We start from the raw sequence: 144,179 nt of genomic DNA on the forward strand, positions 1-144,179 counted from the left end.
TGACGTAGTGTAGGAACCACAGACACATGGCGTAGTGTAGGCACCACAGACACATGACGTAGTGTAGGAACCACAGACACATGGCGTAGTGTAGGAACCACAGACACATGGCGTAGTGTAGGCACTACAGACACATGACGTAGTGTAGGAACCACAGACACATGGTGTAGTGTAGGCACCACAGAGACTGACAAGGCTCACAGAGTCAGCCAGCAGCCGGGAGGTGAGCAGAGGGATGAACAGGCGGTGTCCCCTCCAGACTGAGCACAGAAGCATACGTGTGTGTGTGTGTGTGTGTGTGTGTGTGTGTGTGTGTGTGTGTGTGTGAGTGAGGCATTCTATTCTCAAATGACAAAGGAGAGTGGATGAGCAATAGAGGAGGGAGAGAGGGAGGAACAGGGAAAGTTGTACGGAGGGAGGGAAGACTCACCTTGGGAGCGGCTAGCTGGACTACTGGGACAGGAAGAGGTGTGGGGGAGATTGGAGAGGACACCAAGGTGTGGAGGACTGGGTACAGGGGGCCAAGCCAAACCATGGTGGTAGTAGTCTAGAGTGGAGAACTGTGTGGGGGCTGGGGGGAGTAAGGGGGTTCCGATGTGCAGTCTCCCCAGCGTGATGCATCTACCTTCAGGGTGGCAGCAGGCGTGGAGTGGGGTGCGGTGGAGCGAGCACAGGCTCACTGGCGCGGTCACCTAGGGACGCTGGAGCTGCTGTTGCATGACTGATAGTTATTCCTTGGGAGAATTGGGAGATGAGCCCCATTGTATTACCATCTCCCTCCCACTACCACAACCCAAATTGTATCAATGCTGTTGAGCCTTGAAGTGTGATTTTTTTAGGGGTCCAAAGAAATTGTGGTATCCACTAAGCAAATGGTGTATTCCAGTTTTAAAAAAAATGATGCATACTTTTTTAACCATGTTATATAATCAATCATTTAATTTACAGTATGAATGTCAATGAAAACCATAGTAGTATGAAAGGGGATGTATCGCATAATTTGGTATCTCAAAGCCGACTGAGTTTGGCTGAGATACAGCATAGAACTGGTGTATTCATATAAAATATAACTCCCATAGTAAATTCCCTTGGCAACAAGGACCTACCAAGCCTTTGAATTTTTGCCACTACTTTTGTTTCTGACTCTCGCAGTCGTATCTTCTAGAAAATTCTCTGTGTCTAATATGGTCAGCACTCTCAATTATTCACTCCACTGACAAGTGAAACAAACAGGGGCCAACCAGTGCATTCTGTATTATCGACTCCCCTTGGATTCCTCCGACAATAATTAATACAATGGCAAGCCGCTGTTACCGACCCCGGCGACATAAGCTCAAGAATATAAGCTCTCCCATTTAGAACAATTGTCGAGAGGAAGGAAACTACTACCTCCAGCTACACGTGAGGTTATAGCTGATGATGTAGTCCCCACACAGTCCGTGAGTTCATCATAGTTAATGATGTAGTCCCCACACAGTCCGTGAGGTCATCATAGTTAGTGATGTAGTCCCCACACAGTCCGTGAGGTCATCATAGCTAATGATGTAGTCCCCACACAGTCCGTGAGGTCATCATAGTTAATGATGTAGTCCCCACACAGTCCGTGAGGTCATCATAGCTAATGATGTAGTCTCCACACAGTCTGTGAGGTCATCATAGTTAATGATGTAGTCCCCAAACAGTCTGTGAGGTCATCATAGTTAATGATGTAGTCACCAAACAGTCTGTGAGGTCATTATAGTTAATGATGTAGTCCCCACACAGTCCGTGAGGTCATCATAGCTAATGATGTAGTCTCCACACAGTCTGTGAGGTCATCATAGCTAATGATGTAGTCCCCACACAGTCCGTGAGGTCATCATAGTTAATGATGTAGTCCCCACACAGTCCGTGAGGTCATCATAGCTAATGATGTAGTCTCCACACAGTCTGTGAGGTCATCATAGTTAATGATGTAGTCCCCAAACAGTCTGTGAGGTCATCATAGTTAATGATCTAGTCCCCACACAGTCCGTGAGGTCATCATAGTTAATGATGTAGTCCCCACACAGTCCGTGAGGTCATCATAGCTAATGATGTAGTCTCCACACAGTCTGTGAGGTCATCATAGTTAATGATGTAGTCCCCAAACAGTCTGTGAGGTCATCATAGTTAATGATCTAGTCCCCACACAGTCCGTGAGGTCATCATAGTTAATGATGTAGTCCCCACACAGTCCGTGAGGTCATCATAGCTAATGATGTAGTCTCCACACAGTCTGTGAGGTCATCATAGTTAATGATGTAGTCCCCAAACAGTCTGTGAGGTCATCATAGTTAATGATGTAGTCCCCACACAGTCCGTGAGCTCATCATAGTTAATGATGTAGTCCCCACACAGTCCGTGAGGTCATCATAGTTAATTATGTAGTCCCCACACAGTCTGTGAGGTCATCATAGCTAATGATGTAGTCACCAAACAGTCCGTGAGGTCATCATAGTCAATGATGTAGTCCCCACACAGTCCGTGAGGTCATCATAGTTCATGATGTAGTCCCCACACAGTCCGTGAGGTCATCATAGCTAATGATGTAGTCACCACACAGTCCGTGAGGTCATTATAGCTGATGATGTAGTCACCAAACAGTCCGTGAGGTCATCATAGCTAATGATGTAGTCCCCAAACAGTCTGTGAAGTCATCATAGCTAATGACGTAGTCCCCACACAGTCCGTGAGGTCATTATAGCTGATGATGTAGTCACCAAACAGTCCGTGAGGTTATCATAGTTAATGATGTAGTCCCCACACAGTCCGTGAGGTCATCATAGCTAATGATGTAGTCCCCACACAGTCCGTGAGGTCATCACAGCTAATGATGTAGTCACCAAACAGTCCGTGAGGTCATCATAGTTAATGATGTAGTCCCCACACAGTCCGTGAGGTCATCATAGCTAATGATGTAGTCTCCACACAGTCTGTGAGGTCATCATAGTTAATGATGTAGTCCCCAAACAGTCTGTGAAGTCATCATAGCTGATGATGTAGTCACCACACAGTCCGTGAGGTCCTCATAGCTGATGATGTAGTCAGCACACAGTTTGTGAGATCATCATAGCTGTTGATGTAGTCAGCACACGGTCCGTGAGATCATCATAGCTGTTGATGTTGTTGTCTTAGTTCTCTCTTATGTAGTGTTGTGTTGTCTCTCTTGTCGTGATGTGTGTTTTGTCCTATATTTTTATAATTTTTATAATTTTAACCCCAGCCCACGTCCCCGCAGGAGGCTTTTTGCCTTCTGGTAGTCCGTCATTGTAAAATTATATATTTTTCTTAACTGATTTGCCTAGTTAAATATATATATATTAAATGTAGTCACCACAGTCTGTGAGGACATCATAGTTGATGATGTAATCACCACAGTCCACACCATGGACAGACATACCTGTGCAGTCTGGTTTCCAGTCCATAGAATGGATATAAATCCCATTACAAGAGCTCATTAATAACATGAGGTTATTACCAGGTTATTATTCACACCATTACATAGCTAATGCTGTGGCTCTGGTGGATGCCAAGAAACATATGAATACAGCCTGACCATAAATATACAGTACAGTACAGACAACTTCCAGCAACTCAAGCAGGGTCACCACTGACCACCACAGAGGCATGGTGCAGTACATACAGGCGCATAGGTAGCACAATCACACATAAGAGCCAATATCGGCATGCAGTTTTACCATGGGAGATGTTGAAAGGTTTATTTAAAAAATGATTGTGGATCACTTTTTTCCCTTCCAACATCCATTAAAAGAATGTCACACCATGTTTAAATCCTCACAGCAGGACTTGGCATCAACAGAAAGAGTGGATGGGTTTCTCTTTAACAGCTGTAATTTGTGTTTTCCAATCACCATGCTGATTTCTGCTCATTATAGTCTGGGTTCACATCGGTAAGTGAGCAAAGTTTGGATTGATTGACTCTAATTAACTAAAAAATGTTCCGAGCCATGGATTTATTATCATGCTAGCTAGCCACAATGTCACAGACATTCACAAATTACTATCCTGTTAAGATAAATGTATTGGAAATCAAAGGAGTGTGTAAACACAGGGAACATGTAGTATTATTTCCGAGATAATTTTTGTTTGGCATGTTTTCCATGTGGTTACCACACGTTAAAAAAGTAGCCTACAAAGCTTATATGCAGATTTCACATTTATTCTCAAAATATGAATATATTGGTAGTCATACGGGATTGGTATGAGTATCAATGAATGGAAACTTGTGTACTATCCAACCTTCAGTTGTCTAAGTCGTACAGTGTTTCCCAACTCCGGTCCTCAAGTACCCCCAACAGTACGTCATTTTGTTGTGGCTCAAGGCAAGCACACCAGATTCTACTTGTCAACTAATCATCAATCCCTTGACAAGTTGATTCAGGTATTTTTGTCTGGGGATACAACAAAAAGGTGTGCTATTGGGGGTACTCGAGGACCGGAGTTGGGAAACACTGGTCTAAGAAACGACAAATGACAATTTGTAAATGGTTTACCACTGAGACAATGGGAAGACAGAAACTGACAACTCTGCTTAGCTCCATTGTCTGCACAACTAAAAGTTTGAAACAGTTAATCTAGGAACCTTCACAGTACTATTTGGTCGTCTCTTTGTCAAGTCCAGGCCCTATCCTTGTTGTGTCCACTAAAACAAGCAGTGTCTCCCTCATTGATATGTTAGACACAGTAGTGCCTCTCTCCACTCTATTATTCCTTTGCCCCCATGGCTCAATTCTCTACTCTTAGAAAAAAGGGTTCCAAAAGTGTTCTTCGGCTGTCCCCATAGGATAACCCATTTTGGTTCCACATAGAACCCTTTTGGCTCCCAACTCTGGCCATTTTGAAAAGTACATAAATCCATATTGTGTTCTTTCTGTAAATACCCTGCTGAAGGCTTGCACTGAAACACGTTGGCTTTAACAATAAATACATACTTTTTAAGCAACATTCAAATGTACATTGTATATGTTTACTGTACTTTGTATGGAAGTGGTGTTGGAGGGCAAGTAGGAGGCACTCTTTCCTCTTGTCTAAAAATTATAATACCCCAAAGCCCCAGGGCAGTGATTGGGGACATTGCCCTGTGTAGGGTACTGTCTTTCGAATGGGACGTTAAACGGGTGTCCTGACTCTATGTGGTCACTAAAGAGACCATGGCACTTATCATCATGGCCACCTAATCATCCCCAGCTTCCAATTGGCTCATTTATCTCCACTCCCCTGTAACTATTCCCAAGGTCGTTGCTGTAAATGAGAATGTGTTCTATGTCAACTTACCTGGTTCATTTTATTTTTAAGCATACTGTCAAATATGCTGAATAATTTTTCATCTTCAACTTCTTCTCTTTCACAAACAACTAGAGATGATGGCTCGAGGGTACGGGTAGCAAACTGACCCCCATTATCCATGATTCCAAACAAACACACAGTAATAGATAACCTGTAAATCAGGTTCTACCACAATATCTGTACAACCTGTCTGTGTGCTATAGTAAAAGCCCCTTCACTGACTGGCATGTCACAAATGATTACAATGAAATACCAGAGGTACTGTAGAGTGTACGCCCACTGTGTTGTGTTTGTGACGCATGTTCTGAATTTTGTTTACTCATCATAGACTTTACATAACACCAGTGTGTATAACATGTAATAAACATAAAATACTGTAGAGTAGGCCTAGCAATTTTTACATCAATATCTCCACACACTACAGAAGTGTACACACACACACACACACACACACACACACACACACACACACACACACACACACACACACACACACACACACACACACACACACACACACACACACACACACACACACGTACGTACACATCAGTACACCCACTAAAAAGGAGCAACATTCAGGTGTGTGTACCTAGTCTTGTCTCCAGACAAATGTGATGACAGCCAGCTCTGGTTCAGTGTCATTTATTTGGGGGATTGATTAGATGCAAGGAAAGGAGATGAATGTTTTGGGAAGTAGCCTTCATTTGAGATATTGCTATAATGTTTAAGAGATACAGATGTAGGATCTTGATTTGATCACCCTGTTGCAGGAGAACTTTAAAACTTGTAGCGTATTTGACGTTTAAAAAGGCTTTTGAAGCAGGCTCAAATTAGGATCATACATCTGTAGCAGAGTCAGTGCATTTTTCTAAATACTCCTATTTCCTCGGGAAAGAGCTGGATCCCAGCTTAGTAAGGCGCTGATCTGAAAGACTGTGTTAGATCCATTAACCTGCATGGCCATCTTAGACAACAGGCCTGTTGAGGAATCACACAATACAACAAGCTATAGCAAAGTGAACTGCTACCCTTGACATGCGATGAAAATAACACAACTCATTAGTACTGCACCTAGAGTGCCTTATTCCCCAAACAGGAACATCTTTAAATACTGGTCTTTACAGTCAAAAAGTCAAACTGATCATAGTAAACACACACTTTCATAAGGCCCAACTTGACTACCAGGTGATTCAATAATATGCTATTCTATGGCATGGCAGGAGCATGTGTTGCTAAAGTCAATGGTGATTTCAATAAGCACATTTCCCTCCATAGTTTTTATGTGAGTAAAGTCATACTGTATTAAAAAAAACACCACAGCTGTGATAGAAACAGGAAGTTTCGGTACAATTTTATAAATGGCAACAGATAATTCCTTTGACATCTTTTTATCTGTAAAATTAATTATGCGAGAAATGGATGTGGAAATGCCTTTACGCACAAATATTGATATAATAATCATCATATCGAAGTAAACTTGGGAGTCATGCAATGATATGTTGTGTGTTTCAAACACTAGGATTCGGGAAACCATGCAGTTTATTAGGCTACAGATTCAATAATTTATGAACTTCACAGGGTGGTGAAAGTGCACGGTAACCTTGATGCTCCTTTCCAATAAATATCGATGGTCTGATTCTGGTGACATGATGATCGATACTTGACTGCCGTTTGACAAATAAAAATATTCTGGCTCTTATCCATAATAAGCTCATCATGTAGGCCTAGACCACCTGTTTCTGCGAGTTGTTGACTAGAGAGCAAGTGCTTAGACCAGAGCAGGGAAATGTTCTATTTTAACGCAACAGAGTTGAAAATGTGATGGAAACTGATTGAACTTTTGAACATATTTTCTTTCTTCTTTTTATGCAGATTTTTGAATATTCGCATGAAAATCTTTTGCCAATTGGATGGAAACCGAGCTAATGTCTCCCTCTCACAGCTTGTTGTTTCATACTGCCCCCCTCTGCCCTGGCTGGCTGGCAGGGAGGGGATAGGCCTCGGTGTCATCAACATACAAACATCTCTATCAACCAGAAGACTGCAGACCCGGACCAACAATATCCATCACCTGGCTGAGTGACCTGATAGGAAATCACTGTCACTACTTGAGGTGAGTTCAAGAACATCTTGGCGAGAACAGATCTTACATGAATCCAATGGCCATCTCCATAGCTTAATAGCCCATTTCAGCCATAGTCTGAAATTGTCCCATCACAATAATCAAAATATAAACAATGCTGTGGTAAAAATACTTGTATCACTAATGTTTATGAAAGAGGAAAATAAAAACTTTTGAAGTGTGTTTAATAAATATTAATGTGCCACATCATTATTAGGCCTATGAAGCAATGGGAACATGCTTGATGAAATAATAAACATCTTTTTTCTCTTCCAAATTAATACTATGTGTGATTCAGGTGAGATGTGGCAAATTGAAAGCAGCGTTACCTGGGGGTTCTTCCGTTAGAAAGCCAGTAGGCTACTGCACCCCGCTACACAACATCCTTTTGTAATGTGCACACTATTTACCCCTGGATTGCTCCAGGCTAATGTCTCAATAACGTTCACTCCTTTCTCAGGTCCTTCCCACAAAGGACTTAACTAATGATCCATGGACAAAATGAAGCATTTAAATTTATTCATTAATCATTCATCTCCAGCTCATTGAAAATGCTAAACTTCCACAAAATTAAGATTGAATATTGAAAAGTGATTGAGGGAGACAGCTTTCTAGAAGAGGGAGAGAAAATGAGAGAGGGAGAAAAAAATGGAACAACAAAAACAAGTGTGCTTGTCTCCTGAGAGGAAGTGTTTTGCTCGGGCATTGGTCCGGGTGGTCGAGGTAGTGTACTAAGTGGTAGTTAAGGTCACGGTGGGTTTTAGTAGTCCTGATTAGATCTCCAAATCTGGAGAAGCTTAGAATTTCTGTCAACACTGCCTGTAATTATTCTCTTTTCCAATTAATGGTGACATAGATTAATTATCTGATGAGGCAAAGCCAATTGCAATCATTCACCCTGCTAAAATTAGATCAGTCCTGGCAGCAGCATGAAAGTCACCTGTTTCATTGTTATGGATCTCCTGCTGGTAAGAGAGAGAGAGAGAGAGAGGGGGATAGTGAGTGAGTGAAGCGTGCTGGGGTAAGTAAGTTGTCTGGCACCAGGTGAATGTCCAATTACACTGTTATCTGAACTGTAGGCATCTTCTTCTTGTTCAACCCAATGGCATCCAGACCCGCTTGTTTGTTCACTGCTGCTGTCTCCATCGTCGCAGCATCATCACTGGTTGTTGAGTCATCTGCCAGAGAGTGCAGAAAGGCAGAAATGCGCCGGATTGCTTCTGACAACTCCTCCTGTGTGAATAAGGGAGCAAATAGAATCAATGAATACATTCTAATTAAGAAAACAGAGTGACGACAGTCGTCAGACGACGTTGAGTCGGGGAGATTAGAGGGAGAGCAGCAGCTTCGACGACAGACATACAGTAGACAAAAACAACTCTAGTGTTGATGTGATGCTTTCTCCGTTCTCTGTCTGTTTCACTACTTGCTGCTTGCTCGATGTGCTGTCTAGAGATAGTGAGAGTAAGTTACGCCCAGCGCCTTGTTCTTTATTTTGTAGAAGGAGAGAGCGAGAACAAGAGAGAGAGGCTCCTGGTTGAACCATGGCGCAGGTTCAGTGCGCCTGTGTTTTAAAAATCTCAGCATCCAGTTTTTCTATTAAACTGCCTGGCACTGTCAACCAACTTGGGAATCTGAACCGGCCTAGCCATGCAGAAATTCTCTGACTAACAATTATATCAGAAACAGGATCTTGGATTACTGTCCCTGGAGACTGGGGCTAGTGGGCGTCTGCTACTATCATTACTGGCCATTCAACAAGCACTCTGCACTGTGAGCCTCGCCGCTGTTAGCCATTGTCAATTATGCCATCCCTGGTGTAAACTGGCAGAACACAAAAACTCAACTGCCAGTTCTGGCAGCGGTGTTACAGGATGACAGCGCCCCCACCACCACACACACCCACCATCCCACACCGCCCATTGCCTCCTCCTCTGAAGCTACTGCAAAGCAAGAAAATAAGTTACATTTGGCTTCATAATGCTAGTGTGCCTTGGTGGTGGAAGTGCAGACCTGACCTTTCTGATCTTCTGCCAAATAGGTTAAGTGGACATGATGGATTAGTATAGTACCCAGCAGGATTCAGTCCATGAAGACTCCATTTTGGTACATTTGTTTCATTATGGTTTGTTCTGTTGGTGCGAAGTGGGAACTGCTATGAGGCGATCACCATCAGTATATAAAACATGCAGTGCATCACTGAGGGGCTTTGGTTTTAACATGAACGTTACTCGGAGGGTCTTTCTGTTAAAAGTATGCACTGCTTTATTTGTAAGTGTGCACTACTTAGAGGGTCTTTGATTTTTAAGTGTGTACTACTCTGAGTGTCGTTTTGCTTAATGTGTGCACTACTCTAAGGGGTCTTTCTAAGGGGTGTGCACTACTCTTAGTAAGGACCCTGAGTAAGGAAGCTTAGTAAGGAAGCTGTGCGTAGTGCGTAGTAAAGCCTGCTTTAGTCTGCAGGAGCCGGGTTGGGGGTTTAATGTGAGTAGCTGCTCTGCTCTGAGGGACCCTGTGCTGGGCTGTGACGGGTGACGGTGCGCTGCGCTTCAATACACCAGCTCTTTTGTCCTTCACACTCTGCAGCTCCCTGATAGCTCCTCCCCCTCCTCCTCCTCCTTTTCCTCCTCCTCCATGCTCCACTCCTCCCTGCTCTGCTCTACCCTCTGCTCTGTGTTCAGCTGCCTAGGGCCTCCCCTCCTCTCTTCGGGGCTAGACCTGGGAGACATGACTGCTCCCTCCCTCCCTGACTGACTGGCTGTAATGTCTGGCTGGATAAGACCAATCAAAAAGCATGTCGGCAATACAAAGGGGGAAGGAATGGATGGATAGGGAAATAATGACTGAATGTGTTATTGCTCACTGTGTAGAGAAGACTAGACACAGAGGGTCTGAAATGATGTCAAATCAATTCTATCTGGGAAGAAGTCTGATCGAATCAAATCAGTTGAATTATAATTTGAATCGCAATGAAGACCTAAACAGTCTGTGGGACTGTGACATAGGTAATGGTAATGCTAGCTTGGAAAAAGCTGATAGACATGGCTGGCTGTCACACCTGGATAGAGAGCAGGGGCAAGGAAACAATGCTGAATGTAAACACCTCTGTATAAAAAATATAATGGGTGAGAGAATGTGAACGGTTCCATGGTTGACTGGCACCTATCTGCTACACTATGATGGTCAGTGAGGGTGCTACAGGACAGAACATTTGATAAAGATTCATCACTCTCCTTCTGTCCGCTTTGACCTCCTCTCACATCTCACCACATATTAGCCACCCATTATCCAGTAATTGAAGATCTCCACTTCTCCATGCACCCCTGCAGATTCAGAATACGTGCCCACTACTTTTTCAGCAAAACATGAGAAAGGTAGCTAGGGGTTATTCAACCTAGGAACACAGGAGGGGTTGTAGTTGTACCATAGATAGTTATCCAGTAGTAACACCCAACACAATAAACATCAGGCAGACACACAGACAAACGTAATGTAGTGAATAAACACGCGCCCTAACAGAGTGAATGTATAGTTCTCTGGAGAGGAGAAAGCTTCAGATGCCGGGTCGCAGCATGCCATAGGCACTCGCACCGAAACATCGTCAATCACATCACTGCGCCGGCGCTGTGACGACTGGATATATGGAGGAAGGGTGATGGTGGCGTCTTTAACTCTAGTGTGATGACGCTACAGACGGGTGTGGTGACTGGTGAATGTTTTACTGTGGGTTAGTGGACTGGTTAGTTCCCTGCCAATGGAGGCATGACGCTCAGCTCAACATGTTTTAACTTTGGGATGCCACACATGCTCAGCATTACATGAAGTCATTACATGAAGTCATTATACTGTCATAAATTATTATACTCCCATTAAATTAATAAAATCTACTCATCCCATGAAACCTCCCAACGCTTAAAAATATTATTGTGATATACTGCAGGACTAGGCAGGCGGATTGAAGAATTGAAGAAACCCCATTGAACTGGAATGGTTATAATGTTGTATGTGTGTGGATTCACAAGGAAAAATCCTGTGAAACATGCATACCTGGACAGTTTTTATTTTCTGGTTGTTCTCGTTAAAGAGGGTCTGGAAGCGGGCCAGTTCAGCCTGGCTATAGAGGTTGCGTTGTCTGAAGTATTTCACCACAGCTTTGTGCATCCTCTTCTGCAACAAAGAAATCTAGGAGGGGGCAGACAGGGAGAAAGAAGGAAGGGAAGAGAGAAGAGAGAAAAAGGAATTGGTAAGGCAGGAGAGGAAATAAATGGCAGTGTTCAAGAAGAATGATGGAGGGGAATAGAGAAAGCAGTCAATAGCCCATTCTGCAGTACACAGGCCTGACAGGAATTTCACAGTCTCTTGGTTTCTCTGCCCACTCGTGTGCAGTCATCAGAATCGAGTCACATCTGGCTGCCAGGATGGGGGGTTAATTTTCTCTAAATGCTTCAGCAGTTTTGTTCTAGCTGAGGCAAACTCTGTGACTGCAAAGCTGATGAGTAAAATATTTCTACTTCACCCAGTTTAACTTTATATCAATCCCCTCAAGACATATTTTACACATACACACAGAGTCATGAACCCCCCACCGAAACTAGAAATTATTCCTAGTCTATTGGAAAGACATGATGCTCGCTTGCTTTATTATTTGAACACAGTTTCAAGCAAAGGGGTTTCTTTCAATTCTGATAGATGCCATTGCTTTTTCTCCCTCCAACTCGGTTTTCTTCCTGCAAAGCTTATCATTGCTTGGCAATGTGTTCCCCAGTGCATAGAGAAACTAAAGCGAATTAGCTCAGCCATCTCCTGCTGAAGGAAAGACAATAACAGGAATGCTCTTCATAGCGTGCCCTGTTAAAAACCTGTGCTGAGAGCTCCATCCACATAAACAAAACAATGCTTACATGCAGTGATGAGGCCACTTAAATGAACCATAAGGTAACTGATGCTACTGGAGGAGAAATAACACATCACCATTGAAAACCACTTTTAGGTTAGTGCTATCCTAGTAGATGGGGGTAGGTATAGTAGGTAACCATTATACCAAAAGGGTATTTTGATATTGCCTAACATTTGAGGAAAGTGTTGGGTTGGATCATTGAAGCATTCAGCTATGTGCAGGTGATAAAAAAAATGTACCAATTGTAACAGGAACTTACTGTATAATGTCAACTAATAACAAATGCCATAAATTCAGAATGTATCTTTGTGTAGAATGTCTTATTACTATGGTGCTAACTACGTTTGTATTATAACAGGCCAAAGCCTGTAAACCTTGGCTTGATGAGTCAGGCCAGTAGAGCGCCTTAGCAGGAGCTTCCATTGGCTCCCTCTGCTGAATATCAAACATTTTACAGGCTCTTTAAACAACTGAGAGCTTCTTCCATGTTTGGAGTGAACCAAGTCATTCCAGTACACAGTATTGCTATGGGCTGTCAAAAAATGTGTGCTATGATATGATCCCACCAGTGTGCTGGGTCCTTTGAAGCTAGTCTTTCTTCTCTGGGACAGAAGCAGGTTAGTTAGCCACTATGAATAAAACCCTGTAACATTGGGTATTGAGAAAAAAACAACTGATGGAAATTAGATTGTCAGAGGGATATGAAAATCAGCAACAAAAAAACTAAAAGGAATGAATTACATGAAATCTGTTTCTATTTAGAATGAGAAAATGAGAGATGTTGGTAGGTGGTTCTGTACTAAATGTCTATGTCTAGAGCTGAAACAAACACAAATGGTTAAGGAAGGCTAAATACAGAGTAAAAGAAAAACAGGCTTTGATCATGAGCGTGGAGAATCCTGCCCACAGGATTTTATTTCTGCATTTTTCACTTGATAACATTCATTCAGTCAGATGAGGAATTGCTCAAGTAAAGGTATTAGTCATTTTGGAGAAACAAATCATGTCTATTGCTTATTGCCTGAAGCAGTGCATGTTTTATTTCCTGTTTAGGCTATTGAATATCGTCTTCATCTGCAATTCCTTTTAAGATCAAAGTTAAATTGCGTCCTGGACCATAAAAACTGAAACGGTTTAAATGTTGTTTTCTGTAGCCTCTCTCACAACTATTCAACACCTTTAGGAGTATACGTTGTTCTGTAGTTTTCATTTAAGACCTTTGGGAGTATTAGCATTGAGAGTGTATTCTCTTTTTCTATTATTGACCTGTGCCTGCTAGCCCATTGGACACCTAGCCCATTGGACACCTAGCCAATTGGCCAACCTAGCCCATTGGCCAACCTAGCCCATTGGACACCTAGTGAACAGAAGCAAACATAATGAAACATGTCACCTTGGAACACCTGTATAGTGAGCTTAGTCTTTATGCGTTTGCATGAATTACATCCACCTATCCTCTCTCTAATCTCCCCCTGGGAAGAAATACTACTATATCACATCCATCATCCTCCTACACTAAGGTTATCTCATCAAGATCAGATTACTGCAGTCATCTCCTCATTGGTTACCCAACTAAAACAATCTGAAAATTACTGACCATGCTAAGAAACATTCCAATCAAATATAATTTAACATAATATCATATAATGATTTAAATGTATGATTCAATGATAGGGATTATGATTCAATATGTAAAGCTCTATAATTGTATAACATTAGGAAGTAGACATGTTCAGTAGAGAGCCTACCTGTTTGTGATCATAAAAAGATGCCTCTGCTCGATTCCTCTCGTCAAACACCCCTACAGCCCCCTGCTTGGTGATCATCAGGACTTTCTGAAGGGCTCTGTACTCGTGGGCCAACTCAACGTTCTCTCTTAGGGCTACCTTTAGGTCGGACTACAACACATACACATACAAACACACGTTCAGTTACACGATTTCATATATATTGATAACAAGGTGTCCTGACAATTTTAAGCACTTGACAGGACTTATGAGTGTGGTCCACTGTCAGAAAATATTGAGGAGACATGGCAGGTTGCAGCACAGTATGACTGAGGAGGTCCATCATGGTGGTTGGGTCCATCAACCCCTAGTGGAGAAGAGCTGCTACAGTCCTACCAAGGAACAATACATGCTGAAGCAGCAGTTATACTGCACTGTATACAGTACATGTTGAATGTCAGCTACTGTGGATCACTGTCCCAGGCTACGGCTATAGAAAGGAGAGATAAACATTCTCATGAACCAATAGGCCTGGGAGTGAATCCATAGATGTACAGTATGTATTTAGGGCATACTGTATACTCAGAATTATGACAGGCTTAAAATGAATTTCCAAGAACATATTTTGTCATAGGTTATTTAGTAGGGGGAACAAGTACACGTGTGTGAGACTATATGTGTGTGCTTGTGTGTGCATACTACTGGATGTGTGAGTCTTACAATCTAGGGCACACAGGGACAAATACAGACAAACACTGACTGGACACTATTCTGGAAATCAAATAAATAACAATGACTGGGTAACTCTCTCTCTCTGCCTGCCCTCTTCTCAAGTCACAACCCCATTCATTCCCAGAGTATTTGATCACTGTGCTGCTGTATCCATTGTGCTGCTGTATCCTGGTGGTCTCGACTGTACTGTGCTGTACCTGCAGAACGAAGGAACATAATGAAGTGTGTCTGCAGTAAAACACAACAGCAGCAGCACTAAGGTGATGAGTTTAACCCAGCAGAAAGAGGGGGGGGGGCTGTAAACATGACAAATGCTTTCTATTGATTCCAGTTTTAATTACAGCAGGCAAGGCATGCAGCACTACTGACTAAGCCCATCTGATGGCTGCTGTTATCTGAAGTGTAAATGGAATGAATTACACTTCATTGCCCATAAGAAACTTATGGAGTCTGTAGTTTGGTTGCGTTGTTTACTTTATCCACGGTGACAACTACACAGAACGCCAGCTAGCTGCTTGATTACATTAATGAAGGAAGACACTATGTTGATGGTGGAAACGCTTTGGAAACGTTTGGGTTTGGAGATCATGACAGACATTTACAGTGCCTTCCGAAAATATTCATACCCATTGACTCATTCCACATTTTGTCGTGTTACAGCCTGAATTCAAAATTGATTAAATAAATAAAGAATTCTCATCCATCTGCACACAATACCACATAATGACAAAGTGAAAACATGTTTTTAGAATTTTAGCTAATTTATTGAATAATAAATACAGAAATATCTCATTTAGAGTATTCACACCAGAGTCAATATATGTTAGAATCACTTTTGGCACTGATTATAGCTGTGAGTATTTCTGGATAAGTCTCTAACAGCTTTGCACATTATTATTATTTCAAAATTCTTAAAGTTCTGTCAAATTGGTTGTTGATCATTGCTAGAGTCATGGCATAAATATAACGACACAAGGCGAGACCCAGATGCAGACACAAGAGGCAGATGGTTTGAGTTCTGATATTTATTATAGTCCAAGAGGTAGGCAAAAGGCAGGTCGGGGACAGGCAAGAGTTCATAACCAGGTCAGAGTCCAAAACGGTACAGAGTGGCAGGCATGCTCTAGGTCAGGGGCAAGCAGAATGGTCAGGCAGGTGGGCTCAGAGTCAGGACAGGCAAAGGTCAGAACCAGGAGGATGAGAAAAACAAAGACTGGGAAAAAAAACAGGAGCTAGTAGAAAAACGCTGGTTGACTTGGCAAACAAGACGAACTGGCACAGACAGACAGAAAACACAGGTATAAATACACAGGGGATAATGGGGTAGATGGGCGACACCTGGAGGGGGGTGGAGACAAGCACAAGGACAGGTGAAACAGATCAGAGTGTGACAATAGATGTCAAAGCAGATTTATGTCAAAACTGTAACACGGCTATAAAATTTCAAAATTGCAGATAGATTGTGGATTCTATCAATGTAATTGTCTGCATAATTTCCAATCCCCCATATACACTGTATATATTTTTTGGTAAGCAACTCCAGTGTAGATTTGGCCTTGTGTTGTAGGTTAATGTCCTGCTGTGTCTGGTGGAAAGCAGACTGAACCAGGGTTTCCTCTTAGATTTTGCCTGTGCTTAGCTCCATTCTGTATTTTTTTTAATCCTGAAAAACTCCTCAGTCCTTGATTACAAGCATATCGATGACATGATGCAGCCACCACTATGCTTGAAAACATGGAGAGTGGTCCTCAGTAATGTGTTGTATTGAATTTGCCCCAAACATAACACGTTTTAGTTAGGACAAAACGTGAATTGCTTTGCCACATTTTTGCAGTATTACTTTAGTTTCTTGTTGTAAACAGAGTGCATGTTCTGGAATATTTGTATTCTGCACAGGCTTCCTTCTTTTCACTCTGTTAATTAGGTTAGTATTGTGGAGTAAATAAAATGTTGTTGATCCATCCTCAGTTTTCTCCTATCACAGCCGTTAAACTCTGTAACTGTTTTATAGTCACCATTGGCCTCATGGTGAAATCCCTAAGCGGTTTCCTTCCTCTCCGGCAACTAAGTTAGGAAGGACGCCTGTATCTTTGTACTGACTGGGTGTATTGATACACCATCTAAAGTGAAATGAATAACTTCATCATGCTCAAAGCAATATTCAATGTCTGCTTTTTTTTATTTTTACACATCTACCAATAGGTGCCTTTCTTTGCGAGGCATTGGAAAACCTCCCTGGTCTTTATGGTTGAATCTGTGTTCGAAATTCACTGCTCGACTGAGGGACCTTACTGTCACGCCTGCTCCCGCTCCCCCTCTCTGGCGCTCGAAGGCACCAGGCTGCCCATCATTACGCACACCTGTCATCATCATTACGCACATCAGCACTTCATTGGGCTCACCTGGACTCCTTCACTTTGTTGATTGCCCCCTCTATATCTGTCTGTTCCTCAGTATGATCCCTGTGTCAGCATTAATGTCGTTTTGTTTCCCCTGTCCAGACGCTGTCCGTGTTCTGTTTCATGTCGGTTATTTATTAAATGTTCACTCCTTGTACTTGCTTCTAGTCTCCCAGCGTCTGTCCTTACACTTAATTGTATGTGTGGGGTACAGAGATGAGGTAGTAATTCAAAAATAATGTTAAACACTATTATTGTAAACAGAGTGAGTCCATGCAACTTATTATGTGACTTGTTAAGCACATTTTTACTCCTGAACTTATTTAGGCTTGCCATAAGAAAGGTGTTGAATATTATTGACTCAAGACATTTCAGCTTTTCATTTTAATTAATTTGTAACAATATTGAAAACCATAATTCCACATTGACATTATGCGGTATTGGGTGTAGGCCACAAAATCTAAATTAAATCTATTTTAAATTCAGGCTGTCACACAACAAAATGTGGGAAAAGTGAATACTTTCTGAAGGCACTGTACGTGCTGAATAACTGGACTCCAGCTGATTTTGATTCATTTAATTTCAATTGACTCAGTGTATGGGGCGACTTCATGAGTTGAATGGAACTGTTTGTGGACAATCAACAGTGTTTTGGTGAGAATTAGGTTAAGATTAGGGTTAAGGGTTTTGTTAAGGTTAGTGTTATGGTAAGGGTTAGTTATAGATTTTGGCTAGTTGGGCTGTCAATGGGATGCAGGTCAGAAAAGTCCCCTTAGTGACTCCCCACACACAAACACAAGCCTCCTCTGAGCTGTTAGCAATACTAATGTGCTCTACCTGACAATTAACATCCCAACAGTCAACATCCATGGTGACCTCTGGGGCCTTCCAATGATAATATGAGGTCAGCATCTTTCTCCTGTGTAATTTTATATCTCAATGTGTCCAGTCATTACTGTGTTTATTCGTTCTCTGAGTCACGCACGGCGGGTTCCAAATGCTTAGTGTGCTTATTATGTTATGCTAATGTGGACATTATGTGTGTGCTTTATATTCAAATCAAATCGAAGTGTATTGGTCTCGTACACAAATTTGCAGATGTTATTGCAGGTGCGATTTGCAGCTTGTGTTTCTAGCTCCAACAGTGCAGTAATAATACCTAGCAATACGCACATAATCCAAAAAGTAAAAAGAAAGAAGTTAATACATTTCAGAACGCGTATAGAAAGTATGGATAGTATATGAATAGAAACTGTGTACATCAGTAGTTATATAGGACCTAATGAACATAATGATCAAATTAACCAATTTCCTTATAACTTAACACTCGCTCTAAGTCTTGATCTTTTTATTTGGTGAGAGGGGCGATAGGCCTATTGTTGTTTCCATTACATTTTTTTCAAGTGAAAAAGGCTAAAGCTATTTTTGCATGATTGCCTTTTATCAGGCTAATGGGACTTGTGTCTATGAGGAAGACTTCCTAATTCTTAAATTGTCTCACGCCAACAACTTCTTTAAAGTTGCTGCACTCGTGGATGCATGGCGGCCTAGCTCCATTGCCTTTTCTTGTTTTGAACTAATGCATTCTTGATCACCGTTTAATGAAACTCTATACCACATGGCGATTTCACATTAGATAAGCCATGTGAGACTCCCATCAGCCACGAGGCGGTGGCTGGGCTGATAATCCTGCATGCTGCAGATGAAAACCTTACAATAAATTGGGCTCTCCCATTAAAGGGGCAATCTGCAGTTGCTATATCCATTTTTGGACTCGTAAATTAATGATATATACCTATAAGTTTCTTGAAGAATATAACTTAGAAATGCCTCATGAGCTTAATTCAACTGTCTTACTCCATCAGAACCCAAAATATAAGCTTGTTTTACTGCAATGTTTGTAAACAAAGTAAATGTAAACAAACTCTATAGCCTCTAAACATGGTTAAAACTATAATGATAATATCATTGATGGTCACTCCTTGCATCCATAGCTCTGTCTATGAATTTCAGAGTGGTCACATTTCTCCAGTCCCATCTCTCACCTTTTTACCGAAACAGGAGCGGGGACACCCCTGGTTATTCTTTCAATTGCTGATTGCCACTTTAAAACAAAGCTTAAATATAAAATAATGTACACCACAGACACTTTTTACACTCCTTTTTGAGGTGAATACAAAAAATATTACATTGGTAAAAATGTGTTTTATCACTGTGTTGTCAATGGTGTGAGGTTGGGAAGAATAGGCTTGTGTTTAAATTAATATGATTATTAAACATATAGGTAACTGAATACAGCAAATGTCCAACCAAGGAAGATTCACCAATACAGGAGAGGCCTTCCCACTGGGCACAAACTGGGTGAATCAACGTTGTTTTCACATCATTTCAATGAAATTACATTGAACCAACGTGGGATACATGTTGCATTGACGTCTGTGCTCAGTCGGTTATCAGTTTGGAAAAATACTTTCTAACAGTTAGTTGTCACTACTTTAAAAAACACAACACGATTGACCTTGGCTTGTAATTCTAATTGCTTAGGACGCTGTTGTGGTCTTCTCACAACGGATTGTAGCGAGTAATTCCAGTGACACTAATCCACAAATAACTACACAATAAGCTGAGGACCCTTTCAGACTTTCTCTCGTGTTTGTTACCAATATACCACTTTGAAGACAATTGCCAATGGGCATGTTTGAAAACTAACAAATATTTTTAGCCTACCTGTTTTTAGCCTACCTAAATGGTCTCAATTCCAGTAAGATTAGCTGTATGAGGAATACCAGTAACACTAACATCAAATACAGTGAGTACAACATAAACCAAACCACCTTGTATTAACCAAATTACCCAGTGTTTACCTTGGTTTCCTCCATTTTTTGCTGTCTGGTTGTGAATAGAGAAGTGTGAGTTTGCACTGCTTGCTCCATCCGTTGTTGACAGTTGGTGATATCACGTTCTAAGGTGTTCATGATCAACGTAGCTGTTTGCTTTTTGAACTCTACGGCGTCAAAGACGGACCTGATAAATACAGGTGAACGACAATCAATTGATTTGGAATAATACCAAGCTGATTCCTGTGCTAATATCAATGATGGAAAAGCCAAGGCTTCAAAGTTAATGGTGACGCTTCATGCTCTGAGCACAGCATGAATCAAACTAATACATTCAAGCTTTCCAGGGTCTCTGGTGCAGCAGGCTTACAATGATAATACATTCTAAATAATCTAGATAGGGTAGAAGGCCTATTATATTATATTGGCAGAGCAGAGGGTGGTTCTGAGGAGAGGACAGATTCTTACTGTAGTTCCTCAATGACATCTGGCATCGTGGCTGCTGTTTCCTCCATCCTGTCAGACTCTGTTCTGTACTCTTTGGACTTAGCAGTGAGGACTGTGATTCTGCTCAAGGCGTGGTCAAACCTCTTGGTAACATCTTGGTGTAATTCCTGTCAACGATAAACAAGATTGAAATGAATGAACCATGCGCCACAATGAAACTTGGCAGCTTGATTTCAACATCAAGAACTTTTATTAAGTCCCACCACCCACCTTGTGATTTCAAATACATTACACTATCACTTGTAAATCATGCGTGTGTATTAGGTGTAATACATTATATTATGAAATGTGTTGTTCTAATATCTATTACATTTCTCACCATTTTTTAAATATGGTGACTTTGTGTAAATCCTTGCTTTATCTTACCTTGACTGTATTTAGATGGTCAAGTTTCAGCTTCCTTTCCTTTTTCAGACAATTTGTAGTGTTTTTGTGTTCGTTTAGAATATCACAGAGTTTCTCCCTTAAACGTTCAATTTTCTGAAACAGAGAAATTAATAATCAATTGAATTTAAAACACTCAACATATCTCACTAAAACGTTTGTAATACAGTAAACTGAACATAAAATGTTAGATTACCTCAGATTTATCATTGTAAATCTTTCTCAGTTTTTCCATTTCAATTTCCAGTTGTTTTGTTGCTGATGACACCTCTTCAAATTCCTTATGAAGTTCCCATCTGGCGTTTTCTGTGTTGGTTTGCTCCTGGTGTAATTCTGCTTTAAATGTTGTTAATGTATCCTGAAATACAGTTTAAAAACGTAACAAAACTGTTGTACACAAGGAATCATATCACCTTCCAAGATCAGTCTTACGAGATGGCTGGTTTTAGAACACAGCTGACTGTATAAAGATGCTTGACAGAACCAACCGTGAAAGTCGAAACTCTACAGAAGACAGACAGAAGAGATTTACCTTCAGAATGGCTTTGGCTTTCATCTCGCTCATCATGTCTTTCTTCAGATTCTCAATCACTTTCTGAGGAGATATATGTATGTGTTGCATCAGTAACACTAGTAAAGAAGCCCACTTCATCATGGTACATGAATCTACTAGTGCATATCTGAATGTCTATCTGCAAGGGCTCTTTTCACAAACCCACCTTGATAGAGACTCCAAGCATGGATGAATCTCTAAAAGCATGTGCTTCTCTCACTGACAACTAATGCAGATTATGTGATTGACAATATCTAACGGAATTTAAATCTAAACATCAGACACTTGTGTCAATGAGGAGATGCAACCTTCTCTTTATGTAGGATTCATTTATAAATGAGTGTCTCTCTAACTTACCGTCATAAATTCTGATAAAATGGATCTCTAGTTATGTGCATGGTACTACAGGTAAGAGTGCATGGATCTCTACAGATGTAAGATCTTAATTTGAGCCAGTTTGCTACAGCAGGAAATTAATCCTACAGCAACAAGAAATGTAAATTATTATGTGGATTATAATTCATGGACATTTTTTAGTGCTTGAAAAAATGTTCATAAGGAAAATCAAGTCTGAAATCTCAAAGTGGAAATTACAAACCTCACAAGCCTTTTTAAACCTCAAATACACCACAAGTTTTAAATGTCCTGCATTGCAAATTAAGATCTTACATCTGTAGCCTTGATCATACTACAGGTAAGAGTGTATGGATGACGAGTTAAGTGCATGTCCCTTTCCACACGGACCCTCATCCTCTGCTCCTCCATGAAGGTCTGCTGCTCCAGCTCCTCCAGGTTGACCTTGGTATTAGCGTGCATTGCTGCCACCTGGGACAACTCCTCCTTGGCCTCTTCTCTCTGTTCCTCGTTCACACTGATCTTCTGTAGCATGCGCTTCCTCTCCTTCTGAAGCTGCTTCACTGCCTGCTCACTGATGGACACACACAGACGTACGTAAGTATGCACACACACACACACAGCTACGTAAGTATGCACACACACACACACAAATGACATACAGTACCTCTCATAGATCATGTTACTGTAGTCCTCAGTCTCTAGATCATACTCTTTGTTTTCCTCGTGGAGAGCCAAGATGTCCTGATGTTTCTTACAGAACACCTCCTCGGAGTGAGAGACCGCTGCTTCACCTGCAAGTCTCTGGAATAAGCCCCGGATGCAACGTTAGGAAGCAATAAATATGCAATAAGTCGTATGCAATAAATAAAGTATTGTGAGAAATATTCAACATCAACAATACCTATCATGAGATCACTTACAGTTGCATGGACTTCTTTCTGCAGCTCTGAAATCTCTTCCTTTAATTGTGCAATTTTTCTACCTTCAACTTCAATAAATATGTTCAACTCCACAACCTGTGGCCAAAGAATAACTAGACATTGTATTCTCAATTTGGAAGGAACATTGGTGCATGTTTCAGCATAATCCTTAAGTAAAATTCCTCATTCATTCGTTCATTCATTAAATTATGATAAATGCAGTTGTTCACAGTGATGAAAATCATTTAAGTTACAGACTGGCTCACATGTGCTGACGTAACATACAGTACACAGTTAGCACAGTACAGTACTCACCAGATCATTGACTGCAGCCTCCTGCACCTCTAGCACAGGGATAAGTTGTGACATGTCTCCCCACTCCTCCTCCTTCAAAGCCACCCTCTCCTCTGTCTCCTTCAATGTAATGCAGTAGCCATCCCAATAATCTATCAGCTGCTGGAACTCAGTTCTGGACAAAATAATACAATCATCTTTTGAAGTGAAATTATGAATAAACTTTGCATGTATGTCTAATTGCGCAAACTGCAAGCATGGCGCAACAGTTGTTAGTACTTTATAACAACACTGTCAGGTTAAGTTACCACGTGATTACAGAGATATTTGAGATTTAACAGGACAGATTACTTGGACAATTATTCCTTTGGTTCCTTCTAACCTTTACCAAAAAAAACTTTGGAAACTATCAGATACTTTATGTGAGGACAGACGCTGGGAGATGAGAAGAAGGTACAGGGAGTGAACATTTAATAAATAACGGACATGAAACAAAACACGAACAGCGTCTGGACAGGTGAAACATAACGACATTAATGCTAACACAGGGATCAAACTGAGGAAGAGACACAGTTGAAGTCGGAAGTTTACTTACACTTATGTTGGAGTCATTAAAACTTGTTTTTCAACCACTCCACAAATGTCTTGTTAACAAACTATAGTTTTGCCAAGTCGGTTAGGACATATACTTTGTGCATGACACAAGTAATTTTTCCAACAATTGTTTACAGACAGATTTTTTCACTTATAATTCACTTTATCACAATTCCAGTGGGTCAGAAGTTTACATACACTAAGTTGACTGTGTCTTTAATTAGGGCTAGGCCCCTTTTTTCTCAATTTATACCTGAATGACGTGCCCATAGTAAACTGCCTGATGCTCAGGCCCTGAAGCCAGGATATGCATATAATTGGTACCATTGGAAAGAAAACACTTTGAAGTTTGTAGAAATGTTAAAATAATGTAGGAGAATATAACACAATAGATATGGTAGGAGAAAATCCAAAGAAAAAGCAATGAGAATTTTTGTTTTTTGAGAGACCATCCTCTTACAAAGGCAAGTATAAGGTCATACTGACAATTAGCTCCTTGGATACAATTCCTATGGCTTCCACAGGGTGTCAGCAGTCTATGTTCAAGGTTTCAGGCTTGTAACTTCAAAAACGAATAAGAAATATCAGTTTTAGGACAGGGACACAGTCTTGGAAATTTGTGTTTGGGCGTGCCATGAAGACAGGACGCACCTGCTAAAATCGGTTTCCTATTGAACATACTTCTTTCCGTAGAAATATTATAGTTTTATTACATTTTAGTGTACCTGAGGAGTAAATAGAAACGTACTTTGACTTGTTGAAACAAAGTTTAAACTGCCTTTTTGTGATATAAAGAAGAATTTTATCTAACAAAACGATACTACATGTTATAGCCGGGACCCTTTGGATGACAAATCAGAGGAAGATTTTCAAAAAGTAAGTGAATATTTAATCGCTATTTGTGAATTTATGAAACCTGTGCCAGTGGAAAAATATTTTGATGTGGGGCGCCATCCACAAACAATCGCATGGCATGTTTTCTCTGTAATAGCTACTGTAAATTGGATAGTGCAGTTAGATTAACAAGAATTTAAGCTTTCAACCGATATAAGACACTTAAATGTACCTAAATGTTTAATATCCATAATTTTTATGATTATTTATTTGAAGTGTGTGCCCTCCAGTTTCACCGGAAGTTACAGCTTGGAAAATTCCAGAAAATGATGTTATGGCTTTAGAAGCTTCTGATAGGCTAATTGACATAATTTGAGTGAATTGGAGGTGTACCTGTGGATGTATTTGAAGGCCTACCTTCAAACTCAGTGCTTCTTTGTTTGACATCATGGGAACATCAATAGTAATCAGCCCAAACTTCAGAAAGCAAATTGTAGACCTCCACAAGTCTGGTTCATCCTTGGGAGCAATTTCCAAACGCCAGAAGGTACCACGTTCATCTATACAAACAATAGTACGCAACTATAAACACCATGGGACCACGTAGCAGTCATACCGCTCAGGAAGGAGACACGTTCTGTTTCCTAGAGATGAATGTACTTTGGTGCGAAAAGTGCAAATCAATCCCAGAACAACAGCAAAGGACCTTGTGAAGATGCTGGAGGAAACAGGTACGAAAGTATCTATATCCACAGTAAAACGAGTACTCTATCGACATAACCTGAAAGGCCGCTCAGCAAGGAAGAAGCCACTGCTCCAAAAGTCTTTTTGGAGAAATGTCCTCTGGTCTGATGAAACAAAAATAGAACTGTTTGGCCATAATGATCATAGTTATGTTTGGAGGAAAAAGGGGGACGCTTGCAAGCCAAAGAACACCATCTCAACCGTGAAGCACGGGGGTGGCAGCATCATGTTGTGGGGGTGTTTTGCTGCAGGAGGGACTGGTGCACTTCACAAAATAGATGGTATCATGAGGAAGGAAAATTATGTGGATATATTGAAGCAACATCTCAAGACATCAGTCAGGAAGTTAAAGCTCGGTCGCAAATGGGTCTTCCAACTGGACAATGACCCCAAGCATACTTCCAAAGTTGTGGGAAAATGGCTTAAGGACAACAAAGTCAAGCTATTGGAGTGGCCATCACAAAGCCCTGACCTCAATCCTATAGAAAATCTGTTGATCTCAATGATCGGCTATGAAAAGCCAACTGACATTTACTCTTGAGGTGCTGACTTGTTGCACCCTCAACAACCACTGTGATTATTATTATTTGACCCTGCTGGTCATCTATGAACATTTAAACATCTTGTCCATGTTCTGTTATAATCTCCACCCGGCACAGCCAGAAGAGGACTGGCCACCCCTCATAGCCTGGTTTCTCTCTAGGTTTCTTCCTAGGTTTTGGCCTTTCTAGGGAGTTTTTCCTAGCCACCGTGCTTCTACACCTGCATTGCTTGCTGTTTGGGGTTTTAGGCTGGGTTTCTGTACAGCACTTTGAGATATCAGCTGATGTAAGACGTTTTGTTGGCAAAACTGAAAAAGCGTGTGCGAGCAAGGAGGCCTACAAACCTGACTCAGTTACACCAGCTCTGTCAGGTGGAATGGGCCAAAATTCACCCAACTTATTGTGGGAAACTTGTGGAAGGCTACCCAAAACGTTTGACCCAAGATAAACAATTTAAAGGCAATGCTACCAAATACTAATTGAGTGTATGTAAACTTGGGAATCTGATGAAAAAAATAAATGCTGAAATAAATCATTCTCTCTACTATTATTCTGACATTTCACATTCTTAAAATAAAGTGGTGATCTAACTGACCTAAGACAGGGAATTTGTACTAGGATTAAATGTCAGGAATTGTGAAAAACTGAGTTTAAATGTATTTGGCTAAGGTGTATGTAAACTTACGACTTCAACTGTAGATATAGAGGAAGCAATCAACAAAGTAAGGAGTCCAGGTGAGTCCAATGAAGCGCTGATGTGCGTAATGATGGTGATAGGTGTGCGTAATGATGGGCTGCCTGGCGCCCTTGAGTGCCAGAGAGGGGGAGTGGGAGCAGGCGTGACACTGTAATACTATTTAATATGCTGTATACTGTACTCACAGTCTGTCATTTAGCAGATTCCTGATGCCCTTAAGCTTATTGAACATCAAACCTCTATCCTCATCTGCTTTCAGTTCTTCCTTTCCCATCTCTTCTTGACAACTCTTCAGGTCACTGAAGGTCTTCGAAAATGTCTCAAGGGCCTAAAATAAAAAAAGATATAAATATATGCAATATATTATATGCAATATATATGTGACAATAACAGTGTAGAAAAAAAACTTGAACAAAATTCATTGTGAACAGTACCTTATGTTGAGCCGTATTAATTTGGATCATGAAATCGCTCTCCAGCTGCAGTTTTTCCTTCACAAGAGGCCCATTTTTCTTGATGAAATCAATGTCCTCATTTAACCGCTGATTCAGAACCTCTGTCTTGATCATTCTATCTGTCACTTGGTGAAGTTTATCTCTTCTCAATTTCAGATGCCATTTCAATTCACTGATGTCTCTGGTACAGGCCTCATGCTCTGGAGAGAAACAGCACATATCCAGGTTTCAAGTAAAGTTGCACTGTAAGCAATATATAAAGAACTTACCAAACCTACTAGATTACAGTTTATTTTGTCTTCAACAACAAGTGTTATAGAATAATACTCCTAATAAGAGTGATAATAACAAGGGATCTTTGTCTTTATGCCACTGACTGACCTTTCTGGACAGCTACAGGGAACTCCTGCTGCTTCCACAGTGAAATACTATACATTTTCCTCCCTAAAGTTCTCCTTCTCTTCTTCTCCGACTGTAGAGCCTCCTCTGCATCCTGGCGATCAGCTTCCAGACGTTCAATCAGATACACTACTTCTACCAGGATGTCCGTGGTTTCCTTACGCAGCGGAGACAACAGGTCACCCTCTGTATGAAGGAAGAGAGATGCTCGTATAGTATACCAGTAGCCTTATCTATTGAAAAATATTGGTAATTGTCAGATGACCTAAGCTAAAATAAAATAAACTACAAGTGGACTCAAAGTACAGAAAGCATCTGTAAACAAAAGGGGCTGTTCTGTATATGGTTGATTCAAAATAGTGCGCATGTTATAGATGCCATTACACTACATTTTTGTTCCTAGACACATTATGTTGTGTTCATGGACTTCATCATGTGACACAAGGCTGTGCACTGTATCCCTCTCATTTGAGAAAAAAAAAATTATAATAATAATATTCACCTCTTTCACCTCTTGCACTTAGTCCAATGCCTTCGATGTATAACTCTGTAGGTATCATTGAAGACACAGAATCACTGGAATTCAATCTGGAAAACATGGAACACATTTCTTCACATACCTGAAGAAATAGGAACATTCATTTCTGTAAATGTAAAGCTTTAAATTATGACTAATAAAAAAAATGGAATCAAATTGTATTCATCAGGTACACAGTTTAAAGAAGGTTTGAAAGGTGCAGTGAAATGCTTGTGTGCTAACTCCCCCAACATTGCAGTACAATAATCAATAATAAATATCAATAATAAGAGTCAAGTCAAAAATAGCAAGTAATAGAAGAGGTTGTATGCATAGATCAGTATAGATCATGAATGTGCTATGTCCAGTATGTCTGTACTTACAAATATCGTGTCTTGGTCACGCAGTTGACAATAGTATATAATAGAACACCAGCGTTGACTGTGTGTGTGTGGGTGTGTGTGTATATTTGTGTGTGAGTCAATGGTTTGTTTATGGGTGGTTGTGGACGTGTTAAACTATACCCCACAAGAAAAGTAAACTAACAAAAATGTGACCAACAGGGTACATTTTTTTGGTCCCCACAAGGAAAAAGGCTATTTCTAGGGCATTTAGGTTAGAATTAGTGCAGGGGTTAGAATTAGGGTTAGGGGTTAAAGGTTAGGGTTAGGAGTTAGGGTTAAGGTTAGATTTTGGGGTTAGGGAAAATAGGACTTTGAATGGGAATCAATTGTTTGTCCCCATAAGGTTAGTTAAACAAGATTGTGTGTGTGTGTGTGTGTGTGTGTGTGTGTGTGTGTGTGTGTGTGTGTGTGTGTGTGTGTGTGTGTGTGTGTGTGTGTGTGTGTGTGTGTGTGTGTGTTTGTGTGTGTGTAAGGGTTGGAGGTGACACATAGGAAATAACATAGGACAAAAAGATACATCTTACCTAAAAGTTTTTCTTTTTTGCTGTTCTTCATGAGACATCTGATGCTGAACATTTCCTGACTGGTAGAGACAGGCAGACAAATGACAGAAATGTATTTATTTATTTTTTCATATTTTTGGCCCATAATAATTAACTCAAAAAGCTTTTTTGCATGATCACACTTTGACATCAGAATCTTACCTGTTGACACCAGTTCTCCACTTTCCTCTTCAGCTCCTGAATATGGCAAACAGCTTTGTTGACGCACGGTGAGGGGGTGTTAACCAGGGCACAACTGCGACGTCTGCTGGGGCACACTGCTTGAAGATCTACCTGATCTTAAAAGATATCAGAAATGACCAGCCGTAAATCAAAATTAAGTGTTAGACCTATGCCCCGATTCATGATAATTTTGGGTTGGCTTGATGAAAAGCCAAAAACACATAACTGCTTTCCATAAATATGATACATACAAACAACAGTATGACAGTATAACATAAGGAATAATTAATATGACATTTGTATCCCTTAAAATCCGACACAAAGATATAGTATATCGGACACGTATTCCACTTTGTGTGAAAGAGACTTACTGTACACAGTGTTATGACAATACGACAATGATCTTATGTCATTTTCACTATCACCCATAAATGTCCATATAACCAATCACTATATTGTAAGCATCAGTGAATAGGCCAAGGGCCAGGGAAGCCTAATTTGAGGCTCCTGTGGCAGACTCAAGGGCAATATAGGCTTAGTGGTGGAAGGGTGCCATCTGGCTGCAGTATGGCTCCTGGCCTAAATGCACAATATTGAAACAGATATCCTACCCAGGCTAACATACACTTTAGGCCAGTGCTTTCAAGGCACAACATAGCCTACTCTATGTAAGATGATGCTGCAGCTGGAGCGCTCATACGAAATATGATTAAGCAAGTTGGCGACTTTCACCTTTTGTCATGGACTGTAATGTGAGAGTACATTACCTGCTGTTGTGGCAATCTGTCTCAAGTGTCTCTTTAGAAGCAAGACAATGTGTGATGACAGACAGTATCCCCATTGTATAACAATGCTACCACCTGTATCTCTGTTCTGTTTCAATTGTCTTTCAAGTGTTTAGGTGTGTGAGGGGGTTAGTATTTGTGCAAAATTTCATTCAAACCTTGTAAACTTGGCCCGTCCTCCCTTGATGGAAATCTGAGTGGTTCAACTTCAGGCATTGTCGCAATATGCAATCTCCACAATACTGTGCAAAAAACAAATTATTGTTAGTTAGATCAATGTTGGTGAAATTAAATCACTTATTTGCTACCTTTACATCTTGCCACTGTGCAAACTAATGGCAAAAAGCAGGCTAGCTGTGTGTCATGTCTTATGTTATGCCATGGAGAAAGTCGAAGCGTGAGCGAGTTGGCTATCAACTTACTTGTTCCCAGAATGGATAGGCCTTCGTTCTTTTAAAATTATAACATCCTGATTCCGGCGCTACTGTAACTACCACCGATACGTTATCTGGAAACAATATATCCGGTGAAATTTTCAACAAACTTTATTTTATGACCAGAAAGTTACAAAAAAGTAGTTGTAATGCCCCGTATGATTCTATTCCGTCTTGAATGGCTGCGTAAACTACCCGTGTCACATGGTTGCTAAGCAACAAGCAAAGGGCTGCATTCAAGAGCAGTAGCAGAGGTTTGTTCACTGTACTTTATAAAATGACAAATAATAACCCCTTTTGTAGTTTTTCACGGCTTCTCGAGGCCGTTTGCACGGCACAGGCATTGCTCGTCTGCCATCTAAGTTAGAGGGACATATTATGCATTGTATTAATTCAGAGGAACGTTTTCACCAAGGTTAGGCTAAAGTCTAGACATTTTGAGACACTATAACAACATTTTAGGATGATAAGTTGCAGGAAGTTTCCCAGTAAAACTGTGTGGCTGACTAGAGGAATAGCAAATGTAATTATACTAGGGTAAGTAAGGCTTGTTGTAGAAATGAGTCATGAAACAAGTTGGCCTATGAATGAAAGGACAATGGGGCATCACATTTGTGCTTAAGAAGCAATTGCACATGCATTCATTACAAGTACAACATAAAAATGATCTATTTGTTGATCATTAATTGATGAGATACCAACACAATAAATGTCACTTCCTACTGACAATCAATGCCATTTCTACTTAAAGCACAATTGAATGCTCTAGAAGTTAAACAAAATAAGGAGCAGACATTATATGCCTACCATTCTTAGATCTGTGAGACAGGTTCTAGGATAGGGCAGGGTCAATAAGACCTTAACTGGATACTGGTATGGAAGACAGGACTATCACAAAATATATAGATTTTATTACAAATATGGTACAGTACGCCAGTTACTGGGCAGGCGTAATTTGGATGTCACCAAAGGTAATTTACAGTTTAACAAAGGCCTGAAACAAAACACAGCAAATTTTAAGTTGAAGCTCAGCAAACTGATTTTCAGTGCAACACAGCAAACACAATATTCAACAGGGATTCAATATCAAAGGTCTAACAGATTAAAGTGTTACGTGCATAAAACTGCACTCTCTCTCAATCTCCCCCCCACAAAACAGTAAGCTTTTAAACACAATACATACCCCTGCTGCCTCAGCTGTCTCAAGTCCACTCCACTCGACACAGCCACCATTTATTATTTAGGTTGTTTTTTAACCTTCATTTAAGCAGGGAGTCATGCTGAGACCGCGGTCTCTTTCGCACATGAGCTCTGTATGAACACATCAATAAACAACAATTACACTATACATATCTATAAACACATCAATTACACCCCACTGGCACAGATGTCAATTCAACGTCTATTCCACGTTGGTTCAACATAATTTCCTTGAAATGACGGGGAAACAACGTTGATTCAACCAGTGTGTGCCCAGTGGGACAAAAGATGAAAAGCAAAACAACCATATGAAACAAACACATTCTTCAGTAAAGTTTCAAGTTGTCGTGCACAAGTACAGTGAAATGCCTTTCTAAATCCAACAATGCAGTAATCAATCGACTTCCACCGAAGGTGGCTCCTCTCCCCGGTCGGGCGGTGCTCGGCGGTCCATTTTTCCTTTTAGTTTGTGTCTGTCTGTTTTGTTTTACACCTGTGTCCTATTAGTTAATTTTGGTGGGTTTATTAACTCCCTCTGCCTGCTATTCTTTGTGCGGGATTATGTGCTGTTGTTGCTCTGCTAGGGGTGCGTGTTTGCGCCACAGGTTTTTTTCCTCACGGTCGTGTTGTACCGTTGTAGTTTATTTAGGAGTAGAGGTTTCTCCTCCATGTGCTACGTTTATTTCCCTGTGTGTGGCGACTTCGTTGGGTGTGTTTCCCCACCTGTTGTTGTCGTGTTTGGGACGTTCTAATCATCAAAATCAAAAAATCAAATCAAATCAAATTTATTTATATAGCCCTTCGTATATCAGCTGAAATCTCAAAGTGCTGTACAGAAACCCAGCCTAAAACCCCAAACAGCAAGCAATGCATGTGAAAGAAGCATGGTGGCTAGGAAAAACTCCCTAGGAAAAACTCCCTAGAAAGGCCAAAAACCTAGGAAGAAACCTAGAGAGGAACCAGGCTATGAGGGGTGGCCAGTCCTCTTCTGGCTGTGCCGGGTGGATATTATAACAGAACATGGTCAAGATGTTAAAATGTTCATAAATGACCAGCATGGTCAAATAATAATAATCAGAGTAGTTGTCGAGGGTGCAACAAGCACGTCTGGTGAACAGGTCAGGGTTCCGTAGCCGCAGGCAGAACAGTTGAAACTGGAGCAGCAGCATGGCCAGGTGGACTGGGGACAGCAAGGAGTCATCATGCCAGGTAGTCCCGAGGCATGGTCCTAGGGCTCAGGTCCTCCGAGAGAAAGAAAGAAAGAGAGAAAGAGAGAATTAGAGAGAGCATATTTAAATTCACACAGGACACCGGATAAGACAAGAGAATACTCCAGATGTAACAGACTGACCCTAGCCCCCCGACACATAAACTACTGCAGCATAAATACTGGAGGCTGAGACAGGAGGGATCAGAAGACACTGTGGCCCCATCCGATGAAGCAATCGGATGGGGCCACAGTAAACGTTTGTGCTAATAAACGTTTGTGCTTCTGGAAATCCTTGCACCCCTGCTCCTGACTCTTGCACCTACCTCTCTTAGGAGGCACGTAACAATCAATGTAGTACTAAAAATAACATAAGGCAGAACAAAAACACACACATACAAAGAAATAAGAAGAACACAATAAGTAAGTAAGCTATATACAGGGTCAGTTCCAATCCCATATTTACAATATGCAGGGATACTGGAGTAATAGACATCAGGATATATGATAAACAAAGTAGCAGCAGCGTTTATGATGTTTGTATGTGAGTGTGTGTGCGTGTGTGAGCAAATGAAGTGTGTGTGTGGTTAACATGCACGTGAGCAAATTAAGTGTGTTTTGTGTGTGTGTTGGAGTGTCAGTGTGCATGAGTGTGTAGAGTCCTGTGAGTGTGCATAGAGAATAAAATACAAGGGTCAACAATCCCATGTGTAACTCTATTGTGTGTCGCACTGCTTTGCTTTATCTTGGCCAGGCTGCAGTTGTAAATGAGAACTTGTTCTCAACTGGCCTACCTGGTTAAATAAAGGTGAAAAAAATCAAATAAAAAACTCAGTTCGTGTAGCCATTTTGTTAGCTATTTAGCAGTCTTATGGCTTGGGGATAGAAGCTGTTCAGGAGCCTGTTGGTGACTTGATGCACCGGTCCCTGTGCTGAAGCAGAGGCCCTCTAACATCTGCCTAAATTGGAAACCTGGTCTCAGAGCATTTTGTGTTATTCTGTACGTAAATATTAGACATTAGGGCAAAGTTTAGGAGTTAGGTTAAAGGGTTAGGGTTAGCTAAAAGGTTAAGGTTAGGGTTAGGGGAAGGATTAGCTAAAAGGGTTAGGGTTAGGGGAAGGGGAAGGGTTAGCTAACATGCTAAGTAGTTGCAAAGTAGCTAAAGAGTAGTAAGTAGTTGAAAAGTAGCTAATTAGCTAAAATGCTAAAGTTGTCCGTGATGAGATTCGAACTCACAACCTTTGGGTAACTAGACATTTGTGTTATACACCCACCCAACCACACCCTACTTTAGGTTTTGGCTTAAGTAACCAATTGTCTTATGTAACCATACCAAACTTAACATATACTATTTTGAGTATCCCGGATGTACATTTACTATGTTATGTCTGGTCTATGAGACCAAGCTGGAATTGACCTACAGGCACCAACTCCACCAACTTTAAGGACTTTTGGAGATCATTCCATATGAGGGGCGCAAAAAAACTAAAAGCAGATATACCTAACTCAGTGGAGATTGAAAGGATCTCCAGGGTTTTCCATCCCTGAGTCTGGTAACTTATGTCTGAAGGTTAACAATGAGGTAAGATATGGTGGAAGTTTATGCAAGAGGGCTTTATAGACAAGAATACTGCAATGCATCGATCTACGAGACTTCAAGGAGGACCAGCCTACTTTCTGATACAAAACATAATTATGTGTACTGAACCTATCGGCCGTAATAAAGCGCAATGCGTTATAATAAAAGGCTTCAAATGGCTTCAATATAGCATTCATATAGACGATATCGCCATATAATAATAACCAGAATTAATGACTAAATGATTTGTTTCCTACTATTTAAGAAAAGACAGGACCTGTTACTATAGAAGAAGCCTATTTTAATGATTAATTTCTTCACTAACTCATCAACATGCTTTTTAAAAGATAGCTTTTCGTCAATCCAGATGCCCAGATATTTATAAGCAGGGCGATCAATGAGGGCACCATCCAAAGTACCCATGCATAAATCATCAGATACATGTTTACTTGATTTGGAAAATAACATATACTTGGTTTTACCTGCACTAAGTACCAATTTCAGTTCAACAAAGGCTTTCTGTAAGGTAATAAAGGCAGATTCACGCTCTGACAGAGCCTGGTCAGCTGCGGGGGCACTAGCATACATCACAGTGTCATCTGCATACAGGTTCATTTGTATTTATTTTGTACAGATAAACCAATATTGTTGATGTAAATTGTGAAAAGAACCGGACCAAAAATCGATCCCAATGTCATGTCCAGAAAACCTGATTAAACACATCAGTAAATACACACTGTGTTCTGTACTACAAGTTGTACTGAGAATACATACAATTACCACTTTACAAGCAGAGAGACTGGAAAAGGATTATCAAATGTGACTGAAGTTTGCCACTATCTCAAGGAGCAAACTTCATTTAGAAGAACACCATAGCAAACAGTTGCAAGCCAACAAAACAGTTGCAAAACGTTTTGCAATGGAAACTGTTTACTCCAAACGGAAAACGTTTTGCAACGAAAACAAGAGTTTCTATTGGACAAATTCAGGTAGGTCCCTCCTTGTTTCCTTGTTTGATTCTGTTTGCTTCTGTTGGCTTTCGTTTGGTTCCTAATGAAAACAGAAAAGTCTGTACGTGGACCCAACTCTGACGTCACCCTATTGAAGTTATAATGTAAACTGCAAATTGCCTATGCCCACTGCATCTTGCCTATGCCGTTTTATACCATCACTCATTCATATATTTTTTATGTACATATTCTTATTCATTCCTTTACACTTGTGTGTATAAGGTAATTGTTCTGAAATTGTTAGGTTAGATTACTCGTTAGATATTACTGCATTGTCGGAACTAGAAGCACAAGCATTTAGCTACACTCGCATTAACATCTGCTAACCATGTGTATGTGACAAATACAATTTGATTTGATTTGATTTTGATTTGATTTTAAACGGTTAAGGTAAGGGTTAAGGTTAGGGTGAAGTTAGGTAAGGGTTATGGTCAGGGTAAGAATTAGGATTAGGGTTCTAGTGAATACACCCCAGGTGGAAGTGCATCCAGAGTCACACCTGCAACCAATCAAAGAAGACAAACAGAACCACTGTAACCAGGTCTTTCAGAGGAAAACACAATGTTGTTGTCCTTTGCATCCTCTCTATCTGTGTATCTGAGGGGGATGTTCTGTCTTTTAAAAAAGAGGCAAAGCTTACTCTGAAAGTGGCCACTGATAAACATAAACCAAGCTGCTATTTCTGTGCTTATCTGATTTTGATGTGAGATGCAGATTTCTCTCATCAGTACTCACCATTTCAACAACAACAACAACAAAAAGAGTGTGCCAAGAGTGTGCAAAGCTGCCATCAAGGCAAAGGGAGGCTACTTTGAAGAATCTCAAATATAAAATATTTTTTGATTTGTTTAACACTTTTTTTGGTTACTCCCTGATTCTATATGTGTTATTTCAATGTTTTGATGTCTTCACTATAATAGTAAAAATAAAGAAAAACCCTTGAATGAGTAGGTGTGTCCAAACTTTTGACTGGTACTGTATATATATTTATATATATACTGCTCAAAAAAATAAAGGGAACACTTAAACAGCACAATGTAACTCCAAGTCAATCACACTTCTGTGAAATCAAACTGTCCACTTAGGAAGCAACACTGATTGACAATACATTTCACATGCTGTTGTGCAAATGGAATAGACAACAGGTGGAAATTATAGGCAATTAGCAAGACACCCCCAATAAAGGAGTGGTTCTGCAGGTGGTAACCACAGACCACTTCTCAGTTCCTATGCTTCCTGGCTAATGTTTTGGTCACTTTTGAATGCTGGCGGTGCTTTCACTCTAGTGGTAGCATGAGACAGAGTCTACAACCCACCCAAGTGGATCAGGTAGTGCAGCTCATCCAGGATGGCACATCAATCAAATCAAATCAAATCAAATTTATTTATATAGCCCTTCGTACATCAGCTGAAATCTCAAAGTGCTGTACAGAAACCCAGCCTAAAACCCCAAACAGCAAGCAATGCATGTGAAAGAAGCACGGTGGCTGGGAAAAACTCCCTAGGAAAAACTCCTGAGAAAGGCCAAAAACCTAGGAAGAAACCTAGAGAGGAACCAGGCTATGAGGGGTGGCCAGTCCTCTTCTGGCTGTGCCGGGTGGATATTATAACAGAACATGGTCAAGATGTTAAAATGTTCGTAAATGACCAGCATGGTCAAATAATAATAATCATAGTAATTGTCGAGGGTGCAACAAGCACGTCCGGTGAACAGGTCAGGGTTCCGTAGCCGCAGGCAGAACAGTTGAAACTGGAGCAGCAGCATGGCCAGGTGGACTGGGGACAGCAAGGAGTCATCATGCCAGGTAGTCCTAGGGCTCAGGTCCTCCGAGAGAAAGAAAGAAAGAGAGAATTAGAGAGAGCATATTTACATTCACACAGGACACCGGATAAGACAAGAGAATACTCCAGATGTAACAGACTGACCCTAGCCCCCCGACACATAAACTACTGCAGCATAAATACTGGAGGCTGAGACAGGAGGGATCAGAAGACACTGTGGCCCCATCCGATGATACCCCCGGACAGGGCCAAACAGGCAGGATATAACCCCACCCACTTTGCCAAAGCACAGCCCCCACACCACAATGCGAGCTGTGTAAAGAAAAAAGTATTTAATAAGATTATTTCATTCATTCAGATCTAGGATGTGTTATTTTAGTGTTCCCTTTATTTTTTTGAGCAGTGTATATACACTACCATTCAAAAGTTTGGGGTCACATAGAAATGTCCTTGTTTTTGAAAGAAAAGCACATTTGTTGTCCATTAAAATAACATAAATTTGATCAGACATACAGTGTAGACATCGTTAATGTTGTAAATGACTAGTGTAGCTGGAAACGGCAGATTTTTTATGTTTATATCTACATAGGCGTACAGAGGCCCCTTACCAGCAACCATCACTCCTGTGTTCCAATGGCACGTTGTGTTAGCTAATCCAAGTTTATCATTTTAAACGCTAATTGATCATTAGAAAACCCTTTTGCAGTTAGGTTAGCACAGCTGAAAACTGTTGTTCTGATTAAAGAAGCAATCAGTGGGAGGCCCCAGTGCACAACTGAGCAAGAGGACAAGTACATTAGAGTGTCTAGTTTGAGAAACAGACGCCTCACAAGTCCTCATCTGGCAGCTTCATTAAATAGTACCCGCAAAACACAAATCTCAACGTCAACAGTGAAGAGGCGACTCCGGGATGCTGGCCTTCTAGGCAGAGTTTCTCTGTCCAGTGTCTGTGTTATTTTGCCCATCTTAATCTTTTCTTTATATTGAAGTCTGAGATATGGATTTTTATTTGCAACTCTGCCTAGAAGGCCAGCATCTCGGAGTTGCCTCATCACTGTTGACGTTGAGACTGGTGTTTTGCGGGTACTATTTAATGAAGCTGCCAGATGAGAATTTGTGAGGCGTCTGTTTCTCAAACTAGACACTCTAACGTACTTGTCCTCTTGCTCAGTTGTGCACCGGGGCCTCCCACTCCTCTTTCTATTCTGGTTAGAGACAGTTTACGCTGTTCTGTGAAGGGAGTAGTACACAGCGTTGTTCGAGATCTTCAGTTTCTTGGCAATTTCTCACATGGAATAGCCTTCATAACTCAGAACAAGAATATACTGACTAGGTTCAGAAGAAAGATCTTTGTTTCTGGCCGTTTTGAGCCTGTAATCGAACCCACAAATGCGGATGCTCCAGATACTCAACCAGTTTAAAAAAGGCCAATTTTATTGCTTCTTTAATCAGAACAACAGTTTTCAGCTGTGCTAACATAATTGCAAAAGGGTTTTCAAATTATCAATTAGCCTTTTAAAATTAGAAACTTGGATTAGCTAACACAACGTGCCATTGGAACACAGGAGTGATGGTTGCTGATAATGGGCCTCTGTAAGCATATATATTCCATAAAAAAATCAGCCGTTTCCGGCTACAATAGTAATTTACAACATTAACAATGTCTGTATTACTGATCAATTTGATGTTATTTTAATGGACAAAAATTGCGCTTTCATTTCAAAAACAAGGACATTTCTGTGTCCCCAAACTTTTAGTTTGGTGTATTTATAATGATAATAATAAAACAATCTGATGGGGATTGTTTCCAGACACGGCACGTATACTTCCTGTGCATTGTAGTCATGGTGGGTTGAATCATTATGTGTTTATATGTTTCTTTTGTCAACTTCAACATTTGTTGAGTACACTGACGCAAGTTAAGAGATTCCGCATTACGTCATCGGCAGAGGCCACATACTCGAAGCAAATGTTGGGTAGTGCTAACGTTACGCGAACATTTCTAATGCAGCACCACTGCAAAAAGCGTTAGTAATAACAGGATTAGCAGCGTTCTAGGTGTAATGGTGAATTGATCTAAATGAATCGTAATCATATATATAGATACGGCTGACAGTTCAATTCCTGGATGTAAACAATGCAGTTTTATGACCATGCCTCGATGTCCTGGTAAGTATAGACAGCACAAATGCACTGCAACATCGGTAGTGAAACGACATTATCACTCGTTTAAAATCCAAGTTACTGTGTAGTGGGAACTAGTGAGTTCGAGAAAAAAATGTATCACGAGGCAAAATGCATGCCAATTAATAGGGTTAAACTATTGACCATTTGGATGTTGTAAAAATGACACCGTTATATCGCTCATTTGTAGAGATGCTTCTGTCGTTACAGGGATACAGGTTATTTTGCAATCGTTGTGCATATAAATCTGTCATCTGTTGCCTTTCTTCACTCACCATGTGTGTTTGACAAAAAACAATGAAATATCATACTGTTTCTCAATTCTTTCTGAAAAACACTAGAGCTGAGCATGATCCATTCTAGGTAAAATAATCTAGTCATTGACATGGCCATCATGGCTGGTTGTAAAACTGTAATGGCATCATTAACCAACAGTTTGGTATATAGCGTATACATTTCCTACCCATCCAGTTGTTTCTGTTGTTGCAGAGATTACCTGAAGCAGCTTCACTAATCACCACTGTAAAGCTGCCAGTATCAGAGTTTTTTTTCCCTCCACCAAGGAGTTCACGTTCGAACACAGTGTCAGTTCAGGAACCACACAGTTCTATTCAGGAACAACAACCATAAACACGTCAAGAACACTCATGAGTTTTTGTCTTGTGGAGCAATGACCCATGGCCTCTTTCTAATGTCTCTGAGTTGTACCAGTTCAGTGCTGTCTGCCCAGGCCAGAGGCCCCATAAGCAGATAACTGACTGGTGCAACTCAGAGACAGTACACTGTCCAGTGTAATAGACTCCCAGACAGACAACATAAGACTGTTTAGACTTCTTATTAACTGACTATATAGGCTGCTATAAATACACCATTTCAATGTGTGATGGGTGTTTTTATTGGTGATTTCTGTACAGTTAACTTCATAACTGAACAAAGTAGACAGCTCTACACTGTGGTTGGAAATCAGATGCCAACATCAATTATATTCTAATGATGTAAAAAGAACACTGGGCAATCAGTGGATGAAAGTAAATATATGAACAGCTGCAATATGTAGCTTATGACTCAGTCTGCAATGGGGAAATGCAGGGTCACAACTCAAGCAACTGCTCGTGTCCCGGAAATACTGTATGACAACCTGATCCAAGTAGTTTAAAGACTATAAATGAAAAACACCACAGTCTCCTGTGCTTTTCTTTCTTCGGCTGTGGTAAAAATAGAGCCAGAATATAAATAAGGGACTTATAAGGGAATGGTTCAGCGGGCCTGGAACTCAGTTAATAACTGGGCAAGAGAGTCTATCTATCCACTGCAGCAATAATTGTGATCATTTTAATAACACTGAGAGAAATTGACTTTATAGCCTCAGTTTGATTCTGGCAGAGGTGGAGAGTTACAAGTCATCTGCAATGTTTAGTTTATGGTGTACGATGATTTGCTCCTTTCAGGGCAGTTATTTTCTAATACTGCGAGTGTATTTGACACTGGCACAGAGCAAGAGTAATGCTTGCTGGGCAGGCGCCAAGCGAGAGGTTGGAAGGGACTGCAACTGGAGAGCCAGAAAATCTGTACAAGAATGTGGAGCCTGCTCATTTGAAGTTAAAGATAGAGGCAGCAGCACAAGCTGTGTCCTGACAGTTTCTAATTTCAGATATCTGACTGTAGCTAAGCTAACCACCGTCCAACTGAGGCTGGCTGCTTTTGTTGTCGTGCTTGCCTGGTAGAGAGGGCTTTATACTCTGTACAGTTGTTGTTAAGAAGGACAAACCTTTGGAGTAGCACACAGACAGACAAGGAGAAGGAAACAGAGGAACATGGTACATTCTGAAGGGTACGTTCAACGTTGACAAGTTTGTCACCTCCAGATTTGTGTTGTTGACAAGTTTGTAATCTCCTGATTTGTGTTGCTTGTAGTTTTCAATCTTCACCAGGGGAATAGTAGTTTGTGTCAATCTTAGCTATTTATTTCACAGTTTAAAAATAGCCTTTGTAAGGTCAAATACTTGGCACAAGAACTTGTCTCTGTTACTTTTGTGATATGATAAGGGAGTTTGAGTATGTTAACATGTTATTATTAGTTAGTTATGTGTTTCTGCACTATTGTATATGAGACATCTACAGTAGATTGTTCTTGGATGATTCATTAATTATTAACTGAAAAGTGTTTAACATTGTTGTATCTTACTTCAACTAAAACTACATTACAGACAGATAATTTTTGTTTACAGTCATCTTTATTGTATAAATATAGTGTCTAGTGAATGCAGTATTTTTTTAACCAAGTTTACCCAGTGTTACCATAGAGGGCGTAACTCTGCAGAAAAGGATCTGTGTGCAGAAAAATTGTTGTCATCTTTGTTTGTATACAGTACCTTGAATTAGAATTTGTAATGAAACATTTGGAAGTTCCTGCATGTAACCTGAGGCCACTGCATAATATTTGCATATTTATCCCTTTCAATTATATAAATTCTAAAGCCTTATTTGTTGAAAAGTGGCCAGTTTTAGTAGAACGAGTGTAATGAGTCAAAGTTGTTTATAATTTCTGTTCTCATTTTATAATTGACAAGTTCTATTCTAGTTTTATTCTATTTGTAATTCCAATGTATTCAAATCCTGATTCAAACATTAATGGTGCCTGTTAGATCTTCAAGAGAAGATGCATGACGAGAGGGTGGTGAAAAACATTGCTACACAAACTTGGACCCCTTGGACAGTGCAGCCTTGGACAGTGCAGCGAGGCATGGTGTGAGCGTTCGCTAGCTCTGCCACTCTGCCCCTGCCCCTGTGAAACACTCTTCCTTGTCTCACTCAAGTTTTTCAATGCCCTGACTTATGTTTACATACTTACATTTTTTTGTGTCCTGAAGGTCAACCAGTAAGAACTTATCTGTCATCAGTGTTTCCCCTAGGATTTCCCCTAGTCCCTCTTGGCAGCACAGACTGTTTTTTGCTGTTTTAAAGCAAATTTCCTGCAATTCTACACATATTACCATGGGGCAGAGATAATATTTTACAGTTTTAAAGCTAGTTTCCTGTAATTCTACAACAAAAAAATCATGGTGCTGAGAGAACATTTTCAGTTAAAGCTAATTTCCTGCAATTCTACACATTTGGACTTTTGAAGTAACTGTCCATAGTTAAGTTAATATTCTGTTAACTCATATCCAAATAACGTTGTTGACCTATACTCGCATTTGTGGCCAAAGCATAAATTGGAGACGAACCCCATCTCAAACTTGTATCTCAAACAGACCGTTTAAAAAATGCATGCTATTTCCTCTTAAGCCTTGTTCACATTGGCAGTTTAAAGTGACTCAAATCCTATTTTTTGGCATATCCGACTTGAATCTGTTCTTTTTCCTGCATTCCGAACAACCAAAAAGCACATGGAATTGTATATTTCAAGCCACATTTCAAACCACTTTCATAGGTTCTTTTGAAATCAGATACAAATTTGATTCCTGGCCATACCGCTTGTGTCTGAATGGTCAAATCTGATTTATTTGCCCTAAAGTGGGTTTTAGACTGTTATTTGGCATATCTTGTTGCTTGCTAGTTACTCTGTTGACAGTTTGACAAGAACATGTGGTAGCTAACTAGCTTGTTCATTGTTTACAAACAAATTAGTGAATGTGCTAGAAAGCTAAACAGCTACCTAGCTAGCTACTTGACTGCTGTGGCTAGACAAAAATGACTCATTTTGAAAGTTGGATCATCTTATGCTTTGAGGCTTTAAAAGTGTTCTTGTACTTTGATTTTGAACATTCAAGCAACTGGGACTCGTCCATGGCAGGCATTGTTGTCACCTTAGTTTGCTACAGAACTTCTGAGTGATAGGAAACACGAGCACCACCACCAATCAGCTTACAACACTGCGCACACACCCGCCATTACTCTGACAACTAGCGTAGCCATGTCAGCAAATAACTGTTGTCTGAACACACACAAATCCCATTTGTCACTTGTAATTTGCCATTTGGACAGTCGATATTCCAAAACGGATTTGAAAAACAAAACGGATTTGAGCATTAAGTCCTGCAGTGTGACTAAGGCTATAGAATATGATGTCATACTCCTGAGGAAGATAAGCTGGCCAATCAGTGGTCTTGGGGAGAATGAGCTGGCCAATCAGTGGTCTACTGTGTTAATATTTTTAATGACCAGTATATGCCCACACCATTCTGTTGTTGGGGTACACCCATACCATTCCGACATAGAAACTCTGCTTTTTAACATACTTAACTACCAGTTTTTGGAAGGAAAACTATTTCACTCATATTGTAGGTAATTATAGGTCATATTTCATAGGAATCTGGAAACACTGGACAGTTTTGTTAGTTCTCAAAGATGACCTTATTTAAAAATGCATAGCTCCATAATTTGTTCTACATACTGTACAGGATATCTGGTTTTAGTCGTTTAAGTTTACAATGAAAACATTTTACATCATCTTTTTTTGGAGTGGCGGCCACAATTTAATTAAATATAGAGGAAACACTGGTCATGCATGCCACCATTTATTCAAGTGAAGATGGGCAGTGTGAGGAGGTCAAAAATGCTCAGCATTGATGAAAAGAATGACCCTAAGTGTCAGTAATTTTACAGATGATGTTTAGTGATGGCCTCTTAGAACTACTGATACAGTATCCTATGCGGATTCAGGCAATGAAGTGAATTTAGAAAATAGTGTGTGGATAGTGACATCAAGTGGATGATGATACAGTATGTAGAGTGTAATGGTGGTGATAGCCAAGGGGATAGTGTTGCGCTTGTTGAATAGTGTGTTTAACTCTGTACTGAGGGCTCACTAAATGCATCGAGTCAGTAGGACCGTAGGACGTACATTACATGATAGAAGTTGCAGCTGAGCAGTAGCACTACTATGTGAATAATACTACAACTACTAACAAGCTGTTGAGTTAGCAGTGTCACATTCATGTATTCTAGTGGCAAATTGATTACCTTGGAAGCACTATATTTTGCTGCACACAATATTTTGCTGCACACATTCATCCATTACAAAGGTATCACTATTAGAAAGTAAACTGTCATGGCCCAGTAGGTGTAATCCTGCTAAGTCATTACTAATGAATAGTCACTCTGTTTTCCTCTCCTTCTGATCAGAATGATTGAAGATCGTGGGAGGAGTGGCGACATCATGGCGGAGAGACGACAACTGTTCGCAGAGATGCGTAAGTGTCCAGGGCCATCTCTAAAGAGAGACACACATTCAAACTATTATAACTATAGTATACGTAATAATATTATTAGTGACATTTACAAAGTCATTTACTAGGATACTTCTACAAAATATTTATATCATTAGCATCCAGTAAAGGCCTATACAGAAGAACAGCGTTCATTGGGGAAAATAGACAGACATCTAGTGTTAATGTCCACATGAATAGCCTATGAGCAACACTTTTATCCCAAGAGCTCCGCACAGTCTATCCTCAGCAGCATTCCTGTGTTACTGTCTGTCATATTGCCTTTCACAATTAATGTATTTTTCCTACAGGGGCGCAAGAGTTGGATTCCATAAGATTGTCCACGTATAGAACTGCTTCCAAACTCAGATTCGTTCAGAAGAAATGCAATCGTGAGTATGGTGTGATATCCTATGTTTGATAGTAATAGTCGTGAGTATGGTGTGATATCCTGTGTTTGATAGTAATAGTAGTGAGTATGGTGTGATATCCTGTGTTTGATAGTAATAGTCGTGAGTATGGTGTGATATCCTGTGTTTGATAGTAATAGTTGTAAAGTTGTCTTTAAATGACTGCTAAAAGAGAACAGTGTCCATGCATTTCTATTGGATTCTATTCCATTCTGTTATTTTACAGTCCATTTGGTGGACATCTGGAACGTGATCGAGGCGTTCAGAGAGAACGGCCTGAACACCATGGACCTCAACACAGAGTTCACTGTGGCTCGCCTGGAAGCAATACTATCGACCATCTTCTACCAGCTCAACAAGCGCATGCCCACCACACACCAGATCAATGTGGAACAGTCCATCAGTCTGCTACTCAACTTTCTCCTGGCTGCCTATGACCCGTTAGTATCCACCATCCCCTCATTACTGTGGGACGTTCACTGAGCATGATGATGGGCCGTTTTTTTCTGTGTGTGCGTGCGTGTGTGTGTGTGTGTGCGTGTGTGCGTGTGTGTGTGTGTGTGTGTCTCGAGATCTCAGAGGGCCGAAAGAGCAGTACACACAGTCTTTCATGGGAGAATGGAAGTCCAGACTGACTGTTGTTATAACGATGCAATGGTCTTAAATGTTCTTTTGCCATTGGTTCATCTTTACTTCTGATGAAAGACAAGAGAAAGTAAACAATAAGAATGACATAGTGAAGATAAATGCAATTGGGCCCTTTTTGCTTGTTTTAAGCATTATTTTTTATTTATTTAACTAGGCAAGTCAGTTAAGAACAAAGTCTTATTTACAGCCTAGGAACAGTGGGTTAATTGCCTTGTTCAGGGGCAGAACAACTGATTTTTACCTTGTCAGCTCAGGGATTTGATGTAGCAACCTTTCAGTTACCAGCCCAACACTCTAACCACTAGGCTACCTGCCGCCCCAGGCAGGTTGCACAGGTATAAGAGCAACTTAAAGGGATACTTCAGGATTTTGGCAATGAAGCCCTTTATTTACTTCCCCAGAGTCAGATGAACTCATGGATACCATTTTTATGTCTCTGAATCCAGGATGAAGGAAGTTAAACATAGTTTTGTGAACCAATGCTAACTACGGTTAGTGCAATGACTGGAAGTCTGTGGTATTTACTAGCATGCTAGCAGTTACCATAGACTTCCAGTCATTGCTCTAATGCTACACTACATGACCAAAAGTTTGTGGACAGCTGCTCGTCGAATATCTCATTCCAAAATGATGGGCATTAATATGGAGTTGGTCCCCCCTTTGCTGCTATAACAGCCTCCACTCTTCTGGGAAGGCTTTCCACTAGATGTTGGAACATTGCTGTAGAGACTTGCTTCCATTCAGCCACAAGAGCATTAGTGAGGTCAGGCAATGATGCTGGGTGATTAGGCCTGGCTCACAGTCAGCGTTCCAATTCATCCCAAAGGTGTTCGATGGGGTTGAGGTCAGGGCTCTGTGCAGGCCAGTCAAGTTCTTCCACACCGATCTCGACAAACCATTTCTGTATGGACTTTGTGCACGGGGGCATTGTCATGCTGAAACAGGAAAGGTCCTTTCCCAAACTGTTGCCACAAAGTTGGAAGCACAGAATCATCTAGAATGTCATTTTATGCTGTAGCGTTAAGATTTCCCTTCACTGGAACTAAGGGGCCTAGCCCAAACCATGAAAAACAATCCCAGACCATTATTCCTCCTCCCAGGTAGCGTTCTCCTGGCATCTGCCTAACCCAGATTTGTCATTGGACTGTCAGATTGTGAAGCGTAATTCATCACTTCATAGAACGCGTTTCCACTGCTCCAGAGTCCAAGCTTTACACCACTCCAGCCCTTCGTTTGGCATTGCGCATGGTGATCTTAGGCTTGTGTGGGGTGCTCTGCCATGGAAACCCATTTCATGAAGCTCTTGACGAACAGTTCTTGTGCTGATGTTGCTTCCAGAGGAAGTTTGGAACCAAGGACAGACGATTTAATATATATATAATAATCCTAAAACTGTGCCAGGTTGAAAGTTACTGCGCTCTTCAGTATGTTTGTCTATAGATATTGCATGGCTGTGTGCTCGATTTTATACACCTGTCAGCAACGGGTGTGGCTGATATAGCTGAATCCACTAATTTGAAGGGTTGTCCACGTACTTTTGTTTATATATTGTAGTTAGCAATTATGCTAACGCTAGTTAGCAACTTCATCCAAACTGCACGCAGAGACATAAAAATGGTATTGACGAGTTAATCTGACTCTGGGGAACTAGATAAAATCCTGAAGTATCATTTTAATGTTAAAATGTTTAAATCATTGCAAGTATTATTCTCAAACTGTATATTCTTGATCTGTTCAAATTATCCAAGTCCACAAATACTGAACACATTTTCTCTTTTAGGGAAGGCCTCGGAAAAATGTCTGTCTTTGTTGTGAAGATGACCCTGGCAACCATCTGCGGAGGAAAGATTTTGGATAAATTAAGATGTAAGCTCACCCGTTCATCTTTGTTAAGAATAATACATTAGAGAGAGAATTAACCATTTTCAGAGAATGAATTGTCAATGTTAGCTTTTTGTTAACTTCTTAATAGTTATCCTGCACAATTTAAAATGTGTTTAGTCAGTGAAGTCTTTCTATCGAGGAATTTAGTGATACAACAAATTTTGGTTCCAGTGGGTTTTTTCCTTGAAGTCTGTCTGCCTGCACTATTGTTCCTAGATGAAAAAGAGAACAGTGGCCCTTAACTCTCCACTGCTGGGAGAAGTCATTGTTTATAATCTGAAGGATAGGGTTTATTACATAATCCGCCAAATCTAGTGCATCAGACAGCCGCAGCAACTCATGGGGAAAGTAAATGGAAGGTTAGGGTATTTTAGCTTATGTTTTGTGGTAATTACTATGTATTGCTACACAGCTTTAATTTGTTTTTGTTCTTTGTAAATGCAATACACAGCATGATTGCACTGTCTAATGCTGCAATTAGCTAACAATGGTGACAGCTGACAATTAATTTGATAAATTATTTATATATATATTTGCAGTAATGCCTCCCCTCCCATTTTCTGCCCAGATATTTTTTCACAGATATCAGACCCTGGTGGCATAATGGTGTACTCCCAATTCGACCAGTTTCTGAGGGAGGTTCTCAAATTGCCAATGACTGTTTTTGAGGGGCCTTCCTTTGGCTATACTGAGCAAGCCACAAGAACCTGCTTTGCACAGCAGGTAAGAGTCCCCAACTACACTGAAAATTAACATACATTTTCAAGTAAATCAATGAATGAATGAATTAATGAATAACACACTATAGGTATAGAGACTGGATGGCTGTTGTAATTGTGTATAAAACATCCTTTATAAAACTATATTTTCTTTGTAGTACTAGCTACCCCATATGCATAACCTGTATGTGATGTGTAACCCTGTCCTCTACTGCATGTCGACAGAAAAAGGTCTCCCTCAACACATTCCTGGACACGATGATGTCAGATCCTCCTCCTCAGTGTCTGGTGTGGTTACCACTCATGCATCGCTTGGCTAATGTGGAGAATGGTGAGCCACCACCGCCACCACGACATATTTAACACGTTCTTGGGTAGCACTGGGTATGAATTTTGTCTCACACCATCACATTGAGTCACCACACAGTAGACACACTTGCTCAAACACACACACACACATACATACACACACTTCCACCATCACATCACCCTGCCCAATCCCTCGTGATTGACAAGGTACAGAATTAGTCATTAGTCTCACACACACACACACTGATGTTCACAGAACACCCTCCTTTATTTGAAGAACACTGTCTGAGAGACCTGCAAAACATCCCAGTGCTGTTGTCCTATATGAAGATATCAGTTGCAAACCAATTTGTGTTTGTATTAACAACTTTTGTGGTGTGTGTGTATGTGGACATGCATGCACATGTTGGTGTGTGTGCCCCACCACCTTGCCCCCTCCGCCCCTGCAGTGTTCCACCCGGTCGAGTGCTCCTACTGCCACAGTGAGAGTATAATGGGCTTCCGCTACCGCTGCCAACAATGTCATAATTACCAGCTCTGTCAGGACTGCTTCTGGAGGGGGCATGCCAGCGGTTCCCATAGCAACCAACACCAAATGAAGGAGTACACGTCATGGGTAAGGGGGACGCCAGCCAGCCAGCGATTTCTGCTCAGCTTCACCCAACACAATACAGTACTATGGGGATGATGATGAGATGGTGATTTGATTCCCTTACCTGTGGCAATGAATATTACATGCAGTGTATTTCCCATGATCTCTGATGTTCTACATGTGGCCAGATACATTTAAATGATATGGATGGGCAGTGGAGAAATGCATTTTAGATATGGATTGTACTGTTTGTGCTGTGACATTTTGGTCAGTGGCATCTAATCCTATATTATATTTTGAAAGTAATTTCTCTGCTTTAAGTACCTCTTCTTGCCCTCTGAAATCATACATAGAATATGTTTGTGTTTCTCCCAGAAATCGCCTGCTAAGAAGTTATCTAATGCTCTCAGCAAGTCACTGAGCTGTGCATCCAGCAGAGAACCTTTACATCCCATGTTTCCTGACATGCCAGAAAAACCTCTGAACCTAGCCCACATTGTGTAAGTATGGGGCTATTCTATTCATACAGTATCACTTGTATTCAAGACCACAGTCATCCTTTTAAATTCCAGTCAATTTCAGATCCATCCCATAATCCCTTACTACAGCCCTGTATCCCCAAAGTAATAACCACAATTGGTAAAACAGATGTTTCATCTTTGCTCCGTTTTTCTTTGTGTGTGTTCTGGAAATCACCAATGACAATATGAAGCCAAGGTCTTGTAGTGCTACAGTATATCTTTGATGCATTACTTTTCCAACCCTTAACAGCTAAGCCAAGTCAAATGTAGGGTTGCTAAATTCCGGGAACTTTCAGTAAATGTCCTGGTTTTCCCGAAATCCCTGTTTGAAGATACCCGGAATCAGGAGAGAATAAGCAGGAAATGTAAGCCTCCAACCAGGATTTCTGTAAAACCAGGGAATTTATTGAAAGTTCCAAGAATTTAGCAACCCTAGTCAGATGTCTAATCTGTAGTGTGGAAAAGAGTGGCAATGCATTCTAAGGGCTGAGAATCTGAGACAAATATTGATTTTGACACCTACGTAGATTATTTTCATGTGAAAGGGAATTCAGTTGTACCACTCACTGTGGCCGTTGAAGTGCATGCATGGGTGATTGTAACAAATCTCTTTGTTCTTTTCTTGCTGCAAAATAGAGACACTTGGTAAGTTTGCTTTGAATACTTGCTAGAATATGTAGAATATGCTGCTATTCCTTTTAATTAGATCAACTCAAGTACTATAGAAGGTAGTGTATTTGTCAGAGGCGTCATTCTGAACAGACCAAGGCACAGCGTGTATAGTGCTCATCGTCGTTTATTTAAAGAGAACACTTGAACAAAATAACCAAATGACAAAACAGTTCTGTAAGGTACACAGACTAATACGGAAAACAACCACCCACAAAACCCAAAGAAAAACAGACTGCCTAAGTATGGCTTCCAATCAGAGACAACGAAAGACACCTGCCTCTGATTGGAAACCATACTCGGCCAAACCTGGAAAACGAAACATAGAAAATGAAAACTAGAACACATTCCCCTAGAAATCAACAAACCCCAAAACAACCCCCCTGCCACACCCTGACCATTCTACTATGGCAAATGACCCTTTTACCTGGTCAGGACGTGACAGTATTATATTACTAGCAGCTAGTGCCATATTCTTTTGTCTGTTGTTTAATCAGATCATGTTAATCCTCCAGGGTCAAGCCTTATATACTATGCCCTGTAGTTCCTCAAAGTGGCACCTTAATTTTACTACAACCAACTTGTGTGCAGTTCACTACAGGTTTCTGCATCAATTATCCCGTCCCTCCTTTGCGCCACATGTGAATACCTTTTTAGGTCATGTAAACAATAAGATAATGAGGAGTTAATGACCTTCGGATGAGTGAGGAGGAAATCCACACCCACACATTCTTTATGTGACGTGTCACAATCAGAAACTGCAGCTATTGTGTCCCGACTCCCCAGCCCCATTCAATGCTCTTTCGGCCCTCTAAGATCTCGAGACACACACACACACACACACACACACACACACACACACACACACACACACACACACACACACACACACACACACACACACACACACACACACACAGAGTTATGCGACAGTTGCTTCTCTTCCATATGATGATGGCTGTTTGAACATGATCATGTTTGTCTCCTGCACTACAGGCCTCCCAGACCAATGAATAGCACCAATGACTTCATGCTCTCCCACTCCATGCCCACGTCAGGGAACCCTTACTCCACTAAGAAGTGAGTATCTGATATGATATCAGTCAGAAAGACTGCAATAATGCCGGGTATGCAGAACTTTCAAAGACAGATTCAAGTTAGGTTACCCAGCTGTACATATTTGTCATGAAAATGAACACCTCTAAGCCCCCTTAAAATCCACACGTCAGTAGGAATCCTACTAACCAATCTTTATTTTTCTAAACGTGTTTGGATGTATGCAGCTAACTTGTGGAGGTTTGTGTTGTCTCACTCTTTTGTCTGGTGTAATGTAAATAGCTTGCCTTATAGTACGAAGAATAATGAAGTTGAGCAGAAAAAAAACATTGGCTAGGGCTGCTTCAGATCTATTCAAAGGAAGGGGGTAAGTGACCCAAGTGGGCGTACTGCCTTGGAGAATGGTTTGGTGGTATCAGGGATCAAGGTAAGACAGAGTGCAGACTGTGTGAGGTAACAATGTTTATTGTAACAACAGGGGCAGGCAAACGACAGGTCAAGGCAGGCAGGGGTCGATAATCCAGAGTAGTGGAGCAAAGGTACAGGACGGCAGGCAGGCAAAGGGACAGGCAGAGTGGTCAGGCGGGCGGGTACAGGGTTAGGACAGGCAAGGGTCAACAACCAGGAGGAACGAGAAAAATATAGGCTGGGAAAGACAGGAGCTGACAGGACAAATGCTGGTAAGCTTGACAAACAAGACGAACTGGCACAGACAGACAGAAAACACAGGTATAAATACCCAGAGGATAAGTGGGAGAGATGGGCGACACCTGAGGGGGTGGAGACAAGCACAAGGACAGGTGAAACAGATCAGGGCGTGACAGGTGGCTCAAATGCGTACGTGAACTAATTCAAATGGATAGAGGCTGGGTCCGAAATGGCATGCTATTCCCTACATATAGTGCACTACTTTTGACCATGGCCAGGACTGGTCTCCTCCGTACCTTCAGGCGTTGATCAGTCCCTACACCCAAAGAAGGGCACTGCGTTCATCCACCTCTGGCCTGCTCGCCTTCCTACCTCTGCGGAAGCACAGTTCCCGCTCAGCCCAGTCAAAACTGTTCGCTGCTCTGGCACCCCAATGGTGGAACAAGCTCCCTCATGACGCCAGGACAGCGGAGTCAATCACCACCTTCCGGAGACACCTGAAACCCCACCTCTTTAAGGAATACCTGGGATAGGATTAAGTAATCCTTCTAACCCCCCCCCAAAAAAAGATATAGATGTACTATTGTAAAGTGGTTGTTCCACTGGATATCATAAGGTAAATGCACCAATTTGTAAGTCGCTCTGGATAAGAACATCTGCTAAATGACGTAAATGTAAATGGTCTCAAGTAGTGCTCTATTGTAAGGAATATGGTGCTTCTTCAGATGCAGACAGAGTCATTATAGAGCATACACTGCAGTGGAACCAGTCACTCTTCTGATTTCCTATGTGTTTACAAAGTGATACTCAAGGATATATCTGAAATATGCTAGATGGTGCATGCATAGTAAAGACCATTAACCGTTCATTAGGGTAGAGTATCTATTACAATACTTTTCATAGGCATCCCACATTACCTGGGAGAGTTAAATTAACTGCTGCAAATCACTAATATTAGCTTTGAGTCTCTCTCTCAAGTTCCTTTTTTCCTGTTCTCAGTGTACTGAACATGTACTTAACTTAATCACTCTCTGTAATTTTTACATTTTAGTCATTTAGCAGACGCTCTTATCCAGAGCGATTTACAGTAGTGAATGCACACATTTCATACATTTTTTCTCTGTACTGGTCCCCCGTGGGAGTTGAACCCACAACCCTGGCATTGCAAACACCATGCTCTACCAACTGAGCCACATGTGACAATGATTGACATACAACTACAGTCCTTTTTACATACTTGTAAGTTCTTTAATTTTCTGTTTTGCTGGCTCGTAATGTCAGCTTTGGACTCAGGAATAATATAAGTACACGGTAAATATACACACACACACACACACACACACTTTAGATTTGGGTGTATTGTTGTGAATTGTTAGATATTACTGCACTTTTAGAGCTAGGAACACAAGCATATTGCTACACCCGCAATAACATCTGCTAAATATGTGTATGTGACCAATAACATTGATAACCAATTATTTAACTTTAAATTAAAATGACTTTCTGACAAAATTAGAAATGTATAATATCTGAAAATGTAGCTAGCTAGACTTTCTTACCCGTATACATGGATGGAGGCTTCTTCCTCTCAGTCACGGATGCCATGGTTGCCCTTAGTTTGAAGATGTAATCCGGAGACAGTTGTTTTATACAACCATTCTTCTGTGTGTTCTCTTTTCGACTCCCTTTGCATATTTGCAATCAAATGGCAGACTTTTCTTAATCTCCTTAGCTATCATACTTTAATTACACCAGGCATTCCACTGATTTCAAAACTCGGTCCTCCAGAAAGTGGGAGCCACACTTTTGCAGTTCTACAAAAAAAAAAGAAAATCTGGGCCAAATTGTACTTGCCAGTTCAGGCTGCCACAAAGCACATTCCACCAGTGGCGCAGTGGTCTAAGGCACTGCATCTTAGTGCTTGAGGCGTCACTACAGACACCCTTGTTTGAATCCAGGCTACATCACAACCGGCCATGATTGAGAGTCCCATAGGGCAGCGCACAATTGGCCCAGCGTCGTCCGGGTTTGGCCGGTGTAGGACGTCATTGTAAATAAGAATGTATTCTTACCTGACTTGCCTAGTTAAATATTTTTTTTATATATATATATTCTAAATCAAAACAAATTTAACACATATATTATTTAGTATATGTAAAGACAAGATTAAATTAAGAATAGTGTGATGGATGGCAATATTAGTCTATCACTTGTGAATTATATATTATCACAGGCAAACAGCGCATGCTTTTTTCTCTCAACTTTTTCAAATCATAGTCATACACCTCATGTAGCCTAGCCCATAGACCTATACGTTTTGATAATTTTTGTATCACAACTAAAGTGTCCAAATAACTTCTTAAAATGAAGCACATTAATCCACTTTACAATGGGTGTAGAGCCTAACTGGCATACATATACAGCGTGTGAGTTTCAAGTTTGGGGAAGTTAATTTTCACCATAAAAATGCAACTTTTAATAAAAGCATTACATGTATAATCGCATTTGTGGTCACTTTTGAGAATGGTGTTTTCCTGCTAATGGAACATTCACGCTTATAGGCTACTGCCTTGTGTGCATTGCTACGCTTATAATGTGAAGAAATAGCCTAATAGTTTATCAACATTTTAAGCTAAACGTTCTCATCTGTTGTGTCAGGCTAATTGCTTAAAACAGTTTTTTTATGCTACTGGTTGTATTAATTTGGGATCTATCGCATCCCACAACTGTCCCGGACTAAGTTTAGAATATTTATTTCTCGCACAGAATAGAATAGGTCAACTGTTGTACTATGGGGGATAGTAGATTGACATAGGCTAGTGCTTTTGCTGTTCGTTAGGCCTACTCATCTTGTTGGCTGACGAAAAGTAAATGTGGACAGTTCTTCCAACATCTTCAATAGGTGCCTCGGTATTAGATAAGGACGCACGCAGTTGCGTCCCCGATGTGTCTGTCTTCACTTGTAGCCTGTGAGAAAGACCTGATCACATGACTGAGAGCCATGTGAGTGAGAGGTGCTTCGGCACACAGCAGGGAGAAGGGAATTACAATTAATATATTCAGCCCAAGGGCATAACAGCTACTGGCTGCAAAAGGCATGTTTTTTTGGGGGGGGTTATGGCCACACAAAGGGGATGCAGCTGGGAAATTCGAGGCATTATTAAGTGCTTTTCAAATTGTGAATGAGAGACTGTTGAAGTGTGTAAAGCCGGCGCAAAAAAACAAAGCAGAGCTCATGCCTTTCATGCAACTTTTTTCAAATCATCATTAGTCGCATCATGCAGCCTTAGAATGTATTACTAATCTAAACATATAACCCAATGTTTGTAGAACAATTAAGTTACATAAAAAACTCTAAATTAAGCATATAGTAGTACCTGTTTCTTTGTTAACCGCTAAACACAGAACAGCCGCATGTGCGCACTCCCTCAAATCGTTTGGAAAAATAGCCTTTCTATTTTATTCAGCTATGTTCAGTTGTATTCTTCATACAATAAAATAATGCTACAGAATTCTAAGCAAATCTTGTCTGCTAAATGAACTAGTGTAGCCCACAGCCATTTGGCATAGCCAGATCAGGCCTAACATAAGGACAATGCAGAGTATGCTATTCTGTTCTTCTGAAACAGACTACATTTTCTTCATATGATGTTTCTTTAGACCTCTCTAAAACGAATAATAGATTTATTGTGATGGTGTAGGCTATATTACATGGATTTATTATACTTTAAAAAATGTAGATGTTCCAAAGGTCAGCATCAGGGGCTTGTAGGCTGTGTGTGGAAGACAGAAGATGCTGAATGTGTTTATGTTAATTAACGGAAATTACCATGAGACCGACAGTTATTTGCTTGACAATCACCGACTGAAAAAATGTCATGACCGCCACAGCCCTAATCATGCTGATCCATAGTACCTTGCGTGGATGTGATGATTAGTAGAGGTTGAATGGGGGCATGTTCTCTTCTTCTGGCATTTCAGGGCTATTGACAACGTGGTTAACGTTGGGTTTTGGTCTTGGGAGTCTCTAGAAAGCAAAAATCACTCAATCAATCTTGAAATGCTTATTGAAATCATTAGCCTTATTAAACAGAGTGGCAGTTAGTGCATGACTAGGCTTTGTATCTAGGTTACTTGGGAATTTTTCTAAATGTCAAACCAATGACATATTAAAGTTTTGACATTCATTTACTTACAATACTTTCACTGTTGAAAACCCAAACACTGACTATTTAGATCAAATTCCCATAAGGAGATTATGATACAAGATATAAATGCATATTTTTTTTCTGTCTGTGTACTGTAGACTATTTGAAACTGCAGTACAGGTTCAGTATCACATTCATATCTATACTATTTGTTTCACAGGAGAATTCAAAAGACGTATCCCAAAGGGATAGCATAACACAACTTTGTTTTCATCTTTTGACTCGTTCAATGACTGAGACAAGGCATATTGCCTGTCCTTGCCCAGTACTCTCGTCCCCTCCCTGTTCTCATCATGTGTGTCATTTGTGTTCTGAAACCCTACACTGTTCCAGGTTAAACTAAAGCCTTGATGATTACCTTCAGAAGTCACATAATTAGTTAGAGTGCGCACAGGTGGACTTTATTTAAGTGTCACATGATCTGTCACATGATCTCAGTATATATACACCTGTTCTGAAAGGCCCCAGAGTCTGCAACACCACTAAGCAAGGGGCACCACTAAGCAAGCGGCACCATGAAGAGCAAGGAGCTCTCCAAACAGGTCAGGGACAAAGTTGTGGAGAAGTACAGATCAGGGTTGGGTTATAAAAAAATATCAGAAACTTTGAACATCCCACGGAGCACCATTAAATCCATTATTATAAATGGAAAGAATATGGCACCACAACAAATCTTCAAGGAGAGGGCCGCCCACCAAAACTCACGGACCAGGCAAGGAGTGCATTAATCAGAGAGGCAACAAAGAGACCAAAGATATCCCTGAAGGAGCTGCAAAGCTCCACAGCGGAGATTGGAGTATCTGTCCATAGGACCACTTTAAGCTGTACACTCCACAGAGCTGGGCTTTACAGAAGAGTGGCCAGAAAAAAGCCATTGCTTTTTGAAGAAAAAAAATATGCAAATACGTTTGGTGTTCGCCAAAAGGCATGTGGGAGACTCCCCAAACATATGGAAGAATGTACTCTGGTCAGATAAGACAAAAATATAGCTTTTTGGCCATCAAGGAAAACACTATTTCTGGCTCAAACCCAACACCTCTCATCACCCCGAGAACAGCAGCATCCTGCTGTGGGGATGTTTTTCATCGACAGGGACTGGGAAACTGGTCAGAAATGAAGGAATGATGAATGGAGCTAAATACAGGGAGATTCTTGAGGGAAACCTGTTTCAGTTTTCCAGAGATTTGAGACTGGGACAGAGGTTCACCTTCCAGCAGGACAATGACCCTAAGCATACTGCGAAAACAACACTCGAGTGATTTAAGGCGAAACATTTAAATGTCATGGAATGGCCTAGTCAAAGCCCAGACCTCAATCCAATTGAGAATCTGTGGTATGACTTAAAGATTGCTGTACACCAGCGTAACCCATCCAACTTGAAGGAGCTGGAGCAGTTTTGCCTTGTAGAATGGGCAAAAATCCCAGTGGCTAGATATGCCAAGCTTATAGAGACATACCCCAAGAGACTTGAAGCTATAAATGCTGCAAAAGGTGGGGAGGGGGGGTGAAAACCCCCCAAATATTCATTTTAATTCAATGTTGTAAGTCAACAAAATAGGAAAAATGCCAAGGGGGTGAATACTTTCGCAAGCCACTGTATGTGCATTCACAAACCATTGACTTGTTTTTTTAAAGTTGGCATACAGTAATGTAGCTAAACACTTTTCATAAACCATACTGCTTTCACCAGCTGTTACTAAGCAATAGGTTTTGAAGGCTAAATCAATGCTATTTTGCTTATGAAGTTGTTACAGGGCTGTACAAAGTTGCATTTGTTTTGCTCTTCATATAGTAAAAACCTAGTTTCTTGCCCTAGAATTGTCATTTTAATGTGCTTATGATGACAGATTAGACTTTGCTGCGTTTCCTTCTTTGCTGTGGCAGTAATCAGTTATTTGTAGAGAATATCTGTGTTTATGTTTGTCCTTTATTATAACTTCTTGGACTGTTACAGTAAATACTTTGATTGGATTTTTTGTTTCTTGGACTTTAATGCGTCTTTATGAGTTTCAATAAATGCTGTATGATAAATCTCAACTATTTCTACCTATAATGTTGTTCATTTCGCTGAAAGGAAACTCAGACCCTTACAAAATTATCCAATGGAAGCTACTGACCGTTTCCTGAAGTATCCATCTGAAAGGACTATTTTGTGAGGGTGCTAAGATTAGTAGGAATCATCTGCTTCGGTCCTTGCTGCTCTTCTCTCCTGCTTCGCTCCGCCTCTGTGGACTCTGTAGTAGCATCATCGTAGAGATCTTTCTGCAGATGGAAAATACTTACAGATTCAACTGCATGTAACTTTCCTTAGCATTTGTATAAGCTGAATGTTGTTCCTTAGTGCTTATAGTGTGTGTGTGTGTGTGTGTGTGTGTGTGTTTGTGTTTGTGTGTGTGTGTGTGTGTGTGCGCGCATTGGTATGTAGCTGCTATAAGGCTTCAGCAAAATGGCTGTGGTTTTGTCCCAAAAATGTGCAGCCGAGAACCTTTTTATAGTTTTATCTGTAAAATAGCATCAACAATTGACATGGAAGTCAGTACAAACTACTCTCCAGTGTTTGCATGTAAATACATTATAATTAACTAACCAATCATACAGATACTGTTGCAATTATCATTTGAAATTGATGTACAGTAATGTAAGTAAGTGCAGAACTACTCTTTATATTTGGCAGCAGTATTTTGTGTCTGTGTGTCTTGTTACCTAACTGCAGTAAATATGTAGATATGTAGATGACAGATGACTGTCTCCCCTCCTCTCTCCACCTGTTTAGTTTGCTGGAGAGCAGTTACCACCAGGAGGAAGAGCACAGTCTCATCGCCCACTACGCTGCTAGACTGGCCTCTGACTTAGACGCCGCGGTGAGACACACATGCTATCTGAGGTCATAGTGGGAGGAAATACCATGAATAGCATCCTGACATGTGCTCAGCACGAATTCACATTGATTCCAAATGCCTGTTTTCCTTAGTCAGGTTTCCCATTCAGGAAGAGCTTGTGCCTGTAATCTTGACCCATCAGTGTTCGCTGTGGCTGATTATGTCACTGCTATGTAGTAGTGTATAAGGAAATAACATCAGCCAGATGACCTCAGTACTGTAGAGAATGTAATGTGTCTCTGTGTGTAATGATGTCATGTCTCTGTGTGTAATGATGGCGTCATGTGTCCCTGTGTGTAATGATGTCATAATGTCCCCATTTGTAATGATAATGGTATGTGTCCCTGTGTGTAATGATAATGTCATGTGTCTTACAGCAACAGCAGCAGAGGGTCCCCAACGATATCTCTTTCTCTCTGGATGCCAACAAGCAGCAGAGGCAGCTTATTGCTGAGCTAGAGAGCAAAAACAGGTCAGGGATGGTTTCCATCTGAATTTGCTTTTCTCTCTCTGTTCACCTATTCTTTCCAGCCCTGCCATCGTGCCAAATTACATGAAAGGAATGTGATAGGTTATTTAATGTGGTACTTAATGTGCTTCCCACACAACTGTGGTTGGTAGTTATTCAAATGGGCTGTAGCCCTGTTTGCATGGTAGTACCAGAAAAATACAAAAGCAACTCAAGTCTTAATGTCGTCAAGCTAGCTGGTAGAACCCCCTGTAATCCATCACACCATCTAAATCACACAAACAAAACTACTTCAGAAAGCCTACATATGTGACATACTAGCTTCAACTGGCCTGTGTTTATGTGTGTCACAGAGAGATCTTGCAGGAGATCCAGCGTCTGAAAGTGCAGCACGAGCAGGCCTCCCAGCCTCCCACATGCACGTCCCAACAGAACCCCACTCTGCTGGCCGAGTTACGGCTTCTCAGGTAGACCGACCCATCTCAAATTCTTCTACAAAACAATCTGTGACCATTTAAATGGACAATTACATTTGTATATAAACTCAGCAAAAAAAGAAATGTCCTCTCACTGTCAACTGCGTTTATTTTCAGAAAACTTATGTGTAAATAACTCAGCAAAAAACTTATGTGTAAATATTTGTATGAACATAACAAGATTCAACAACTGAGACATAAACTGAACAAGTTCCACAGACATGTGACTAACAGAAATGGAATAATGTGTCCCTGAACAAAGGGAGGGTCAAAATCAAAAGTAACAGTCAGTATCTGGTGTGGCCACTAGCTACATTAAGTACTGCAGTGCATCTCCTCCTCATGGACTGCACCAGATTTGCCAGTTCATGCTGTGAGATGTTACCCCACTCTTCCACCGAGGCATCTGCAAGTTCCCGGACATTTCTGGGGGAATGGCCCTAGCCCTCACCCTCTGATCTAACAGGTCCCAGATGTGCTCAATGGGATTGAGATCCGGGCTCTTCACTGGCCATGGCAGAACACTGACATTCCTGTCTTGCAGGAAATCACGCACAGAACAAGCAGTATGGCATTGTCATGCCACCAGGGTACCACATGAGGGAGGAGGATGTCTTCCCTGTAACGCACAGCGTTGAGATTGCCTGCAATGACAACAAGCTCAGTCCGATGATGCTATGAAACACCGCCCCAGACCATGACTGACCCTCCACCTCCAAATCGATCCCACTCCAGAGTACAGGCCTCGGTGTAACGCTCATTCCTTCGACAATAAACGCAAATCCGACCATCACCCCTGGTGAGACAAAACCGCGAGTCGTCAGTGAAGACCACCTTTTGCCAGTCCTGTCTGGTCCAGCAACGGTGGGTTTGTGCCCATAGGCGACGTTGTTTCTGGTGAGGACCTGCCTTACAACTGGCCTACAAGCCCTCAGTCCAGCCTCTCTCAGCCTGTAGACAGTCTGACAGTCTGACAGTCTTGTAGACAGTCTGAACACTGATGGAGGGATTGTGCGTTCCTGGTGTAACTCGGGCAGTTGTTGTTGCCATCCTGTACCTGTCCCACAGGTGTTCGGATGTACCGATCCTGTGCAGGTGTTGTTACACGTGCTCTGCCACTGCGAGGACGATCAGCTGTCCGTCTTGTCTCCCTGTAGCGCTGTCTTAGGCGTCTCACAGTACAGACATTGCAATTTATTGCCCTGGCCACATCTGCAGTCCTCATGCCTCCTTGCAGCATGCCTAAGGCACGTTCACGCAGATGAGCAGGGACCCTGGGTATCTTTCTTTGGGTGTTTTTGAGAGTCAGTGGAAAGGCCTCTTTAGTGTCCTAAGTTTCCATAACTGTGACATTAATTGCCTACCGTCTGTAAGCTGTTAGTGTCTTAACGACCGTTCCACAGGTGCATGTTCATGAATTGTTTATGGTTCATTGAACAAGCATGGGAAACGGTGTTTAAACCCTTTACAATGAAGATCTGTGAAGTTATTTTAGTTTTTTACGATTTATCTTTGAAAGACAGGGTCCTGAAAAAGGGACGTTTATTTTTTTGCTGAGTTTATTATGGTTGTTTTTCCTCTACCAGGCAACGCAAAGATGAGCTGGAGCAGAGGATGTCTGCTCTGCAGGAGAGTCGCAGGGAACTCATGGTACAGCTGGAGCAGCTGATGCTGCTGCTGAAGGTGCGTGAGAAAGCCATACAGTTTCATTTCTACTGTAATGTAGGCCTGCTAATGAGACGGGTAGAAAATCCAACACACTTTTCATTATCCCACCACTAGAGAGAGCACTTCTTCAAATCTCACTGGGGCTTCATCATAAGGAAGTTTCCATATCTTCAGTAAATCCTGAGTTGCTCTTGTTTGACAAGTCTTCCTTTCTCATCTTCTTACCATAATCCAAACGTCTCTTTACAAAAAAAAGGTGTTTGTGTTCCCCAGTTTCTTCATGTTAAAATGTTTGAGATATAACCTTTTCCAGACCTTCTACTGGTCATTCTACTAAGAACAGTGTTTTGATCATAGGTTATGACCACTGGCAACATACAAACAACATAACTCACATAATGGATATATAGGATACAATTCAGTCAGAGTCAGACACAACAACAGTCAATGGGGAAAGGGGTTTAAGAAGCTTCACATAAACTGCTTACTGTACTGAATTAAGTGGTAAGGCTATCAATCTAATTACTCCAATGAAGGGATCAATGCTAATCCAGTCAGCCCTACCTAGCATAACTATGCTAGCATCAGACTTGCTAAAGCCTACTATATGGGAGAAAATCCCAATAAGTTTTTACATATGAAAGAAATTGTCTTCATTGATTGATTATACTATTGTGTGCTTTTGGGACAGTACATGAATAACGTTTTTCTCAACAGGAGGAGGAAAGGAAGCAAGCTGTAAGTTTGTCTGTGAAACCTAAAATAACTAATGCTTCTTACAAAGAAACTTCTGAATGTGATGTTTGTGGTTTTGCTGACAATATTTTATCAGTTCTCATGGGAACTGAAAATGCGTCAGTCAGATGAACTAACAGCATGTTAGATATTTAAATAATATTGACTTAATGTAAAGTGCTGCTAAATGGGCCTAAAATGCATTATGGCACGTGCTCAATGTTTGTTGCTCACCAACCATGGATGTGTTTTCAGCAGAAAACTCTACTGGCCTGAACTTTAGCAATTTTTGCTCCATTACTGGGTCTTATAACATTATAATTAACAATATGGGAATGATGCTATTACTGACACAACTCTTGGAGGTTTCACGCGGTGATGAGGAGTAGGGCCATGAGCTTTTCCTGACCAAAACTACAATCCCTACTTTACGTTCCCCATACAGACCTATGGATGTTCATAACTTCATGAATTCCAACTACCCCCCCATGCTAACAGGACAACACCCCAATCAGAAGAGACCAACAGTCCAGCAAGACAGCTATGCAGAAGCGACACAAAGAATAGAGCACCCTGCTGCAGCCGAGCTAAACCAGACAAGGCATCTGCTGAACATAATCTGCAAAAAAATCCATGAATTACTTCTTTCTTATTATCAGAAATAGAATAATTAAAAATACAACCTATTATCATTATGAGTTTTACATAAGATACCCAGGAAAGGGTTAAAGTTAGCTCTTATAAATATATGTAACCTTAGTAACAAAGTTCATGATATTAGTAATTTGCTAATCTTAGATAATATGAATATATTAGAAATTTCTGAGACTCGCTTAGAACACACCTTTGATACAGCAGTAGGAATACAAGGATATAACATCTATAGAAAAGACAGGAATGTCTACGGGGGAGCTCAGAGAGGATCTCATGACAAGTGAAGTAGAAGTGTTGTGGTTGCAGGTTCACCTGCCTCATCTGAAGCCTCTTCTTTTAAGGTGCTGCTATAGGTCACCAAATGCAAACTGTCAGTATCTGGAGAATATGTGTGTGATGTTAGATAAGGACCCTGATGCTATCAGAGAAATGTATTTTATTGGTGACCTGAACATTGACTGGTAATCATCTAGTTGTCCTCTCAAGAGGAAGCTTCTTACTGTGAGTAATGACTGTAACATAACCCAGGTTATCACTCTACCAACTAGAGTGTTGTCCAATAGTGGTGGATCTGTGACATCCACTTGCATTGAATATATCTTCACCAATGCTGCAGAGATTTGGTCCAAAGCAATATCAGTTCCCATTGGCTGTAGTGACCATAACATTGTGGCAATAACAAGGAAAGGCCTAAAGTTATTCATAAGAGATCATACAAAATGTTTTCTCAGGAGGAACTCTGCCTAGAAGGTCAGCATCCCGGAGTCGCCTCTTCACTATTGACATTGAGACTGGTGTTTTGCGGGTACTATTTAATGAAGCTGCCAGTTGAAGACTTGTGAGGCGTCTGTTTCTCAATCTAGGCACTCTAATATACTTGTCCTCTTGCTCAGTTGTGCACCGGGGCCTCCCAATCTTTCTATTCTGGTTAGGGCCAGTTTGCGCTGTTCTGTGAAGGGAGTAGTACACAGCATTGTACGAGATCTTCAGTTTCTTGCCAATTTCTCACATGGAATTGCCTTCATTTCTCAGAACAAGAAAAGACTGACAAGTTTCAGAAGAAAGGTCTTTGTTTCTGGCCATTTTGAGCCTGTAATCGAACCCACAAATGCTGATGCTCCAGATACTCAACTAGTCTAAGAAGGTTTTTCAGCGGTGCTAACATAATTGCAAAAGGGTTTTCTAATGATCAATTAGCCTTTTAAAATTATAAACTTGGATTAACTAACACAGCGTGCCATTGGATCACAGGAATGATGGTTGCTGATAATGGGCTTCTGTACGCCTATGTAGATATTCCATTAAAAAATCTGCCGTTTCCGGCTACAATAGTCATTTACAACATTAACAATGTCTACACTGTATGTCAGATCAATTTGATGTTATTTTAATGGCCAAAAAATTTGCTTTTCTTTCAAAAACAAGGACATTTCTAAATGACCCCAAACTTTTGAACAGTAGTGTATGTTGGTATGTTGGTCTGATGTGTATAAGGAAGAGAATCCAGATACAGCACTTGCAGTATTTGTTATATTGTTCTTGCCAATTGTTGACAAACATGCAACTGTTAAGAAACTAACTATGAGAACTGTTAGAGCCCTCTGGAAAGATGGTGAATTGAAAATGTTATGGTTCAAAGAAATGATGCAAAAAAGGTGGCAAACAAGTCGCTGCTCAGCTGATTGGTTGATATACTGTCAATTGAGAAATGTTGTGACTAAATATATACAGTTGAAGTCGGAAGTTTACATACACCTTAGCCAAATACATTTAAACTGAGTTTTTCACAATTCCTGACATTTAATCTTAGTAAAAATGTCCTGTCAGTCAGGATCACCACTTTATTTTAAGAGTGTGAAATGTCAGAATAATAGTAGAGAGAATGATTTCTTTCAGCTTTTTTTTCTTTCATCGCATTCCCAGTGGGTCAGAAGTTTACATACATTCAATTAGTATTTGGTAGCATTGCCTTTAAATTGTTTAACTTGGGTCAAACGTTTTGGGTAGCCTTCCACAAGCTTCCCACAATAAGTTGGGTGAATTTTGGCCCATTCCTCCTGACAGAGCTGGTGTAACTGAGTCAGGTTTGTAGGCTTCCTTGCTCGCACACACTTTTTCAGTTCTGCCCACATATTTTCTATACGATTGAGGTCAGGGCTTTGTGATGGCTACTCCAATACCTTGACTTTGTTGTCCTTAAGCCATTTTGCCACAACTTTGGAAGTATGCTTGGGGTCATTTTCCATTTGGAAGACCCATTTGCGACTAAGCTTTAACTTCCTGATGTCTTGAGATGTTGCTTCAATATGTCCACATAATGTTCCTACCTCATGATGCCATCTATTGATGCCTCCCCCTTTTTCCTCCAAACATATTGATGGTCATTATGGCCAAACAGTTCTATTTTTGTTTCATCAGATCAGAGGATATTCCTACAAAAAGTACAATATTTGTCCCCATGTGCAGTTGCAAACCATAATGTGGCTTTTTTTATGGCGGTTTTGAAGCAGTGGCTTCTTCCTTGCTGAGCGGCCTTTCAGGTTATGACGATATATGACTTGTTTTACTGTGGATACAGATACTTTTGTACCTGTTTCCTCCATCATCTTCACAAGGTCCTTTGCTGTTATTCTGGGACTGATTTGCACTTTTCGCACCAAAGTACGTTCATTTAGGAGACAGAACACGTCTCCTTCCTGAGCGGTATGACGGCTGCGTGGTCCCATGGGGTTTATACTTGCGTACTATTGTTTGTACAGATGAACGTGGTACCTTCTGGTGTTTTGAAATTGCTCCCAAGGATGAATCAGACTTGTAGAGGTCTACAATTTTTTTCCTGAGGTCTTGGTTTATTTCTTTTGATTTTCCCATGATGTCAAGCAAAGAGGCACTGAGTTTGAAGGTAGGCATTGAAATACATGCACAGGTACACCTCCAATTGACTCAAATGATGTCAATTAGCCTATCAGAAGCTTCTAGAGCCATGACATCATTTTATGGAATTTTCCAAGCTGTTTAAAGGCACAGTCAACTTAGTGAATGTACGCTTTTGACCCACTGGAATTGTGATTTAGTGAAATAATCTGTCTGTAAACAATTGTTCGTAAAATGACTTGTGTAATACACAATGTAGGTGTCCTAACCGACTTACCAAAACTATAGTTTGTTAACAAGAAATTTGTGGAGTGGTTGAAAAATGAGTTTTAATGACTCCAACCTAAGTATATGTAAACTTCCGACTTCAACTGTATATACAGTACCAGTCAAAAGTTTGGACACGGACCTCCCAAGTGACGCAGTGGTCAAAGGCACTGCATCGCAGTGCTAGCTGTGCCACTAGAGATCCTGGTTCGAGTCCAGGCTCTGTCGCAGCCGGCCGTGCCAGGGAGACCCATGGGTCGGCGCACAATTGGCCCAGCGTCGTCCAGGTTAGGGGAGGGTTTGGCCAGCAGGGATGTTCTTGTCCCATCGTGCACTAGCGACTCCTGTGGTGGGCTGGGTACAATGCATGCTGACGTGTACGGTCGCCAGGTGTACAGTGTTTCCTCCGTCACATTGCTGCAGCTGGCTTTCGGGTTAAGCGAGCAGTGTGTCTAGAAGCAGTGCAGCTTGGCTGGGTTGTGTTTCAGAGGACGCACGGCTCTCGACCTTTGCCTCTCCCGAGTCCGTACGGGAGTTGCAGCCATGGGACAAGACTGTCACTACCAATTGGATACCACGAAATTGGGGAGAAAAGGGGTAAAAAAAAAGTTTTTCTTTATTTTTACTATTTTCTACATTGTAGAATAATAGTGAAGACATGAAAACTATGAAATAACACATATTGAATCATGTAGTAACCAAAAAAGTGTTAAACAAATCAAAATATATTTTAGATTTGTAACGGTTGTCCAAAGGAGTAGACCAAGGTGCAGCGTGGTAAGTGTTCATCTTGATATGTATTGTTACTCAGAACACTTAAACAAAATAAAAAACAATGGTAAACGACCGTCACGTCTTGCAGGCTTACCGAGCAGTACAAAAATAACATCCCACAACTCAAGGAGGGAAAAAGGGCTGCCTAAGTATGGTTCCCAATCAGAGACAACGATAGGCAGCTGCCTCTGATTGGAAACCATGCCTGGCCAAAACATAGAAATATAAAACATAGAATGCCCACCCCACACCCTGTCCTAACAAAATAGAGAAATAAACCGTCTCTCTCAGGTCAGGGCGCCACCCTTTGACTTGATGGCAGCTTTGCACACTTTTGGCATTCTCTCAACCAGCTTCATGAGGTAGTCACCTGGAATGCATTTCAATTAACAAGTGTGCTTCTTAAAAATTAATTTGTGGAATTTCCTTCTTAATGTGTTTGAGCCAATCAGTTGTGTTGTGACAAGGTAGGGGTGGTATACAGAAGATAGTCCTATTTTGCAAAAGACCAAGGCCACATGAACAGCTCAAATAAGCAAAAGGAAATGACAGTCAGTCATTTACTTTAAGACATGAAGGTCAGTCAATGCGGAACATTTCAAGAACTTTGAAAGTGCAGTCGCAAAAACCATTGCAGCGCTATGATGAAACTGGCTCTCATGAGGACCGCCACAGGAAAGGAAGACCCAGAGTTACCTCTGCTGCAGAGGATAAGTTCATTAGAGTTACTAGCCTCAGAAATTGTAGGCCAAATAAATGCTTCACATAGTTCAAGTAACAGACACATCTCAACATCAACTGTTCAGAGGAGACTGTGTGAATCAGGCCTTTATGGTTGAATTGCTGCAAAGAAACCACTACTAAAGGACACCAATAATAAGAAGAGATTTGCTTGGGCCAAGAAACACGAGCAATGGACATTAGACCGGTGGAAATCTGTCTTTTGGTCTGATGAGTCCAAATTTGAGATTTTTGGTTCCAACCGCCGTGTCTTTGTGAAACGCAGAGTAGGTCAATGGATGATCTCCGCATGTGTGGTTCCCACCGTGAAGCATGGAGCAGGAGGTGTGATGGTGTGGGGGTGCTTTGCTGGTGAGATTGTATGTCAATTATTTAGAATTCAAGGCATATTTTACCAGCATGGCTACCACAGCATTCTGAAGCAATATGCCATCCCATCCCAGCATTCCAGGTGAAGCTGGTTGAGAGAATGTCAAGAGTGTGCAAAGCTGTCATCAAGGCAAAGGGTGGCTACTTTGAAGAATCTAAAATGTAATTTGTTTTACACTTTTTTGGTTACGACATGAGTCTAAATGTGTTATTTCATAGTTTTTATTTATTCACTATCATTCTACCATGTAGAAAATAGTAAAAAATAAAGAAAAACCCTTAAATCAGTAGGTGTGTTCAAACTTTTGACTGGTACTGTATATTTTACCAAAACAAAATAAATGATAAAAATAAAAAACATGACGTTATGGGCAGAAAGGCCAAATAATCGTTTGTTGAAGTTGATGGGTCATTTATCACAAAACTTTTTGATATAGACAATCATTTCAGTTTCTATTTCACCGGTAAAGTGGACAAACTGAGAAGTGAAATGACAATATTGAACAGTGAGCCATCATATTTGTGTATTGAAGATCTAATAATGATTGCTGTTTTGAATTTGGTCAAGTTTGTGTGAAAGAGGTGGAAAAACGGTTGTTATCCATCAATAATGATAAGCCACCAGGTATAAATAATCTAAATGGGAAAATATTGAGAATGGTAGCAGACTGTATTACCACCCCTTTCTTTTGCCTAACGGAGTGTGTGCCCACAGGCGTGGAAGGAAGCTAAAGTAATTCCACTGCCTAAAAATAGTAAAGCTTTTGCCAAAGCCTAAAGGAGTGTGTGCCCACAGGCGTGGAAGGAAGCTTAAGTAATTCCACTGCCTAAAAATAGTAAAGCGCACTTTGCTGTCTCTTACAGCCGCCCAATCAGTTTGCTGCCTGTTCTTAGTAAACTGATGGAGAGAATTGTGTTTTTTTTAAGTTAACTACTGACTTTCAGCATGCATATAAGGAAGTGCACTCAACTTGTACTGCACTGACTCTGATAATAACATTATAGTTGGAGCTGTAGTGTAAGATTTCAGTGCAGCCTTTGATGTTATTGATCATAATTTCTTATTGAAAAAACTCACTTGTTATGGCTTTACATCACCTGCCATCACATGGTTGGAGAATTACTTATCCAATAGAACTCTGAGAGTATTCTTCAATGGAAGCTTCTCGAACATCAGATATGTACAGTGTGGTATCCCTCAGGGCAGTTGCCTTGGGCCGTTACTCTACTCTATTTTTACAAATGATTTGCCACTTGTCTTACAAGAAGCCAAAATTACTATATATGCTGATGATTGCACACTCTACACATCAGCACCGACAGCCAGTGAGCTCAATGAGACTCTTAGGAGTTATAGTCAGTGTCAGAATGGGTAATTAACAATAAACTGGTCTTACATACATCTAAAACCAAAAGCATTGTATTTGGTTCAAAGCAGCTGAACACCTAGGAGTACCATTGGATGGTCAGTTATCAGGATCAAGTCATATTGACAAAGTTATTGTGAAGATGGTAGAGGTATGTCTGTTATTAAAAGATGTTTTGAGATTTTGACACAAAGATCAACTGTACTAGTTGTTCAGGCTTTGATCTTGTCCGATCTTGATTACTGTCCGGTAATATGGTCAGGTGCAGCAAAGAAAGACCTAGCAAAGCTGCAGCTGGTTCAAAACAAAGCAACACGCCTTGCCCTTAACTGCACACACTGAACTAACATCAACAACATGCATGATAGTCTTTCATGGTTGAGGAGAAATTGACGACCTCACTTCTAGTCTTTTTAAGAATCATTTGTGTGTTGAAAATGGCTAACCACTTAAATAATCTATTTGCATACACTTTGAACAGACATACATACCCCACCAGACATGCCACTATGGGTTTCTTCACGGTACCCAAACCAAACCAAAAACAGATTTAGTTTTATATAGAGCCATGTCATCATGTAATATTCTGCCACCAGATGTTTATCTTTAAAAAACAGATACAAAACATATTGTACTATAGCGCCTGGCCTCTTTCTAAAGATCTAATTTAACTGTACTGTATATAATAATATTAATATATATGATAGCATGTTTGTTGTCTCTTGTTGTCTTTCCTATATATAACTCATATTTTTTGGGGGGGGGTCAAATTATGATCTTGTCTCATCGCTGCAACTCTCCAACGGGCTTGGGAGAGTCGAAGGTCGAGTCATGCGCCCTCCAAAACATGACCCGCCAAGCCGCGCTTCTTAACACCCGCTCGCTTAACCCAGAAGCCAGCTGCACCAATGTGTCGGAGGAAACACCGTTCAACCGATGACCGCTGTCAGCTCGCAGTAGCCCGGCCTGCCACAAGGAGTCGCTAGAGTACGATGAGCCAAGTAAAGCCCCCCCACCAAACCCTCCTCTAACCTGGACGACACTGGGCCAATTCTGCGCCGCCCTATAGGACTCACAACACTGCGATGTAGTGCCTTAGACCACTGCACCACTCGGGAGGCCCCTTATTTTATATTTAATGTAATATCTTATGTTGTTCTTGTCTATTACTGTTCTGTACTTCGTCATGTATTTGTAGCCCAGGAAGAGTAGCTGCTGTAGCTAATGAGAATCCTAATAACTGAGTCATTCAGTATAGAAATAGCTCCACAAACATTAGATAGATCATTGTGGATGATCGCTGGTTGTTACTGCACTGGTTGTTACTGCTACTACTGACACAGTGACAGGAAGTGACACCTAGAGTCACACTAAACCCATGCTTCCTGTTTCCTGTTTCAGACTCAGGGACCTGGCTCCCCCCGCTCGTCTCCCAGCCACACAGTCAGTCGGCCCATCCCCATGCCAACCCAGTCAGAATCTGCCGGCACCACACCCACTCACACCCCTCAGGACTCACTCATGGGTGTGGGAGGGGACGTGCAGGAGGCCTTCGCTCAGGGTAATACACACACTCACACACCTTTACAGTTAGGAGTGCAGTAGCCTCCTCAGGTTCTGGAATGCCACAGTGTGTGTAGGCTTATGTACCAGCCTCTGTTCTATCTCCAGGCCCCAGAAGGAACTTGAGAAATGACCTCCTTGTTGCTGCTGACTCCATCACCAACACCATGTCTTCATTGGTTAAAGAGCTCAATTCAGGTAATACTATGGTCTCACTGTGTCTCTGACTTTTGAAAATATACCTTTCATATCCTCCGAGCATTTTAAAGCTGTGTGTGTTTTGTCTTCTCCAGAGGCTGGAAGTCAATCAGGGAGCAACATCGACTCTCAGACAGATGAACTGGTCTCCTCTCCCACTTCCGATCTTCTAGCACAGATGAGCACTAAACCACGGTAACTACAGTATGTAGTATGCACAGTGTGTAGATATGCTGTATGAATCTCTATAAAAGTTCCAAATCATATATAGAAGATTGCAGTATGGTAATGTTGGATTTACCTCCATAGTGTTGGTGGCAGGAACCCTGGTGGAGTTGAGGAGGAGTGCTATGAGAATGACTTGGTTCAGGTGCTGGAGGATGAGCTGAAGATGGGGGAACAACTAAAACACAGACGGGAGCAAGAGAAAACCCATATGGTGACCTATGGTTTGAGTTATTATTATGGAAAATAAGTGCATTTCAAAACACATTCCTTACAAATTCCTTGAATTCTTCTCTCTTCATTTTGGTTGTTTTCTTGGTGCGGTACAGGTGACTTTGCAGCAATGACCTTGTTTAACAAGTCTCCTGGTAAGAAGACACATTTATTTATTTTACATGTTCTTACCATTTGATGTTCACTGCGCAAAAATAACTATTCATCTTCTGTGTCTATTTGATTCACTGCCTGGAATATATTTTTTCTCACTACGCTATATTCCAGTACAAATGGGCAGAGTATTTAACTCCCTGTCCTCTCAACAGGTAAGCAATATGAAAAGCCACAAAAGTAGAAAAACACTGGAAGATGGATGAGAAGAGAAGGCATATAGAGAAGGCTGTGAAGAGATGATGGTCCACATGCATGCAAGTCAAGCTAAAAAAGAAGTGACAAGGAGGAAGGATCAAAGTTATTACACTGCTAAATCCAACAATAGAATACATAGTTATATTATGTAAAGATCTATTTTTTAAACCAACAGCATTTTTAAGTGAATACTGTGAACCGATATGGAGGGATTATTAAACAAAGCAGCTGTCTATTATACCACCGGTGCCATAAAATCGAATAGCTTTGTTGACAATTATTTGATATTTAATCATATTATTTTTGGGTATGAGTTGTTGAAGAATTGTGCAAGTATATGCTGTAGTTAATTTTTCCCTGAGGCCGCATTCGGTCTTCAACGAGGTCCGGAGTGTCGCACTGAATTGTTTAAAATATTTCCTTGCTCTCAAAATTTGCAAAAAATTGTCCTCGATCCATCATTTTGGGAATTGTCTATGATCTCTGACTGTTTAGCGAGCTGGACTGTCAAGAAACTGTATGAGTATAGGTCCAATATCATTTCTACACAGTTTTGATTAGATTTTAGTCCTTTTTTTTTCATTTTAAAGTGTATTTTTACTCAAACCACCCACGGGCCAGATTGGACGCCCTCTGACCTGCGGGTCGTATGTTTGATACCCCTGCTGTAGGTGTATTGCTGGTGAGATTGCTTTTTAAACCAAATAGTAAACTTGGTATATGTGTAAACTGAGGCACAACTGTATAACCCAGAGGGTAGCTACAGTATGTCTGACGCTATGACCTGGTTGGCCCACCAGTCGAATGATACAGGTGTTGTATCGCTTTTGTATTTGTTGTTTGACCTTTTAGCTTTTTGATTGACCTATTGAAAGAGTGGCTTGTCAGATAGTTTATTTTATTTGCCTTAGCTGGTTAGTCTAGCTCACCTTTGGATGGGGTACAGTCAGACCTTCAATGCAGCATGTACTGTAGCTAACATTGTTCCAGCCACTGATAAATTTACATTCACTGTCAAAATCAATTTGTTTATTTCACCCACAAGTATTGCCTAGTAGTTAATAGTACTGTATTACGTAAGACAACTTTGCAGCCGAGGAACAATGTTATTTGCCTTCTGCATGTTGTGTTTGCCACATTGCAAATTTTATTTAATTCCACCTGGAGTATTAAGCCGTTAGGTGATACTAAGAGAATGAGACAGTATAAGACAAAGAAGCTGAACCTATGATACATCTAATGCTGGAAAGTGATATTGTCTACTGAAGGATTTTGTTACCTAATAGCTATACATTGATTAAGAGTTATAGTTGAGTTTATTTTATTATAGCTGCTTGAGATTTGAAGATGTGACGACATAAATGAAATTGGAGTAGGGAGTACAGTACGTAGACAGTGCATAGTAGATAGAATGGACAGTACAGTACATATAATGGACAACATTGTTCATAACACTCCAGATTCTAAGGTTTACACTTGCAAGAACAGAGGACATTGTTTGTTTACCATGTTTCAGAATCAATATCTTCTGTTTTACCAGAGATTTTGAAGTTGCATTGTCATTTAAATGTTCTGACCAAATTATTAGCGTTCTTATACTCACTCACACACAAATCTCTCACAAACATACACTCAAAGACACTCACAGTCACACACTTGGTAACCAAGCTCATTGTGTGTAAATGTTACCCAGTCACTTTAAAATATGTGGTGCAAGCCAATAAATGTGTGAAATATATCTAGTATGATTTCCAAGCTAATTCGTATAAGTGATTTTGCATGGTGGTGATGATGCATAATAAAGATTTGACACAACATGATAATGTTGTTGCCTATGAGCTCTTTCTCTTCTTTTTATCCATCACTTATAAAAGGCACCTGCATAGCCTGGAATCCAAACTGATATCTGTTTGAAGCAATGATGAAACTGAGAATATCAGTTTGGATTCCAGGATAGCACTATGAATTCCCATAGGTTTGCTTTACTGCCCCACAATTTATTATCTGTCACTAGTTCAATGCACCCAGCTCACTGCATTTAATTCATCACACACCCTCCCAGTTAGAACAAAAGAGCAGACAACCATTGCTAGATAAGATCACTACTTGTGTATAACCTCACACAGACTGTAGGTGTATCCCTTGGCTACTGTCAATAAGATAGGGTCTCTGTCGAATTCAGAAGTAGCCTTCAAGTTGACATGATTCCCTAAGAATTGAAATCAGTAGAACAATTGCACGCAGCAGCTGGGTACTGAACGTCTGAAAGTATGTCAAATAACCCCTTGGGCCAAAGAAAAGGCCTTTGCCGAAGCATTTCAGCCAAGGTAATCTTAAATGCTAATGACATTTCATGCTTTCTTGCTCCTAACTTATTTATGAAACTGACACCATCGTTTCATTGCTTTGCCTGCTCTGTCCTCTGTTTCTGCTCTCCTGCTCTTGCTTGACAGGCCACTCCATTGTTCTGTCTTCCTCCCTCTACGTAGGACTTGAGTGCCCCCTGCTGTTCAACAAGTATCTTCTTTGGTATTATGGCGGTCCGAAAGCAGGCGGTGCGTCACTCCGCCTACTTTCTTGGCTGTATATCAGCCTACTATTCTGGAGAATGAATTCATTACACTTTGTGAAAAAGTTGCCCTACCAACTAACCCTACACCCATTAAAATCTCATCACTATTCCACTACTTTGGCTCTATCTGATCCTACATCAGGCCAACAGCCTGGGAGGACGGGACACTATCGTTCAAAACACCTTGTAACTCTTCTGCAGTAAAATCTCATACACCCAAGTACTTCTCCGCAGCTGCCATCACAACATCTATCCTCTGTGATTTACTTTCCATTCCTGCTGTACAGTTGACAACCATGGCCATGAACGCCAAAAATACGAACCTTACTGAAGCATATTTTATTCCTATCACTCTCTATTGACCTCTGCCTACTCACAGGGGATCCTCTTAGGATCTCTCACCCTGGACCCATTTTCCTCTACTACTCTCATCACTGCCTCAGCATACGACACCTTCTGCACTACTTTGATCCTGGTAACCTCAACATTTTTTGTCTCACCGGACACCTCTGATCTCCAACACCATGCGTAACCCTACAGTTTACACACACAACTTTTTCCACCGATACTACAAATTCCTTTGCCTCATGTCCTCCTGCACACTTCTCACATCTAGAAATCTCCCTCCTACAGACTGTTGCCAGCACCATAAGCTTGACATCTAAAACACCGTAATGGGTTTGGAACAAAAGCTCTCACGGGATAACTCGCACATCCTAACTTGACTTTATCTGATAAAAACTCTACATCAAAATTCAGTTGTACAGGCATTGTCTTCTCTGTTTCACCACGCTCTCCACCGGGTCTGTGTTGCACCAAACGGTGGTCGTCACAGACACCGGGAATCTTCAACTTTATCTTCAACTTCACCAAACCCTCCTCAAAACTTAATACCAGTCCAGTTATCACTCCTTTCAACAGAGGCGCCCTGCTCAGGAGAGAAAAACATGTCACAGTTCTTGTCCCCAGTCAATTTTGCTGTGACTCTTACATGGATGATGTTAAAAATATTTGTTGGTCTAATGTGATTAATAAGGAGCATCCAGACGCTGCACTTGATGTATTTATGAAATTGCTTCTTCCAATTATTGATAAACATGCACCTATTAAGAAACTGACTGTTAGAACTGTTAAGGCTCCATGGATTGATGAGGAATTGAAAAACTGTATGGTGGAAAGAGATGGGGTAAGAAGAGTGGCTAATAAGTCTGGCTGCACATCTGACTAGCTGACTTACTGCAAATTGAGAAATTATGTGACTAAACTTAACAAAAAGAACAAGAAACTGTATTTTGAAGCCATGATCAATGATATAAAGAATGCTGGAAAAAAACTTTGGAGTATTTCAATTAAATTATGGTCAGAAAGACAAATTCAACTCCATCTTTCATCGAATCAGATGGCTTATTCATCACAAAACCATTTGATGTTGCCAATTATTTTAATGATTACTTCAACTTAGGCAGGAAATTCCAACAATGAACAGTCGGCCGTCGTATTCATGCATAGAAAAACAAATAAGAAAGAAAAGGATTGCAAGTTTGACTTTTGTAAAGTTAGTGTGGGAGAGGTGGAAAAATTATTGTTATCGAACAATAATGACAAACCTCCTGGCATTGACAACTTAGATGGAAAGCGACTGAGGATGGTAGCTGACTATAGCCACTCCTATCTGTCATATCTTTAATCTGAGCCTAGAGGAAAGTCTTTGTCCTCAGGCCTGGAGGGAGCCAACGTAATTCCTACCCAAGAGTGGTAAAGAGGCCTTTACTGGTTTTAACAGCAGACCTATACGCGTGGTACCAGCTCTTAGCAAACTGTTGGATTTTTTTGTTCTTTCTCTGTAAACAAATTAACAACAGACTTTCAGCATGCTTATAGAGAAGGGCACTCAACATGTTCAGCACTGTCACAAATGACTGATAATTGGTTGAAAGAAATTGATAATAAGAAGATTGTGGGAGCTGTATTGTTAGATTTCAGTGCACCCTTTGATATTATTGACCATAACCTGTTGTTGAAAAAAATGTATGTGTTATGGCTTTTCAACTTCTACCATATTGTGGATCCAGAGCTATCTATCTAATAGAATTCAAAGGGTTTTCTTTAATGGAAGCTTCTCTAATGTCAAACATGTAAAGTGTGGTGTACCACAGGGCAGCTCTCTAGGCCCTCTACTCTTTTCTATTTTTACCAATGACCTTCTGTGTCCATGTATGCTGATGATTTAACCATATACGCATCAGCAACCACAACTAATAAAGTCGCTGAAACCCTTAACAAAGAGTTGCAGTCTGTTTTGAAATGGGTGGCCAGTAATAAACTGGTCCTGAACATCTCTAAAACTAAGATAATTGTATTTGGTACAAATCATTCCCTAAGTTCTAGACCTCGGCTGAATCTGGTAATGAATGGTGTGGCTGTTGAACAAGTTGAAGAGACTTAATTACTTGGCGTTACCTTAGATTGTAAACTGCCATGGTCAAAACATATAGATTCAATGGTTGTAAAGATGGGGAGAGGTCTGTCCTAGTTAAGCTGCAGCTGGCCCGAACAGAGCAGCATGTCTTGCTCTTCATTGTAATCAGAGGGCTGATATAAATACGATGCATGCCAGTCTTTATTGGCTAAGAGTTGAGGAGAGACTGACTGCATAACTTCTTTTATGAGAAGCATTATGTAGAAAATACCACATTTTTTGCTCCCTCTGGATGGCAGAAATGCAAAACTTCTACCCGATTCAACTTCGAGTCACTTTCACTGACCCAACATTGCCCAACCTCTTCTCCACCCAACCTGACACCACATATGGATCAGCCAGAAGGCAAGGATCCATATTCTCCAAAAATCTCACTTGCACTAGGCAAAAAAACATCTTTATCACCATCGGGACGAGGCTCGAACTTGGCGGTCTTCACTGCACCTGCCACCATAGTTAATTCATCCTCACTCTTGTCATGTTAAATTTCTTTCTGCAGGACTCCATATTTATTCTTAATATGCTCCGTAGTCTTTTTTAATTTTTTTCTGCCTGCCTTCTTACTGACCTCTATGGGTTCCCCTGACTCCGTCCCCAAGTCCGACAACCATTCGGGGACGTACCTGCCATCTTGTCAACCACGCCTCTCCATTATGTGGGTTTAATGACAAGACCCAAAGAGGGACAAAACATTTTTTTAACAAGTATCTCAGCCCCCAGAACCAAATATTGTCTGCCACGAGAGACCAACAGGGTTTTAACAAGATGGGATACAGGTTTAGTCAGATTTGACTTTTTGTAGCAGGTTAGGAGTACTTACTTACCTAGCAGGTTAGGACAATTAGGTTAAGGTTAGAAAAAGGGTTAGCGTTAGCTCACCAAGCGAGGAGATTATGTATGTAATGGCTTATTTGCTCGAATATACTTTTTCTAATGCTTAGGTTGTTATGCGTGTACTGATATAAGTAGGACACGTGACATCCTGGAGACTTTGAGAAAGAAACACTTTATATCGAAGATTATGGACATACTGACAAGATGCATGTCTCTCCTCCCTTTTTTGAATTTTCAATGAATATTCAATTCAACCGCCTGTATTCAATGGAGAGAGATGCTATGCTACTAGCCTCATACCATGACTATGCATAGCCATCTCTAGACAACTCCCACATAAAATGATGTTTATCAGACTTTCCGGGACATCACGTGTCCTACTTATATTAGTACACTAGCAACAATTTAAGCATTACGAAACTTCCATTCAATCAAATAAATATAATGTAGCAAATAAGCCATACATACTTCTTGCTTGGCCGAAACAACGAGTCACCTGCTGGAGGGAGACAGATTTTACCCAGAGTTGGGCCTCTCTTCCTCTTTCTCTCTGTTTATATCGGAGGTCATGTTAGTGTTATCTACAATCCTTGGGACGTACCTACCCTAAATCCTAACCCTAACCTTAACCCTTACCCTAACCAGTAGCGATTTTAGCATGTAAATCTTGGTGGGGCAAACTCCCAAAATTGTTTTTAGATGCATGCCAGCAAAGCCACTACACAACACAACACTGAACAATACATGAATTGCACTATAATGGTGACAAATGGTGCTCACAAACTGTTAGGGCCTACATAAAGCTGTCCCAACAGCAGAGCTTTCTTTTCAGCACCTTTGAATTAACCCTTACCACTTCTTCACCTGACTATCAGCGGAGCCTTGTCTGGCAGCGAAACAGTTCATTCAGCCTCATTTACTGCCTTTTAAAAAAACATAGCTGATATGGCTGACTTGCTTAAACAAATGTGGTTTCTACTGACAATTGAGATGTAAAACTATGGCATAAGGGGATGACGAGCGAATAAGAGACAATCTGTCATTTCCATTAAGACATTAATGAGCGAGCTAGGATGGACATAGTCAATAACTATACGTTCAGCACTTTCGAAATGTACAGCGACAGAATTCAAATCAAATCAAATTTTATTAGTCACATGCGCCGAATAAAAATGTGAATAAGAATAAGAAATAAAAGGAACAAGTAATTAAAGAGCAGCAGTAAAATAACAATAGCGAGACTATATACAGGGGGTACCGGTTAGTCCAGGTAGTTGAGGTAATATGTACATGTAGGTAGAGTTATTAAAGTGACTATGCATAGATAATAACAGAGAGTAGCAGCGGTGTAAAAGAGGGGGGGGGGGGGCAATGCAAGTAGTCTGGGTAGCCATTTGATTAGATGTTAATGAGTTTTATGGCTTGGGGATAGAAGCTGTTTAGATGCCTCTTGGATCTCGACTTGGCGCTCCGGCACTGCTTGCCATGCAGTAGCAGAGAGAGCAGTCTATGACTACGGTGACTGGGGTCTTTCACATTTTTTAGGGTCTTCCTCTGACACCGCCTGGTATAGAGGTCCTGGATAGCAGGAAGATAGACCCCAGTGATGCACTGGGCCGTACGCACTACCCTCTGTAGTGCCTTGCGGTTGGAGGCCGAGCAGTTGCCATACCAAGCAGTGATGCAACCAGTCAGGATGCTCTCGATGGTGCAGCTGTAGAACCTTTTGAGGATCTGAGGACCCATGCCAAATCTTTTCAGTCTCCTGAGGGGGAATAGGTTGTGTTGTGCCCTATTCACGACTGTCTTGGTGTGCTGGGACCATGTTAGTTTGTTGGTGATGTGGACACCAAGGAACTCGAAGCTCTCAACCTGCTCCACTACAGCCCTGTCGATGAGAATGGGGGCGTGCTCGGTCCTCCTTTTCTTGTAGTCCACAATAATCTCCTTTGTCTTGATTGAGGGAGAGGCTGTTGTCCTGGCACCACACGGCCAGGTCTCTGACCTCCTCCCTATACGCTGTCTCGTCGCTGTAGGTGATCAGGCCTACCACTGTTGCATCATTGGCAAACTTAATGATGGTGTTGGAGTCGTGCCTGGCCATGCAGTCATGAGTGAACAGGGAGTACAGGAGGGGACTGAGCACACACCCCTGAGGGTCCCCTGTGTTGAGGATCAGCGTGGCGGATGTGTTGTTACCTGCCCTTAGCTCCTGGGGGCGGCCCATCAGGCAGTCCAGGATCCAGTTGCAGAGGGAGGTGTTTAGTCACAGGGTCCTTAGCTTATTGATGAGCTTTGAGGGCACTATGGTGTTGAATGCTGAGCTGTAATGAATGAATAGCATCCTCACATATGTGTTCCTTTTGTCCAGGTGGGAAAGGGCAGTGTGGAGTGCAATAGAGATTGCATCATCTGTGGATCTGCAAATTGGAGTGGGTCTAATGTTTCTGGGATGATGGTGTTGATGTGAGCCATGACCAGCATTTCAAAGCACTTCATGGGGTACAGACGTGAGTGCTACGGGTCGGTAGTCATTTAGGCAGGTTACCTTTGTGTTCTTGGGCACAGGGACTATGTTGGTCTGCTTAAAACATGTTGATATTACAGACTCGGACAGAGAGAGGTTGAAAATGTCAGTGAAGACACTTGCCAGTTGGTCAGCGCATGCTCGCAGTACATGGTAATCCGTCTGGCCCTGCGGCCTTGTGAATGTTGACCTGTTTAGGGTCTTACTCACATCGACTGTGGAGAGCGTGATCACACAGCTCTCCGGAACAGCTGGTGCTCTCATGCATGTTTCAGTGTTAATTGCCGCGATGCGAGCATAGAAGTAGTTTAGCTCGTCTGATATGCTCATGTCACTGGGCAGCTCTCTGCTGTGCTTCCCTTTGTAGTCTGTAATGGTTTGCAAGCCCTGCCACATCCAACGAGCGCCGAAGCCGGTGTAGTACGATTCGATCTTAATCCTGTATTGATGTTTGCCTGTTTGATGATTCGTCGGAGGGCATAGCGGGATTATTTATAAGCTTCCGGGTTAGAGTTCCGCTCCTTGAAAGCGGCAGCTCTAGCCTTTAGCTCAGTGTGGATGTTGCCTGTAATCCATGGCTTCTTGTTGGGGTATGTACTTACGTTCACTTTGGGGGCGACGTCATCGATGCACTTATTGATGAAGCCAATGACTGATGTGGTGTACTCCTCAATGCCATCGGAAGAATCCCGGAACATATTCCACTCTGTGCTAGCAAATCAGTTCTGTAGCTTAGCATCTGCTTCATCTGACCACTTTTTTATTGACCAAGTCACTGGTGCTTCCTGCTTTAATTTTTGCTTGTAAACAGGAATTGGGAGGATAGAATTATGGTCAGATTTTCCAAATGGAGGGCAAGGGAGAGTTTTGTACACATATCTCTGTGTGGAGTAAAGGTGGTCAAGAGATATTTTTCCCTCTGGTTGCACATTTAACATGCTGATAGAAATTTGGTAAATCTGATTTCAGAACATGGGAACATGGGCCATTCTTACAGTATTCTGCCTGAACACCATGTCAGACCTGTAGGATAAATAAAGGGGGTATATAAGAAGACAATGTAAGCTCTTATAATATTCGATGATGACATTTCTCTAGAACATGCTATAGACTACAGGTGCACCACCAAGTCAGAACAGTAGGCTAAGTTACGAGGGGGAAATGGACTTCAATTGGTATGATATGTTACGTTTCATATCAAATCAAATCAAATGTATTTATATAGCCCTTCTTACATCAGCTGATATATCAAAGTGCTGTACAGAAACCCAGCCTAAAACCCCAAACAGCAAGCAATGCAGGTGTAGAAGCACGGTGGCTAGGAAAAACTCCCTAGAAAGGCCAAGACCTAGGAAGAAACCTAGAGAGGAACCAGGCTATGAGGGGTGGCCAGTCCTCTTCTGGTTGTGCCGGGTGGAGATTATAACAGAATATGGCCAAGATGTTCAAATGTTCATAAATGACCAGCATGGTCAAATAATAGTAATCACAGTGAACAGGTAAGGGTTCCATAGCGGCAGGCAGAACAGTTGAAACTGGAGCAGCAGCACGGCCAGGTGGACTGGGGACAACAAGGAGTCATCATACCAGGTAGTCCTGAGGCATGGCCCTCCGAGAGAGAGAAAGAAAGAAAGAGAGAAAGAGAGAGAGAATTAGAGAGAGCATACTTAAATTCACACAGGACACCGGATAAGACAGATACTCCAGATACAACAGACTGACCCTAGCCCCCGATACATAAACTACTGCAGCATAAATACTGGAGGCTGAGACAGGAGGGGTCAGGAGACACTGTGGCCCCATCCGATGATACCCCCGGACAGGGCCAAACAGGCAGGATACACCATATGGTATGGACGCTTGGATTGCGTCCTACCTGACAGGTCGCTCCTACCAGGTGGCGTGGCGAGAATCTGTCTCCGCACCACGTGCTCTCACCACTGGTGTCCCCCAGGGCTCTGTTCTAGGCCCTCTCCTATTCTCACTATACACCAAGTCACTTGGCTCGGTCATATCCTCACATGGTCTCTCCTATCATTGCTACGCAGACGACACACAATTAATCTTCTCCTTTCCCCCTTCTGATAACCAGGTGGCGAATCGCATCTTTGCATGTCTGGCAGACATATCAGTGTGGATGACGGCTCACCACCTCAAGCTGAACCTCGGCAAGACGGAGCTGCTCTTCCTCCCGGGGAAGGATTGCCCGTTCCATGATCTCACCATCACGGTTGACAACTCCCTTGTGTCCTCCTCCCAGAGTGCTAACAACCTTGGCGTGACCCTGGACAACACCCTGTCGTTCTCCACTAACATCAAGGCGGTGACCCGATCCTGTAGGTTCATGCTCTACAACATTCGCAGAGTACGACCCTGCCTCACACAGGAAGCGGCGCAGGTCCTAGTCCAGGCACTTGTCATCTCCCGTCTGGATTACTGCAACTCGCTGTTGGCTGGGCTCCCTGCCTGTGCCATTAAACCCCTACAACTCATCCAGAACGCCGCAGCCCGTCTGGTGTTCAACCTTCCCAAGTTCTCTCACGCCACCCCGCTCCTCCGCTCTCTCCACTGACTTCCAGTTGAAGCTCGCATCCGCTACAAGTCCATGGTGCTTGCCTACGGAGCTGTGAGGGGAACGGCACCTCCGTACCTTCAGGCTCTGATCAGGCCCTACACCCAAACAAGGGCACTGCGTTCATCCACCTCTGGCCTGCTCGCCTCCCTACCTCTGAGGAAGCACAGTTCCCGCTCAGCCCAGTCAAAACTGTTCGCTGCTCTGGCACCCCAATGGTGGAACAAGCTCCCTCACGACGCCAGGACAGCGGAGTCAATCACCACCTTCCGGAGACACCTGAAACCCCACCTCTTTAAGGAATACCTGGGATAGGATAAAGTAATCCTTCTAACCCCCCCCCCAAAAGATCTAGATGCACTATTGTAAAGTGGTTGTTCCACTGGATATCATAAGGTGAATGCACCAATTTGTAAGTCGCTCTGGATAAGAGCGTCTGCTAAATGACTTAAATGTAAATGTAAATGTAAATGTATGTATTAATTTGTGGGTGTCCATCATTCATTTCATATGATATGTTATGAATTACAATTTGTATATGTTTACAAAAATTACAATTCATATATGTTACGAATTGCAATTCATACAACATATTACAAATTGCAGTTTGTACAATATGTTACGAATTTGCTAAATGTATGATATGCTACGAATTCCAATGTGTTTTTGCTAACGTTAGCTAGGTGCCTAGGTTCGGCTTAAGGTTATAGGGTTAGGTGTTAGGTTAAAGGGTTAGCTAACATGCTAAATAAACTCAGCAAAAAAAGAAATGTCCTCTCACTGTCAACTGTGTTTCTTTTCAGCAAACTTAACTTATAATATTTGTATGAAACAAGATTCAACAAGTGAGACATAAACTTTACAAATTCCACAGACATGTGACTACCAGAAATGGAATAATGTGTCACTGAACAAAGGGGGGGTCAAAATCAAAAGTAACAATCAGTATCTGGTGTGGCCACCAGATGCATTAAGTACTGCAGTGCATCTCCTCCTCATGGACTGCACCAGATTTGCCAGTTCTTGCTGTGAGATGTTACCCCACTCTTCCACCAGGCACCTGCAAGTTCCCGGACATTTCTGGGGGGAATGGCCCTAGCCCTCACCCTCCAATCCAACAGGTCCCAGATGTGCTCAATGGGATTGAGATCCGGGCTTTTCGCTGGCCATGGCAGAACACTGACATTCCTGTCTTGCAGGAAATCATGCACAGAATGAGCAGTATGGCTGGTGGCATTGTTATGCTGGAGGGTCATGTCAGGATGAGCCTGCAGGAAGGGTACCACATGAGGGAGGAGGATGTCTTCCCTGTAACGCACAGCGTTGAGATTGCCTACAATGACAACAAGCTCAGTCCGATGATGCTGTGACACACTGCCCCAGACCATGACGGACCCTCCACCTCCAAATCGATTCCGCTCCAGAATACAGGCCTCGGTGTCAACGCTCATTCCTTCGACGATAAACGCAAATCCGACCATCACCCCTTGTGAGACAAAACCACGACTTGTCACTGAAGAGCACTTTTTGCCAGTCCTGTCTGGTCCAGCAATGGTGGGTTTGTGCCCATAGGCGACGTTGTTGCCAGTGATGTCTGGTGAGGACCTGCCTTACAACAGGCCTACAAGCGCTCAGTCCAGGCTTTCTCAGCCTATTGCGGACAGTCTAAGCACTGAGGAGGGATTGTGCATTCCTGGTGTAACTCGGGCAGTTGTTGTTGCTATCCTGTACCTGTCCCGCAGGTGTGATGTTCGGATGTACCGATCCTGTGCATGTGTTGTTACATGTGGTCTGCCACTGCGAGGACGATCAGCTGTCCGTCCTGTCTCCCTGTAGCGCTGTCTTAGGCGTCTCACAGTACGGACATTGCAATTTATTGCCCTGGCCACATCTGCAGTCCTCATGCCTCCTTCCAGCACACCTAAGGCACGTTCACGCAGATGAGCAGGGACCCTGGGCATCTTTCTTTTGGTGTTTTTGAGAGTCCATAGAAAGGTCTCTTTAGTGTCCTAAGTTTTCACAACTGTGACCTTAATTGCCTACCGTCTGTAAGCTGTTAGTGTCTTAATGACCGTTCCACAGGTGCATGTTCATTAATTGTTTATGGTTCATTGAACAAGGATGGGAAACAGTGTTTAAACCCTTTACAATGAAGATCTGTGAAGTAATTTGGATTTTTACGAATTATCTTTGAAAGACAGGGTCTTGAGTTTAGTTGCTAGTTCCAAAGTTGCTAATTACCCAACATTTTTGTTTTTGCCTTAACCTTCTGTCTTATGTAACCATATCAAACATAACAAATCATACTAATTTGAGTGTCCCGGATTTACATTTACTATGTTTCATCTAGTCTTGAGACCAGGCTGTTCCTACAAGCAGTGGTCCAACCAGTTGTTGGGTCCAATACAAACTCTTAAAAACTACTAAAAAGCAATCTTAATGGAGATGATTCATTGAGCTTAATTTGTGCCTAGGAACTGGCACCAAGAGTACATAATTTTGATAATGATACATCATGACTTGCCAAATATCTGAGATATATTTTTAGTGCCCCTTTATATAATTGCTGTGTGCTAAGGGAAATGCTAAGGGGAAATCTGAACTGCTAAACTGTTAACTTCTTACAAACAAATCAAGGAGCTCAGTATGCAGACCACTTATTGCAGTCAAGCACAGTCAATGCTGAATGATGAAATATGCTCTATGACTCAAATCTCTAGCAAGTCTGCTTATTAACCTACACATATAATGGAAATGGTTTGTAGATAAGATCTCAACCAAGGAACTGTGGACCTTACGTCTTGCACACACTTGTGGGAATATCTCATTTGTTTTGTTTGACATATTTTGATATGATATTAAATTAGTTGACCAAGTCAGCTCTGGTGAATGTTTTCTTTTTGGCCTGAAACCAAATTCCTTACAAGCCTCAAAATATAGATTCCTACTAAATGTGTCTGAAAGCCCTCTTGCTCTGGACCACAGCTTCTCTCTCCAAAGAGATTGATTTATGATGAGAAAAATCTATATATGGTATTCCTAGCCTCACACTATACATTTTAAACAAGCACATGAAAGTTGTGTGTCTTAGAGCTTGATTTTGCACATTTGGAAACAAGATAAGTCTTATCATATCCAATTTGGTATAGGAATCTTGAAGGTGAAACCCTTCATTTGAAGTACAAAAGTACTAGTTGGATAATTTAAAAGAAAAATGAAATATATAAAAAATAAGAATTAAGAAATTCAATGACATACTGCATTTTCTCTGTATACGTTGCATATTGTTATTATTACATTGCATATTATATTATTACATATTGTGTAATACTAAAAGGAATGCAGGAATGCATTATCATGTTACTAAAAAAGGAGAGTGCAGAGGCAACTTCAATGCCCACGTACAGTAGCTGTCAGTTGTACTCAATGAGCAACGCATCAAGTTATGACTGGTCGAAATCACACCAGATGTTACAATCAAGCCAATCGGCTTCAGCAACGCTGGTTCCTTGTCGAATGAAGCATGTGTACGTTGTCGGCGTCATCAGCTCCTACAATGAGTGGAAAGAGGGTGGGGTGACTCAGGAAAATAGCAGCTTTTGAACACCGAATAACCTGAAATCTGAGTTCACTGGTGAGTCAAAAAATCTACGGTTGCAATGTGTACTTTTTGGTCAAACTTGTAGAACATGTTTTAGGACATGTATGGCGGGCTGTACACCTCAGTATTTTGTTGAATTGTACTCGATGTAATGTGGTTAATACTGTATATGTTGGCTACCGGTTTCTGTCAAAGTGGGCTTGTAATTATTGCTAGCTTGCTAGTCCAGCAGTCTACGTTACCGTGGTGGTGCTAGCTACCGGTATACATTGATTAGCCAGCCAGCTAGCTAGCATGCTAACTATGTTTGGTTTGACAGCTAACCACCACCTAGTTTAGAAGTTTCACTCACTACTCCACTTTCACTTTGGTTTGTGTGTCTTTTTAGCATGTGACATTTTGCACATTTGAACCACTTCCCGCTAGAAAGGGGACAGCAAATTGTAACCAAAACTCTCTACAACAACGTGTATATCAAAAAACAAGATAATGCTTGTAAAAAAATATTCAGCTATGAAGTCCTTTGACAAGTCTCAGCCACCAGAGAGAAACTTCTTCATTTGTGCACTGTGCTGACTGCTGCTCGGGTTTAACACAACATTGAACAGCATGGCACCACAATGGTACAGTGCAAATCAATACAGTAATTCAGTACCAACCAGCTAGGTGTCCAAGAAAGCTGATGCCCAAAAGCAGCTGCAAATGAGATCTGAAATGGCCAATTCAACTTGGCATTTTTTCTTTATGTTATGATTTCTGCAGTCATCATTATCCATATTTGCCCGGTGTTGATTTGAGATGGAGAACAGCTATGTGTTTAATCATCAGAACGTTTTCATGTTGTGTCTTTGGCAATGTTTTCATTCCTGCTTTTCTTGAGGGCATATGTGCACTGACTGAATATTTATTCAGTCAGTGCACAGATGAGTACACTGTGTTCTAGTTGTACCAAGAATAAACAGTGTGTGCACTGTCAGAGGATTACTACTCAGGCTGGCTTATATTTCATTCATATACAGTACCAGTTTGGACACTTGTTCATTCAAGGGTTTTTCTTTATTTTGACTATTTTCTACATTGTAGAATAATAGTGAAGACATCAACACTATGAAATAACACACATGGAATCATGTAGTAACCAATAAAGTGTTAAACAAATCAAAATATATTTTAGATTCTTCAAAGTAGCCACCCTTTGCCTTGATGACAGCTTTGCACACGCTTGGCATTCTCCCAACCAGCTTCACATGGAATGCTTTTCCATCAGTCTTGAAGGAGTTCCCACATATGCTGAGAACTTGTTGGCAACTTTTCCTTCACTCTGCAGTCCAACTCATCCCAAACATCTCAATTGGGTTGAGGTCAGGTGACTGTGGAGGCCAGGTCATCTGATGCAGCACTTCATCACTCTCTTTCTTGGTCAAATAGCCCTTACACAGCCTGGAGGTGTGTTGGGTTATTGTCCTGTTGAAAAACAAATGATAGTCCCACTAAGCACAAACCAGATGGGATGGTGTATTGCTGCAGAATGTTATGGTAGCCATACTGGTTAAGTGTGCCTTGAATTCTAAATAAATCACACAGTGTCACCAGCAAAGCACCATCACATCTCCTCCTCCATGCTTCACGGTGGGAACTACACATGTGGAGATCATCCGTTCACCTACTCTGCGTCTCACAAACACACGGTGGATGGAACCAAAAATCTAAAATTTGGATTCATCAGACCATGGACAGATTTCCACTGGTCTGATGTCCATTGCTTGTGTTTCTTGGCACAAGCAAGTCTCTTCTTATTATTGGTGTCATTTAGTAGTGGTTTATTTGCAGCAATTCGACCATGAAGGCCTGATTCAGGCAGTCTCCTCTGAACAGTTGATGTTGAGATGTGTCTGTTACTTGAACTCTGTGTGAAGCATTTATTTGGGCTGCAATTTCTGATGCTGGTAACTTTAATGAACTTCTCTGCAGCAGAGGTAACTATGGGTCTTCCTTTCCTGTGGCATTCTCATCATAGCACTTGATGGTTTTTGCTACTGCACTTGAATAAACTTTAAAAGTTCTTGAAATGTTCCAGATTGACTGACCTTCATGTCTTAAAGTAATGATTGACTGTTGTTTGTCTTTGCTTATTTGAGCTGTTCTTGCCATAATATGGACTTGGTCTTTTACCAAATCGGGCTATATTCTGTATACCACCCCTACCTTGTCACAACTGATTGGCTCAAATGCATTAAAGAAGGAACAAAATTCCACAAATGTAACTTTTAACAAGGCACACCTGTTAATTGAAATGCATTCCAGGTGACTACCTCATGAAGCTGGTTGAGAGAATGCCAAGAGTGTGCAAAGCTGTCAAGGCAAAAGGTGGCTACTTTGAAGAATCTCAAAAAACACTTTCTTTGGTTACTACATGATTCCAAATGTGTTATTTAATAGTTTTGATGTCTTCATTTTATTCTACAATGTAGAAAATAGTAAAAATAAAGAAACCCTTGAATGAGTATGTGTCCAAACTTTTGACTGGTACTGTATACAAAAAAAATAAAAAGGTCTATTGTTCCCTGAGGTATATAAATTCTGCTTGCAGGCTTTTGTTCTAGCCCAGCACTAACACCTGAGGGTTTGGCAGGGCGGCAGTTGGAGGATGGCTGGTAATCTGAGGGTTGCAAACATAGCTTATGTCTGACACTGGGAGAATCTTGCGGGATTCACAGTAATCAGTCAACTGGCAACCAGAGGTTGCTGGCATCACTATCTCTGGTACAACCGTTGTGCCCTAGAGCAAGGCATATCTTAAACCAGGTTGGAAAGGCGTCGATTTAATGGGCCACCAGCCCCCCCCAAAAAAGAAAATATGTGTTCTGTCTTAATAAAACACTATTTCCACCACCATGTTAGTGGTTAATGCTGCTTCCGGATATTGTGTACCGCATTCAGCTAATCAGGTTCTAGCAGTCTGTTTACCCCTGGCTGAACAGTGTACGCAACATCAGGAAGTGGCATTAGCCAATAGCGTGGTGGAAAAAGGGGTTTTATTAAGAGTATGTATATTTTCCCAGTTTTGTTTTTAGACCGGCGCACCATTAAATCAAGTCAAGGAGGAAACCAAGTAACCGACGCATTTGCAACCTGAATGGAGGATGTTTTATGAACAAACTGGTCGCCGGGGGACACGAGTGTATCACCGTCTCGGCAGATTACAGTAGGGGACCAACTTTACAAATGACGTAAGAATTAAGAGGCATCTGGCGGAAGTAGGGGTACAGCCTGCCATGTGGTGTGTTAGTGGGCCAGTGCACTGTCTCAGCAAAATGACAAGTTTCAGTTGAGCTAATTGATAAACTGGCCTATATACAGGTTTCAACTAATCTATTTATTACCATTTGTTAAATCAGAGTTAGTGCTGGGTTGGAACGGAAGCCAGCATATGCTCAGTAGCTCTCCAGCACCAAGGTTGGTGAATGGTGACCTTATAGTATGGCTAACAACAAAGGGTTTTGTTCTGCTACTTGTGGTTGCAGTACAGCACTTTAGAAGGCAATCCTTTTAAGCCATAGTGCGGAGCGATTAGTCCTTTTATGAGGTCAGTTCGATTATCAAAATAAAAAAGAATCAGGTTTTTGGTTTCAATTATTTTTTTAACATGAAATGCGCTATGCATTGTGGTTGAATGCTGTAACAACACAGAATAAAACAATTAATACAAGTCCCATGATGGTAGTGACTGCCCATTTCTGCGTATCGCTTATTAACCATAATTTATTCACATTACTTTTATAAAATATTTCAGTTCTGCATATTGCATTTGTTTTTGTCAATTACTTTATTTTATTGCAAGTCATCTCATCTCTATAGAGCTACTGCCTATGCTGTCTGACAACACTATTTTAGTAGTTTTTCAAAGTAAATAAGGCATACTTTTATGACTGCTGAATACCAACTATCAAATACTTAGATAATGTGATTTCAGGGAGAGATACCTCGTGAAACAACTGCTCACTATCCCTCCCCATCGCGCATTTTTCTCTTCTCAGTGTCTGTCCCACTTAATGTAGGAGGCATAAAATAAACATACTGGACAAGTAGGCGTGCAATAGATGATGGTCATTGTAGTTAATTACCACATTTTCTGAGCTGAACTATGTAGCCTGTTATCTAAAGCATTGAGCTCACAGAAAAAAAGAACAAAATGGAATTGAAGTAATTGAACCAACATCAATCAATTAGTTGTTTTAAAAAAAATTTAAAAAAATTGGTTAATGGTCAACACTAGCCATCACTGGAAGAGGGTTGGGTTTTCAGTGCAACATTAATGAAACTGCTTACCAGTATGCAAAATAAAAAATGAACTAGGGTTCCAGTTCAGAATTGGTCCCATATGTCCTGGTCACAGATTCACTATTATTCTTCTGCATTTCAGCAATATAAAAACCATGAATATTGTTATGTAAATTTATATCCAACAAGCAATAGAATTCTCACTAGCCCAAATAATGAGAAGATAAAAAAACCAAGAAGCACAATAGATGCATCATTTTATAATAAAGGCCTGGCATTTAAATATGTCTACAAGTAGGCCAACTATTGCTATTGACTACGAGGCACGAAATAAACAAAACATTTTGCGTTTGAGTGAGAAAGGGTCCCTATGTTCCTTCGTTTCTATTAGTGGAATTCGCCGTCCACCTTCCAAGAAGCGCACCGCCACCCCATCAGTCACGTGGTTGGTTAGGGTGCAGTGACGTCACCAGAGACAGATTTGTGAAGAATAAGCAGACTAGAGAACGAGCCCGAGGTGCGTCACTTTATATTGCATCGTCCTTTCATAGAGAGAGAGCAGATAATCTGTTCAATATTTTAGAGAACCAATGCCTGGTCCCACCCAAGCACTGTCCCCAAATGGAGAGAATAACAACGACATCATCCCAACGGACGGATCCAACTGCATTCCTTACAGAAAAAATACAGTGCGAGGAGAGCGCGCCTACAGGTAAATCAGTGCAAATGCCGCATTTGGCGTGGTTTCATAGCAAGGCTTTGAGCACAAGGTTGCTGCAAAACCCTGAACATTTGTTTCACGAGCATTGAATGTTTTCCATGCCACGGTCTAGCGCTATTTCGATTCCGTTACAATGAATCGGCTCGTGCATGTATTGCCTTCTTGGTGACTTGTCATTATCAAATCCAACATGTACGTGCTGTTTCTTAACCATGGGTTAAATCGTTTTGAGGAGGCCTCTGCAAGTTAACAATTCTGCCAAAGCGAAATACGTGACATTTACAGTGATAAAACGGCACAAATTATGTGGCTAGTTGGAAGTAAGACCATTGTCAAAGTGACTACCCCGTTAGCTTGCTTCATTATCAAATACACAGTCACTGTCTTGACTATAACGTTAATGATTGCAAGTAGCTGCCATAATATTTTTGTTGGTCCTACCCTACCTAATCGTGTGTTCTGGGAAAAGGGGCACCTTTACTGTCTTAGTTATTCCTTGTATTATATAACATGGTTTTAAAACCAGTCTGTTCAAATGATAAGCTCTTCTGTCTGGGTCAAGTATAGCCAATGAGCTAACTGGCTAACAAAGCTAGCAGTACACCCGCTTTGTTGACACGGGAACGGCTATCCTTTTTATCAGTGCGCAATCAATGAAAGAGGATAGTTCGAAACCGAAACTCCAGTCCAAATTTGGTCAGTTTGGGTCAGTGGAATAAATTACGCGCTTGATGTAATTGTAGCCTAACGTTAGCTGTTACCGTAATGGAAATGCATTGTCCGCCTGCCGCTAAGTGGCCAGCCCTCCTTGTTATCTGTGACAGTGGGATGTAAGATTATTAGCTAAGTGTTTGGTAAGGTGGAGCGATAGAACACTAGACATTTGTAGGCCCGTTTATTATTTCTGATACCCATCTGAGAATATGAAATGGTGCAATAACAACTCGGGTCTTACATTTTGACATTATGGGCTCCAGCCTCATCATTTAGAATGAAATAATTCCAAATACCAAAGCGGTGAAAAGCGCTATTTTGTTGCACTTTACAATGTTCTTGCATAATGTAGGCTACACTCGTCAAATACCATGTTTGAAGTTACTGTGATCACTATGGTGATCAACAGTTTCACACGTTATACTATTCATGCTATTTGTTTGCACTGTGAGAGCTTACACCACTTTCATTTCACTTTGCTCCATTGATGTTTCTTAACACTCTCAACAGCCAGCCTCATGAAGATGCTTTTTTTTTAATCCTCATGCAATGTCTCCTCATCACATGTAGATTTTGTAGTACAACTATACTCAAACTTCGCTCAAATTCAATACTCTCCTGAATGCTTTTTCCATATGTTTGTGTCCTCTTCTGTTATGAGTGTATTTGCATGTTTAGTGTTGATAGTGTGTATCCATTGCTGTTAAATTGGACATCCTTTATCTTTATATTTGCGTTACTAACATGTTATCACATTACTGGACCTAACATGGGATATGTCTGGCTTAATTTCCTACAGTATCTAGTAGCTGTGGTTATATGCCTAGGTTTACTTGCTTGCTGTCAAATCAGTGAGTTTCCACTTGATGGTTTGTATTGTTGTTGTCTGCCTTGCTTAATCTTTTCTACTGCATCTCTCTGTTTAATGGCAGTAGTTGAAAATGATATGCAGGTTTTTATCTGTTGGTCAACAATTGTGTGTACAGAATGTTGGCTAACCATTATGTAAAAGGGATACAAAACAATGTCCTTAGTTTGAGATGGTAATGTTTTGTAGAAAGTGAATTATAACTGACTGAGATATGCCTTCCTGTCTTTTGCAGTTGGGGGATGGCGGTCAACGTATATTCTACCTCAATAACCCAGGAGACTATGAGCAGGCATGATATCACTGCCTGGGTTAACGATCTTCTCGGTCTGAACTACACTAAAGTGGAGCAGCTCTCCTCAGGTAAGAATAATTACCCTGTTAACTCTGCTGCAAAATGTGCTTCCTCCCAGAACCAAGGACCTCAGGATATAGGCCTAGCATAAGAAGGGAGATGCAGGATGATACTATAGGTATTGGATGAGAAACAGCTGGCCATACTTTTCCTCTCTTATATGCCCAACTTTTGCTGATGACTCTCTAATAGGCATAGTGTTATGTATAATCAAAGAAACCTGGTGTAACCCCAACCTTGCTCCTAACCTAACCTTGCTCTGACAGAGAAGACGGACTGTGCTATTAATAAAACTAGTTTGCACACTTGCTGTGCCTACCATGCCATGGCTACCCCAAGTAATCCAATCTCTCCTGAACCACACACAGTCCTGTCGCAAGGTGTGCTAATGTTACTAATTCCATGGTCTCTAGTCTGTCTCTTAATTGAAAGGATGTGTTGTGCGCAGGTTTGCTGATGGCAGTACCGTGAAACACTTCCATCAAGCATATGCCTGAAAAATATCATTAGTTTGCACTTGTATCAGAAGAGAAACAAGCAGTAATTTTTGTCACACATCTTCATTCCCTTCTAGGAGCGGCCTACTGCCAGTTCATGGATTTGCTATTCCCTGGCTGCGTCCATCTTAAGAAGGTTAAGTTCCAGGCTAAATTCGAGCATGAGTACATTCATAACTTCAAGCTGCTGCAGGCCTCTTTCAAGAGAATGAATGTGGACAAGGTGAGAGGATGAGGCAAAGTGTCCTGACGGGACCTACCGTAGTTGCTAATGAGTTAGTTGCATTGGCAAGGCTATATTAGATAGAACACACACACAACGTTCCTACATTTTTTTTTTTCTAATCTGGACTTCATGTGAAGTCCAGATTATTAAACAATTACCCCAATTATTGAATCTTGATCATTTATTTCCACTTCTCCTCTTTAAAGATTATTCCTGTGGAGAAGCTTGTGAAAGCCAGATTTCAGGACAACCTTGACTTCATCCAGTGGTTTAAGAGGTTCTTTGATGCCAACTATGACGGTAAAGATTACGACCCACTTCAGGCCAGACAGGGTCAGGATGCCATCCCCCCACCTGACCCCGGTGAGCAGATCTTCAACCTGCCAAAAAAGTCCCAACACCACGCAGCCAGCTCCCCCACTGCAGGTAAGACCAGCTACCTGAGGGGTCTAATAGAAAGCAGGATCAATGAGTTAGGCAGATAACTTGCCTAAATATTAGGAAATAATGTTAAATTTTTTTTAAAGATGTGCTTGAAATGAGCATGGTCTAACTGACTCAACAACCAAAAACACATACGTTTAGCTTTCTTAATGAACTAGAACATTTGTTAATTCTGGTTGTTTATCAAAGTTGGCCTGCTAACTCATTGATCCTGTTTTGTAGGACACCCCTCTGGACAGCAGACATTGTTTATGTAGATTAAGAAACTGACTGAGGGAGTTTTCACATATAGGTTCATTAGAGGACTATATCAGTCCTCTTTACTCTGGAGTAAAGGAAAAGCAAAATAACTATGTTATCTTTGTATTCACACTGCCCTTGTCTTTGAATAAGGACTCAACTCTTTTGCCAGTTCACTTGACCTGGTCGGAGTCCTCTTTGCATTCACATTGCTATGTTTATAAAGGAACCAAGATCTTTTTTCAACGTTCACTCAATGCACTCTGGGTTTTTACAAAGCAATTCTATCAGATCATGTTATTGGACATCTAGATATACTTTTTGGAAGCTAATAGATTGCATTTAGTTAAAAGATGAGACGTATAATTGTAATTTGAAGATAATATTAACATGTAAAAATGATTGGTACAGAATAAATAGCAGAAGAATACTGCATAATAAATATTGCTGTAATTGAACATTTTACACCCAATATAGGCCACTGGCCCTTTACGAGTGACTTGCCTAGTTAAATAAAGGTTAAATAAATAAAAAGATCTTGCGTTGATTTTATGGTTAGTGCTATCGAGGCTCTTTGGGACGTTCCTACCCTAAATCCTAACCTTAACCCTTATCTAAACTTAACCATTACCTTTCCTTAACCCATAACTATTTTAAATGTGAACTTCCATGGGGTAACATCAGAGTTGGGACGTCCCAACGATCCCGGATAGCACGTCTCTTGAGTTTGTATCCTATGTTGTTATTATCGCCAAATATGTTGTCTTCTCACAGTATTCAAACGAAATAAACAGCATATGAATCTTTCTTAGCCTATAGATCACATAGTGCAAACAAATAATCTGAACGTCGTGTCAGTACAAAACTCCACACATAATTTGGAATTTTTGTGCGTTCTTGACAATCGCTAATCAATATCCAAAAAACTGCACGTTTTTTTCCATTAACCTTATCATTTTTTCTCTTTTGTGGCACCAATGTGAGGGATTATGGCAGGGGAAACGGTGTTGCATTAGTGTAGTACAGTAATAATGACAAGCGAACCTGGGAAGCTTTGTGTTCGCATTGCCCTAAAAATGGGAACCGGACCACGGAATTCAAGCGAACCGAACTCAGACCACCTCTCGATGATCTCAGTTTGGTTCGCTTCGGGGGCTCTTTTGAGGGTCTGAGTTCCTTTCTTTTATTTTACCTTTATTCAACTAGGCAAGTCAGTGTTCACACTGAACAAAAAATTAACAAACCGTGTTGAGTTCACAAGAATTGGCTGAAAGGGACCAAGTGTGAACACCCTGACATGACCAGATTATTTATATTTTCTAACCTATCTTTGTGTTCAGGAGCCACCAGGGCAAGTGCAACAACCCCGAAACAAAACCCCTGCAGCCCCCATCCATCCTCCAGACCCTCTTCAGCGAAAAGAATCCCAGTTGCAACTCCAACAACAACTCCGGCCAAAGGAGAGCGGGAACTGGAAGCACAGGTCACAGGGCTCAACGACCAGGTATAAAGTCACTACTACAGCATAATTACAATTTAATATATGTAAATTACTACAACAGCGTCATTACAATTTAATATATCTAAGTTGGACTCACACATCCTTCTTACGAATCTAAACAGTATCTATTGTTTTTGGCAAAACCAAAATGACAAGTAATTACAAACTGCATTGAATGATCATTCCATAATCCTGATTTTACAAGGATTAGATTACTGTTAAACCCTAAACATGAAAACAATCCAAGTAATAAGCAGTTGGGGATCAGAGGAACAGTGGTGTATTACAGCTAGATTTTTAAGATGGTGCGCTGTCCAACTTTGTGACCATTTTGTATTTTATTGACAATGGAAAAATCATTAATACTGCACGTCATTATACAAAACAGTTTCCACACAAAGAGAATTGTGGTGTGTGAAGTAAAACAAATAGATGATAGGAATATCAATTTGTCTGTACAATACTGATACTACTTTGCCTCATTTTGTGTACAGGTGAACACATTAAAACTTGCACTTGAGGGTGTGGAGAAGGAGAGGGACTTTTACTTTGGAAAGTTGCGGGATGTGGAAGTGCTGGCACAGGAACAAGGTCAGGAGAGCGCCCAGTTCGTGGAGCGGCTAATGGAGATTCTGTACTCTGCAGACGAACAGGTCAGTCGGCTGTATTTGATTGGCTCTTCATTGATTGATCATTCAATTTCCCAGAGGCGATTGGGTGTGGGTTGCTGTTGTGCAACATTTGTTTTAGATTCTAGAAGGTTGGTGCTGGATTGGATAGCAAATGTTTTGCTAATCGTTCAAGGACCTCATTTTCTTTTTAATCACAGGCCTTTGTTTGATTGATCAATTGATTTAGGTTGTTGGTGCTGTTAATTACCTGAAGAGACCTATGGTGGCTCTGGCCCTGACATTTTGCTATTACTGCTTGTGTCCCTTCAGGAAGGTGCAGGAGAGGTGGATGGAGAAGATGTGGATCCAGGGGTCCATGAAGAGGATGTTCCTGATGATCAGCAGGATGAGTACTGACTGCCATCACTCCCTGTCCTTGCCCCTGGCCACAGCCCTGGCCCCACCACAACATGCCCTTTTGTTTTGTGAGAATTTTGTTACAGGTTTTATTTTTATTTTTTTCTCGTTTGTATTTTTTCCCTCATGGTTTGTTTATTTTTTTGTTCTCCTGAAGACTGAGCACATGAAACAACCTCATGCAAAGAAAAACTACCCTAGTTTTTTTATATATATATATATATATATATATATATATATATATATATATATATATATATATTCCTCTGCCGTTCTACATTCTGTGTGTTATTGTGACTGTTGCGAAATGCTGTGGGCAGGTGGCTGTTATTACATACCGCCACATGCAGACAAGCTCAGAACATCACAGAAGTTTCCAAGGACAGTGAAAAAAAACAAGTCATCCAAAATTCTAGATGTGACAAAATGTTGTAGTATGGAGTGGACAGATAGTGTTTTTATCTGTCAGCAAGTGTTATGTTGCCAGCTTCGGTCGGTCCCGTGATCCTTCCATTATGTACGTTGTTTCAAAGTTATTGTTTATTTTATTTTTTATTACATATCAACCATATTAATCATGAGAATGCAATAAGAAAAAGCCTTGAAGGGCTCGTAGTATCTCCTATTTAACCTTCCTCCATATGTTGCACTGACATTTGACTCTGGAATGGATAATACTGTATGTCCACACAATTAGAAATTAATTACTAAAACAATAATTAAAGCTTAGAAGACTCGATATTGCCTCTCTACATGAAGTGAGGCAGTACGGTCCATGAGAATCATGAATGGAAAGCAGTAGTGAGTTAGTCACATACTACTCATAATTTGTCTATCTTCATGAATTCTAAGAATTCTGATAAATTAATCAGTGTACTCAAAAATGTCTAATTTGCACCAGATTTGGTGCTTCAGTGACAGAAACAAGGTTGTTTCAGTATGGCTTCATCATAAGGGAAGGGAGCTCATTTTAGTGTAGACTAGTATGAACATTATTTTCAACTTTAGTTTTAACAGCAACTAACCACCTTTGTATTCAGTGGAAGTCAGGTATATTTCAGATGTTTTCATATGACTTTTGAACCACATGTCTTAGGGAAAGTTGTGAGTCAGTTCACTGAGTAATTTGACATACTATATTCCAAGTACGTACATTGTATACCTTTTTTTAATGTTGCATTTATTCTTATTGAACTTGGCAGTGCACCATAATGCTTTAGTCATATATTGTGTAAATGAAAAGGAATGTAAACATGTGCTGTCAATAATTATATATATTTTTTCTGACGTCCCACTCATGCATTCCCCAAAACGTGTTGCATGTTTGCATTTTATTTGTGAATAACTTGACCTGCTTTTTAAATATTTAATAATAAAAAAGAACTATGTTAAGTGAGATGTGTTTTTGTATGTTTAACCTGCGTTTTGAAAGCTGTTGAGATTTGGATGGATTTACTGTAATAAAACCTTTCACCTTTTCAGTCAAATTGAGTTTTTCATTATGTTGTCGTATCAACCAACCTTCACAATTATTCACTGCGACAGTTGATTTTTTTTTTTAAATGTAAGGAACGAAAACTGTTCATTTGGATTTGGCAGTGCAGTGGTCAATGAAGAGGCATTGATGCCAAAAACAGGCTCTGTCTATTTGATGTGTTTACTGAAGGAACCGACTCCATTTGGGTTTGCTTTGCACCAAAATAGTACACTTTGTCTAGTGTTTCTGTTCCAGTCTATTTTTTATTTATTTAACTAGGCAAGGCAGTTCGGAACACATTCTTATTTACAATTATGTATTGCAGTAACAGTAGGGCACTGTAGAGTTGATTGGAGTCATTCAAATTACATTTCCTCAATGAATCCTCTAACATTTGTCAGCTTAGAACCAAGTTCTCTGCTGCAAACTGAGGCCTGACAAGTGGTAGATATATAGCCTCTTGCTATTTACCTAAGTAATTAAACATAAATCAACAAATAATGGAGTTTTTCAGTGTCGAACTGCTTCCAGCATTATCTATTTAATGAACGTAAGCACCGTTCTGCAAAAAAATGACTGGAGTGCAAGGTGCGTCACCAACCTTAAGTACTACATTTCCCAGAAGTCAACAATAAGTCAATAATTATATCGTAAAAATTCATGAAAACAAAATTGTGCTTATTGGTCTTCATTTAAGGTTAGGCATAAGGTTAGGGGTATGTTTAAGGTTAGGTTTAAAAACAGATTTTAAGAAGAGAAACTGTATAATTGCCAGGGTTTATGGCTGTGGGACCACAAACAGAAGGGGTAACCCAGACAAGTCACAGGGGCTTTAAAGCTGATGCATCTGTGTAGAACGTTTTCTCACCACCAAATGTGGTAGTGAGAGAAAGTCTGCGAATTTTCCCATCGATTAAACATCTGATCTTAATAAATGTTTCTATTTACAGCACAGTGTACAAAGTTTTATAGACTTGACGCTTTGCCAAAGTAAAAAAAAAAAATTGCGCGGTTTAGAAAGAGAGCGAGGTCGAATTGCGTTTGTGCACACGCGCACTTCACTAAGGAGGCGTTCCCTAACGGAAATATGCAAAGACATGCTACAACGCGCCAATAGGTTCTCGCAAGCTTGCCATGCTTGTTTTGCCCACTATGCTTCATTTGCTCCCACTGTAAACGACACAGATGAACTGTCTTGGGTTAGTTATAAATATCTTCGATGGGAAATGTAACCATTTCCTGAAAGCGGTGCGCCAATAAGAAAAGTTGTGGACAGTCAGCTGGTCTTTCATATTAGTGCTGGGCGATTAACCGAATTGTCGTTATTTTTTTGTTTTTAAACAACTAATTGACCGATGTCGGTTCAATTATTTGAATTCCGTTTCGTTCGTTTAAAAAAAAATAGTAAATTTAATGCGCATATTGCACAGTTTGGTTTCTCTAGAGAAAAATCTAATCCATCATGAACTCTGCGATTTAGTAGGGAGTTGTAGTTTCCAACAGACCAATATTGTACATAGTTTAGGGCAGTAAACGTGGTTATTAACTACAATGACCTTACTCCATTGCGCATCTACTTTTTCTGTTTTTATTTTATGCCAGCATAGGAAGAGCCAGAAGAATGCGCAATCATGAGGGAACAGCTGTTGCTTTGCGAGGTATCCCCACAAATCTCATAGTTTTTTTCTGTTGTATCCCTACTTGAAAATACATTATCTAAGTGATTGATAGTTGGTATTCAGCAATCATAAAAATATGCCTTATTTATTTAAAAAAAACTACAAAATAGGGATTTTGTCAGAAAGCATAAACAGTAGCTCAGTAGATATGAGATTATTTGGAATGAAATAATGAAGTCATCAAATAAAACAAATGCAATATACACAATGACAGAAATATTTTATTAAAGTAATGTGAATAAATAATGGTTAATAAGTAATAAGCAGTAATGGCCAGTCACAACCATCATGAGACTTTTATTAATTGTTTTATTCTGTGTTACAGCATTCAACTCAAATAATTGATACGGAAATCTTTATTTTTTATTTTTTTAATAAACTAACCGAAACCAAACCGACCTCAAAAAGCTCAGCACTATTTCATATAATCCTACTGGCTAAACTGTCGTATCTCACAAAATTGATGTATGATTAGACCTATCATGTCCTATACCACTCACACAAAACGGCATGTAGCTATTTGCCAACATTACTTTTCAAGGAAAGGTCATTTTCTCTGACTATTCTGCTTTCTTTCTAGCTAACTGTTAGCTAACTTTATCTTGCTCTGGTTCCATCGCGCAGCGACAACAAAGCTCCACTGATTCTTTCATAGAGGATCAATTTTGTTTAGTGACATTATATCACCAAAGTGAAGAAGTTTCTAAAGTGTTAGTCAAGGTAATTGAGGTAATGTGTACATGTAGGTAGAGTTCAAGTGACTATGCATAGATAATAAACAGAGAGTAGCAGCAGTGTTGAAGAGGGGGAGGGGGCAATGCGAATAGTCTGGGTAGCCATTTGATTAGCTGTTCAGGAGTCTTATGGCTTGGGAGTAGAAGCTGTTAAGAAGCCTTTTGGAACTAGACTTGGTGCTCCGGTACCACTTGACATGCGGTAGTAGAGAGAACAGTCTATGACTAGGGTGGCAGGAGTCTTTGAAAACACCACCTGGTATAGAGGTCCTGGATGGCAGGAAGCTTGGCCCCAGTGATGTACTGGGCCGTATGCACTACTCTCTGTAGGGCCTTGCAGTCGGAGGCCGAGCAGTTGCCGTACCAGGCACTGATGCAACCAGTCAGGATGCTCTCGATGGTGCAGCTGTGGAACCTTTTGAGGATCTGAGGACCCATGCCAAATCTTATCACTTGCCTGAGGGGGATTAGGTTTTGTCGTGCACTCTTCACGACTGTCTCGATGTGCTTGGACCATGTTAGTTTGTTGGTGATGTGGACACCGAGGAACTGGAAGCTCTCAACCTGCTCCACTACAGCCCTGTCGATGAGAATGGGGGCGTGCTCGGTCCTCTTTTTCCTGTAGTCCACAATCATCTCCTTTGTCTTGATCACGTTGAAGGAGAGGCTGTTGTCCTGGCACCACATGGCCAGATCTCTGATCTCCTCCCTATACGCTGTCTCGTCGTTGTCGGTGATCAGGCCTACAACTGTTGTGTCATCGGCAAACTTAATGATGGTGTTGGAGTCGTGCCTGGCCGTGCAGTAATGAGTGAACAGGGAGTACAGGAGGGGGCTGAGCACGCACCGCTGAGGGGCCCCTGTGTTGAGGATCAGCGTGGCGGATGTGTTGTTACCTAACCTTATGACCTGGGGCAGCCCGTCAGGCAGTCCAGGATCCAGTTGCAGAGGGAGGTGTTTAGTCCCAGGGTCCTTAGCTTATTGATGAGCTTTGAGGGCACTATGGTGTTGAGCTGTAGTCAATCAATAGCATTCTGACATACACTACCGTTCAAAAGTTTGGGGTCACTTACAAATGTCCTTGTTGAAAGAAAAGCTAATTTTGTCCATTAAAATAACATAAAATTGATCAGAAATACAGTGTAGACATTGTTAATGTTGTTTATGACTATTGTAGCTGGAAACGGCAGATTTTGTATGGAATATCTACATAGGTGTACAGAGGCCCATTGTCAGCAACCATCATTCCTGTGTTCCAATGGCAAGTTGTGTTAGCTAATCCAAGTTTATAATTTTAAAAGGCTAATTGATCATTAGAAAACCCTTTTGCAATTATGTTAGCACAGCTGAAAACTGTTGTTCTGATTAAAGAAGCAATAAAACTGGCCTTCTTTACACTAGTTGAGTATCTGGAGCATCAGCATTTGTGCGTTCGATTACAGGCTCAAAATGGCCAGAAACAAATAACCTTCTTCTGAAACTCGTCAGTCTATTCTTGTTCTGAGAAATGAAGGCAATTCCATGCGAGAAATTGCCAAGAAACTGAAGATCTGGTACAACGCTGTGTACTACTCCCTTCACAGAAAAGGCGCAAACTGGCTCTAACCAGAATAGAAAGATGAGTGGGAGGCCCAGGTGCACAACTGAGCAAGAGGACAAGTACATTAGAGTGTCTAGTTTAAGAAACAGATGCCTCACAAGTCCTCAACTGACAGCTTCATTAAATAGTAACCGCAAAACACCAGTCTTATCGTGGATAGTGATGAGGCTGAAGATAAAGATGAGAGAGAAGGAGGAGGACAGTGTGGGGAAAATCTCTGACTGTGAGTCGGAGTCCTACGCTGAGGAACCGAAATAATCATCACCTAAACCTACGACGGTGAGTAAACTAGAGCTTTACTTAAAAAACCTTACCAATGCTACATAAAACAGTAAGACAAAATATATATAAACACATCTAGATTTTTTTGAAATCATGTTTATTTCAATAAATAAAAATGCAGACATTTCACATAGTGGTTTAAGACAAATATACTATTGCAAAAAATCCATAATGATACACAAACAATACAGTACACAAACTTTACAGTACAGACTACAAAAATGTACAGAGGTGAATGAAGAGGCATGGCATTGGTTTCAGTCATGTTCAATGACACTAGGTGGTGCTATGCACCTTCCAGTGCATTGTTTTCTTCCTTCTGCATTTATATAACAGTGTGACAGTGCTAGATTTATCATTATCTATCCCAGTTGAATCTATTTGTAAATATCCTTCCTTCACTCAGTATGAGCGTAATGGTAAACATGTGCACGTGTATAGCAACATGTAATTAGTGTCATGGTGGTTTCCCGTAACGCATGTCAGATGTCAGCAGACCACATGGTTTCCCCATTAGGCTATAACTGATACATTTTTGGCATATGCCCTGCGCAGCTCATATCAAGACACATGTAAACAGGGATGTACACAACAACACAACACTGTTATATACCTTTAAGGCAACATGACTTTGTAATCTTAACATCAACAGGGTCTAGGTAGACCTTTTTAGATATTCTACCATTGGGTGGATTATTCAAAAACAAACTGGCAGTCGTAGTCTGGCAGGCCAATACCAACACAGTACAACATAGTGCACTTTCCTTTGTAGCTTAGTTGGGAGTGCATGGCTCTTGCAACACCAGGATAGTGGGTTCAATTCCCCGGCCCACCTGGACGTAAAATGTATGCACGCATGACTATATGTAGCTTTGGATAAAAGCATCTGCTAAATGGCATACTGTATATTATATCTTTAGGTCATGCTCTAAATTGTCCCAGTGGTGTTGCTGAATGGAGCACTGTCTATGTGGGGAGAGGGTAGGGCACATTCCAAAATAGCAACCAGCCACTTAACCCTTTACACTCGTGGGAATTGGCCTATATGGATAGGGCTGCATTGAAATGTTCCGTAAAGAATAATTAAGAAAAGCATATGCATAACCATGGTAGCAATTGAAAGGGAACAGTTTGGAGATAATGTGAAAATTATTAGACCAAAGGTGAGGACACAAAAGTTCACCTGACACAAGACTGAATCCAAACATTACACTGTACATTTTATGTGCATTTTACATTTACTGTACTTATCGTCGCATTTGTTGATAACGGAATCTGAAAATACTCATGATAAGACTATTCCTGGAAAATGTGGGGTTGTGTCACGCCCTGACCAGGTGAATTCGGGTATTTTGGGTCAGGGTGTGTCATGTTGGGTATTTTTCCTTGGTTTGTTTTCTATGTTTGCGTTATAGCCTTGTGTTAGCTCTATGTGGGTTATTTCTATGTTGGGTTCTGTCGATTCCCAATCGGAGACAGCTGTCGCTAGTTGTCTCTGATTGGGATCACATTTAAGTTCCTTTTTCCCCCACGCTGTTTGTGGGGTGTTGCCTCTTTGTGTTTGAGCAGTTAACGTATCGCATTTTTCTTGGTTTTGTGTACGTGTTTATTTCAGTGTGAAGAATAAACGTGTTCGCTCCCAGCTGCGCTTTGGTCCGTTTCTTCATCACCCGACGACGATCGTTACAGGTTGTCACAACAGGTGCCGTGTTGAATTGACCAAACTGCAGCGGGTATGTGGATACTCATTCTTTTAATGAAATACTCAAAGCATCCACAGGAAAAACAAACAATAAACGATACTCACGACAGCAACAGTTTTGCAGGTTATACAAACGCAGTGCAAAAACAACTACCCACAAACACAAAGACAAACACACCCTATTATATAGGACTCCCAATCAAAGGCAACTCAACACACCTGCCTTCAATTGGGAGTCCCATCCCAATTAACTATACATAGAAAACTAACCTAGAACCTATACCCACAACTAACTAACTAAACATAGAAATACATAAACACAGAGCGGTGCCCAAAACCCCCGGAATACATAAATAAAACGACCTACTACCTACACCACCACCCCAAACCATATAAAACAAATACCCTCTGCCACATCCTGACCAAACTCCAACAACAAATAACCCTTAACTGGTCAGGACGTGACAGGGGTAGGTGCAACAAAAAACAAATAATGCTTTTTTAAAAAGTACTAAATTACAAGACAAATCATTTTCTATTTGTGTGAAAGGACTAACAGGTGTCTCCAAGTGGACACACACCTCTCCAAAGTGTTCACAGTTCCTAAGACATTTCAATGCACTTTTATTACTCAAAGAACAGTCTTCAACTAAAAGGTACTTTTTGACCTCTCCTAGCTGTGCCGTTGAGGAACTACAACAAGCACACTTGTAGTTGTTTCCTTTGGAACACAACCCTGCATCCCTGCCATCACACAATTACTGTTGTTGTTTACGCAATCCAAAAAACAGTTCATTATAAATCGCTATCTGGGTCAGGTGGGCATCATTTGAAAGCCTGTTCTATTGCCAACATGACTAGCTAATTTATAAAATACGATCTTACAGTGTTAGGCTTCCACAAGGCATTTCAGAGAAACATAATGTCATTTTGGTGCACATAGAAAGGAGTCGTGTGCATTCAGGTGTGTGTGGCCCGACACATTTTCTTCACAATAAACAAAAATAGGCTAATTCTATTCAGAACAACCCAGGTAAATTCAATTCATTGGACATGATTTGGAAAAGCTCACAACTGTCTATATAAGGTCCCACAGTTGACAGTGCAGGTCAGAGCAAAAACCAAGCCATGAGGTTGAAGGAATTGTCCGTAGAGCTCCGAGACAGGATTGTGTTGAGGCACAGATCTGGGGAAGGGTACCAAAACATTTCTGCAGCATTGAAGGCCCCCAAGAACACAGTGGCCTCCATCATTCATAAATGGAATAAGTTTGGAACCACCAAGACTCTTCCTAGAGCTGGCTGCCTGGCCAAACTGAGCAATCGGGGGAGAAGGTGACCAAAAACCCGATGGTCATTCTGACAGAGCTCCAGAGTTCCTCTGTGGAGACAGGAGAACCTTCCAGAAGGACAACGATCTTTGCAGCACTCCACCAATCAGGCCTTTATGGTAGAGTGGCCAGACGGAAGCCACTCCTCAGTAAAAGGCACATGACAGCCCGCTTGGAGTTTGCCAAACGGCACCTAAAGGACTCTCAGACCATGAGAAACAAGATTCTTTGGTCTGATGAAACCAAGATTGAACTCTTTGGCCTGAATGCCAAGCTTCATGTCTGGAGGAAACCTGGCACCATCCCTACAGTGAAGCATAGTGGTGGCAGTATCATGCTGTGGGAATGTTTTTGAGTGGCAGGGACTGGGAGACTAGTCAGGATCGAGGAAAAGATGAATGGTGCAAAGTACAGCGAGATCCTTGATGAAAACCTGCTCCAGAGCGCTCAGACCCTCAGACTGGGGTGAAGGTTCACCTTCCAACAGGACAACGGCCCTAAGCACACAGCCAAGACAACGCAGTAGTGGCTTCGGGACAAGTCTCTGAATGTCCTTGAGTGGCCCAGCCAGAGTCCGGACTTGAACCTGATCTAAAATCACTGGAGTGACCTGAAAATAGCTGTGCAGCAACGCTCCCCATCCAACCTGACAGAGTTTGAGAGGATCTGCAGAGAAGAATGGGAGAAACTCCCTGAATACAGGTGTGCCAAGCTTGTAGCGTCATACCCAAGAAGATTCAAGGCTGTAATCGCTGCAAAATGTGCTTCAACAACGTACAGAGTAAAAGGTCTGAATACCTTTTAAATGTAAATAAATGTGATATTTCCGTTTTTTTTCTTTTATAAATGGTCAACAATTTTTAATACCTTGTTTTTGTTTTGTCGTTATGGGGTATTATGTGTAGATTGATGATGAATGTAATGTAACAAAATGTGGAAAAAGTCAAATGCACTGTATACTGTGTTTTCAAAATACCCCTCATATCCCCCTACTGTGGGAAGAACTGCATTCGGATTTCATGTGCAGTCTTGCAGTGTCAATTATGCGTGTGGTTTGAATTTATGGCGCCTTTGTGTAAAGTAAATAAGATAGGCTAAAGGCTTCCAACAACCTGTTTGGATACTATGCTGTTTTATTTTTTCACAATGCTGCTATGCATGTTGTGTATTTTGTGAAATTGCATTAGTGTGACATTAGGGGGTTAACTTTGTAATTTCCCGGGTCTTGACATTTAATTTTGGGAGAAAATGTGAAGAATGAGCATGGGACAGGGTGGTTACCGGTGTTAATCCCTAATCCATTGTTTCTAAAGTTCTAGAATATTCTACTATTTGGCTTTGGGTATGTTCAGTTACAGTGTTGACAAGTCAAAATGTGCCAAGCCTCTTGAGGCGCTCTCTGTAAGTATACTGAAGAAAATGTAAATGCAATAATTTCAAAGATTTTACTGATTTACAGTTAATTTATTAAGGAAATCAGTCAATTCAAATACATTTATTAAACCCTAATCTATCGATTTCACATGACTGGGAATACAGATATGCATCTGTTGGTTACAGATACCTTGAAAACAAATGTAGGGGCTTGGATCAGAAAACCGTCTTGGTAAGCAAATTCAGTGCATATTTGGCCTTGTGTCCTGCTGAAAGGTGAATTTGTCTCCCAGTGTCTGTTGGATAGCAGACTGAACCAGGTTTTCCTCTAGGATTTTGCCTGTGCTTAGCTCTATTCCGTTTCTTTTTATCCTAACAAACTCCCTAATCTTTGCCGATGACAAGCACACCCATGCTTGAATATATGAAGAGTGGTACTCAGTGAAGTGTTGTGTTGGATTTTCCACAAACATAATACTTTGTATTCAGTACATTAAGTTGATTTCTTTACCACATTTTTTGCAGTTTTACTTTTGTGCCTTATTGCAAACAGGATGCATGTATTGGAATATTTGTATTATGTACAGGCTTCCTTCTTTTCACTGTCCTTTAGGTTAGTATTGTGGAGTAACTTTAATGTTGTTGATCCATCCCTAATTTTCTCCTATCACAGCCATTAAACTCTGGAACTGTTTTAAAGTCACCATTGGCCTCATGGTGAAATCCCTAAGTGGTTTCCTTCCTCTCCGGCAACTGAGTTAGGAAGGACGCCTGTATCTTTGTAATGACTGGGTGTATTGATACACCATCCCCCAGGGGTATGCGCAATGCCATCGGGGGTACGCCAAATAAAAATGTGATTCACATTTTAAAAATGAAATGAAAAATCAATTTATATTTTCCAACGGGGCTATACATTTGGGTGAGTTTTTTTTCTCGCATGAGTAGCCTCGTTTCACTGACAAAAATAAAATTAAACCATCTAGTGTTCAGCGAAATAACAACACAATGTCAAATACAGGTAGCCTTGTCAAATAATTAACATCCAATCACATTAACCGTTACTCTCTCGCGGGAATTCCACTAACGGTCCGTATGTAGCCAAATGTAGCTGCAGCTCATGTTGGTATCTGTACTGATGGCGCAAACCGTCACTTGGGTACACTGCAGCATCCACCGAGAGGCTCTTGCTGCCAAGGGAATGCCTGACAGCTTGAAATACGTTTTGGACACTACAGTGAAAATGGTTAACTTTGTTAAAGCAAGGCCCCTGAACTGTCGTGTATTTTCTGCACTATGCAATGATATGGGCAGCGACCATGTAATGCTTTTACAACATACAGAAGTGCGCTGGTTATCAAGGGGCAAAGTATTGACATGTTTTTTTGAATTGAGAGACAAGCTTAAAGTTTTCTTTAGCGACCATAATTTTCACTTGTCTGACCGCTTGCATGATGATGAATTTCTCACACGACCGGCCTATCTGGGGGATGTTTTTTCGCGCCTGAATGATCTGAATCTAGGATTACTGTAAGGGAGTGTGTAACTGGCGGCAGGGAAGTCAGGCGCAGGAGAGCAACTTGGTAATCAACGGAGCAGTTTTAGTCATAAAACCACCGGTAACTAGAACCACAAACAAATGGGTACAAAACCCGTCGCGCACCAGAGAAAACGTGCACATGCACTTACAATAAACAATTCCGCACAAAGACATGGGGGGAACAGAGGGTTAAATACACAACATGTAATGAGGGGAATTGAGACCAGGTGTGTGAGAAGACAAGGCAAAACAAATGGAAAATGAAAGTGGATCGATTATGGCTAGAAGACCGGCGATGCCGACTGCCGAGCGCCGCCCGAAGGAGAGGAACCAACTTCGGTGGAAGTCATGACAATTACAGGGACTCTCCGCAAATATATTCAGTGTGCGGGACAGAATTGAGGCTATGATTAAGAAGTTGGAGCTCTTCTCTGTCTGCATTAACAAGGACAACACACAGGTCTTTCCATAATTGTATGATTTTTTGTGTGCAAATAAACTCAAGCTTACGGACAATGTCAAATGTGATATAGCGAGTGAGTTGGGTGCGCAATTACGCAGGTACTTTCCCGAAACGGATGACACAAACAACTGGATTCGTTATCCTTTTCATGCCCTGCCTCCAGTCCACTTACCGATATCTGAACAAAAGACCCTCATCGAAGTTGCAACAAGCGGTTCTGTGAAAATGTAATTTAATCAGAAGCCACTGCCAGATTTCTGGATTGGGCTGCGTTCAGAGTATCCTGCCTTGGCAAATCGTGCTGTTAAGACACTGATGCCCTTTGCAACCACATACCTACAGTACGTATGTGAGAGTGGATTATCGGCCCTCACTAGCATGAAAACTAAATACAGGCACAGACTGTGTGTGTAAAATGATTTAAGATTGAGACTCTCTCCAATACAACCCAACATTGCAGAGGTATGTGCATCCTTTCAAGCACACCCTTCTCACTAACCTGTGGTGAGTTATTCACAATTTCCGATGAACAAATAAGGTCTTATATGTAAGATGGTTAAATAAAGAGAAAAATGATTGATTATTATATTATTATTTGTGCCATGGTCCTATAGGAGCTCTTTGTCACTTCCCATGAGCCGGGTTGTGACAAAAATTCACACTCATTCTTATGTTTAATAAATGTATCGTATAGTGTGTGTGTGGAAGGCTTACAATGATGGCAAAAAACAACATTTGAGAGTGCGCTGACCCTGGTGCTAGAGGGGATACGCAGCTGGAGGTTGAATGTTTGAAGGGACTATACGGAACTATAAAACGTTTGGGAACCGCTGCTCTAAGGGATATTCAATGTCAGATTTTTTTCATTTTTACCCATCTACAAATGGGTGCCATTCTTTGCAAGGCATTGGAAAACCTCCCTGGTCTTTGTGGTTGAATCTGTGTTTGAAATTCACTGCTCGACTGAGGGACCTTAAAGATAATTGTATGTGTGGGGTACAGAGATGAGGTAGTCATTAAAAATCATGTTAAATAAACACTATTGTTGCACACTGAGTGAGTCCATGCAACTTATTACGTGACTTGTTAATCAAATGTTTACTCCTGAACTTATTTAGGCTTGCTCAGAACAAAGTGGTTGAATACTTATTGACTCAAGGTATTTCAGCTTTTCATTTTTAAATAATTGGTAAAAATATCTAAAAACATAATTCCACTTTTACATTATGGGTTATTGTGTGTGTGTTGTCCAGTGACACAAACCTCAATTTAAATTCAGGCTGTAACACAACAAAATGTGGAAAAAGTCAAGGGGTGTCACTACTTTCTGAAGGCACTATTAGTGTGAAAACTACTACTTTTGACATGAATGGATGCAGACATAACTATGGCCATCATTTATAAACTAAAAGCGAGTGTTTCCATATCCTATTCTACTCAGTGGCTATCAGTTTCCCTTTCCTTTGAATACAGCTTGGGTCAGTAGGGTAAGAGTTAGTCGTTTTCTACTGTCTGCGGAGGATGGGATGGTTACTGCCGATAGTAAATCAAATTGGATCTAACAGGATACAGATTTTGAGATCTCAAGTTCATTGTTTAATTTCAAGCCGAAACAAAACACACGACTTGGCTGACTCACTTTATCTGTGTTTGCCATGACAGTGTAGTGCTCTTTCATTTGTATTATTGTTCTGGAAGTCTGTGGTGGGTAGATAAGAGGAGGAGCATGCATGGTGACAATGTATTTCAAGGCCAGAGAGTTAGCCACTTGCCAGATGAAGGCAAATCCACACCCAAGCCTAATCGTCCAAAGTCAAGACCTAGGTTCAAAAACAATTTGAAATAATTTCAAATAACTGCTTGATTGAGCTTACCGGTTGCAGTGGAACCAAAAAAGTCCCAAAAGTACAAGCCCCGCCCACCTGGCACTCCAGGCACTAAAGCAATCACTCAAACTATTTGAAAGAGAGAGTTCAAATAGCATTTGAACCCAGGTCCGCTGCAGCCTTTCTGCAGCCAACAGGGTTAATAAGATTATCGGTACCACATCTAGGCGGTGCCAGCAGGGTTGTAAAGCAGCCTTTTACTACTGTTGGTTCAGCAACAACATGCTAGCTAGGAGGCAGGTCCTGGCGCTCATAGGTCGTGAGAGAGGGAGAGCTGTGTGAGCTGTGTACTTACTTCCAATGCATTCAGTGCAGACAGGGTAAATGAACACATTTTTTAGCACAAGCAAGGAACATCGTGTTCCTGCTCTCTGTAGCTAGTTAGAGTGTGACGTCTGCTGGCACTCCGCCTAGCAGGGCCAAGTTGATTCAAGTAAGAAAGCGTGCTGCAGGGCTGCTGCTGCGTGGGCTAGGGTGGGTGGCTGACAGGGTAGGGGGCTGGTAGGCTGCACTGGGGTGGGGTGGGTGGCTGACAGGGTAGGGGGCTGGTAGGCTAGACTGGGGTGGGGTGGGTGGCTGACAGGGAAGGGGTCTGGTATGCTGGTCATGTCTGCACATGACAGGGTGGAGAGAGAGTGTCTTGGATTTTTCCACGTGGGAACTTATATCCAGGTGTGCTGTGTGTGCCCAACAAAACAGTAGTAAAACACAGTGTTCTGTTATTGTTAGTGTAACAGCATGTTCCTTTGTGCCCATCCTTTATAATTCCATAGAAGTTCCTTAATCCTCATTGATGACAGTTTAAGAAAGGTTTTTGATCCTATTGTACATAATACTTGATACGTGATAATATGCCACATAAAGGCACCCAAGTGTTGGATCAAATATTTGAATGAAGGAAAAGACCTGCCAAAACAATGACAGTTGGAATGAACATATTACATTGATATCATGGTATGATGTGTAAAGCTCTTAATAATAGACTAATGGCAGACACTGACATCTCCAACTACCCGTCTGATGGGGAAGGAGAAGGAAAGAGCAATGACACCCTGACCCAGAGCAGACTGGAAGCTGGGGTTGTTACTGAGTGTCCTATACAGACTGGAGGCTGGGGTTGTTGCTGAGTGTCCTATACAGACTGGAAGCTGGGGTTGTTGCTGAGTGTCCTATACAGACTGGAGGCTGGGGTTGTTGCTGAGTGTCCTATACAGACTGGAAGCTGGGGTTGTTACTGAGTGTCCTATACAGACTGGATGCTGGGATTGTTGCTGAGTGTCCTATACAGACTGGAAGCTGGGGTTGTTGCTGAGTGTCCTATACAGACTGGAAGCTGGGGTTGTTGCTGAGTGTCCTATACAGACTGGAGGCTGGGGTTGTTGCTGAGTGTCCTATACAGACTGGAAGCTGGGGTTGTTACTGAGTGTCCTATACAGACTGGAAGCTGGGGTTGTTACTGAGTGTCCTATACAGACTGGAGGCTGGGATTGTTGCTGAGTGTCCTATACAGACTGGAGGCTGGGGTTGTTGCTGAGTGTCCTATACAGACTGGAAGCTGGGGTTGTTACTGAGTGTCCTATACAGACTGGATGCTGGGGTTGTTGCTGAGTGTCCTATACAGACTGGATGCTGGGATTGTTGCTGAGTGTCCTATACAGACTGGAAGCTGGGGTTGTTGCTGAGTGTCCTATACAGACTGGAAGCTGGGGTTGTTGCTGAGTGTCCTATACAGACTGGAGGCTGGGGTTGTTGCTGAGTGTCCTATACAGACTGGAAGCTGGGGTTGTTACTGAGTGTCCTATACAGACTGGATGCTGGGATTGTTGCTGAGTGTCCTATACAGACTGGAAGCTGGGGTTGTTGCTGAGTGTCCTATACAGACTGGAAGCTGGGGTTGTTGCTGAGTGTCCTATACAGACTGGAGGCTGGGGTTGTTGCTGAGTGTCCTATACAGACTGGAAGCTGGGGTTGTTACTGAGTGTCCTATACAGACTGGAAGCTGGGGTTGTTACTGAGTGTCCTATACAGACTGGAGGCTGGGATTGTTGCTGAGTGTCCTATACAGACTGGAGGCTGGGGTTGTTGCTGAGTGTCCTATACAGACTGGAAGCTGGGGTTGTTACTGAGTGTCCTATACAGACTGGATGCTGGGGTTGTTGCTGAGTGTCCTATACAGACTGGAAGCTGGGGTTGTTGCTGAGTGTCCTATACAGACTGGAAGCTGGGGTTGTTGCTGAGTGTCCTATACAGACTGGAAGCTGGGGTTGTTGCTGAGTGTCCTATACAGACTGGAAGCTGGGGTTGTTACTGAGTGTCCTATACAGACTGGACGCTGGGATTGTTGCTGAGTGTCCTATACAGACTGGAAGCTGGGGTTGTTGCTGAGTGTCCTATACAGACTGGAAGCTGGGGTTGTTGCTGAGTGTCCTATACAGACTGGAAGCTGGGGTTGTTGCTGAGTGTCCTATACAGACTGGAAGCTGGGATTGTTGCTGAGTGTCCTATACAGACTGGAGGCTGGGGTTGTTGCTGAGTGTCCTATGCAGACCGGAGGCTGAGGTTATGGCTGAGTGTCCTCTGCAGACCGGAGGCTGAGGTTATGGCTGAGTGTCCTCTGCAGACTGGTGAGGGAGAGGGCAGCAGATGGTCAGTCACTGACTTGTTAACAAACTAAGTAATTTTTCATACAATTGTTTACAGACAGATTATTTCACTTATAATTCACTGTATCACAATTCCAGTTTACATACACTAAGTTGACTGTGCCTTTAAACAGCTTGGAAAATTCCAGAAAATGATGTCATGGCTTTAGAAGCTTCTGATAGGCTAATTGACATCATTTGAGTCAATTGGAGGTGTACATGTGGATGTATTTCAAGGCCAACAGACCTCCACAAGTCTGGTTCATCCTTGGGAGCAATTTCCAAACGTCTGAAGGTACCACGTTCATCTGTACAAACAATAGTAAGCAAGTATAAACACCATGGGACCACACAGCTGTCATTCCGCTCAGGAAGGAGACGCGTTCTGTCTCGTAGAGATGAACGTACTTTGGTGCGAAAAGTGCAAATCAATCCCAGAACAACAGCAAAGGACCTTATGAAGATGCTGGAGGAAACAGGTACAAAAGTATCTACATCCGCAGTAAAACGAGTCCTATATCGACATAACCTGAAAGGCCGCTCAGCAAGGAAGAAGCCACTGGTCCAAAACCGCCATAAAAAAGCCAGACTACGGTTTGCAACTACACATGGGGACAAAGATCATACTTTTTTTTATGTCCTCTGGTCTGATTAAACAACAATACAACTGTTTGGCCATAATGACCATCAATATGTTTGGAGGAAAAAGAGGGAGGCTTGCAAGCCAAAGAACACCATCCCAACCGTGAAGCACGGGGGTGGCAGCATCATGTTGTGGGGGTGCTTTGCTGCAGGAGGGCCTGGTGCACTTCACAAAATAGCCCTGACCTCAATCCTATAGAACATTTGTGGGAAGAACTGAAAAAGTATGTGCGAGCAAGGAGGCCTACAAACCTGACTCAGTTACACCAACTCTGTCATGGAGGAATGGGCCAAAATTCACCCAACTTATTGTGGGAAGCTTGATGAAGGCTACCTGAAACATTTGACCCAAGTTAAACAATTTAAAGGCAAAGCTACCAAATACTAATTGAGTCTATGTAAACTTCTGACCCACTGGAAATGTGATGAAAGAAATAAAAGCTGAAATAAATCATTCTCTACTATTATTCTGACATTTCACATTCTTAAAATAAAGTGGTGATCCTGACTGACCTAAGACAGGGAATTTTTACTACGATTAAATGTCAGGAATTGTGAATAACTGAGTTTAAATGTATTTGGCTAAGGTGTGTGGAAACTTCCGACTTCAACTGTATGATCTCTCTCATAATAAACTAGATCTTGGATATTGAGAAACAATGTGAGGGAAATAATCATCATTGCATGGCACGCACACAAACATACACAACGTCTGCAGATGTTTCCAGGACGATGCTGCTGATCAAACGGCTACCTGGGTGACATCATGTCAGTGCCAAATGTCACTATCCTAGTTAAGACCCTTAGATAAGACATCCTTTTTCCACAGAGTATGACTATTAGCCTAGCTACTTACTTTCTTTTGAAATTCTACAGTTCCATGTACAGAATCATGTATGTGGACTTTTCACAAATCCATTTAAAGTACCTCAACCTGAATTGAGTGCTATTTATACAGTATTGGTGAGGATACTGAAGGTGGGGTCTGTGTGTGATGCTGTGTGTCATTTCCTGCAGGGGCAGCCTGGCGGAGCGACTGAACAGGCTTCAGCTTCTGGAGGCACCAGTCCATCTCTGACATTACTACTACAGCCACAGTTAATACAGGCAACAAATGAACAAACAAACAACCAACCAAACGCACCAGTCCATATGACTTTACTGTAACCACATGTAATATAGACAAACCCCAAAATATTTTTTTACCTTTAGTTTTCATGTAAAAACAAGGAAACAACAAACATACAGAAGTAAAATGAAACTGTTGTTTGCCACTTGCATGATCACAGAAATTGGATATTAGAGCAGCACATGAATAGAACACAGAAATTGGTTATTAGAAAAGCACAAACATTAACTGTGGAAATCAATTTGTAATTTCCATTACAAAACCTTGTGCAGGGTGGGGAAAGAAACCTAGTGGTGCTTATGAACTGGTCCTCATTCTTACCACACGTTCCTACATACGGTAGCTACTCTCTGTTTAGGGTTCAAAATGAACTTTGATTTTATGCTCTCTCTCAAGCGGGCATGATTTTCTGCTCTGATCTGTGGTCTCATGAAGACTGAGGGCGCATGGAGGAAATGCTGGTTGCGGCAACAGTGAACTTGGTCGCGGCCAGTATGTAGGTGACAGGAAACGCTCTGCTTGCTGACTTGTTTTTTGTCTTTCCATGGTGTAACCGAAGCACAAGTTTGTCACTCAATGTCATTGGCTCTTAGATAATTAGGTTGAACAACTATTGTAAAGTGACAGTTGATCGTGGAAAAAGACAACACAAAAAACGCCCACCTTTTCCAACTCACGTTCAGTCAGTATGGATGACTTGGTTTTCTTTTGACAGTGTGAGAGAGGAACATGAATATAGAATGTTCAGGTGAAGAGTTTGCACGAATTTCGCCGAGTTTTTAGCAGGGCTGGGAGTTGCCAGGGATTTCACGATACAATATTATCACGATACTTAGGTGCCGTTACGATATGTATTACGATTCTATATGTATTGGGATTTGATACTTCGATTTTATTGCGTCTTGATGTTCCAAACATATTGCTCACTATACAGTGCATTCGGAAAGAATTCAGACCCTTTGAATTTTACCACATTTTGTTACGTTACAGCCTTATTCTAAAATTGATTCAATAATTTTTTCCCATCAATCTACACACAATACCCAATAATGACAAAGCGAAAGACGGTTTTAGAAATGTTTGCAAATGTATAGAAAAAACTAAAACAGAAGTACCTTATTTAGTTTCAGATCCTTTGCTATGACACTCGAAATTGAGCTCAGGTGCATCCTGTTTCAATTGATAATCCTTGAGATGTTTCTACACCTTGATTGGAGTCCACCTGTGGTAAATTCAATTGATTAGACATGATTTGGAAAGGCACACAACTATCTATATAAGTTCCCACAGTTGACAGTGCAGGTCAGAGCAAAAACCAAGCCATGAGGTTGAAGGAATTGTCCGTAGAGCTCGGAGACAGGATTGTGTCGAGGCACAGATCTGGGGAAGGGAACCAACACATTTCTGCAGTATTGAAGGTCCCCAATAACACAGTGTCCTCCATCATTCTTAAATGGAAGAAGTTTGGAACCACCAAGACTCTTACTAGAGCTGGCCGCCCGGCCAAACTGAGCAATCGGGGGAGAAGGGGCTTCGTCAGGGAGGTGACCAAGAACCCGATGATCACTCTGACAGAGCTCCAGAGTTTCTCTGTGGAGATGGAAGAATCTTCCAGAAGAACAACCATTTCTGCAGTACTCCACACTTTTTTAAACATTTTTAAATGTAACCTTTATTTACAATGATGGCCTACTCCGGCCAAACCCTCCCCTAACCCGGACAATGCTGAGCCAATTGTGCTTCCCTATGGGCCTTTACGGTAGAGTGGCCAGACGGAAGCCACTCCTCAGTAAAAGGCACATGACAGCCCGCTTGGTGTTTGCCAAAAGGCACCTAAAGACTCTCAGACCATGAGAAACAAGATTCTCTGGTCTGATGAAACCAAGATTGAACTCTTTGGCCTGAATGCCAAGCATGAGGTCTGGAGGAAACCTTTCACCATCCCTGCGGTGAAGCATGGTGGTGACAGCATCATGCTGTGGGAATGTTTTTCAGCGCAGGGACTGGGAGACTAGTCAGGATCGAGGGAAAGATGAACGGAGCAAAGTACAGAGAGATCGTTGATGAAAACCTACTCCAGAGTGCTCAGGACCTCAGACTGGGGCGAAGGTTCACCTTCCAACAGGACAACGACCCTAAGCACACAGCCAAGACAACGCAGTAGCGGCTTCGGGACAAGTCTCTGAATGTACTTGAATGGCCCAGCCAGACCCCGTAATCATTAGGCGCTCACAATCTGGATCCATATTTACTCAAGTGTGCGGCACTTATTATTGCTGGTGTAGTGACACATATCTTTAATCAAACATTTATCGTAGGAAAGATTCCTAAATCTTGGAAAACAGCTTTTGTTTTACCACTCCTCAAGGGAGGTGATGGTAGTGAATTGGATAATTATCGGCCCATCTCTAAGCTCTCCTGTTTGGCTAAAATTCTAGAGTCATTGGTGAATAGGCAACTACAATCTTTTTTAACTGTTAACAATACTCTTTCTAGTAATCGATCTGGCTTCAGACCTAAACACAGTACTATTACGGCCACTGTACGTGTTGTAAATTATATTACTAATGCCCTAGATAATAGAAAGTACTGTGCCGCCTTGTTCATAGATTTATCGAAAGCTTTTGACACTGTAGACCATGCAATACTTTTGGGTAAGCTGTCGTCAATAGGACTGGGATTGGATGCCTGTCGTTGGTTTCATGACTATCTAAAGGATAGAAGTCAGGCTGTTAGATTCGACGGCATCCAGTCGGAGCCATTGGAGTTGGTTAAAGGGGTCCCACAAGGTTCTATACTTGGTCCATTACTGTTCACTCTCCGCATAAACAATATCAGTGATGAGATAAGAAAGTGTCAAATTCATTTATATGCTGTTGACACTGTCATGTACTCTATCTCTTCAACGGCTGACCAAGCATTATCATTATTGGAGACAGATTTTAAGATATCACAAGGGTCTTTTATACAGCTGGAACTTGTTTTAAATGCAAAGAAAACACATTTTATGATTTTTAAAAGGTTCAAAAAGTTGGTTGAAAATACACTTGCACTTACGAGCTTAGATGGTTCTCAAATTAATCAGGTCTCTGCATATAAATACTTAGGGATATGGTTGGATGATAAACTGTCTTTTAAAATGCATATTGACGAACTTTGTAAACGGCTAAAAATCAAGCTAGGCTTCCTCTATAGAAACAGGACATGTTTGTCCTCTACAAATAGAAGACAAATTGTGCAAGCTACTTTGATGTTTGTTATAGATTATGGGGATATTATTTACATGCATGCTACGGCATCAACACTTAAATCGCTGGATGCTACTTATCATTGCGCACTTAGGTTTATTACAGGTGCTAGCTACAGAACTCACCACTGTGTTTTATATAAAAATGTGGGTTGGACTTTGCTGTCCGTGAGACGAGAACAACATGCTCTCGTGTTTGTCTATAAAGCACTTCTGAATAAGCTACCTTCTTATTTATCATCACTCATCAATATTAGAATTAGAATTCCTAAAACCAGGTCTCAAGCATGGATTACACTTGAGGCCCATGCGATTTCCACAGAGTTGGGTATCAAATCAAATCAAATGTATTTATATAGCCCTTCGTACATCAGCTGAAATCTCAAAGTGCTGTACAGAAACCCAGCCTAAAACCCCAAACAGCAAGCAATGCATGTGAAAGAAGCACGGTGGCTGGGAAAAACTCCCTAGGAAAAACTCCTGAGAAATGCCAAAAACCTAGGAAGAAACCTAGAGAGGAACCAGGCTATGAGGGGTGGCCAGTCCTCTTCTGGCTGTGCCGGGTGGATATTATAACAGAACATGGTCAAGATGTTAAAATGTTCGTAAATGACCAGCATGGTCAAATAATAATAATCATAGTAATTGTCGAGGGTGCATCAAGCACCCCCCGACACATAAACTACTGCAGCATAAATACTGGAGGCTGAGACAGGAGGGATCAGAAGACACTGTGGCCCCATCCGATGATACCCCCGGACAGGGCCAAACAGGCAGGATATAACCCCACCCACTTTGCCAAAGCACAGCCCCCACACCACTAGAGGGATATCTACAACCACCAACTTACCGTCCGAAGACAAGGCCGAGTATAGCCCACAAAGATCTCCGCCACGGCACAACCCAAGGGGGGGGCGCCAACCCAGACAGGAAGACCACGTCAGTGGCTCAACCTACTCAAGTGACGCACCCCTCCCATGGACGGCATGGAAGAACACCAGTAAGTCAGTGACTCAGCCCCTGTAAAAGGGTTAGAGGCAGAGAATCCCAGTGGGAAGAGGGGAACCGACAAGGCAGAGACAGCAAGGGCGGTTCGTTGCTCCAGCCTTTCCGTTCACCTTCACACTCCTGGGCCAGACTATACTTAATCATAGGACCTACTGAAGAGATAAGTCTTCAGTAAAGACTTAAAGGTTGAGACTGAGTCTGCGTCTCTCACATGGGTAGGCAGACCATTCCATAAAAATGGAGCTCTATAGGAGAAAGCCCTACCTCCAGCCGTTTGCTTAGAAATTCTAGGGACAATTAGGAGGCCTGCGTCTTGTGACCGTAGCGAACGTGTAGGTATGTACGGCAGGACCAAATCGGAAAGATAGGTAGGAGCAAGCCCATGTAATGCTTTGTAGGTTAGCAGTAAAACCTTGAAATCAGCCCTTGCCTTAACAGGAAGCCAGTGTAGGGAGGCTAGCACTGGAGTAATATGATCAAATTTTTTGGTTCTAGTCAGGATTCTAGCAGCCGTATTTAGCACTAACTGAAGTTTGTTTAGTGCTTTATCCGGGTAGCCGGAAAGTAGAGCATTGCAGTAGTCGAGCCTAGAAGTAACAAAAGCATGGATTAATTTTTCTGCGTCATTTTTGGACAGAAAGTTTCTGATTTTTGCAATGTTACGTAGATGGAAAAAAGCTGTCCTTGAAGCAGTCTTGATATGTTCTTCAAAAGAGAGATCAGGGTCCAGAGTAACGCCGAGGTCCTTCACAGTTTTATTTGAGACGACTGTACAACCATCCAGATTAATTGTCAGATTCAACAGAAGATCTCTTTGTTTCTTGGGACCTAGGACAAGCATCTCTGTTTTGTCCGAGTTTAAAAGTAGAACATTTGCAGCCATCCACTTCCTTATGTCTGAAACACAGGCTTCTAGCGAGGGCAATTTTGGGGCTTCACCATGTTTCATTGAAATGTACAGCTGTGTGAATCTTTGGGTTGTCTGAGAATTTATAGCACGACTTTTAATCTTCCTTGGTTGGGGTCTGAGCAGATTATTTGTTGCAATTGTAAACGCAATAAAATGGTGGTCCGATAATCCAGGATTATGAGGAAAAACATTAAGATCCACAACATTTATTCCATGGGACAAAACTAGGTCCAGAGTATGACTGTGGCAGTGAGTAGGTCCAGAGACATGTTGGACAAAACCCACTGAGTCGATGATGGCTCCGAAAGCCTTTTGGAGTGGGTCTGTGGACTTTTCCATGTGAATGTTAAAGTCACCAAAAATTTGAATATTATCTGCTATGACTACAAGATCCGATAGGAATTCAGGGAACTCAGTAAGGAACACTGCATATGGCCCAGGAGGCCTGTAAACAGTAGCTATAAAAAGTGATTGAGTAGGCTGCATAGATTTCATGACTAGAAGCTCAAAAGACGAAAACGTCATTGTTTTTTTTTTTGTAAATTGAAATTTGCTATCGTAAATGTTAGCAACACCTCCGCCTTTGCCGGATGCACGGGGGGTATGGTCACTAGTGTAACCAGGGGGTGAGGCCTCATTTAACACAGTAAATTCATCAGGCTTAAGCCATGTTTCAGTCAGGCCAATCACATCAAGATTATGATCAGTGATTAGTTCATTGACTATAACTGCCTTGGAAGTGAGGGATCTAACATTAAGTAACCCAATTTTGAGATGTGAAGTATCACAATCTCTTTCAATAATGGCAGGAATGGAGGAGGTCTTTATACTAGTAAGATTACTGAAGCGAACACCGCCATTTTTAATTTTGCCCAACCTAGATCGAGGCACAGACACGGTCTCAATGGGGAAAGCTGAGCTGACTACGCTAACTGTGCTAGTGGCAGACTCCACTAAGCTGGCAGGCTGGCTAACAGCCTGTTGCCTGGCCTGCACCCTATTTCATTGTGGAGCTAGAGGAGTTATGGCTGCCTTTTCCTGTTACTGTCACGGCTGTTCAAAGGATCGGACCAAAATGCAGCGTGTTCGTAGTTCCACATATTTTATTTACTTACCATGAAACAAAATGCCAACACTAAATACTTGAATACACAAAACAACAAACCGTGATGCAGAGAGAAAACACACTACTCAAGAATTACTCACCCACAAAAACAGGTGGGACAAACATCAACTTAAATATGACCTCCAATTAGAGACAACGACAACCGGCTGCCTCTAATTGGAGATCATACCAAACAAAACCAACATAGAAATACAAAACTAGAAACTGATCATAGAAATACAAAACATAGACAAACACCCCCTGTCACACCCTGATCTACTCTACCATAGAAAATAACAACTTACTATGGTCAGGACGTGACAGTTACGCTCATTTCTTATGGAATAGCCTGCAGACTAAACTTAAACTTGAGACTCTTGTCCCCCTTGCCCATTTTAAATATTTATTGGAGGATTTTTATTTTTGTATTGCTTATAACTGTTTCGGGTAATAAAAGTTATTGTGCTGTTAGGGGAATAACCTATCTGTAAATGTAATCGGTTGCTGTATTTTTTGGTGTTATCTGTGATCGTTTTGTTTGTCTTGTGTAGTTTCTTAATCATTGTACCTAAACTGTATGTGTAAACATGTGTACGCAGGGCCCAGCTGTAAAAGAGACCTTGGTCTCAGTCTGTGTTCCTTGTTGAAATAAAGATATACAAAATAAATAAAAAACTTGAACCCGATCGAACATCTCTGGAGAGACCTGAAAATAGCGGTGCAGCGACGCACTCCATCCAACTTGGTATTTGGTATTTTATTAGGATCCCCATTGGCTGTTGCAAAAGCAGCAGCTACTCTTCCTGGGGTCCACACAGAACATGAAACATGACATAATACAGAACATTAATAGACAAGAACAACTCAAGGACAGAACTACATCAATTTAAAAATATTTTCAAAAGGCACACGTAGCCTACATATCAATACCAATACATATACACAAACTATCTACTTCAAATAGGGAAGAGGTGTTGCTTTATCTGTTTTTTTAAACCAGGTTTTCTGTTCATTTGAGCAATATGAGATGGAATGGAGTTCCATGCAATAATGGCTCTATATAATCCTGTACACTTTATACTTTCCGAATGCAATGTATATCTGCTGCAGACAGACAAAAGAGAGCCTGAGAAAACGATCAGTCAGGGAAATAATAGTACTGAAAACATTTTGGCTCACTATTTAAAAAGAAGATGGAGAACAAGCTATAGGACGACAAATACCAGAGTTTTGGCACAGGTACAGCCGAATTGCGCTAGCTAACGCTATCTATAATTTTTTTGTACAAATCGATGCTTGGAGTCATATCAATATAATATTGTACAAAAATAATATTGCGATATGTTACTGTATTGATTTTTTCCCCCCCATCACTGGTTTTTAGTCATGTGACATCTAGTGAGTATTTGGCCTTCCTGGATCATGCTATACTACTGTTGGCACTTGTTTGTTGACTTTCTCGCGTTGATTTACGAGCAACTTCTCGTAAACAATAATACCGGCAGTTATTAGAACACCACTAGCTTGAGCAATTATAAGACACCTGTTTGTGTTCATCCTCATAGGAATTAACTGTATGTGTGTGTCTGTCATTTATGTTATTTCTTCACACACACTTGATTAGATTGATTCACTAGTTCATTACAGAAAGAGGACTCAGTTCACTCTTTCCTGTATTAGACCTGCTGTCTAATAAAGCAGGGGTTCCCAAACTCTTTCACTCGGGGCCCACCTTCCAACATTGGGGAATGGCAGAGTTGCAAAGAAAAAGTCATATCTCAGACTGGCCAATAAAAATAAAATATTAAGATGGGCAAAAGAACACAGACACTGGACAGAGGAACTCTGCCTAGAGGGCCAGCATCCCGGAGTCACCTCTTCACTGTTGATGTTGAGACTGGTGTTTTGCGGGTACTATTTAATTAAGCTGCCAGTTGAGGACTTGTGAGGGGTCTGTTTCTCAAACTAGACACTCTATTGTACTTGTCCTCTTGCTCAGTTGTGCGCCGGGGCCTCCCACTCCTCTTTCTATTCTGGTTATGGCCAGTTTGCGCTGTTCTGTGAAGGGAGTAGTACACAGCGTTGTACCAGATCTTCAGTTTCTTGGCAATTTCTCACATGGAATAGCCTTAATTTCCCAGAACAAGAATAGACTGACAAGTTTCAGAAGAAAGTTATTTTTTTCTGGATGTTTTGTGCTTCTGATTGAACCCACAAATGCTGATGCTCCAGATACTCAACTAGTCTAAAGGCCAGTTTTATCCCTTCTTTAATTAGAACAACAGTTTTCAGCTGTGCTAAAATAATTGCAAAAGGGTTTTCTAATGATCAATTAGCCTTTTAAAATGATAAACTTGGATTAGCTAACACAGCGTGTCATTGGAACACAGGAGTGATGGTTGCTGATAATGGACCTCAGTAGGCCTATGTAGATATTCCTTAAAAAATCTGCCGTTTCCAGCTACAATAGTCATTTACAACATTAACAATGTCTACACAGTATTTCTGATCAATTTTATGTTATTTTAATGGACAATTGTTTTCTTTCAAAAACAAAAACTTTTGAACGGTAGTGTACTTTATTCATTCACATCATCTCTCGCCATAAGAGACATTACATCACGAGTGACACTGACAGTGAAACTGTTATGAATTGATTTTTCTGATTCAGAAATTGGAATTGCTATTCAGCTTCCTCAGTTGAAAACTGAATTGACCCCAACCCTGCAATACAAGGTGCCCCACACAGACACTGACACCATCTGTGCTGTTCTTGTCCTTCCTCCATTGCCTGGGATTCTGGAGGTCCTGACAGTCCAGGTGGAGAGCTGCATGCAGCCCCCTGCTACGGACCACCACAGACCCCCTCTCACCGCCAGAGCTAACCAGAACCACTCCCCCACTACGGACCACCACAGACCCCCTCTCACGGCCAGAGCTAACCAGAACCACTCCCCCACTACGGACCACCGCAGACCCCCTCTCACCGCCAGAGCTAACCAGGACCACTCCCCCACTACGGACCACCACAGACCCCCTCTCACCGCCAGAGCTAACCAGAACCACTCCCCCACTACGGACCACCACAGACCCCCTCTCACCACCAGAGCTAACCAGAACCACTCCCCCACTACGGACCACCACAGACCCCCTCTCACTACCAGAGCTAACCAAAACCACTCCCCCACTACGGACCACCACAGACCCCCTCTCACCGCCAGAGCTAACCAGAACCACTCCCCCACTACGGACCACCACAAACCCCCTCTCTCCACCAGAGCTAACCAGAACCACTCCCCCACTACGGACCACCACAGACCCCTCTCACCGCCAGAGCTAACCAGAACCACTCCCCCACTACGGACCACCACAGACCCCCTCTCACCGCCAGAGCTAACCAGAACCACTCCCCCACTACGGACCACCACAGACCCCCTCTCACCACCAGAGCTAACCAAAACCACTCCCCCACTACGGACCACCACAGACCCCCTCTCACCGCCAGAGCTAACCAAAACCACTCCCCCACTACGGACCACCACAGACCCCCTCTCACCGCCAGAGCTAACCAGAACCACTCCCCCACTACGGACCACCACAAACCCCCTCTCTCCACCAGAGCTAACCAGAACCACTCCCCCACTACGGACCACCACAGACCCCTCTCACCGCCAGAGCTAACCAGAACCACTCCCCCACTACGGACCACCACAGACCCCCTCTCACCGCCAGAGCTAACCAGAACCACTCCCCCACTACGGACCACCGCAGACCCCCTCTCACCGCCAGAGCTAATCAGAACCACTCCCCCACTACGGACCACCGCAGACCCCCTCTCACCGCCAGAGCTAACCAGGACCACTCCCCCACTACGGACCACCACAGACCCCCTCTCACCGCCAGAGCTAACCAGAACCACTCCCCCACTACGGACCACCACAGACCCCCTCTCACCACCAGAGCTAACCAGAACCACTCCCCCACTACGGACCACCACAGACCCCCTCTCACCGCCAGAGCTAACCAGAACCACTCCCCCACTACGGACCACCACAAACCCCCTCTCTCCACCAGAGCTAACCAGAACCACTCCCCCACTACGGACCACCACAGACCCCTCTCACCGCCAGAGCTAACCAGAACCACTCCCCCACTACGGACCACCACAGACCCCCTCTCACCGCCAGAGCTAACCAGAACCATTCCCCCACTACGGACCACCACAGACCCCCTCTCACCACCAGAGCTAACCAGAACTACTCCCCCACTACGGACCACCACAGACCCCCTCCCTCCACCTTCACCACTCCCAGCAGCAGAGCCCAGGTCCTGGTACTGTTTATTAAGGAGACAGCTGCCCAGCTCATGCCTGAACCTAGAGACATCATCGATGTGTACCCACCATGGTGAGAGTGCACCAGTCTGCAGTAGTTACTGTATTGGTAATGCACAGCCATGGTGTCATGTTATCATTTTAATGGCACGGGAAATGCCAGAGTCATTATGTCATCTATCATCGAGCACGTATCCTCCTCATGGAGTAAAGCTATGGTCATATCTCATGTTGAACCCAGTTTATATGTTTTTATATAGGCCTACCAGTACTTTTCTGTTTTAAAATGTGTTGTAACAGGAAGCACTATTCGGCTAGTGAGAGGCCCAATAGCCCTCTGGTGCGGTGCAGTAGTGTTATACACACAGAGTAGTTGGGGCGTGTGAGGTTGTTTTGGAACAGGAGAAAGGCAGAGGCTGGTTCCAGCTGTTGAGGGTTTACTTTGGGAGTGCAGCGGTCAGCTCTGGAATATCCAGGCTGGGGCCTGGCCTGGCGGAAGTCCATGGGCCTACTGTCAGCTCTGGAATATCCCGGCTGGGGACTGGCCTGTTGGAAGCCCAGGGGCCTACTCTAAGCTCTGACGTCACCAGCTGCTCCAGGGAATGACGCTTCGCATTCCTCTTCCTGGCAGTAGAGTAGTTAGGTCATTTCCAGCAAACCGGCCTGGGAAAAAACACACTGGGATTATTTTCTCGAGCATTTGGGAACAATGTAGAAGAAGCCAAAAGGACCAGATTGAAAACACATGCTGCTCTGCTGCACACACAAACGAATCACACACACTGTGTAATGTATCATTGATTTAGAATTATTAGAGCAGTTTTATTTTCACCAGCAGTAGAGAACAGTAGTCTCCAGCTGACTGTTATTGAAAGCAAAATAATTTCAGCATTTTTAATCAAATTCATTTATTTATTTGAATGCTCTTTCTACTCATTGTCCTTGCCATTGTCTTATTTTGTAAATTAAAATATAGGCCTACAAATTTTCCTTAAATACCCCCCCCAACTTTACTCAAAATATCCTATTTGCTGATTGCAGAAAGATATAGAGATATTTAGAACGTCCAAAGGGGAAAACGCACGTAATTCATAGAATCCTCTATGCTGGTTAAATTTCTATTTCTTATCTACCAGCTTCCTGTGTGACGTGAATGATTTCCACCCCCATACTCCTTCACTGATTGGGCCCCTCCATCCCGCCTAGCCGCCTACCACTCCTTGTGAGACAGTGGAGCGGAAATACCTGCCAGCATTATTCACCTTTGCTCTGACGACAGCAGCCACTCCTTAATTAACCGAACTACCTGTCTGATGACACATGTACTAGTTCCCAACAGTCACCTGCACTGTGCAGGGTAACACTTCCTGTACTGTTGTTCCTCCAAGAAAGCCTTTATCACTGATAGTTGAGAGAGAGATTTAGGTATAGATTCAATTTAGAATATGGAGTCTTTGAAACCTTAATACTGACACTGATTGAGTGTGATGAGGCACCCTATATACCCTTTATATTAAGAGGGTTTATTAACATTGAGAAATCTTAGGCTAAACTATAACTAAAACATTGCAGCTAGAGTGTGTGCACTCGTTCACTTCCGGCCAACATCTCAAACATTAGTCTTTTCTTGATCATTTCCTGATGATTCGACACAACAGAAATGTACACCTTTTGAATAGCAGATAACATATTCTTATTTTTTAAGTGAATTGGATTACATGAAATTGCTCATTTGTTATATTGACAGCAACTGTAACCTACATTTTTATGAAGTGTGATTAATTATCCTGCCTCCTCTATCATATCACCAGTCAGAGGCAGGCTGGAACATGTAGGCCTAGCTGAATCCACAGAGACTGTGGTTGTCTCTGAGTCAACTATAAGCATTGTTGTTATTACTTGTGCCACATCCAAAAAAATATTGAGTCAGAACATTGCCTTATCCACATAATAGAGATGATGCGATCTAAATAAGATTGCTTGTTTTTAAAGGCTGGATATTTCTTGGTATATTAACGTTCAGGAAAGCTTAAAGTGAATCTCCTTTACGAGCTGTAATGCTTGACTGTTGATTTAAAAAAGTTTATTCTCTCAGTATTTGATTAATATGAGTATTTGTCCTCCTGGTATAAAATCAAGACCACATGTTTCTCCATGATCAGCCTCCCCCAAAAATATAATAATTACATTTCACTGCAGCTATCATTGCACCTATGGTGCATTTGGAAAGTATTCAGACCCCTTGACTTTTTCCACATTTTGTTACGTTATAACCTTATCCTAAAATGGATTAAATGAGTTGTTTTCCTCATCAATCTACACACAATACCCCATAATGACAAAGTGAAAACAGGATTTTAGAAATGTTGGCAAATGTATTAAACAATTAAACCAGAAATACCTTATTTCCATAAGTATTCAGACCCTTTGCTATGAGACTCGAAATTGAGCTCAGATGCATCCTGTTTCCATTGATCACCGTTGAGATGTTTCTACAACTTGATTGGAGTCCACCTGTGGTAAATTAAATTGATTGGACATGATTTGGAAAGGCACACACCTGTCTATATAAGGTGTCAGAGCAAAAACCAAGCCATGAGGTCGAAGGAATTGTCCGTAGAGCTCCGAGACAGGATTGTGTCGATTGTGTCGAAAAAATGTCTGCAGCATTGAAGGTCCCCAAGAACTCAGTGGCCTCCATCATTCTTAAATGGGAGACGTTTGGAACCACCAAGACTCTTCTTAGAGCTGGCCGCCCGGCCAAACTGACAGAGCTCCAGAGTTCCTCTGTGGAGATTGGAGGACCTTCCAGAAGGACAACCATCTCTGCAGCACTCCACCAATCAGGCCTTTATGGTAGAGTGGCCAGATGGAAGCCACTCCTCAGTAAAAGGCACATGACAGCCCGCTTGAGTTTGCCAAAAGGCACCTAAAGGACTCTCAGACCATGAGAAACAATATTCTCTGGTCTGATGAAACCAAGATTGAACTCTTTGGCCTGAATGCCATGTGTCACGTCTGGAGGAAACCTGGCACCATCCCTATGGTGAAGCATGGTGGTAGCAGCATCATGCCGTGGGAATGTTTTTGAGCGGCAGGGACTGGGAGACTAGTCAGGATCTAGGGAAAGATGAACAGAGCAAAGCACAGAGCGATCCTTGATGAAAACCTCCTCCAGAGCACTCAGGACCTCAGACTGGGGGCGAAGATTCACCTTCCAACTGGACAACTAAGCACACAGCCAAGACAACGCAGGAGTGGCTTCAGGACGAGTCTCTGAATGTCCTTGAGTGGCCCAGACAGAGCCCGGACTTTAACCCGATCGAACATCTCTGGAGAGACCTGAAAGTAGCTGTGCAGCGAGGCTCCCCATTCAACCTGACAGAGCTTGAGAGGATCTGCAGAGAAGAATGTCATAGTATCCAGGTCTGTGCCCAAACAGTTCGAGCTTCTACTTTTAAAAATCCACCTTTCCAGAAATAAGTCTTTCACCATTGCCACTTGTTATAGACCCCCCTCAGCCCCCAGATGTGCCCTGGACACCATATGTGAATTAATTGCCCCCCATCTATCTTCAGAGTTTGTACTGTTAGGTAACCTAAACTGGGATATGCTTAACACCGCGGCCATCCTCAATCTGAGCTAGATGCCATCAATCTCACACAAAGTATCAAGGAACCTACCAGGTACAACCCTAAATCCGTAAACATGGGTACCCTCATAGATATCATCCTGACCAACTTGCCCTCTAAATACACCTCTGCTGTCTTCAACCAGAATCTCAGCGATCACTACCTCATTGCCTGCATCCGTAATGGGTCCGCGGTCAAACGACCACCCCTCATCACTGTCAAATGCTCCCTAAAACACTTCAGCGAGCAGGCCTTTCTAATCGACCTGGCCCGGCTATCCTGGAAGGATATTGACCTCATCCCGTCCGTAGAGGATGCCTGGTTGCTCTTTAAAAGTGCTTTCCTCACCATCTTAAATAAGCTTGCCCCATTCAAAAAATGTAGAACTAAGAAAAAGTCTGGTCCACCCTAGACTTGACTGCCCTTGACCAGCACAAAAGCATCCTGTGGCGTACTGCAATAGCATCGAATAGCCCCCGCGATATGCAACTTTACAGGGAAATCAGGAACCAATATACACAGTCAGTTAAGAAAGCTAAGGCTAGCTTTTTCAAACAGAAATTTGCATCCTGTAGCACTAATTCCAAAAGGTTTTGGGACACTATAAAGTCCATGGAGAATAAGAGCACCTCCTCCCAGCTGCCTACTGCACTGAGGCTAGGAAACACTGTCACCACCGATAAATCTACGATAATCGAGAATTTCAATAAGCATTTTTCTACAGCTGGCCATGATTTCTACCTGGCTCCCCCTACCCCGGCCAACAACTCTGCACCAGCTGCCGCTGTCATCCACCTCTTCAAAGGGGGAGACACTCTAGACCCAAACTGTTATAGACCTATATCCATCCTATATCATGCCCTGCCTTTCTAAAATCTTCAAAAGCCAAATTAATAAACATATCAATAACCATTTTGAATTGTCCAATACCTTTTCCACTATGCAATCTGGTTTCCGAGCTGGTCATGGGTGCACCTCAGACATGCTCAAGGTCCTAAACGATATCATATCCGCCATAGAAAAAAGACAGTACTGTGCAGCCGTCTTCATCGACCTGGCCAAGGCTTTCGACTCTGTCAATCACCGCATTCTTATCGGCAGACTCCATAGCCTTAGTTTCTCAAATGACTGCCTTGCCTGGTTCACCAACTACTTCTCAGATAGAGTTCAGTGTGTCAAATCGGATGTCCTGTTGTCCGTACCTCTGGCAGTCTCTATGGGGGTACCACAGGGTTCAATTCTCGGGTCATCCGTTATGCCACCAAAGCCCCATATACTACCCACCACTGCGACCTGAATGCTCTCATTGGCTGGCCCTCGCTATATATTCGTTGCCAAACCTACTGGCTCCAGGTAATCTATAACTCTTTGCTAGGTAAAGCCCCGCCTTATCTCAGCTCACTGGTCACCATAGCAACACCCACCCATAGCACGCGCTCCAGCAGGTATATTTCACTGGTCATCCCCAAAGCCAACACCCCCTTTGTCCGCCTTTCCATCCAGTTCTCTGCTGCCAATGACTGGAACGAATTGCAAATATCACTGAAGCTGGAGACTTATATCTCCCTCACTAACTTTAAGCATCAGCTGTCAGAGCAGCTTACCGATCACTGTACCTGTACACAGCCCATCTGTAAATAGCACACCCAACTACCTCATCCCCATATTGTTATTTTAATTGTTGTGCTCTTTTGCACAACACTATCTCTACTTGCACATCATCATCTGCACATCTATCACTCCAGTGTTAATGGTAAATTGTAATTATTTCACCACTATGACCTATTTATTGCCTTACCTCCCTAATTTTACAACATTTGCACACACTGTACATCGATATTTTATTGTGTTATTGACTGTACGTTTGTTTATCCCATGTGTAACTCTGTGTTGTTGTTTTTGTCACACTGCTTTTCTTTATCTTGGCCAGGTCGCAGTTGTAAATGAGAACTTGTTCTAAACTGGCCTACCTGGTTAAATAAAGGTGAAATAAATAAGACATTTTAAAAAATGGGGTATTGTGTGTAGATTGATAAGTGGAAAACATTTTTTAAATCAATTTTAGGATAAGGCTCTAACGTAACAAAAAGTGGAAAAAGTCAAGGGGTCTGAGTACTTTCCGAATGCACTGTAGGCTATTATTCAGAATTTGAATTGAACGTGTTATCAAAAGAACAGCGAAACAAAGAACCAGCGCTCGACTTTCTCTGACTGAGAGTTTTGGATTGTACTGTGAAGTACGTTTGGTCGGGCTTTTTCTTTTCACAGTATTCTGAGCAGCCCGTGTCTGAATTCACTGTTCTGGAAAATAAAAAGGCACCTTTGTATACAGTGAAAGATTCCGAACTTATCAGTTCAGTTGTATTTTTCCATGGAGCATGAGGGCGTTTAACCCACCTGAACCTGCTACGTGCCTGGGGGAGGGTGTTTAGAGAGTGAGGAGGCCAATGGAGGTGGAGGTGGCTGCCTTATCAATCTATCTACATTTGATATCATACATCTTCTTCAGGCTTCCTGCCTCTGCCTGCAGTCTTATGCAAGAGCAAAACTCCCCTAGTCCCCTCTATACGTTTACTCAACCCTTTCCACACCCATTAAAACCTCAATATTGCTTATTTTACAGATACTCTACCTTAAATTCCTTCTGTAGTTTTATGTCAGTTTGGAATTATGTTCTGTATTTCAAACAGATCCCCCCTTCACTCTTTGCAGTCAAAGTCTTATGATCGAGAGTGAACCTAATACCGTTATTCTCAAAACACACTTCAGCCAGAAGGTCTACTCTGACACCAAACAAGCCAGCATGTCCCTCACCAGGGCCCTGGTCCCAGTAGAGAGAGATGCATCCCATACTGTCTGACCAGGTCATTTGGCAAGCTGGAGATCAACAAGAACTCACCAGAGGGAGACAGCACAGTCAACCAGGTAGGTTGGGTTTCATTACATTTACTGGCAGATATCTGACCTTGGATGGACAATAAAGTTCTATTCAGTTCTATTATTTTCTCTTCTATTGCTGTGAACCTAGGTTTGATTTATCATATCCCTTTGATGGTCTGCCCTGCACTTCACAAAGCGTGGGGTGTGACTCCCTCCTGGAGGCCATAGAAGGGCCAGGCTAGGTTGGTGCAGATGGTAGTCCAGAGGGTTTACGTTACCCCTGGCAGTTCCCACTCCATAAAGGCAAAAGCAGGTAGAGTATAGACGTCACATCTTATCTTGTTGTACAAATCCCATCCAGCTCTTTTTAATGGTCTTTCGAGACGGATTTGAACCAATGATCTCCCATCTGATCTTTTCTTATTTTTTTGAGATCTGGTGCTCTTGTTACTGAAGAACCAAACTGTGTGTTACCCATGTAGGCCATGTACTTCCTCCTCTGAATTTGATTGAATTTAACTGTATAATATCAGTTTGGTTTTCGATCACATGCAAAGTTTATGCCCTCAATTAGGGTTGCAAAGGGTCGGAAACCTTCTGGAAATTTTCCAAGGAAAGTTAAGCCCGGGAATTTTGCTTAAATTCATCAAAATGTAGCTTACAACAGTGAACCTTTTTTGTGGGATACACATAAAGCAATTCTAGGTCTTGTGGCATATTTTGGTTAAACTATCCCCATTTAATGGAATTGTAACCCTCTGCATGCACAGAGCATTCTTCCATCACATGTACAGCTGATAATCAAGATCTTGCACACTAATGAGATGCTATTGAGCCCACACCACTACACTGTCTGAGCCAAGGACTACATGCTTTCTGGTAAGTTTTGATTACAATACTGGGTGGGGTGAATATATACTGCTCAAAAAAATAAACGGAACACTTAAACAACACATCCTAGATCTGAATGAAAGAAATGATCTCATTAAATACATTTTTCTTTACATAGTTGAATGTGCTGACAACAAAATCACACAAAAATAATCAATGGAAATCCAATTTATCAAGCCATGGAGGTCTGGATTTGGAGTCACACTCAAAATTAAAGTGGAAAACCACACTACAGGCTGATCCAACTTTGATGTAATGTCCTTAAAACAAGTCAAAATGAGGCTCAGTAGTGTGTGTGGCCTCCACGTGCCTGTATGACCTCCCTACAACACCTGGGCATGCTCCTGATGAGGTGACGGATGGTCTCCTGAGGGATCTCCTCCCAGACCTGGACTAAAGCATCCGCCAACTCCTGGACAGTCTGTGGTGCAACGTGGCGTTGGTGGATGGAGCGAGACATGATGTCCCAGATGTGCTCAATTGTATTCAGGTCTGGGGAACGGGCGGGCCAGTCCATAGCATCAATGCCTTCCTCTTGCAGGAACTGCTGACACACTCCAGCCACATGAGGTCTAGCATTGTCTTGCATTAGGAGGAACCCAGGGCCAACCGCACCAGCATATGGTCTCACAAGGGGTCTGAGGATCTCATCTCGGTACCTAATGGCAGTCAGGCTACCTCTGGCGAGCACATGGAGGGCTGTGCGGCCCCCCAAAGAAATGCCACCCCACACCATGACTGACCCACCGCCAAACCGGTCATGCTGGAGGATGTTGCAGGCAGCAGAACGTTCTCCACTGCGTCTCCAGACTCTGTCACGTCTGTCACGTGCTCAGTGTGAACCTGCTTTCATCTGTGAAGAGCACAAGGCGCCAGTGGCGAATTTGCCAATTTTGGTGTTCTCTGGCAAATGCCAAACGTCCTGCACAGTGTTGGGCTGTAAGCACAACCCCCACCTGTGGACGTCGGGCCCTCATACCACCCTCATGGAGTCTGTTTCTGACCGTTTGAGCAGACACATGCACATTTGTGGCCTGCTGGAGGTCATTTTGCAGGGCTCTGGCAGTGCTTCTCCTGCTCCTCCTTGCACAAAGGCGGAGGTAGCGGTCCTGCTGCTGGGTTGTTGCCCTCCTACGGCCTCCTCCACGTCTCCTGATGTACTGGCCTGTCTCCTGGTAGCGCCTCCATGCTCTGGACACTACGCTGACAGACACAGCAAACCTTCTTGCCACAGCTCGCATTGATGTGCCATCCTGGATGAGCTGCACTACCTGAGCCACTTGTGTGGGTTGTAGACTCCGTCTCATGCTACCACTAGAGTGAAAGCACCGCCAGCATTCAAAAGTGACCAAAACATCAGCCAGGAAGCATAGGAACTGAGAAGTGGTCTGTGGTCCCCACCTGCAGAACCACTCCGTTATTGGGGGTGTCTTGCTAATTGCCTATAATTTCCACCTGTTGTCTATTCCATTTGCACAACAGCATGTGAAATTTATTGTCAATCAGTGTTGCTTCCTAAGTGGACAGTTTGATTTCACAGAAGTGTGATTGACTTGGAGTTACATTGTGTTGTTTAAGTGTTCCCTTTATTTTTTTGAGCAGTGTATTTTATATGACATACATGATTTTTTGTTAACTAGTAAATAGTAGCCTACAGCAAAGTGTGTTTAAATCATTTCTAACTTGTTAACAATTTCTGCTAGTTTGTTTTTGCTATCATGTGGGTTTTAGCTTGCTTGAGCCTGCTAACTGAGGAGTGTTAATTGTTTCCATACATTTTGTAACGTGTGCGCTGGGAGTAGGAAAGCAAGTTCAGGGAGTGAATAATTTCATCAATAAATGAAACATAATACAAAACAAGAAACACAAACAACGCACAGACATGAAACAGAAACAGTGACGCCTGGGGAAGGAACCAAAGGGAGGGACATATAAAGGGCAGGTAATCAAGGAGGTGATGGAGTCCGGGTGAGTGTCATTATGCACAGATGCGCGTAACGATGGTGACAGGTTAGCGCCATAACGAGCAGCCTGGTGACCTAGAGGCTGGAGAGGGAGCAGACGTGACACGTTTCATTTTAAAACATTTATCTTACAAAGGAGTTGTCTAATCTAACTGCTTAATTATTTATCTGTACATGGAATTGTATTTGTACTCATTTTTTTCTAATCTTTACAGGAAAATACCACGGGCACTATCTGATGTGTAGAGCTAATGATGTGTAGAGCTAATGTAGAAGGAAAAGCTGTGTACATTTGCAAATACTGTGCCAAATCCTATGTGAAGAATGCAACAAAGATGCAGAATCATCTGGCCAAGTGCCAAGTTCCCTCAGCGCTCACAACAAGCAACCTCTGCCAAAAGACCCTCTACTTCTATTCGAGGTGAAAATGATGAATCAGACACCTTATCGATAGCAACAGCTCATGGTCCTCCTGGAATCAGAAGTTTTTTTGACTCAATGGAGGAACCTAGTCAGAGAAATGCTGATTAATGTCTTGCTCGAGCTGTGTATGCAACTGGTTCACCTTTGATGCTCACAGGCAATGTGTATTGGAAGAAATTTCTGAATGTTCTTTGCCCAGCATACACCCCTCCAACCAGACATGGTTTATCTACTAATTTGCTGGATGCAGAGTTCAACAGAGTTCAAGTGAAGGTCAAGCAAATCATAGAGAAAGCAGACTGTATTGCAATCATCTCTGATGGGTGGTCGAATGTTCATGGGCAAGGAATAATTAACTACATCATCTCCACCCCTCAACCAGTATTCTACAATAGCACAGACACAAGGGACAACATACGCACCGGTCTCTATATTGCAGATGAGCTGAAGGCAGTCATCAATGACCTTGGACTAGAGGTCGACCGATTTAGATTTTTCAACGCCGATACCGATTATTGGAGGACCAAAAAAAGCCGATACCAATTAATCGGCCGTTTTTTATTTTATTTATTTGTAATAATGACAATTACAACAATACTGAATGAACACTTATTTTAACTTAATATAATACATCAATAAAATCAATTTAGCCTCAAATAAATAATGAAACATGTTCAATTTGGTTTAAATAATGCAAAAACAAAGTGTTGGAGAAGAAAGTAAAAGTGCAATATGTAAGAAAGCTAATGTTTAAGTTCCTTGCTCAGAACATGAGAACATATGAAAGCTGGTGGTTCCTTTTAACCTGAGTCTTCACTATTCCCAGGTAAGAAGTTTTAGGTTGTAGTTATTATAGGAATTATAGGACTATTTCTCTCTATACGATTTGTATTTCATATACCTTTGACTATTGGATGTTCTTATAGGCATTTTAGTATTGCCAGTGTAACAGTATAGCTTCCGTCCCTCTCCTCGCTCCTACCTGGGCTCAAACCAGGAACACATCGACAACAGCCACCCTCGAAGCAGCGTTACCCATGCAGAGCAAGGGGAACAACTTTTCCAAGTCTCAGAGCGAGTGACGTGTGAAACTCTATTACTGCGCACCCGCTAACTAGCTAGCCATTTCACATTGGTTACACCAGCCTAATCTTGGGAGTTGACAGGCTTGAAGTCAAACAGCGCAATGCATTGCGGAGGGCTGCTGGCAAAACGCACGAAAGTGCTGTTTGAATGAATACTTACGAGCCTGCTGGTGTCTACCATCGCTCAGTCAGACTGCTCTATCAAATCATAGACTTAATTATAACATAATAACACACAGAAACACGAGCCTTAGGTCATTAATATGGTCGAATCCAGAAACTCACGTTTATTCGTTCAGTGAAATACGGAACCGTGTAACGCCCTGGCCATAGAGAGGGGTTTTTTGTTCTTTATTTTGGTTAGGCCAGGGTGTTACATTGGGTGGGCGTTCTATGTTCTTTTTCTATGTTTTTGTATTTCTTTGTTTTGGGCCGGGTGTGGCTCCCAATCAGGCACAGCTGAAGTTCGTTGTTGTTGATTGGGAGTCACACATAAGTGCATGTTTTTCCATTGGGGTTTTGTGGGTAATTGTTTCTGTCATTGTTCACCTGACAGGACTGTTTGGCTGTCAGTTTCTTGTTTTGTAGTTGTATAGTGTTCCGTTTAAATATTAAATATGATGAACACTAACTCCGCTGCACCTTGGTCCACTCTCTCTCACGACAGCTGTTACAGAACTACCCACCAAACTCGGACCAAGCAGCGGAGGAACGAGGAAGAAGGATGGACGTGGGCGGAGATGAGAATGAGCATTTCTAGGGCTATGGAGGTGCTAAGTAAACCCGAGAGGCAGCCCTAAGAATTTTTTTTGGGGGGGCACAAGGGCAGTTTTGCGGGGCGAGGATGGAGCCCCAGGCCAGCTCCCCGCACTAGCCCTGAGGTGCGTCAGCCCAGTCTGACTCGGCCTGTTCCCGCTCCCCGCACTAGCCCTAAGGTGCGTGTGCCCAGACTGGCACATCCTGTACCAGCCCCACGCATCAGGCATCTAGTGCGTCAGCCCAGCCTCACCAGTCTGGTTCCGCCAGAGCCGCCCGCCAGTCAGGAGTCGCCAGAGCCGCCCGCCAGTCAGGAGCTGCCAGAGCCGCCCGCCAGTCAGGAGTCGCCAGAGCCGCCCGCCAGTCAGGAGTCACCAGAGCCGCCCGCCAGTCAGGAGCGGTCCGGATCTGCCAGAGTGGCCCACCGGTCGGGATCTGCCAGAGTGGCCTGCCGGTCCGGATCTGCCAGAGTGGCCCGCCGGTCCGGATCTGCCAGAGTGGCCCGCCGGTCCGGATCTGCCAGAGTGGCCCGCCAGCTGGGCGCAGCCATCACCGCCCGCCAGCCGGGCGCAGCCAGGGTCATCCGCCAGTCAGGCGCAGCAAGGGTCGCCCGCCAGCCGGGCGCAGCCATCGCCGCCCGCCAGCCGGGCGCAGCAAGGGACGCCCGCCAGCCGGGCGAAGTCAGGGTCACCCACCAGACTTTCGGCGCGGCCAGGTGCGCCACCTAAGAGGGCGAGGCCAAGGGTGGGGGAGAGGCCACGTCCCGCACCTGAGCCGCCGCCGTAAGAAGGCCCACCCGGACCCTCCCCTTCAGTGTCAGGTTTTGCGGCCGGAGTCCGCACCTTGGGGGGGGGGGGGTACTGTAACGCCCTGGCCATAGAGAGGGGTTTTTTGTTCTTTATTTTGGTTAGGCCAGGGTGTTACATTGGGTGGGCGTTCTATGTTCTTTTTTTGGGCCGTGTGTGGCTCCCAATCAGGCACAGCTGAAGTTCGTTGTTGTTGATTGGGAGTCACACATAAGTGCATGTTTTTCCGTTGGGGTTTTGTGGGTAATTGTTTCTGTCATTGTGTTTCACCTGACAGGACTGTTTGGCTGTCAGTTTCTTGTTTTGTAGTTGTATAGTGTTCCGTTTAAATATTAAATATGATGAACACTAACTCCGCTGCACCTTGGTCCACTCTCTTCATCGACAGTTGTTACAAACCGTTACGTATTTTATCTAACGGGTGGCATCCATAAGTCTAAATATTCCTGTTACATTGCACAACCTTCAATGTTATGTCATAATTACATAAAATTCTGGCAAATTAGTTCGCAACGAGCCAGGCGGCCCAAACTGTTGCATATACCCTGACTGCGTGCAATGAACGGAAGAGAAGTGACACAATTTCACCTGGTTAATATTGCCTGCTAACCTGGATTTCTTTTAGCTAAATATGCAGGTTTAAAAATATATACTTCTGTGTATTGATTTTAAGAAAGGCATTGATGTTTATGGTTAGGTACAGTCGTACAACGATTGTGCTTTTTTCGCAAATGCGCTTTTGTTAAATCATCCCCCGTTTGGCGAAGTTGGCTGTCTTTGTTAGGAAGAAATAGTATTCACACAGTTCGCAATGAGCCAGGCGGCCCATACTGCTGCATATACCCTGACTCTGTTGCAGAGGTGACACATTTTCCCTAGTTAAAAGAAATTCATGTTAGCAGGCAATATTAACTAAATATGCAGGTTTAAAAATATATACTTGTGTATTGATTTTAAGAAAGACATTGATGTTTATGGTTAAGTACAAGTTGGAGCAACGACAGTCCTTTTTCGTGAATGCGCACCGCATCGATTATATGCAACACAGGACAGGCTAGATAAACTAGTAATATCATCAACTATGTGTAGTTAACTAGTGATTATGATTGATTGATTGATTGATTGTTTTTTATAAGATAAGTTTAATGCTAGCTAGCAACTTACCTTGGCTTCTTACTGCATTCGCGTAACAGGCAGGCTCCTCGTTGAGTGCAATGTAAAGCAGGTGGTTAGAGCGTTGGACTAGTTAACCGTAAGGTTGCAAGATTGAATCACCAAGCTGACAAGGTACAAATCTGTCGTTCTGCCCCTGAACAAGGCAGTTAACCCACCGTTCCTAGGCCGTCATTAACTGACTTGCCTAGTTAAAAATATTTATTTTTTTAAAAATCGGTGGCCAAAAATACCGATTACCGATTGTTATGAAAACTTGAAATCGGTTGTAATTAATCGGCCAGTCCGATTAAAATCGGTCGACCTCTACCTTGGACCACAGAAGATATTTGCACTGGTGACAGACAATGCTGTGAACATGAAGGCTGCTTGGTCTAAAGTGGAGGAGTCCTACCCTCACATCACACCCATTGGCTGTGCTGTTCATGCATTGAATCTGCTCCTCAAGGACATCATGGCACTGAAAACAATGGATACACTCTACAAGAGAGCCAAGGAAATGGTTAAGTATGTGAAGGGTAATCAAGTTATAGCAGCAATCTACCTCACCAAAGCAAAGTGAGAAGAATAAGCTGCCCAGCAACACCCGTTGGGGTGGTGTTGTCATGTTTGACAGTCTCATATAGGGGAAGGAGTCTCTCCAAGAAATGGCCATATCACAGTCTGCCGATATGGACAGCCTCATCAAGAGGATCCTCCAGGATGATGTATTTTGGGAGAGAGTGGTAAGCACCCTGAAACTCCTGAAATCTATACTGCCCTACCAAGTTACTGCCTTTTTGCTTGGTAGGGCAGTATAGCAGTAGCCATTGCACGGATTGAGGGAGACAATGCCATCCTGTCTGATGTTCAGACTCTGCTTGCAGATGTAAGAGAAGAAATCCGTACTGCCCTGCCAACTTCATTGTTGCTCCAAGCAGAGGAAACTGCAGTTCTAAAGTACATCAAAAAGCGTGAAGACTTCTGCCTGAAGCCCACACACGCCGCAGCGTACATGTTGGACCCCCGAGTATGCTGGCAAGAGCATCCTGTCTGGTTCAACAAGGCCTATGGTGTCATCATTACCATGTCTTGCCACCTTGGCCTGGATGAGGGCAACTTTCTTGGCAGTCTGGCGAAGTACACTTCCAAGCAAGGGCTTTGGGATGGAGATGCAAAATGGCAGTCGTGCCAACATATCTCATCAGCCACCTGGTGGAAGGGACTTTGTGGATCTGAGGCTCTTTCCCCTGTTGCTTCCATCATCTTCCAAATCCCACCAACATCAGCTGTTTCAGAGCGCAACTGGTCCATGTTTGGGAACACACACACACCAAAGCACGCAACAGGCTGACCAATACAAGGGTTGAAAAATTGGTGGCCATCAGGGCAAATTTGAGGCTTTTTTAGCCTGACAACGAGCCATCCTCAACAAGGTTGGAAAGTGACAGTGAAGATGAGGCCTCAGAGTCTGATTTTCAAGAGTTGGACATTGAGGAGGTCCAGGGAGAAGACATGGAAGCCTGAGAGGAAGACAACCAAAGCTTTAGTTCCTAGACTATCATTTTACAGATGTATGTTGATAACGTTTTTGGGAGATGCGATGCATCATTGGGGATCATTCAATATTCCCTTTCTTTTGTTGCTCAGTGAAATCATCCCATGTGAAGAGTCAACTCATTTAATTAAAGTTCAATTTGTAACTAAATTGTTTTTAACATTTATATTGGAAGGATTTAATAATTTGCAATTATGTCTACTTATGATAAGGTAAAGGTTTATATTTCTTTCTCCATATGATATGGTAAATATATCCAATGCAAAAAACATCTACATTTAAATGGTTATAATATTAATTTGCATATATTCCCGTTAATTCCCATATGTTCCCATGTATTCTCGTTAATTCCTACGGAAAGTTTCCACCTCTGAATATTCCCCAAAATGTGTAACCCTGCCCTCAATGATTATTTTCTGCAGCAAGTTTCTCTGCCTCTTCTCTGACATTTGCCTTGGCTCTCCTTGGTGGCAACATGTGCCCCAGTTAAGTTTCTAGCTTTTGCTAACTGAACAGACCCCCTCCACAGAGGGCTCTCTCTGTCTCCACTCTCCAGCCATATGGCATTGCTTGACAAAGGACACAAACATTTCTAATTTAATCCAGCCCTGCTGTGCTGTGAGTTGTGCTCCACCAGGCCAATTCTCTGGAACTAAAGACAGCATGCTGTGTTGTGGAGCTCTAGGGAGGGTCCCGTTGAGGCCTGGCTGGGCTGCAGCATCCCAGAGATGAGGGAGGGGATGCCCAGTAATGCCCACTCTAACCTTTGATTAAATGGCAGCCTACATGAAACCAATTTCCATTTATTGATTTTTATAATGTTTTATTGTTAATGTTTTTATTTAAAAAAAATCATACCAAATACAAACGAACAACAACTTACAGACGCACACACACGACTACTTCTCATCTGCCCAGACCCGCAGGCTCACACCCCCATCCCTAGTGCCTGCATTATTGTTTGCCACATGGCCTGAAACTGCACCATTTTGTTTCTCTTCGTAGTCCAGGCACTTTCAATATTTAAATAATAAATAATTCGATTTTTCCATTGTGTTAATGATGGCGGATTGATTGATTTCCACATTTTATGACACTTTTTTTCAAGATGAGTGATGAGAAGAGAATCGTCTAACACATCGGCTATCTCATTACACCCCCATATGTCCATTTAATTCCGTTGTTCAGAGAGCAATGGGTATTTGCTTTAGGGGATAGCTTTTTATTGTTTTATTTTAGGCAGGCTTGACAGTTGCCTGAATATGGACCCTGGACTGGAGCTCAAGATGGAAGGGACGGTCGTTAAAAGTACTAGTTGTAGTTCACTTTATTATCCCACAATGGGAAATGGCTTGCAGCAGTTTTAAAACAGACAAACATAAAAACCATACATCTACAGTATATATATATACAAATTGCATTGGAAGGAATAAAGTGCTGGGATGTGAGAGCATGGCTTCTGCCATTTGCAGTATTATGTTTGTTTAGGAGTCATATTGTTGAATCGCTACCATGCTTTATTACTTTTAGTACTCCCAATGACTTTAAAGTCTTGTCGTGTTGGTTAATGAACACACTAGCACACTTCAGCCCAACCCTGGCCTGCCTGCCTTACGCATGCATGTAGTATATGACCTTTTGTTCCCTTCTCTGGCCCTCCCCTGGCCTGTTGTTTTTGTTCTATCCTGCTGCTGAAAAGTACGACTGTGGTTTTTGGGGCGGGGTGTCTGTGTGTCTGTGCGTTGGGAACACAGTGAGGCACACGTGAGGACTGGAGTGGTATGTTAGGGTATAAGGAAGGGGAGAGTCCCGGTCAGCTGACTAAGCTGTCACCTGACCGGCAGTAATAATTTGACACCTCTGCTCCTGCCATGCTGCTACCGCTGATAAACAAACACCTCCTCTCAAAGGAAACACACACACACAGGCACAAGCACGCACATATTGGAACACAATGCACAGGCTTCAGCCTCACTAGTCCACAACCAGATTGAGCTGGCTCAGATGGGGGGTCAAGGATATGGGATATGGCATTGAGGTCTGGGATTTCAGATTAAACCCCTGCCTGTCTGCCTCTCTGCTTGAGCCTGTTATCCAGTGTCCAATGTTGAGTAATAGGAATTTGCCCAATTTGAAAATATTGTTTCCATTTAGTCAACTGAAATGATAATGTTGTCATGTGTTTTTTGGGTGTAGTAATGCAATATTTGAAGGACTCTTGGTTCTGTTTTTTTATTTAGTGTTTGTTTTAAGAAATCGTTATTGATGGATTGGGAGCGGAGTATATATTTTTTTAAATATACAGTACCAGTCAAAAGTTTGGACATACCTACTCATTCAAGGGTTTTTCTTTATTTTTACTATTTTCTACATTGTAGAATAATAGTGAAGACATCATCACTTTGAAATAACACATATGGAATCATGTAGTAACCAAAAAAGTGTTAAACAAATCAAAATATATTTTATATTTGAGATTCTTCAAAGTAGCCACCCTTTGCCTTGATGACAGCTTTGCACACTCTTGGCATTCTCTCAACCAGCTTCATAAGGTAGTCAACTGGAATGCATTTCAATTAACAGGTGTGCCTTGTTAAAAGTTAGTTTGTGGAATTTCT

The 144,179-nt window shown here is 41.8% G+C and overlaps 4 protein-coding genes across 9 annotated transcripts; 3 read left to right on the plus strand and 1 right to left on the minus strand.

Annotated features, from left to right (window-relative positions):
* Positions 1 to 7,955: 7,955 nt before the first annotated feature.
* Positions 7,956 to 30,397, minus strand: ccdc178 (coiled-coil domain containing 178). Of its 2 annotated transcripts, XM_029705176.1 has the most exons (20): positions 30,179 to 30,397; positions 29,915 to 29,998; positions 28,951 to 29,087; positions 28,771 to 28,829; positions 27,828 to 27,913; positions 27,308 to 27,511; positions 26,906 to 27,126; positions 26,657 to 26,799; positions 23,082 to 23,235; positions 22,767 to 22,862; positions 22,511 to 22,647; positions 22,234 to 22,417; positions 21,469 to 21,531; positions 21,133 to 21,294; positions 20,919 to 21,032; positions 20,514 to 20,659; positions 20,073 to 20,232; positions 14,099 to 14,248; positions 11,501 to 11,635; positions 7,956 to 8,686 (listed from the first exon to the last, which is right to left on the minus strand). In XM_029705176.1, the coding sequence occupies exons 2-20, from the start codon at positions 29,970 to 29,972 to the stop codon at positions 8,510 to 8,512; spliced, it is 2,586 nt and encodes an 861-aa protein (XP_029561036.1). In that variant the 5' UTR covers positions 29,973 to 29,998; positions 30,179 to 30,397; the 3' UTR covers positions 7,956 to 8,509. The 2 variants fall into 2 exon arrangements, with proteins under 2 accessions (XP_029561036.1, XP_029561038.1); XM_029705178.1 differs by lacking the exons at positions 28,951 to 29,087; positions 29,915 to 29,998; positions 30,179 to 30,397 and having other exon boundaries at positions 27,828 to 27,945.
* An 8,530-nt stretch (positions 30,398 to 38,927) lies between these two features.
* LOC115157167 (dystrobrevin alpha) lies at positions 38,928 to 73,709 on the plus strand. Of its 3 annotated transcripts, none has more exons than XM_029705180.1 (21): positions 38,928 to 39,138; positions 44,281 to 44,348; positions 44,675 to 44,755; positions 45,000 to 45,213; positions 47,202 to 47,287; positions 47,874 to 48,028; positions 48,250 to 48,355; positions 48,783 to 48,949; positions 49,301 to 49,425; positions 51,112 to 51,195; positions 58,801 to 58,888; positions 59,284 to 59,378; positions 59,729 to 59,842; positions 61,438 to 61,534; positions 62,237 to 62,257; positions 70,702 to 70,861; positions 70,972 to 71,061; positions 71,157 to 71,256; positions 71,371 to 71,500; positions 71,616 to 71,654; positions 71,829 to 73,709. In XM_029705180.1, the coding sequence occupies exons 2-20, from the start codon at positions 44,282 to 44,284 to the stop codon at positions 71,631 to 71,633; spliced, it is 1,998 nt and encodes a 665-aa protein (XP_029561040.1). In that variant the 5' UTR covers positions 38,928 to 39,138; position 44,281; the 3' UTR covers positions 71,634 to 71,654; positions 71,829 to 73,709. The 3 variants fall into 3 exon arrangements, with proteins under 3 accessions (XP_029561040.1, XP_029561039.1, XP_029561041.1); XM_029705179.1 differs by lacking the exon at positions 38,928 to 39,138 and adding an exon at positions 40,757 to 40,984; XM_029705181.1 differs by lacking the exons at positions 38,928 to 39,138; positions 62,237 to 62,257 and adding an exon at positions 40,757 to 40,984.
* Positions 73,710 to 86,385: 12,676 nt separating this feature from the next.
* On the plus strand, positions 86,386 to 97,517 carry LOC115157168 (microtubule-associated protein RP/EB family member 2). 3 transcript variants are annotated; one of them, XM_029705183.1, is made up of 8 exons: positions 86,415 to 86,489; positions 89,519 to 89,686; positions 93,276 to 93,403; positions 93,970 to 94,115; positions 94,325 to 94,544; positions 96,143 to 96,306; positions 96,798 to 96,956; positions 97,245 to 97,517. In XM_029705183.1, exons 2-8 carry the CDS (start codon positions 89,607 to 89,609, stop codon positions 97,329 to 97,331), a joined length of 984 nt encoding a protein of 327 aa, XP_029561043.1. In that variant the 5' UTR covers positions 86,415 to 86,489; positions 89,519 to 89,606; the 3' UTR covers positions 97,332 to 97,517. The 3 variants fall into 3 exon arrangements, with proteins under 3 accessions (XP_029561044.1, XP_029561043.1, XP_029561042.1); XM_029705184.1 differs by lacking the exon at positions 89,519 to 89,686 and having other exon boundaries at positions 86,386 to 86,489; XM_029705182.1 differs by lacking the exons at positions 86,415 to 86,489; positions 89,519 to 89,686 and adding an exon at positions 91,183 to 91,449.
* A 27,396-nt stretch (positions 97,518 to 124,913) lies between these two features.
* On the plus strand, positions 124,914 to 127,620 carry LOC115156431 (mucin-2-like). The gene is made up of 3 exons (XM_029703861.1): positions 124,914 to 125,638; positions 125,757 to 126,413; positions 127,551 to 127,620. Exons 1-3 carry the CDS (start codon positions 124,914 to 124,916, stop codon positions 127,618 to 127,620), a joined length of 1,452 nt encoding a protein of 483 aa, XP_029559721.1.
* The last annotated feature ends 16,559 nt before the right edge of the window (positions 127,621 to 144,179 follow it).

The sequence above is a fragment of the Salmo trutta genome, chromosome 21, assembly GCF_901001165.1.
Source record: "Salmo trutta chromosome 21, fSalTru1.1, whole genome shotgun sequence".
Lineage (NCBI taxonomy): Eukaryota > Metazoa > Chordata > Actinopteri > Salmoniformes > Salmonidae > Salmo > Salmo trutta.

What these genes read in the sequence shown, in the direction of transcription:
- LOC115157168 (XM_029705182.1), top strand. Translation starts at nt 91,328, where the DNA reads ATGCCTGGTCCCACCCAAGCACTGTCCCCAAATGGAGAGAATAACAAC. An exon ending in AGTGGAGCAGCTCTCCTCAG is followed by an intron (nt 93,404 to 93,969) that starts GTAAGAATAATT and finishes ATTCCCTTCTAG; the next exon opens with GAGCGGCCTACTGCCAGTTC. An exon ending in TGTACTCTGCAGACGAACAG is followed by an intron (nt 96,957 to 97,244) that starts GTCAGTCGGCTG and finishes GTGTCCCTTCAG; the next exon opens with GAAGGTGCAGGAGAGGTGGA.
- ccdc178 (XM_029705176.1), bottom strand. Translation starts at nt 29,972, where the DNA reads ATGCCTGAAGTTGAACCACTCAGATTTCCATCAAGGGAGGACGGGCCA. An exon ending in AATCTGCTAAATGACAGACT is followed by an intron (nt 23,236 to 26,656) that starts GTGAGTACAGTA and finishes TATTTTGTCCAG; the next exon opens with AACTGAGTTCCAGCAGCTGA. An exon ending in AGTAACATGATCTATGAGAG is followed by an intron (nt 22,418 to 22,510) that starts GTACTGTATGTC and finishes TGTGTCCATCAG; the next exon opens with TGAGCAGGCAGTGAAGCAGC.
- LOC115157167 (XM_029705179.1), top strand. An exon ending in GATTTTGGATAAATTAAGAT is followed by an intron (nt 47,288 to 47,873) that starts GTAAGCTCACCC and finishes TTTTCTGCCCAG; the next exon opens with ATATTTTTTCACAGATATCA. An exon ending in GAACCTGCTTTGCACAGCAG is followed by an intron (nt 48,029 to 48,249) that starts GTAAGAGTCCCC and finishes GCATGTCGACAG; the next exon opens with AAAAAGGTCTCCCTCAACAC.
- LOC115156431 (XM_029703861.1), top strand. Translation starts at nt 124,914, where the DNA reads ATGCAGCCCCCTGCTACGGACCACCACAGACCCCCTCTCACCGCCAGA. An exon ending in ACCACAGACCCCCTCTCACC is followed by an intron (nt 125,639 to 125,756) that starts GCCAGAGCTAAC and finishes TCTCACCGCCAG; the next exon opens with AGCTAACCAGAACCACTCCC. An exon ending in GCAGCAGAGCCCAGGTCCTG is followed by an intron (nt 126,414 to 127,550) that starts GTACTGTTTATT and finishes CTTATCTACCAG; the next exon opens with CTTCCTGTGTGACGTGAATG.